General features: G+C 25.6%; 1 long non-coding RNA gene across 1 annotated transcript; it reads right to left on the bottom strand.

Annotated features, from left to right (window-relative positions):
• Positions 1-5766: 5766 nt before the first annotated feature.
• On the bottom strand, positions 5767-115660 carry LOC129615399 (uncharacterized). Its single transcript, XR_008697451.1, has 3 exons — positions 115384-115660; positions 70136-70196; positions 5767-6269 (listed from the first exon to the last, which is right to left on the bottom strand). It is a non-coding gene; the product is annotated as an uncharacterized LOC129615399 (long non-coding RNA).
• Between the last annotated feature and the right edge of the window lie 28519 nt (positions 115661-144179).

Here is a 144179-nt window from a genome sequence, read left to right on the forward strand (position 1 = left end):
ATTCTTATGCAAGCGCGACTGTATCAACATTTTCATTCTTCTTATAGTAAACTCATATAAGTTATTTTCATTCTGCAAAAGGTAATTAGCAAATTTAATGTTTTTATACCTAAAATTTTGAAACAATAAGACCGATAATCTCAGTTTCAGTCTCACTGTCTTTTTTAAACAGAAGACAGAAACTGTGGAGCATTTGTATATATTATGACTCCCCTTTTATTACAGTTAAAGCTCTTTAAAATTATGAAAATGCGAATTTTTGATACTTTATTGGGCCTTAACCAAATAATAACTCTTAATTGTGGAATCGAAAAAAGGTCAAGGCTTATTTTTTCAATACATAACAAACTACAAAAGCCATAAACCAATTTTTCATCAATTTTCGGATAAATTTATTATTCTCTTGCATAACAAAACGGATGAGCTTCAAATTTTAAAGGCTTATATAATATTAAATCGCTAAAATATTGTTCTTTATTCGAAAAAGATTTAGTTTGTATCACTGGCACGAACTTTAACGAACTTCTGCAAAAGTAAAGTTGAAAAATTAAAGGACATTGTAATCATACCTTCTAATGAAGTGTGTTTCCGAATACTTTAACTACATTAATTCCCAATATGTGTAATTAAACTAAAAACGAATCTGGTTAACATAGTAAATTTATAGTTTTATTCATGTTTTTTCAAAATTGTAACTTTAAGTTATGAACAATATATTTTAAGCAATAAACTAAATAAATTATAACTTAGTTATATGAATGCAAAATTATACTATAAGTTTCCTATGCTGTAGAAATGCTTTGCCAGTTTAAACCTAAAGCTATGTAAATACATAAATATATAATATTTTTAATTTATATATAAATAGTTATATACAAAAATTACTAATAGGAAATATGTTACTTTACAAAGTTAATTATTATAACATAGCCAAAGTGCAGTTGTCAAACACTTTAAATAACAAAAGTACATGCTACTATTTTTGCGTATCTGTAAATTTAATTTTATTGTACACAATTATAATAAGTATAGGTATACTTTGTTTAAAATCCTCTAATTTTATTTAAAGTAAAATAGATTTTCCAAGTATTCTTAATTATTTTCGTCAACAATCTTTTGGAGGTTAGAATTTCAATATTTTATTTGCTAAACTGATTTAATTATTGTAAGAATTTTGTGCCCATAAACTGAACCTTAAAAATATAATTTGAAATATTTATTAATTGTTTGTATTCATAATTATTATGAACAAAAATGAAGCTATATAAAAAAAAAACTTACAAGTCATAATTATTAATACAAAAGAAAAAGGGTCGCCATAATTTGCTCACATTCTTGACTTTTTGAGTTTAGATTTCCATATGTATTTTTCGTAATTATTATTATTATTTTTCATGTTCTTAAACATGTCAGTCACTTCACTCCATTGCCTATATTAAATATTATATCTAATTCCAAATGCTATGTATGTATATAATATGAACAGTAAAAAAAAACAGTAATAAAAAGGAAACCACATAGTGAGTTCAAGTACCTTTTTTTTTCATGCATTTTTTTTCCACCTTTTTTCCTTTATTTTGTTTTACATAAGTATATTTGTATCCTTTATGAATTTCCTCATTATCGTAATGTTTAACATTATGAATGTAAAATTTCATTCATTTGATGATGATGATGCAAAGAATATTTCCTTCTCATTTACACTTTAGGTATGTGAATTTATAAGTCTATATTTTTTTGTGCCGCTTTTATTTGTTTCATTTTACACAGTTTTTAATTTCTGTTTCATCGTTTTTGTTTTACAAATATGCAAATAACTTTTGCAATTTTTTTACAATATTTGAGTTTCGTTTGTAATTTCAACTTTACGCGACAAAATTACATTGGATTTTTACCTTCTTCTTACCTAGGAATAAAGAAAAGGTTATGAAAAAAAATTAAGAGTTTAACATTATGAATGAAAATCTTCGTAACGTTTTGCGACTGAAAGTACATTATAAGTTTTTAGTAGTTCACCAAATAGTTTGTTAATTTAGAGTTTAATTTTAGGGTGGTCTAAAATTGCTGTGAGTTAAAAGTTTTGTGTTGCTCTAATTAAAGTTTTACGCATTATATGGAAGAATATTTCTTTTAATATAGTATTCATTTAATAAAATGGTAAAGGACAACTGATTTTGGCAAGATGTTTTATTCAGAAGCTTTGTTGTAATTTCTAAGCTAAAATAAACGTACCTCCAACTTTAATTTTCATATAAAGAAATATTCAGTACTTATACATTATGAATGGAATTATCACATCAACATTTTTTTATGAATTATATAAGTTAAGGGAATCCTATAGCAGCTATAAGTTTTTTTCCGTTTTTATCATTTCTGTTTCAGTTGAATTACTCTTTGTAATGATTAAAATGATGATGATTATGAAAATGATATTTTATTATGATTGTATAACAATAAAGTATTTTTATTATTTTTCTTTTTCTTCTCTGGGTAAATTATGATGACTTCTTTTGGGATGTGAGTTACTTTATGTTACTGCCTTACGTATATATAATATTTGCTTAAGACAAGGAAGTTCTTATGTCCATAACAGTCATCATTTATGTACCTCAAGTTTGTCTATATTAAATGTTTATATTTACAAATACATACATTTTTGTGTTATTACAATAATTATTGTGACATTTTTACAAAAGCATAAAAATTTACTGATATACAGTATATTACATTTGTATACAGTTGCATACAAAATATTCGCATTTAAAAGATTATTTCTGGGTATATGAACATACATACATATACACTTACTGGGTACAGTATAGAAGATAGATACAACATACTTATGTTTCAGATATAGGTAATGTACTAATATATTGTTTACATTATACGAAACATAATATTTTTTTTGTTGGAGAATTAAAAAATTGAAAACAAATTCATATATACATATGTATATACATATAGGCATATAATAAAAAAGGCAAACATGTAAGTTAAAGTATTCTCGAACCAGACGTAAATACACTTTAACAAATTTATTTTCATGTTGCAACAGTGATTTAATACAAAATAAAAAATCTGATGAAGTCAGCACATAACTGACCGTACATTGTCTAGATTAGTAAAAATAGTCCAGAAGATAATGTGAATTCGTTTTAAACACTTTGTTACAATTTTAAGGACACTAATAAGCTTTTAGTTAAAATACCTAGAAAAATGTGAATTTGGCTCTTAGTAGAGTTTCATTTTACGCCGGCTAAATTATACGAAAAGTTCGTAAGTAACTTCTGGTAGCATTCACAGCTCAAATATCAAATTTCAAGAATTTCCATCAATTCGTTCCGAAGGCATGATTGAAAATGTAAAATCGGTCAGATCAGTTTCCGAACCCCGATCTCTCCCAAAAAATTATACATATTTTCATTGTTTTAATACGAAGAATTTAAATATTAAATTTCAATGAAATTGGTTGATTATTTCTCTTTATACACGCAAAAATGTATATTTGACCCGTAGTAAACGTCCAGTTGCTGACATCTGATTTTTTCCGAAAGTTAAGAGGTTTCGCGTACGGTCGAATGAAGCTTATATGAAATTTCAAGTAAATCTGATGAATATTTTCTTCAAAATTATCAAAAATGTAAAACCTGCCCGTTAAAAGGTCCAGTTCCCGAGTCCTGATATATCCCCAAAAGTTGATCAATCCGTGCCATAGTCGAAATAAACTTACATATAAATTAAATTTCATTAAAATCGGTTCAGCCGAACTTCAGACAGACGTGTACACACACAAACCGACAGACCGATAAGTTGCTAAAAATTGTTTATTTACACTTTTCTACCATGGGGTCCGTAAAAAGGATATGAGTAAAATGCTTTCATATAAATTAAATGTATTTCATAATATGTATGTATGTATGTACATTAATAACATGTACACCAGTATATTATATTATAATACAAATATATGTATGTAATATTCTCATTTATACACTTTTGATTCAGGTTTGATTTGATGAAATTGACATGCATATATAAGTAGATATACATTATGATTTTAAGCTTTACAGTATTAATTGAATTTCTCAACAGGATATATGACATTAATTTCGAATAAAATATTAAAACTCCTGCCCTCTTAACTAATATAGCACAGCTTTGATTTTCTTTTATCATAATTATACGAGTTGCTACTTAATGAGAGCCTTGCATTGTGAGGCGAACTGTTTGGAATGTGCTTATAATAATTATTTAATGTGAAAACGTCATATGATGTAACGTCCATGATACTGCATGCATAGAAAAAAAGTAACTTAGTTATTTTCACGAATTGATTTTAACTTTAAATAATTAATTTTATAAGTAGTAAAAAGTATAAACACAATTTCGCTATAAATAACGAAAAATATTTAGAGAAGAAAGTTCACGATGCAGAATTTGATTTACTAAAGCATTTTCCTTAAGGTTCTGTTATAACAAGTGAGTGAAATATTGAAATTTTATAGAATTATTAGGATTTAGTTTTAAATGTCAAGAAAAATATTCAAGTAATTTCATTTATGTTCAGAAATTCTCCATAAAATTGAAATAATAGTGCTAAAGACATGACTGGCAATTATTTTCGGTGTGTTTTAAATTTTAACTGCAGTAGGAACATCATTTGTTTAAAGTTTAAATTTATATTAAATTTTCTAATTCGAAATATTGGACTTAAAAATTTTAAACTTATAAATATAAAATAATACACCAATCATATTTTTCAAGTATAAAGCATATTTAAGATTGTTGGGGTTATGTTAAAAATGTATGTACATACAGTTATTAATGTCATGTAATTATTGCTATATCTAATTATACTTATAGCATCCATAGTCAATAGCTTGACCCAATTTTGAGAAACAAATTCCAGTAAAATTCGTGCAATGAAACGATTCTAATTCTTCTGAGTTTTGTGAATATTATGACAATATACTGAACAAATATGTATAGTTTTTTTAATATATTGGTATAGGTATAGTACAATGTTATATGACAAAAAATTTTACTAAATTTAGTTCATATAATATAAAAACAATATAAAATAAAGTAGAGGTTCACTAAGTTACTGAATATTTCTAAGTAATTACAAATATTTCCACACAATACCTAAAAATTAATATGTATTTGTATATAAATGTGTTGAAAATAAATTTTCAAATAAATTATAAAATTTTTAGGACGCAATATTAGGATTCTGTTTTAATTTTCCTAGTTGTACTAAAAATGCATTTACAAATTCATACACAAAAAAAATATAAAGTGAAATTAATACGGCAAGTGTAAAAATTTAATTTCGAAACCTTTTTATTTCTGTATTTTATCAGAATATTTCGAAGTTGTTCAATAAAGAAATAACTGCTTTTAAATAAACCCTCTTTCTAACATTATCTTTTGTACACCTTTTCTTTAAAATTCTAATAACTCTAAATTTCCTTGTAACCTGAATTACATATATTTTTAATTAAGTTGTACAATAAGTGTTCTTTTTTAGCACATCGACGATCAAATTGATTTTGTTTTTCATTAATATTTCTTAAATTTTTGAAATTTCTTTTGTAATATGGTTTTTCGCCCTTATTTTTATAAAAATTTACATAATTATTAAAAATTTAAAAAAAATATAAGATTGCGTTTATAATAGGCGTCCTATTTATAAATCAATATTTCCCTTCTATATAAAGGTATAGGTAACTCAATCTTGTAAACATGTACTACATGCATGTTCTTGATAAAAATATTTGAAAAACAAACAACCCAAATATAATATTAATTTTAAGTGCTAAGCCCATTAACTTTTTATGAGAAATTTCAAATACTCATGCAAATAAATGTGCCAGTTCACATAACATATAAATAAAAATGTCCTAGAATTAAGTGATTTGATTTTAATTCTTTTTTTTTAATCAATGTTAATGTATTAATTCATATTAAAAATTTTAATTTTAAATTTAAACTAATCATGTCAAGTAATAAATTGTTATGATCCAAATACATAAAGTGTAAGCAAAAAAAAATTTTTTTTGTTCCCCCAAAAATTTTTTATGTAAAAACCATGTTTTCTCACCTCATTTTTTGTGTTCACTCTAGAAATTTTAGATTTGTGTTACGCCTTAATACTAATAAAAAAATTATTATATTTCTGCAAAAACTCTTAAAAAAGTTTAATTACAATTTTCCTGCACTGAAGGATCTACATAGATTTTTTTCTTGTTCTCCTTTTGTTACTATACCTGAAAAAAAAAAACGAAAAAAAATCAAGTGTTATAATAATATTAGTATAAGTTTTTTTATGTAGGATAAAAAAATACAAAATTAGTAAAAAAATGTATAGCAAAATGTTAATGGTAGGGTGGACTGTAGAAGAAAAAAGATTTTTTTTATTGTTTTCAAATTGCACTTAGAATAAATGAATGAATTTACATAAATTTTACGATTTAGGTCGACGCATAAGAAACACAAAAAAAATGGAGTTGTGATGATAAAATGTTTTTTGTTTTCGTAGAACAAAAAAAAATGTAAGAACAATAATAAAAATCGGACATCATACATTATATAATTTTATTCGCGCTGAAAAGGATAATTGGAAACTTCCTCCATTTTTTGTTGTTGTTTGAACGTGACAACATTACATTTTAAAAATTCTAACATTATTTTAACACAATATTTTAAAATTTCTGTTAAAAATACATTTCGTATATAAAGTCAACTCTGGTATGTTCATTAACAACCACATATTAACATTCGTAATAGTAAGTGTTCATCAACCTTCAATTGAATTTTCCCAATTGGGACAAAATGTATCGTAACTCTAGTGATACAACTGATTATGGCAACGTGCTCCATTCGTTGTGTGCGTAAATCCATGTATCTTAGTATAGTGATGTGTTAGCTTGTTAATATTAGCAACTTTCTTAACTACAAATACGTGCATTCTTTTACGATTTTTAAAGAAACTATTAATATTTTATCAATACAAATTGAGAAAATACTACGATTTCAAATTAATAAAATATTACGATGTTACCACTAATTTTATCATTAGTTTAAAGACAAGAAAAGTTCTAATATATACTCTGGTACAGGAAATAATAACTAAATTAACTAAATTTATTAACTATTTACTAAATTAATTCTACTAAATTTGTTTATAATGGACATTATTATCATATTAACGGTGATACTTAGAAACTACTCAAAAATAAATAAGTAATGATTGCACTAAACATGAGTCAAATCCATATTTTAAACAGTTACTACCTAAATGATGACGTTACTTTTTTGGTACCCCATTCATTTAGTTTGTAGTTAAATATTTCAAAAGTAAAGTAAATGAAAATGTGTGTTATTTTCTGCTCATGAAATTCATGGTAAAGGAATACATCAAATTGAATGATTATAACTTTTTGCGTTAAAAATTACATTGCAAAAAATGTATAAAAAAAGGGAAAACCAAAATATGTAAATTGGATGTTAAAATAAGGAACTCCATTTCTGCTTTTTTTCTTCTCTAATTTTGCAGTAGATTTCAGAATAGGACACAAGAAAAGAAATTTACATGAAAAATAAACGAGTCCAAATACGTTTCACACTATATGTACATAACAGTATGTCCATATTTCTATATTATATTATGAATATAACACGCAAAATAAATATGTAGATATATTTGTAGATATACGTACATAGTATCTACAAAAAAAATTGTAATGCTTCAACAATTTTTACAGTTATTCATTACTTTCAACAATAACTTCCTTAAATTTTTTCATTTCACATTATGCTGTTATTATAACGATCCTTATTGCTAGAAAATAAATTTTTTTGTTAGTGATTTTAGGTTAAAAATTTATTTTCCCTATCATCGAAATTCACTTCGTAAATGGGTGGAGAAGAATGACATTTAAGATTTCTGAAATAATATACTTTTTTGCCAAGGCAGAAAGAAAAAAAGGAGCAAAACAAAGCAAAACAAAATAATTTTTCTTTTTTACTCCATAACACTGGAATGTAATAATAAAATCGAAAATTATAATAAACCTAAAATAACAAAAAAGTAATTTAACTTTTCTAGAAGTATAAAAACGACAAAGAAACACACATTAAAAATAATCAATACTCAGCCATAAAATTTATATAGAACACATTATACACTAAATCAAACAATACTGAAAATGGTTAACCTACTCAACTAAAAGGTAACTAATATGAATAAGGCAATTATTTAATCAAATAATAAATATTACTAAACTCTGTTACAAACAAAAAATTTGCACCAAAGTTTTTCTACAAAATTTTAAGTAGAAATTGAAAGAATGTTTCGCTATATGTTTTTAAAGTGTCCCAAATTCAATAAAAGTGATTAAAACCAATAGTTTTTTAAAGAAGCACTTTTCCATTCAGTAAGTAAACACTATTCTTATTAAAAAATTACATCATTAAAATTACTTTCATTCATATACCAAAGTCTTTTAAAGATTTTCGGAAATATGAGGTGCCTAAAATTTAAATTTTAGAAATTTCGAAAGGCGATAATTTGAAGGGGGGATCTAAAATTTTAAATTTTTTTTTTCTAACGAAATAAATTATTTGTTAATATTAAAAGCTGCTAAAATTTCAGACTGCTAAACATGTTTAAGTCTAAAGGAAAAACGATATCAAAAATTTGGAAAAAGTATATTTTAACTAACCTTTAATTATAACGGATATTTTGTCTTTTTGATGTTCAGTTATTGCTGTGACGCTGTAGAAAAGGACTAAATTTCTGCATTTGTAAGATTTCAAAAATATTTATGGTTTCTATAATAAATAAAAGAAAATGTCAGTAGTGTATACTTTTCGAGAGGGGGAGGAGATAGGTAAAAATTTTCTCCTACGGAAATAAATTTTTATTAAAAATCTATTTACATATAAAATCTCTGCTTGCTATGTTCAAGGATTTAAAAGTTTGGTACACATGTTCGCGGACAGGCGAACGGACAGAGTGAAACTAATAAGCATTTTTTTCAAGAATTATAGATTAATGTACAAAAATTCAAGAGAGCAAGAATACAATTGCCCCAGTATAACGTTTTAACAACCAGTACAGTCAAACGTACCATTTTCATGGTATTTGTGCCATTTTTCAGATTCTTGTACCGTAACAAATTTTGCTTGCCATTTTATGGCAATCATATTTTCGTTATACCACTTTATTTTGCCTTTTTTTTAAATGTACCGTTTTCCAATTGAGCTTGAAAATTTTTGAAACAAAAGAAACTTTTTTGACGAAATGTGTTAATTTATTTTGTAAGAATCCTATTTAATTAACCTTTTAGTATTCAACACTAGAAACACTAATTTTAGTGTTGAATACTAAAAGGTGAATATCGAGAATTGCCAAGCTAAGCGTATTAAAATTTCACACAAATAAATGTGAAACGAGCTAACTCTATTATCCAACATATTTTTGTTAATTTCCTCATGTAAAGCAAAATATGCAGGTAAGAATCAAGTTGAGAGGTATATTAATCCTATTTCCACTATCTTATATATAAGTAGTTTTATAAGCTTATTATGTCGAATTTGCCAAACAACCGTTGACAGTTTGACATGATGTATGACAAAAGGACATACTTATTTCTTTGTGAACTGGACAAAAAAAAAATTTGCGGTGTAAAATATGAAGTGAGGAGTCACCGAATTCATCAAAAATACAATGAATTTTATTGTGATTTAGATTAATTTAAAATGCTCCCAATGCTGCAAAATAAAGGTATTGATATTTGAAAAAAATTAGGAAGAAATCAGTAGAAGAGAGCTATAATAAGACTAAATAGCTGTCAAGTTTTCTATTAGAGAATCCCCTTTTGTAAAGAATGTGCGTTAATCTATTTATAAAAACATTTCATAAATACACATTAATAGTATATGTGTACATTAATGCTAAGAACGATTCTTAAAATAAAGCATAATAAACGCAAAAATTTTTTAAATTACCTAACACTTTTAATCTTTATTACCTTAAGTTTTGGATCCTACACGATACGTTAGTTTAATGGCAATGGCCTTAAAGTCTTTTTATTTTAAATTCATTTCCTAAAAATTAAGTGCTAAAATTGTATTTATTAATGCTGAATACATTGTTATCATTAATATTCATTTTCAAAATAAGAAAGAAAAACAAGCTACAGAGCTGTTTGTGGAAATTTTCTTCAAAAAGAAATTTTGATCTTACATAATACAAACCTTTAACCTTTCCAAAAGAGAAATATTATGCAACTTTATTAAACTAGTATCGTATAAGTATAAATTCTACCAAATACGCATACGCGTTTTGCAAGAACACCATTTTGTTTTTTATTCAACTTATTATTAATTTTTTTGATTTTTGGTTTAACTACATCTGGAATAATAAAAAATAATTCTAATGCTTTGGCAAAAAAATTGAGGCACAAAAGAAAAAGGAAAATTTGAGGCATAAAATTTTATATCCTTCTTTTGTTTGCTAAATAATTCTAATTTTGCACAGTCAGTATAGCTAAACTTTATATTTTAAGCGTGAAAATGTTTTATTTTATATAAAGATACATTTGTACATAATTATAGGCACCTATGTTACATACATATAAACATTATATATTATTGAACGTAAATTACTTGATAATAATAGTTGTAATAAAAAGCGAAACAAACATTTAACGATAATAATTCAGGGATTAAAATCGATTTTTATAATTACGGTTGTGAAACGAAAATAAAGCGCTAAGGAAGAAAGCGTATTTGTCATTGAAATAGTGAACAAAGAACAAAAGTTTTATTGTTTTGTGTTTTGATATTTTTAATAAAAAAATTAATATCGTATTTTTAATATTTATGATAAATACAAATTTATCAAATTCAATTGAAAATAAATATAAAAAAATTTATTAAATTTCATTAAGGTGATACTAAAATAAAATGTGGTGCAGAAATGAATATCGGGGTGAATTTTATTTTCATATTATAAATGATTTAAATTGTACAGCAGAGTATTATTCTATATTGCGATTGAAGATTAATATAAGACAATTATTTCCGTGTTCAATGCATGCATTTAATATAAGATAATTTGACAAAAAGTATGCTATTTTGATAGAAATTTGTAAAAATTTTATTTAAGTGTTCCTACAGTTTCTATGAAAATTTTTTGTCTGGGTCACAGATATTTTTTCGTAGATTTTCAAAATATTCATATTTTTATCAATAATATGTAAAAAGATTAAATATCCTCGGGATTATGGATAAAAATATGGATATCAAAAATTATAAAAATCTCTAATTTCAAAAAGCTTACAAGAGTGGTGTACCTGGATATTTCGTCTCCTTAAAAAATGTTACTTACCGGTTAGAATTTCATCACAAGGCAACATTATAAAAAACATTAAGTACTTAAAAATATTGCGGATTCCTGGATTTTTAAGTAAATAACAGTAAACTCTCAAACGAAAGGAAGAGCTCTGTGTATGATACTCCAAGTTTTACTATTTGAAAGTTAAAGGACTCTATCTAATAAAGGTTTAAAACACTTTTACAGAATATTATAACCATACACATTACATCTTCACATAATATACATCTACATACCACAACAGGCCTAGTTGGCCTATGTGTACCCATCGGGGAGCCGCGACAACCTATATCTACATAATTTTGCACAAATTAAATGTCATAAAAAATTTTTCATATTATTCTTTTTGTATTTTGATGTTATTGAAAAAATATCATGATCTCATATTTTTCCAATTTTTCCAATCCTTTTTTTTTATTATTCATTTTACGCATCTAGATGTTTTCATGTTATCCTTTTTATTTTTATTAAAGCGTTGAAGAGCTTTCTCACAAATACACCTATATTATATTATCTGTTTTTAAATGACATATTCCATAATATTTGTTTATTCATATACACATGTACACATACGAATATACGCAAAGTATATTTCAATCGAAAAAATATAAAATAGAATATGAAAAAGAATTTAAAAATTTGGGGAAATAATGAAAATTTAAGAATACGAAAATAAAAACGTGTAACATAAAATGAAGTAAAAGGGTAAAAATTCTTTAAACTTTCGGGACAATTAAAATGAAAAAAAAATATGAAAAAAAAATACGAACCTGGAAAAATTTCTACCATTATTTTTAATATTTTGATTTCTTTTTTTGTTAGTAGTTTATAAGGTTTTGTAAAATTTATCTCTGAGTAAAATATTCTAAATAATCAAATTCATAAGATAAAATTTTTAGCGAAAATTTCTTCCTATGTGTTGAATTACAACCCCAATTTTTCCTTAAGCAAATTTTTATATAGTTCATTTCTTTTTACAATTAATACAAAAGTTTAGTTAAGTACTCGTATCGGAGGTGGAATGGAGTGCATAAATTTTTACGTGTTTGTCTTTTCAATGCTCTTGTACTTTTTTGGAGTTCATTATTAGTGTGTTGATTATAATAATAGCATTCATTCATATATTAGAAATTCAAGGAATTTAAATAATTATTGAATATTTTATTTGAGCTGCACATTAAAATCGGCTTACACGTAACAAACGTACGAAATCCCAAATAAAATGAAATTATTTTGCCATTTAGTTATTTTGAATCTACTGAGTTTCTATGATGTTTTATCTGTAACAGATAATATAATTTTCAGTGCTGACTATTAGACCTTTTACATTAGAACATTGTTTACTAAATCTATATTATACTATTCTTCATAAAATTTCTTGAAATACATATCTACTATTTTAGAAAACTTAGGTTTTTTAACAAAATGCATAATTACGGCGTAAATGTCATTATATTGCCTGTACTTAACGAACAAAATTTTTCAAAATTATTTATAAAAACTAATACAACAAACATTTATTTATATTGTAATCATTTTAATTTTTAACTCTTTCTAAGTTCAGCGTTTCTCATTAAATTTTTAATTTAATCTGTAATATTTGGCAACTGATTCAACTGTTATATTACTTATCTCATTCCACTGTCGTTTTTTCTTGTCTGTTCGAAATCTTATAATTCATTTTTTTTATATCCAGATTTTATATTATGTTATGTTGAATATTTTTGCTCCCATTTTAATATTGGAAAATGCCTTTTAATGATATTTTTTATTTTTATTTTTATCTTCTTTTGCGCTAGGATACAATAAACTTTTGTAAGGGAAAAATACTTTTTCTGATATTTTTTTTTGTACATATCGTATGTACCTAGTACCTATATCTATACATCTGTAGCCGAAAATATTAACAAAAAGTATGCGAAAAATCACAAAAAATAAAAGGAGGGAAAACTAAATTGAAAACAAATATAAAAAGGATTCTTTCACTGCATTCACAATTTTCGCACATACTCATAAATATATGTACGGTTTTGACTTGTACATATAAACAAATATTCGTACCCATAGGTACATGCTTTGAATTAAGTAAAGGAAAAAACAACTAGTATTTTTACGTTTTTGTTTTTCTTTTTGCTTTCATGCCTGAAGAAAATTTGATTTTTGCTAAAAATTTCTTTGCTTATTTCAGCAAAATTCAGTTATTTATAATAAAGAAAACAGTCTGAATCCTTTTTTTTTTGCTCCTTATTATAACATTTACACACACCCGCAAGAATTCTACATATGAACCATATAATAAATTTATCGCTTAATTTTTAACGTCGAAAAGGTGTCAGGAAAATCACTTTGCAAAATGTCAAATTAGACTTCAACAATATTTTCAGTTCAACAATTTTGAAATAATATCAAAAATTTCAAACGTTAAAAATATGTTGAATAAAATTTTAGTTATAGTTTTTATTCATCGAAAAACTATGTGATTTTTGGATTCATGCAATAGTTTAGACAACTACGAAAACTTCCAAAAATTAAATATAAGGCGGTCTAATTACAAGTGAGTTGACGGAATAATAATGAAAGATGTACGAGCTGAGGCATTATCAAAGTTTCACTTTAAAATTTTTACAAGGAGTAAAAAATTGCTATAATTAAGGAATTATATATAAAGCTTCGTATCTAAAGTTTTGTAACAGAATTAATTTGAGTAATTTTCATTTTAATTTTTCAGATAAGTCGTCGAGCCATCGTTTCTGACACTTTGAGAAACATAAAAGATGTAATTAGTTCAAAATTTTTTTTGAATTCCAATTTTCATCTAAGCAATTACTTTTTACGTGGTTTTGTAAAATATTTTTAAAAAACTTTGGTATTACATACTTTAGATGCGTAATCTTATTAATACCTTTGAAATGGCAGAGCCAACTTAGCAAATGTATATATCTTTTTCGATTTCCTTATAAACTTTCTTTTAGTTCAAAGTTCATTTTACAACATGATATATGTTCGAAGAAAAAAGCAACAATAAAAATGCTGATGAAAAGAAAAAGGATGTAGAAATCGCAAAAAAAGGATAAAATAACAAAAAAATAAAAAAAAGAAGTAATATAAAACACAATCAAGAACCGTCGTCTAATTTGACTTGAAAAAAAAATTGAAGAACAAAATTGCAAACAGAACAACATACAAAAACAGTCAACGTAACAAGAAAAGAAAAAAAAATATGTTTTTGGATCAAATTTACACTTTTTGATGACAATGTGATAATATTATTAGGTATTTACCCTTTTCAAAATGAGAAACACTTACGCTAGCTAATACGTAAAACATACAGTCATAGTTATATAAACATTGTAACGAAAAAATAACAATATAAAAAACGTTGAGTTCAGCATAAAAAAAATGTATAGATTTTATTAAATTATCTGTCTTTAAAAGTAATATGTACATAAATTTTATACAAATTTATTTAAAATAAAAAAGAAAAACACAGAAAACAACAAAACGAAACTAAAAATTTAGAATCCCAAAATTCAAATCTGTACAAAATTGTAATGTGTTTGAATAATGTATGAGAGTTTTTATCCATAAAAATTTTTGTATGTATAGTATTTTTATGGAACAAAAAGTTTTCTACATAAAATTACATAACAAGAATCCTTCGCAATATTGAATATCGACAAATAAAGCGAATAGTAATGAAGCCATATATTACTAACGGAGTTTGCTTTTTTTTAAACTTCTCGTGTTACTCTTCATTTCAAAGTATTTAATATGGGCATGCATGTATACTCGTATGTATATATAAAACAATAACTCATAATCAGAATAGAAAATCTCACACCGACTATATAAACTACACAAAACTAATTATAGAATATTTTAAGATTTTGAAAGCGGTTTAAAGAAATTACCAAAATTAAGTAACACTTCGACATAGCCTCAATTCGAAATATTAAATTTGAAATAAACTTAATACACTAAAAAAAATGCAAATGTGCTTTACGAGTATAAACAAAAAAATAGACTTTCCGATGATGGTCAGTTATTTCTTATTATATAGCGTAACATTGAACCTCAAACAATTTTATACATTAACATATAGTATTACTGCGTCCATCTACAGGTAACGTACTATTTTAATGTGCGGAATAAATAGTCAAATTAGAAAAACGCTTTCCAAAATCACTCAAATCAATATATTGCAAACCTCATATTCGGACTTTCATTCACATTTCAATCTATTAAATACATTATGAATTTTACTAATACAACATCATAGTTGCGGAATTAATAAGAATGTGCTTATTACACTACTAATTTATCTTAATGGAAATTTCTTCATGCAACTGCAGAACAGATGGATTACGAATTCAAAGGAACGAGTTAAAGGCAGAAAAATTCATTAAAAAAATTTTTCTCCTCGAACTGGACTCGAACCAGTGACCTACCGCTTTCTAGGCGGACGCTCTACCAACTGAGCTACAGAGGCATGAAGAAATTGCCGACGAAATGTTCTCTACATTGCTTATACTGTAATTCACATGATTACTAAGTATTTGTTTTGTTTACATTGATTGCTACATACAATCTACTATTGAAACACACAATAACAAGAACATTATATATTTATAGAATTGTGCCTATTGCACTAATTAAATTATTAAATACATTTAAAATATCTTAACACCGGTGTTGGACTTATTTTGAAGGGCATTCTAACGAATTTGTAACAGAATGTCTTTTTCTTCAGAAATTTCGTTCGTTAAGTGAAATGGATATAACCGCCACTATAAAAAGAAATGCCTACATAATATAATTAAAATTAATTTTTTTGTAATTGTTGAGAAAATAGTTGATGCTCTTTGAAACCTTCATTGCAATTGCTTGCTTTACAACTATAATATTTTGTTAAATGATATTACAATATTAATACTTTTTTTGAAATAAAAATATAATTGTCATTTGTTTAAAACTCTCTTGTTATTGCAAATTTTAAGAAGGTAGACAGGACGTAGAGCATTTTGTTTTGCAAGCAAAATATTAAATACAAAAATGATATTTCCTCAGGTCCTTTTTCTATTTTTTAGTTTTTGAAAACTCAAATATTCTACTGTTCTGTTATCAATTTTGTTTTTTAATATACTTAACGTGTAGGCAGTTAATTATACAACATTGTTTAAAAATATCGATTTTTTTCCTTTAGAATAGAACTTGTAATTAAAATAAAATTTTTTCATTAGCCATATAATCTATTTTGGATAATTATTTTTGGATTTTCTATAAAAAAAAGGAAAAAAATTAATGACTTTTTTAGTTATAGCATTTTATTATGATGTTAGTGCGAAAAAAAAAAACAAATAAAAACAAATTAAATATTTTAATTTTATAGAATTTTAATTTAATAAAAACTTTGATGCCATTTAGTAAAATTGAAAACTATATCTCACTATTATAATTATAATTTATAATTAAAAAAATAATTTTCAATGAACAACTACATTATTATTTTATCTTTTATATTATAAATTTTTTAATTCCCAAATTAAATTTCAATTATTATTCCAGTGGAGTTAAAAATATTATTTCCTATTGTGTACTAAAAACCAATATTAAGTAACACAAAATTTAAAATTTGTTGCATAGTACAAGGTATCGGTTAAAAATTTGCCTACTTCAGCTAAAATTGTTGTTCGTTTAGAATTAGTAAATCTTTAACAATAAAACTTCATTTATATAAGTAAAGTAACAATATTCTTCACATATAAAATGGTAATTTATTAAGAAGAGTACCATATTATTTTTATTTTTATGGCATGAATTAGTGCAATACATACGAACACAATAGATGAGCACAATGGTAAAACTATAGAAATAATGATAATTCACCTAATTCATAAACAATAAGATCCTATGGAATTTATCCAACATAATCCCACTCAGTTCAAAAATATTTGAAAATATCGACCCTAAATTAAAACATGAATGTATACAGTTGATTCAACCAGAAGTTAGTAGCCATATACTACAGGGTAGGTGGTCGAAATTAATTAAAATTTTTGCTTAGAACATAGCATATAATCGAAATCGTTTCGGAGCTACAGGATTTTTTAAGAAAATGTTGAATTAATTTCTCTATATAACCAACTTCTTTTTATCACTTTTCCAAAAAAAAATTTTTACAAATACTTTAGTAAAAATTTATATTTTACCTGTCTCGTTACCCTCTCAAAGTTATAACCCGTCAAAACTGAAAAAGTGGCATTTTTTGACTATTTATTTTGATTATTTTTCTAACAAACACCTTTTAATTTTCGCATGTATAGAAAGGTAGCGACATTGTTTATTGTACTGCTGCGACACAATATATTTGAACATTAAAAGGACAAAACGGCCGATAAAATCAACGGTTATCTGAAACATATTTTTTCCAAATTTTTACTATCGTTTCTCTTCTAAACGTCAACATTTACAGCAGGCCGAAATTTGAGCAGTATTTAGGAACTAAATAATAAATTTAGTGAAAGGTAAATTTTTTTCCACCTCCATCACCTCCCAAGTTATCACCTCTTAAACTTCGTAAAATTTGAATTTTCGTAGAGCTTTGGCCATTTTCTACAAAAGCAAAAACCTAACAGTAAAACTCATACCATAATTTTTCAACTTACTAACCTAGCCCAATTCAAGTAATTTAAATTCAAACTATTTGGGTACACTCTTTTGTACTATCAATAAATATATTAAAAGAAAATAAAAGAGAATATTCATGAATTTGTATCGGAAATTATCTTTAAAAGGTATTTATGTAATTTTTAATGGAAAATATTTCCAAACTACATAATAATGTAGACTATCCGCTACATAATTATAATAAATTATAAATAAGTGAACCATGTCAATTGACACTAATCCTTTTAATCACAAACTAATAAAAAAATTTTAAATTTACAATATACGTTAGAAAGTTTTTGTGCTATAACAAAAATTTTAAATTTTCACTTTTTTGAAATAAAAATAAACTTCAACAATATTTTAGAATAATATTAACTAGCTATACATAATATAGTTAAACATACGGTAAATTATTTGAATCCGCAATAAATAGAATCATATTTTTCCAGCGAAGGAAACATTATTGAAGTGGGTTGAATAGTACGCATCTGGGGATCCCTTAAATTTTCAATGTTATCACCTGACTGATTGTAAAACGAATGAGAATATAACTGGAATGTTGAGTAGACATACAGTTAAAATTAATGCTAATACGAGGATAAATAGAGTTGACTCCGTGACACTCGTACGAAAAAATGATTGCAAGATTCGTATTTTTGACATCACTTTTGAAATTGTGTATATCGTGAATATTGTTTTTCTTCCAGACCTCAAATTGTTGGATTTTGGAATTTTAACAGCTTTTAGACAATAACGAATAGTTCATTTCATTAAAAGAAAATTTCCACGTTCACTCCTCTCAAGTTATCGCCATTCGAAATTTGTAAAATTTTAATTTTTTGCCACTTTACATTTCCGAAACTGCGAACTTTTTCAAATTTCTATAAATTCAGAAAGCTAACGGTAAATACCATGCCATTAAAAAATATAATTACATATGTTTTCTTAATTTACGCAATTAACCTTTAAATTCAGGAATTATGTTAACGCCTCTTTCAGTTTTTTTTTCGTTTTAACCCAGAGAGTGCATATTGCTTATCCGTAAGGTATGAAATCTTTGAAATATATATGTATATGAATTAAAGTAATTTCAATGGTGTAGTACACAGTTTGTTTTTAAAAGCTGTGCCAGTTTTGAGTATATACAATTCTTTAGATGTCAAAAAGGTTAAAAGTCTAAAACGCCGATTCTGTCGAACCTAATATACAAGTTCAAGAGTGGTCAGACATCTTGATAAAAGTATTTCTTTTCTATTTAATTGAATTTTAGCTAAAAACTCGATATGTGATATTTTATTTGAGAACACTACATTCATTGTTGGGTGTACTTAATCCTGTATATTTGTCAACTGAATAAAGTCATAAAAAAAAAAACTTTAAACAAAACTCAATCTGTTTAACGTAAAAAATAATTTACAACTCAATAAACTTTAATGCGACCAGAGCTTAATTTTTTAAACCATAATGATATTCGATTATCCAGATTTTTAATTAAAATACGGTGGGTAAGTATAGTGTTTTATTTTTAACGCGTAAGCGTATAAAAACACAAAAATTATTACTATACAAATGCGTTACAAGGTAAACATTCTGATAAAGTATCCATAAACATAATTAATTGATAGGATTATACTAAGAAAATAGTTACAGATGTGTAAGCACTTATCTAAAACTACAATATATTTTTAACGACAACAGCTTTATGTGTAGCTGGAATAAATTAATTTTTATATAAATAAACAAAAAAGTTTATGAAAATATTGTAGATTTTATATGGGTAATAATTTATGTAAGTGCGAATAAGTATGTTTTACTCACCTCCCTATTTTAATTAGAATTTAGCTGTTAGCTTTTTAGAATAAACTAAATTTCGCTTCTTCCCTTGTTCTTTTGATCAGAAAATAATAACTGTTTATAAAAAAATAAATTCAAACACGACGTGTACATAATAATTATTTAAATTTGGAAAGATTTATTGAGGGAAGGGGTGAAGGAATTTTTGGAATCAAATAAGAAGAAAGTTTTTTCAGAAAAATTATTCTACCACGACTGATAATAAAAAAATGTATTAATGACTGATTTTCCTATACGGCTTCCAATTTATTGCATAACCAGATTTAGGTCTAATAGTTCCTATACATACAAATAAGTAAAAAAAACATTTTAAAATAAGTTCTTCATGAACAGAAACGGAATCGAAAGTGATTGACTAAAATGAACTGCTCGATAAATATGTACTACATACATTCAAATGAGTATTAAAAAAATAATGTAATATTTAAAATAACTACATAAGGTAACTAATATTAGTTGAGATGAAATTTTCAGAAAAAATTCTGGAACAAAAAGAATAAGAAATGTTCATGATTTTTTATATTCTAATATTTGATCTAATTTGAATTCCGAGCTCCGATCTTTCCAAAAAATTGATAGATTGATTGTTTTAACATCCCAAATTTAAACATTAAATTTCAGGAAAATTGATTGAATATTTGTCTTATATACGCAAAAATATAAAATAGGTCCGCAAAAGGGTTCAGTTCCGAGATCTGATATATCCCAAAAGCTGATCAATTCGTACCATAGCCAACATAAACTCATATATAAAATTTCATCAAAATCGGTTCAGCTAAACTTGAATAATACGTCAATAATACGAATACCTATGGCACTTTTGTGTAAGCCAAATTGAAAATTGAATTTTGATATAATAAACGAAAAACCTTTTCTGATTGAAAATGGAAATAGAACATAATTTTACTCAATACAAGAAAAAGTGGAGTTTAATGCTGTGTTCACTGAGAGAATAAAACGGGCTTACTTGTTTTTTTGAAACCAACTATTATTTTTAGAGTAGTGTTTAAATTTACCCTATACGCATTTGAAATCATTCTTATTTTTGGTAGTAATTCAAAACATATGCCAAGGAAATTTGTCGACAATAAATTAATAATTTTTCTATAAATTAATAATAAATTTATAATAAATTTGTGGGTGCAAGTATTGATGTAAGAGCATATGAGTTTAACTACGGAATAACTCTCGTACAAACCTAGATAATATCTAGAAAACACTTAATATACCAAAAAATTAAGTTATTATACAATAATTTTTTTAATTAAATCAAATAAATTTCAAAAATAAATGCAAGGACCTGATTTTTTTATTATTTTTGCTTTAGCACATCATATTTTAATTGCTTCTTTATTTTAAATACCTTTATATTTGTTAAAAGTTCAAGCTTAAAGAAATAGAGTAAAACAATTTTAAAACAATTTTTTTAAAAATATCTTCAGAAAATTTATAATGTAATATGCTATGTTTGTAATATAAAATGTTTATATGTAATTTAAAATTGAATACGAAATACAAATATGTAGTATAACAGCATTAGATAAAAACGAATAAAATACTAACTAGAAGCAAATCAAGAATATAAAAAGTCGAACATTTTTGAAAATCCCTAACTTGCGAATATGCAAACAACACCAATAATATGAAAAAATATAACAGTTTAATCAATCATTATTAAAAGGGTTTTATAAATTTTCATATTATTTATCCTATATCTTTATATATGATCCTATGTAATTTATACATGCATGTTGTACAGGTTTAAAAATTATTCTAGTTTTCATAAAATTTTACCATTCTTCTCTTTTTTTGATACTCGGGGAATGGCACCGAAAAGTAATTCTTTTACACATTATTAAAATAGGAAATGAAAGCAAATTTTGAAAAGGTAAAATAATAATAGCAAAAACAAATTGTTTTTAACTGAAAACCGAAACGGAGGACGATGATTTTTATAGTATAAACGTAAATTTTGCATAGAAAATTATTAAGTAGGAAATCCTACTTTAAAATACATCCGTAATTCAAAATTTATAATACATGCACACTTATAGTTTTTGCTTTCTTCTAGTAAAAATTTTCTCCTATGAGTACAGAACAAAAATGAACAAAGAAAAAAATGAAAAACTCAAAACAACGCCCTTTTCATAAAGCCCTTGAGAATTATTTTCTTATAAAATGCTTTACAGTATACTTTTTTCATCTTCAATATTTTTATTTCCAGGAAATTCAAAACAAAAAAATTAAAGAACAAAATAATTTTCATAAACAAAAAAAAAAGAGAAGGAGAAAAAAATATTAAAAACAAAATGAAAAAGGATTCTTTTGAAGAATTAATTCTTATTTAAATTTTTGTTTTCATTTTTTCATCTTTCTACGCAATATATGAATACGTAGGCATTTACGTTAGTGTGGGTTTAAATTTATTATATTATACCTGCAAAGTTTTAACATTTTTACAAAATATTTTCAACAATTTCGCCGACTCACTGATTTCAGTAGATGATTTATTATTTTTAATCAATTACAAAATTAATATAAATATGCGCATGCTGTTGAATGAAGAATGAATTTTGACAAACGGCTTCTGCTTTCAAAAAGTGTGAAATAAATTTAAAGTGCTTTAAAGATGAAGATAAATTTTAAAGATGAAGATAAAGGTAACCTTGTATTATTAATTTAAAATCTGAAAGGTCAGGTTTCAACTATTTAAGAAATCATATAAAATAATTAAAGATTTCTTTGAAAATTAACAAAAAATGTTTATGGTACAATCGTTGTTATTTGTCGTGTTCATATCTCAAGGACGGTCTTAGCCCGATTCTCAAATTAATAATTATTAATCTAAATTACTGTTTTAAAATTCTGTTTTTTAAAAATCTTTATTAATGAATCTTTATGTTATTTACCACATTTTCGTACATTCAGGTGGTATTTAAATCAAACTCAATATTTAAAAATTGCTTGTCAGTATGATTGAGGTTATATTATGCAAGAATATATTATTAAAAAAGCAGATTTTGTTTTTTTTTTTTTTATTTTTGACTCTTCAAGGTTTCATAGTAAAGAAAATTTTCACTTGACATTTTAATAATAATATATTTTTTTCTGATTTTGAAGTATATTTTTTATTTTGAATCTATAAAATTATAATTCATTTTAATATCATAAGATACTTCAAAGTAAATTTCTTCTCTAACCAATCTCACGATATTTTTGTTTGATCTTTCGATCACACTATAGAAAACAGAAAATTTTGTTCTACACAAGTTTCTACTTCAATGGAATCCTGCGGAAATTTTTGCCATGCGCTTCATTTTTCTCTTTATAATTTTGAATTTTATTTAAAATGAAAAAGAAAATCTACTTATATGCAATTTAATATTTTTCTAATCATTTAGTAGGATGACTTTTAAACAATAAAACGACAGTCTTTGTGTTATACTTGTAGTCTTCTTAAAGTGATAAAATTGGCCTTTATAATAAAATTGTCGACAAATTAAAATTTTATTAATTTCATTGTAGACTTAAATTTTAAGGCATTTGATATAACTAATCTTACAGCTAAGTAATGGCATGTATAAGTTAGTAAATGTAACCTAACATTAGAAATTTATTGCAAGTGATAATTTGTATTAATTCTTATTTACCTTTAATAAAGGTAACTAAGGGTTATTAATTTTCTTAAGTGAGCTTGTAAACTATCTGTCTAAAACTATTTTTGCTTAAAATATAAAATAAGAAATAACGAGAAAAAAAGTAGAGTTGACCTTGTCAACTCTGTGATACCCGTACGAATTTGTTATCCTATGTGCGAATAACTAATGTGCCATAACTAACTATGGGGCAGACTATGACTTTAAATTGCCGTATTACCATATTAATTTATGCAAAATTTCAGTACTATGTGTTTTTCAAAATACTGGTTGTGCCAAACTACTATTGAAGTTGTATGGCAGCTACCAGAAAGAGCCAAGAAATTTTAGCGAATTTTATCAAGCACATCGGCCCTACTAATATATCCACTTGTGTGAAATCTCAATATCACAGCTTTTATAGTTTCTGAGATATAGCCAAATAGCTTTTGAAGTTGTATGGCAGGTACCAGAAGGAGCCAAGTAATTTCAACGACTTTTATCAAACAGATTGGCCCTACTAATATATTCGTTTGTGTGAAATTTCAATACCATAGCTTTAATAGTTTCTGAAATATAGTCAAATAACTTTTGAAGTTGTATGGCAGCTACCCGAACCGGTACCCCGATCACGTCCAATTTAAATAGGGTTCTGGCACTTGCTACAATAAATCATTTGTGAAAATTTTGTGAACTTAGCTCAATTAGTTTTTGAGTTATCGTTCGGACGGACGGACGGACGGACAGACAAAGCTAAATCAACTCAGAATTTGACGCTGATCAAAAACATACACTTGAGTCTATATCTAACACCGTTATTTCTTAGCGTTACACACGGTAAGGCAAATTTAGTATACCCTTCGAACATACGTTCGTACGGGTATAAAAATATAATATATAAATTAATGTATACGTAAGAATAATAGATGTATACAAGAAATGTGAATATTTAGAATAAAAAGTATCAAACAAAGTGAACAATTATTACATATAACGATATAATACTTTAATCCTTTTTATACAAAACTGAAATTAAAATCCTTCTAAGGATTTACATTAACCACGCGTATATTATGTACTCTTATAAAACTTTTCTATTCATAGAAAAATATAATATATTTACATATTTTATATTTGAAAACTAATAACAAAGAAAACCTTAATATTTTATAATGTAATTTTTCTTTTTTCTCTCTTTTGCTTGGATTACTTATCAAAGTTTATAAATATTATATTCAAACTAATTCTAATAATATATCAAACGAGAAAGAAATAGAGTTGACCTTGTCAACTCTGTAATACCCGTACGAATTTGTTATCCTATATGCGAATAAATATGCCATAACTGACTATGGGGCAGACTATGACTTTAAGTTGCCGTATTACCATATTAACTTATGCAAAATTCCAGTACTGTGTTCTTCAAAATACTGTGTGTGCCAAACTACTATTGAAGTTGTATGGCAGCTACCAGAAAGAGCCAAGCAATTTTAACGAATTTTATTAAGCACATTGGCCCTTCTTATATATTCACTTGGGTGAAATTTCAATACAACAGCTTTTAGAGTTTCTGAGATATAGCCAAATAAATTTTGAAGTTGTATGGCAGATACCCGAACCAGTACCCCGATCATGTCCAATTTAAATAGGGTTCTGGCACTTACTACAATAAATCATTTGTGAAAATTTGGTGAACTTAGCTCAATTAGTTTTTGAGTTATCGTTCGGACGGACGGACGGACAGACGGACGTACGGACGGACGGACGGACAGACAAAGCTAAATCAACTCAGAATTCGACGCTGATCAAAAACATACACTTGAGTCTATATCTAACACCGTTATTTCTTGGCGTTACAAACGGTAAGGCAAATTTAGTATACCCTTCGAACATACGTTCGTACGGGTATAAAAATATAACTTATATTTTAAGGTAATGAAAATATTCTGCTCCTTAAATTAATAACTAAGTAGATATAGTTTTGATATTAATTTTTGTATTAATTTTTCAATTTTAAAATGAATATAAGAAACATTATCTAAATGTTTAATATAAATATATTCTATCAGAGTTTTTCAACCAACAAATACCGTAGTATAAACGCTATTGTAATTTAGGCAATTCTAATCACTCTTGAATAAAAAGCAAAAAACTAATGCTAAATCCAGTGCTATTAAAAACTATATGGTTATTTTTAATAATAACTTATTTAACCGTCTAATTCACTATTATGTTGACACTCCAGTAGCCTAAAAAAATGAATTTTCACAAATTCGAAAGATTGTAAACATCAAGCTTGCGTGTAATGTTAAAGAAATAATTCCCCATGACGTCACAAGACAACACATTTAGAAGTATGAGGTACGTGGTGAAACAGTTTCGAAAATTTAATTTTTTAATTTGTAGGTTAATTTATTAATTTGTAGGTAGTTTATTTAATTAAATTATATTTTCTAATCAGCAATTCTCAATATTGTACAATAAAATAATAATTTTTAAGTAACATTAGATCTAACCACAAGCTTAGTTTCTGTAACAACAGAATAACTGAACCAAAACGCTTTCATACCTTCGCCAACTCAACTCTTGAAATAAATTAAAACAGCCCAATAAAAATTAACATCGCTATTTGCTAATGTTAAATGTTTTTAATTTTTATTTAAATTAAAACAAAATACCTACATATCTGCACATTGACGGTATAAAATTTTTTTAAATTGGAAAAAAATCAATTATTTTAGTAGTAAACCGAAAATATTAAAATAAATTTTTGTTTTAAAAATGATTTGTGACAAATGTTAAATTACTTTAACGGAATTCAAAAACTAATTGAGTTTAATACCAACACAAAAAATTCGCGATTACCAACATCAATCAACAAAACCTAAATATTTCTAAAAACGAAAAATATCTCCATTTTTTCAGTATTTAAATAAGTACATAAATTATACTATTGTAAATAACTATAATTGTTTTAATGATTTTATTCAAAAATTTTATTTCCTAATTTAATTGCGGACGGTATTTGTATTATTTATAATATTGAACCAGTGGCGTTAGCATAATATTATTTCACATCATTTATTCGAAAATATCCTCAAAGTGAGCATTGGCTCGTCCAAAATGTATAATAAAATTCTATATATGACATGATTAAGTATAAAATAATTAATTAATTTAAAAAATATTTTTAATAGTTTTCTTTTTTTCTTGTATTATTTTTTATTACGATAAGTAGCTTATTGTATTGCGCAATTGCTAAGTCATAAACTGCAATAATTCTTGATACATACATTCTTAAATTTGAGGAATATCTTGTACCATACGGACATGTACGTCACTCCCATGTTGCCAATGTAAATTTGTTTTTATTAAATTATTTTATGAAGTAAGTTTTTATTTTAAATGCATGTTGCACCTGCATCTTATTAATTGACTATATATACTCTTGTGTAACTGAATTGATGAGCTAGAAGATGATATAAGTTGTTTCATTTCCAAGGTTATATAGATTTTTAAAAGTCTTCTTTTGCATTTTTCCAATACCTTTTAAATTTTGAATGCAGGTATTTTTCTATAAACTGAAAGAGCATAAATATTATGACTCTTTGTCAAAAACAATCTCATATAAATCACGAAGTACATAAAAGAAAATAATTTCGTGTAAGAATTTAATTTTAGCATATTTTTAGAACACTGAGAAGGCAAAACAACGTTGTTCTTAATATTTCTTAAAAAGTAAAAATTCTAAATTCCCAATTAAAATCGACCCCCACTGACAGTCGATGTCATAATTTTCAGAAATGTTTTCACAAATTTTTCAAATTGTTATGCTAATTGTATGCTACTCAATAACATTTTCAATTAATTTTTTTAAGCTAATCTAATGCTTCGTTGCAACTACTGAAAAAATACATATGTGCAGGTATATAATATATTCGCATTACCTTTTTTTGTAAATATTTTTCAAGTGACCACAACCAATTTGGTTTTTTCCACAATTTCCAAATTTTTTTTTTAATGTTTTCTATATCTAATTTTATACAAAAGTCTATGGGTATTGAATTTAATAAAAAAGTATTTATTTGAAGTTTTTTGATAGCAACCGTTTAAAATAATTTTAATTAACTCTCTGCACGCATTTTAAATTACATTTTTACTATCATAACAAATTTATTCTATTTACATTTCTTTTATTCTAATAATTAATTTACTTTCCACGAACACACTTCATTTAATTTTATTTCTTTCATTTGAAATGACAAAAACATTATTGTTTATATTGCAATAATGATAATTGCGATTACTTAATTATCTTATAAAATTAATTTACTATTATGAACAATTTCAAATTTTGTAATATAATATGTTTAAAATATTGCGTAAATAACTATATGTATATCATAGTTCACAGAGTCTCCTATAATACTCGTAAGAATTTATAGTTCTCATACAAATTGTTTACTTGTATTGAATTCAAAAAATTATTGTTGATTAAGTTTAATAATTGTATGCACTTATTGTACATAACGTTACAAAGAGTGTTTCTGTATAATGTCTGCTGTAGTTGGTCAACTTTAATAAGACATAAAATTTGTTTATGGAAATTCAAAATATTCAGAAATTTAAATTTACTCTTAAAGAGATGAACTTTTTTGATTAATATTTTTATTATAATTGTCTAATAAAATTATTTTTAATATTTTATTTATATTTATTTAGTTTAGATTAATATTTAAAAATTACTTTCTATATTACTATACTATAAAGCTATACAAACAAAATTTAAATTTCCAAAATATTACTTTAAATGAATTTTTACTAATCGTTAAAATAAATTGCTACAAATTTTCTATTTTAATTAACTTAATTGAATTCAATTTGCTTTTTTATTTGTCTCTATAATAATTATTTGAAATGTTTTTGTATTCAAAATAATTTTCTTCTTTTGGTTTCATTTGTTTTTTCCATTTTGTTTTTCTTTCCTTTGTCACAAAGCTTTTTTCTTTAAATAAATTAATTTTAAATTGGTTAAAACTAAGCGATTTAAATCGAATCGCAATAAAGACAGAAAAGATTCTACTCGAATTAAATCCGAAAATTTTCTTTTCTAAAATATTTAAAATTTTACTAGCAAAATCATATTGTGTGTCATTTCTCTGTCATTTATTGAAGAAAAAGACAGCTAGTTCTGTTCTATATTATATTTTCAATAATATTTTTGTATTTCCACATAGCTAAATTAACCCACCCCTATATATATGCAATACTTGTACCAATATAATTTTATTTTATTTTTATATAAGCACTTTTTGTATACTTCATTGCAAACTAGCCCCTAATCATTACAAAAAAAAGGTAGAAAAAAAAAGGAAAATTGTGAAAACACAATTCGATAAATTTTTATTTAAATTAAAAATGACAATGTCACAATATTTTTCCCTTACGATAAAAAATATACAAGTACAGAAAAATTTCAATCTCTTCTGACAATTTACGCGCTTTAAAATGACACATTTATGTATACATAAATACACATGGATATACATTTCATACTCATAATATATATGGACATATATTTAGTGTGATTTTTTTCCTCGTACCACAAGCATTTCTTTTCTGGTATATTAGCATTCTAGCAAATGGGTAGTAGTAGTGAAACTTTTTAAGAAATATTTTATTTTATAAAAATCAAGGAGGAAAATTTTTTTTTTTAAGTATGTAAGTATGTATGTAAAATTAAGAAACTCGAGGGAAAAACTTTACAAGGATACAAAATAAAAACTGTATTTTCTCTTTTTCGTTAACGTTAAAAATAAAGAAAAAAAAAATAAAAGAGAAAATGGAATGCAAGTAAAAAGAAAAAAAAACATTAAGAGAAACAACCAAGGATCTTGTTGTATTTTTATTCAATTCCCATCAGTACTTCACTATTTTGTACGTATACACTTTTTTTGTTAAATATTAGCATCATTTTTTTTCATCCCAACAACGTCAACTTGAATTAAATAAACTCAAGGACATTTTTCTATATTCTGTTATTTTTCCATTCTATATTCTTCTTGTACATTGGTACAATGTTATGTAATCCAGCTACTTGTATAATATAAATATATAAAATCTTTTTTTACATTATTATTTTTGTATAAAGTCTATGCAATATGTAGGTAATATTTTAATACATTATTACTAAATATTTAACTACATTTATACATATATAAATATGCACACTTATTGCAAGATATACAAACATCACAGAAATATCTTATTGCTAGATGATGCAGTGTTATAAATTTAGTTCTAAAAAGAGATTATAGTGTGTTGTAAAATTCTATGTAGTTCAAAATAAAGTAAACAAATAACATACAGATAGACAGACACAGTAAAATTATGGAAAATAAGTACACAAAAGCTTTGCTTTGTAGTTAAGGATATAAGAAAGCGGGAAAGAAAATTATATAATCAGTGAGTAAAAGGACGAAGATGAAACGAGTCGATCTTTATTATTCAATTAGTTAAAAAATAAATAAAAAATGTGGTTGTTAGTTGAAAGATATCTCGAAGGACTTTTAAAGTGGTTCAAATTAATCATTTTTGAAAGAATTTTTTATTGCTGCTTTTTTTTTAATATTTATATCCGTCTCTCTTTTTCTTTCTAAATATTGATTGGTCGCCTTTTAACAAGAAGAAAAGAAAAAAATTAAAATTAATTTGTTCGAATTTATCGAATCAAAGTTGCTGAGAGTAAAGAAATACAATATTTTGTAAGAATACAAAAATTCAACAAAAAAATAATTATTCTACAAATTTATTGTAAATATGTAGAATAATTGATTACAATTGCTTAATAGTAGAATTTTATTAATTTGTTTTGGCATATTTGTTCATTTAAATATTTGGTTGGGTTGTTATAAAAGTAAACTTTTATTACAAAGTAAAATGAAAATTATTTAAAATTTTTAGGACTAAAATATATGCAAAAGCAATGAGAAATTCTTACTATTTTAAAATTGATTTTGTGAGTCATCAACTTAACAACACCTTTTAAAAGAACGTAAAAATGTAAGAACTTTTCTCATGTTGTTTTTTTCTGCGTAAAACTTTCTTTTTGCAATTTTTTCAGTCATGATATAGAAAGAAATTCAATCCACACAAACGAAGTTACAAATTTACTGTAATGCAATCGAAATTACAGGAATTAGTAGTTTTCTTATCGAATATTTCTTATAATAATATAATAACAAAAAATTGATGATTTTAAATCATACAATTAATATGTATGATTTATATTTATATTTTATATGTACACATATGTATGCTTACAAATTTAAAGAACAAGGTGTAGTTGTTATTATTTTTTTATATTTGACAAAAGAACTATAACTTGTTTTTTATTATGTTTGACTTTAGTAACCAAAGGAAATTTTTGAAAAAAAAAATTTTTTAGCCGATAAATATTTTGCTTTTCTGAATATTGTGGTCTAATTTTGAGTAAATTCCTCGGGGACTAAGCACCTATTTAATTGAATGAACTATATATAATATTATAGTTTAATAACTAATAAATCAGCAAAATTTCAATTAATTATTTTAAAAACTATTCCTTCATCTCAAAAATTTAACGTTTCAGTAAATAAACGACTTATAATTGTCTAAAAATTAGCTTAAGCAAAAAATTCCATTTAACAATTTAATAATACAAAACATAGATTTAGTTTTACCAGAACAGCAAATGGGTTGTTAAATATTTAATTCGATTTAGTCATCAAATTTTTGAAAACAGAAAGTGGAAAATAAAATTATTTTATTTCCTAATAATTTAATTCCACAAAAATTTAAAAACAAAATTTTCTATCTTAATAATTAACTAAAATTTACAAAGAAAATCTGAATGCATGCTTATTGTACTAGATTTCATCCTGGAAAATTTTCAATACTCGGAAAAGGCTCAACATTTTAATTGACCACTTTAAGCATTCCTACATTTGTAAGTTCTTGTATATGTATATTCAAAAACAAAAATTATGTAATAAATAACAGCAGTAGTAAAGAACAGCACGATTCTTCTATGTTATTAGTATACATTGTTGTGTATACTAATAACATAGAAGAATTAGTAATAGCCAAGCTTTAGCTGCTGGTAATTCTTGTTATTGTTAAAACGAATGAAATGTTAAAAGAGCTGTAGAAATTGAATGAATTTCTTTTTGATTTTATTTCAGTTTAATTTCTTTGCTCTTTTTTTGTAATGTTGAAATTGTCGTTAGTATAAATGTCCTGCAGGAGCATAAATTTTTATTTTTCTTTATCTTTTTCATTTTATATTTCATTATTTATTATCGTTTTACTTAATCTTCCTTTTTTTATGTACTTTTTTTCCTCTTAACAATTTCTGTTTTTATTCCCCTTAAATATTAATTTTTAGGATAAGAAAAAAAAATTATATTGTGGTTCATTCGGATTTTTGAATTAAGAAATTATGGAGGAAAAAAACAGGATTTTTTAAACTATTTTTATTCGTCTTAAAAGTGCTTGGCTATATATTTGGCTCAGAGAAAAGTTGTTGTTTAAAATATTGAAATCGAACTTATGTAAAAGAAATTAACTTTAACCTTTTTCTTGTACTGAAATCCGTTGGTCAGCGAAGTTTAAAAGTTTATGTAATTTTTATTTTCTTGTTCATAGAAATATGTTATTATTTCAGAATTTAAAAATTTTAGACATGCAAGTTAGTTTATGTCGTCTACTTTTTAAGCGTCGAAATTAGCTTGTGAGATTCACATTACACTTACTTATTGATTAAAGAGCCTTATAAGAGCAAAACGAAAATTAATATAAAATGGGATTTGAATTAATGTTTCATTAAAAATTTTCCTACCATTTTATACATATTTCTATAATTAACAATTTTTGTTATATTCAAACATTATCAGAAATATATACATACGAGTACATACATATATGTTCTTAAAAGTCTAAAAATATACGTATGTATTAAGAATTATAAAATAAATCATTTGATATAAACAATAAGAAACTCTGCATGGTGACAATAAATTAACGATATACAGTAAAACTCGCTTAAATGCCTCTCTTAACCGAACCCATTTAACTGCGCAAATATAAGAAAGTAATTGGAACAAAAATTTTGAAATGACATAATTGTAAAATTTTATTTGACATTAGACGTATACGCACTGTGTAATTTAAAACAATTTATTTTTCAAAAATTTTAAAAAATATTTTTTTTTTGTTTGTAGGCAGCAAAGCGATTAATTTAAGAACAAACTGAGAAAAATGTACTAAAAAATTAATGTAATTAAACGATTTTCTTGAGGTTGAATGTGTTGGAGAAAGTAAAAGTTCTTAAAAAAATTGTAAAAACGCAGTTAAGCGAAAAGCAGCTAAACTGATATTACTGTAGACTTAATGAATGAATGAAGCTCATTAAAAGAATTTTACTGGACTACCCAATATTCGTTCTTACAAATACTTGTGGTCAACTACAACTACCGAATTATTGCTGCACATTTTACATACGCCTGTAAATCTAACCTCATTTATTTGTTCCAAAGCAAAACAAAATGTTTTTATGCTCAAAGAATATGAGATGAAAACTTCGATGCAAAACCTACTTTGAGTTTAAAAATAATTTTTTTTTAAATTTCTCTTTTTATTGTTTTTTGTTTCGTTGCTCATCATTTAATGTTCACAAAAAATACAGAATGATACAAAAAATAAAAAAAGAAAGAATTCTATTGCAAAATAAAGGAAAAATAAACCTTGTTCAAAAATAAAAAAATCTGATGTGGGTAGTACATAACCGACCGCAATGTGTAATGTCTAGTTAAGTGAAAGTGTAGCAGAAGATTATGAAATTGTATTTCAAACTCTTCATTTCAAGTTTAAGAAATTTAGCAAGCTTTTAGCTAACATACCTAGAAGAGTATAAATTTGGCTCTTAGTACAATTTCGCTTCGTGCCCGCCGAATTCCCTGAAAAGTTAACCGTTTAGTTTCGGTAACAACTATAGAATACAAATATCAAATTTCAAGAAATCCCAGCAATTAGTTCCAAACATGATAAAAAATGTAAATTCGGCCCCGAGTTCAGTTTGCGAGCCCTGATCGTTCGTAAAAATTGATATGTTCATTGTTTCAACTCCAAATTTAAATATTAAATTTCAAGGAAATTGGTATTTTTCTTTATATGGCCAAAAACCTAAAATTGGCGGGCAAAAAAGTCCAGTTCCCAAGACCTGATATATTCCAAACGTTGATCAATCCAGATTCCAAAAAATAATTTATTTACACTTTCCTACTATCGAGAAGTGCGTTCCCACCGAAAACTCGATATGCAAAATTTGTTGCCATCATATAATCTCCCTTATTGTACGCAATGCAGTTGGTATAAAGTGGACCTAAAGCGGGACAAAACAAAAGGATAATAATAAACGAAATCGAAATGTTTATGTTTTTGTTTTTAAATAAATAATTTAAAACAAAAGGAATACAAGATAAGAGTTAACTGCAAAGCTTTATCAGAAATAAAATAAGGGGATAACCACAACTTTTTATTTTTATCAGTTATGAATATTATAAAAATTTTTATTTTCATATTTTATACACGTAAACCTAGATTCTCTTTGTAAAGTTTTTTTTAATTAACTTAAAAGTTTTTTTTCCTTACAATACACTCGTTTGTAAGTAAAATATATTTTTTTCACTACAAAGAAACTGTCACTTTTCAGAATCGAAATAAAAATTTAAATGCAACTTTTTATTAAAAATGTTAATCTTCTTTGAATTTACGTGAAAAGATTAAAGTTTTTACTTACTTTGGTTAAAAGGAATATAACATCATAAAACTAATTATTACTGGTGAGGTGAGCTGAATTAAAACAATTTAGTTTTAATTTAAGAATTTTAAAGACTCGTATAACTTGAATTATATTCCTACAAAACAACTTTACGAGTATATTTTTCTATAACAATTCACTTTAGTGTATTAATGCTACCTGTATAAAACAGTCTCCGCCAGAATGAGAAAAGCTATTTGACAAAATTATGAAGATTATTTAAAATCTAACACAGAAAACGTCTCTGAAAATAAATATTTTATCTTATTAATTTACAACACTATTCCGGAGCCTTTCAATTTTGTCATTTATCAATCTCAATAAAACTAAAGAAAAAAAATTGAAAATTAATGAAAATTTACCCTCATCTAACTATATTTAAAGAATTTTTTTTTCTTTAAAAGTTTTGAAGTATAAACTTTGATACAACTTTTAAAACGGTCTTTTCAAAATTTTATGAGCTATTTCATTCATTAAAAAAAAATTGATTCTTTAATTTCCTAGCAAAATTAAGCTATCCCTTTTTCCTTGAATTCATCTATAAATAATCCCTTAGTTCATCAAGAAAAAAAAATAAATAAATAAAAATTCAATACGACGGACTTAAAAAAATCAAAAACGCTTTAGGATCCCAAAAGAATTAAGTGTGGGATCTTAAAAAAGAAATACATAAAAAAAAAAAACAAAAAACTTAAAACAAATTATTCACCAAATCTCCTTTGTTACCATTTATGTATATAGAAAAGAAGAAGAATGCATTGTACTTAAAGACTTAAAATCCCTTTTTTATATGTGTTCAACATTTTCTTATCTAATGATAATTATTATTATTCGTTTTTCCTTTTTTTGCTTATCCTTATTTCTCGTTGCCTCTTTTTTTACAAAAAATAATAATCCGTCGACCATTTTTTTTGTTGCTTTTCTTATTTACAATTCGCATTTTTTAGCACTTTTCCAAAAAATTTTTTGAAAAAAGTGCTTATTAGTTTCACTCTGTCCGTCCGTCCGTCCGTCCGTCCGTCCGTCTGTCCGTGTGTCTGTTTACAAAACTTCTACACCTTTGAAGATAGAAAGCTGAAATTTAATACGTACATAGATCTTCACTAGAAACTTATTTCCGTAGAACAAGATTTTTACCTATCTCCCCCCCTCTAGAAGTTATACCCCCCCAAAACCCTAAAAATGGCCTTTTTTAAATATTTGTTGCAATGAAACCATAAGCATTTTTGAAATTTTGCAAACGCAGAAAGGCAGTGGCTTGCTTCCCCTAGCGCGCTATACTATAGTTCAACTTAAGAAAAACAAAATGGCCGTTCAAATTTACCGTTATTTAAAGTCCCTTTTTTCCAAATTTTTGATGTCGTTTTTCTTCTAGACCCCAGGCTGTAGAAGCTTGAAATTTTAGGAGCTTTTAGATATTAATAAATAGTTCATTTTGTTAGAAGAAAATTTTTTTCCATCTCCGTCCCCTCTCAAGTTATCACCTCTTGAAATTCGTAAAATTTGAATTTTTGACACCTTATATTTCCGAAACCGCAAGCTTTTCCAAATTTTTATAAACGCAAAAAGCTTACGGTAAATTCCATGAAATTGAAAAATAAAATTATTTTTCTTAACTCACACAATTAACCCTTAAAATCGAGCATTATGTTAACCCCTTTTTATATTAATTTTTGCTTTATTTCAAAGACTGCATATATATGTCATCCTAAATATATGCAATCCTAGAAATAGTTTTGTATATGAATGAAAATAATTTTAATAGTGTGATAGCTATACATAGACTGTATTTAAAAGCAGAATTTTCACTTGTTGAAGGGAAAAGTGCTACAATACAAACCATTGGTTTGACCCAACTTTATTCTTCTAGACCCCAGCCTGTAGAAGCTTGAAATTTTTTTTAGACATTAACAAATAGTTCATTTCGTTAGAAGAAAATTTTTTTCCATCTCCACCCCCTCTCAAGTTATGGCCTCTTGAAATTTGTAAAATTTGCATTTTTGACACCTTATATTCCTGAAACCACAAGTTTTTTCAAATTTCTATAAACGCCAAAAGCTAACGGTAAATTCCATGACATTAAAAAATATAATTATTTTTCTTAACTCACACAATTAACCCTTAAAATCGAGCATTGTGTTAACCCCTTTTTATATTAATTTTTGCTTTATTTCAAAGACTGCATATATGCGTCATCCTAAATATATGCAATCCTAGAAATAGTTTTGTATATGAATGAAAATAATTTTAATAGTGTGATAGGTATACATTGACTGTTTTTAAAAGCAGTATTTTCACTTGTTGAAGGGAAAAGTGCTACAATACAAACCATTGGTTTGACCCAACTTTATTTAACGTCAGTCTTTAGAAAAATTAAAATGGACCTGACATGAAAAAAACAATAAACTTTTTTTACGTTATTAAAAAAATGGTAGACAATTTAAGGTCTTTTAGGAGCACATGTTTGGCATTTAGCCGGTTCAAAGAATTCCAAAGATGAAAATGGTAATAATAAAACAAAATGTTCCTGTAACATATTTGTTTCGAAAAGTTGGATATTAAATTCTATAATTTAAACTAAAAATTCACTTGAACTTGAATAAAATTAGAAAATGCATAAATTCAATTTGAATAAATGATGTAAAAATTAATGTGCTGTTAATAACAACTGTATGCACAGAACAAAACTGTGTTGACCCTTTCAGTTTCAAATGCTCATTTTTATGCTCATCCTATTTGATTAGTTATAGAAAAAATTAATTTAACTATATTAAATAAGATTCTTTTGATTGAGATGCGATTGAAACGACTAAGAATAACATACAATTTAGAAAGCTAATTCAATTAATTAAAAACTGTTATTTTCATTTAAAGTGAAAAAAGAGACAATAGTTTTACAAATGCTACAGAAGTTTCATTACGGAATTCAAATTCACGGTTTAAATATCTAGTCATATAACACGAATGACAAATTTATGTAAAGTATCAGTCCGAGACGTAAATTTTACTTCCTTAACATTTTTATTATTATTCTATAAAGTAATGTAAACACGTTTTTAGGAAATAAAATTTTAAATTTATAATAAAAATATTTACACAGAAAGGAAATGAAGAAGGAAAAAGAAGTAATAGTGAGATGAACGTGCTATAGCCTTGAGAATAATTATTCCTTTTCCAAAAAATAGACTTAAAAATAATTCTACAATAACAAAAAAATAAAAATAAATGTAATAATAATAAAATTAATAATCAAAAGCTTAACGATACTCGTTTGTTATAAAAAAAAAAGTACATAAAAGAAAAACCAGAGCGTTAAATATCCTTTTTCTTTACTGATTAATAAATTTTTCTTAAAATAAATTTAAATAATAAATTAAGGGTTTAATGATTCCTTAAAACGTCATATTTACTACAATCCGCTTTAAACATGCTAATACTAAATTTAATTTTTAGCTTGAGACTTATTTTTACAGTTGTTCTTTTTTTTTTTCTCTCCTTTCAGATTTTTCTTTCGCTTTTATGTGGGTTTTTGTTTTTTAATCATCAACCACCAACGATTATATTTATACGTGTAGATGCGTACGTTCCACAAAATTTTGATATAATTAGAAGCAAATATTGCTTCTAATGAGTATTGTAATGAATATGAGGACATTTTGTCTAGACAGAATTAATATTGGTTCAGGTCAGTTTTTTTATTTTGTTTTTCCCTTATTTTTTATTTTGAAAGATTTATTTACTTTTTCCCCTCACGAAAAAACAAAATTTATAAGAATTGCATAACGATGAACCAAACGCTTATTATATATTGAAAAGAATAAAATGAAAAATAAAAAACATTAATTTTTGTAGATAAAAGAGGCTATCAGTCACGCAAACATTATTAAAATTACACGAAAAGCAAATACTCGTAATAATTATGTGCTCGAAAACGAAGAAATCGCAACAATAAATAAATTGTAAAAAAAAAACTCAACAATAATCTTTTGGGATTATCATTTTACGAACTGATGCCAATTTTCAAGGATTTCTATATAATCAAAGATAATTAAAAATATTTTATAGGCCTACTTGAGTTTTAATTATAATTAAATGATCTTAAAAAATTTAATTATTTTAATTACTGATTTATTTCGGAAAATTAAATTTAATATTATTAAAAGTTGAAATTATTTTAACAAGAAGCTATACGGATCATGTATTTTTATTTAGTAACTTGACTTTATAATAAAAAAGTTTAATTAAATTTTATATTACATGCCTTTGAGGTAATACGATTCTATCACGTACGATGTATTTTGAGACATTTTGTCAGTTATCTTTCAAGATATTATAACAAACTAAATCATAATTTTAAATAAATTTTTTTAATAAATAACTATAATTCAAATAAAATTTAGATGACCAACATTGATAGATAAAACAATAGACTTTGGAACACTTTAGATATGTCATAAAATTCAAGAGGAGCTGTTAAAGCTTTTATTGTTCTGACAGTAATTAAGAGCATTTTCCTTCATATTATGCTATTGCTATTGATTTAGGGTAAACTGAAGACAAGCTTATAATTTTTGTAATGGAAACGCTATTTTTAGTAGATGAAATGAAAAATAGGCGAAAATGTGGCTAATAGCAAAACAACAAAGAAATTGGAAACATTAGAAAATTAATATTAAATTTCAAATGAAATGAAGAAGCATTGGCTTACTAAATTTTTAAACATCATAGTTTTTTATAGTTGTGTAAACTGACCAATTTATAGTAACAGAATTTTTTGTAGTTATAAATATTTTTGATAAAGATCATGATCTACTATCGAATAAATTTATAGAAATTTTGAATTACAATTAAATACGATACAGTTTGTATCGATTCTTTATTTTAAATTCGATATCTATTGAAATTTTTATTAAATTAAATAAATTTAAAGAGAAGTATAAAAAAATGAAAATCAATAAAAAAAATTTTTTTCCTTTTTGTCTGTTATAAAAAATAACATATTTAATTGTTAACCCTAAACGACTTTATTTTGTTGATTTAGCAAACAAATACATAGATACGAGTACCACGTAAATATTTTCGCTTTCATCCATTCATATAGTTCACTACTGAACACATAATTGCTATCAAATTATATTGTACAGCAATTGATCTACATAATATACATTTATGTATAGAATATTTATATAATATAATATACACATACAAATAAATAAATTTTTGCAATAAATTCAATGTACATAATATGCACAGGTATATTTAACATTGATACATACAAATAATTAATAAAAAATAACATAAGTGAAAAGGATTTAAAAACAGAAAATTTAAGACTTTAAATTTTTATTTTGTTTTCTTATGTTTCTTTTTTCTCATTTTAAACATTTTTCCTTAAAACTTTATTATTTGAACTGTGTTGCGTTTAAAATTTTCTTTTTGTAAACATTTAAAACTTTTCTCGCAAATTATATGTATACATACAAGTATAAATTAAATCTTAAGTTTTCACCCATGTAGCAAAAATTTACGCTCAATTTTAAAAAGAAATTCTTACTTATTTTTATGCGATATAACAAAAAATATTCTATATTTTTGATCTACTCCGTAAAATTCCAAATAATATTTCATGTTAATGGGGGTCTTATATAAAGAATCCTGTTTCAAGACTATTATTTATTTATAAAATATTTAAATTAAGGGAATTCTATTTAAAAAAGTACAAAAGCAACAAAAATTATTTTTACTAAACAAATAAATCACCACAATCGAAATGAAGAACCTATGGTTACATATTTTCGATCCCATAATAGCTTATTTTAGACTTTGATATTGTCATACAAACATTCGGAAATTGTAACTGTATTTTGTTGTAGAATAATAGAATTGTATAACGTCTCTTATAACGTTGTTCTTTCATTTGTGTGAAGACATTATGGAGAACTCCATATTTACGTTTGTAAGATGTGGCAGTTTTTTTGATGTCAACATCCAATGAGAACCTTCCTATTTTTCCTACAAAACGAAATGTGACGTCAGATTTTTTACGTGCAGTTCAAATGAAACTTGGGTTTTTAATTACATATTTAATGTTCCTTGGGTTTTTAATTACAACAAAACGAATTAAACCAATAAAAAAAAATACATCTTGGATTTTTCTTAACTTTTCCTGTATATACAATATAGATTTATATTTTTTTCCAAAATGATATCTTGACAACATTATCCTTATTGGAAAAGTTAACTTCTTTCACAACAATACAATGTTCTACCTTTACATGTTTATATACTTTGTATATCTGTAAGCGTAAGTATTGTAATTTTTATTCTTTCAAATGCCTTAAAATACATTAAAATTTTATATGGATAGCTATAGGTTAATATTTTATTCATATGTACATGTATATTTTAAATAATTATTCTCAGTTGTATGTACATGTAAAATGTTCATTTATTTTAAGTCTCTTTACTTCTCTAACGTTTTGTACATATTGACTTAAAAATGAATGAAACTTTATTGTTTGTATTTTTAAAAAAAGATTGGTACCGCACCAAAAGGGAAAGAGTCAAAAAAATTTTTCTTTAGTAAGTTGAGGTAACATTACTGTAAGCTGGTAGTATTCCATTTTACAATCTTAAACTTAAAAAAAGTAGATTTTTGGAAGAATAATGAAAATACTGGTACCAGTCATTACAAAATCTTAAGAACTGAATTTTTTTTTATTTTTCTTAGATTATTTTTGTTATATAATAAAATTGGGGCAAACCAATGGTTTGTATTGTAGCACTTTTCCCTTCAACGAGTGAAAAATATATTGCTTTTAAAAGCAATTTATGTATACCTACTACACTAATAAAATTATTTTCATTCATATACGAAACTATGTACGATTGCATATATTTAGGATGAACGTTTTATGAAGTCTTTCAAATAAAGCAAAAATTAATTTAAAGAGGTGTTAACATAATGCTCAATTTCAATGGTTAAATGCGTGGGTTAAGAAAAATAATTATATTTTTTAATGTCATGGAATTTACCGTTAGCTTCTTGCATTTATAGAAATTTGGAAAAGTTTGCAGTTTCAGAAATACACGGCGCCAAATATTCAAATTTTACAAATTCCGAGCGGTGATAACTCTAGAGGGGGTGGAGATGGAAAAAAATTTTCTTCTTACGAAATAAACTATTCATTAGTGTCTATCGGCCATTTTGTTTTTTTAAAGTTCAAGTATGGTATGCCGTGGTAAAAGAAGCCAGTTAACTGTGGGTTAACTGCGACAAATATTGAAAAAAATGCATTTTTAAGGTTTTGGGGGGGGTAGAAACTTTTAGGGAGATGGGTAAAAATCTTGTTCTACGGAAATAAGTTTCTAGTAAAGGTCTATGCACATATAAATTTTCAGCTTTCTATTTTGAGAGGTGTAGGATTTTTGTAAACATGCCCACGGAAACTAATAAGCACTTTTTTTTCAAGAAATTTTTGAAAAAGTGTTAAAAAGGAAGTTGTTGCAAATTTTATTTTTAAATATTGTTGTTTATTAATATATACCTTTCACTATAATTTTTCTTACAATTTTTCATTTCTAAAATATAAATTTTCAAAACAACTCCAATCAAATTAACCCTTGTTTAGTGTATGCGGTCTTTACGAGTTACCTAAGAATTTGTGTTAAATTTAATATATAATTTTACAAAGAAAACTTACTAGCTTAAGAAATTAGTAAGTATAGGACCAACACTCTTCGTATTTTGTTCTAATTAATTTGCTTTTCACTCAAACTTAATTATCATAGATACAAAATAAAAACTTTTCACTCAAACTTAATTATTAAACATACAATATAAAAACAAGAAAAAATAAATTGTCCATGTCAACTCTGTGACACCCGTACGAATTTGTTATCATATGCGCGAGTAAATATGCCATAGCTTGCTATGGGACAGACTATGTCTTTTAGCTACCGTATTACAATATTAATTTATGCAAAATATCAGTACTGCTTGCTTTTTGTGTACAAAATTTCAGTACTTTTCAATATCTTCTAAGATATGGCTAAACTATTATAGAAGTTGTATGGCAGTTACTTCATGAAGTGAAGAAATTTCAACGATTTTTATCACACATAGCAGCCCGAATAATACACTTGTTTTCACGAGATTTCTATACTATAATTCCAATAATTTCTGAGATAATGCCAAACAACTTTTGGAGTTGTATTGGGGCTACCAGAAGGAGCCAAATAATTTCAACGACTTTTATCAAGCATATTTGCCATACTAATATATTCGTTTGTGTGAAATTTCAATACCACGGCTTTTAGAGTTTCTGAGATATAGCCAAATAAATTTAGAAGTTGTATGTAATTTAGAAGTGTACCCGAGCCAATGCCACGATCATAACCAATTTAAATAGTGTTCTAAGATTTAATATAATAAATCATTTGTGAAAGTTTTGTGAACTTCGCTCAATTAGTTTTTGAATTATCGTTGGGACGGATAGGCATAGCTAAATCGATTCAGAATTCGACGCTGATCAAAAACATATACTTGAGCCTATATCTCAGACCATTATTTATTAGCGTTACAAACAGTAAGGCAAATTTAGTTTACCCTTCGAATTGATTGATTGTCAGTACAGATCTGTTATACCCATGATATTTTGTGAAAAATTTGCCGTTCTGAAGTAGAAAAACAAATTTTTAATTTTAAAAATAAACTTTTTTTTTTAAGTTAAATTTAAATCGCTAAACTTTCATTGTTTTCTAGGAAGGATAATTGAAACACCTGCTTTACCTAAGAATATTAATTTATACTTGCATTCGTAACTGTAGATTTCAGATGAAGAAGCAAATTAGCATTTCAGAATATCGCTCATTCTTTATATTCACCCCTTCATTAGATAGGCTAAAATGTGGAATGAAGGTTAAATTTCAATTATATTTTTTCCTTTGTTTATTTTAACATATAAGACAAGAGAAAAAAAATAACAAAAACCAAAATAAAAATTTTACTTCTCGGTTTAAGAAGTCAAAATAAAACATTATATTTTTCATTGTCTTGTCAGGGGGAATCAAGAAATAAATTGTAGCTGCGGTTTTGCTCTATATTAAAAGTTTTTTTATAAACCGATTTCAGTAAACCTATTGAATGTGAAGCCTTATTATTTAATGAAACCTCGGAAATGTTTGTGAATAAATTTTTTACAAGGAGGCAATTTAAGAAGTTTCAAGTTTTTAAAAATGAAAGTTTTATAAATTTATAAATAGGTGATGGTTTTACCTACATGTGTGCGTACATATACTGAACATATTAATTATTGTAATATAAACTAAACACTTTTCTTAAGGCTAAATGTAGGGTTTAATATGATCTGACTTAGTTCCTTAATACCAGAAAAATCGACTTAAATTTTTTGTCAAAAAAATCTGTCAAAAATTCTCATTGCTTCTCCAATTCAACCAGCAAAGTTTTGTCGCACTTTCTTCTAATATAGACACAACATACACAGTGTTATTTTATAACAACAACAGTAATTCAAATTAGAATATGAAAAGCAGATAAATAAAAAGCACAGTCAAAAAAATCTTATTTCATTTTTGTCGAAAAATCAACGAAGAAAAAAAATTAAAATTTATTTCAAAGTCATACGATACAGAAAAAGAATAAGATATACCAAAATATCTCTGGAATGAGATGGACATTTATTACAAACTTTTTCAAGGTTTCTCGCTGTCGTTACTGTTAGTTATACATAAGCACGTTCACAATAGGTAGAATTACAGCACATAGATACAATATAATTCAAATTGAAAATAAAATTTAAAACATAAGAAAGAAGAAGCGAAAAACAGGATTCTTACAATTTTTCTCGTAGTTTTTTGGAAGGAGAAGAAAATTTATTTATTTTCGCTTTTCTTCTGTTTCAATTTTGCGATGTTTTTTATATATAGAGTACAAAAAATTTTTTTTTTTCTACCAAAGAATTATTTAAATTTTAGGGAACGTTTCATTTTTTTTTTTCATCGTGTCAACAAATCTTCCAGAAATTTAAGAAAAATCAGTTAAAATTATGCAAAAATACGAAAACAAAGAAAAAAGCTTTACAATCTTGACAGTTAAGTGACAATTCGATTTTTTATTAAAAGTCTGAAGAATAAAGTGAAAATTCTTTTAAAGAAAAAGAAGTTTTTATTAAAATTTAACTAAACATCCACAGTATTATGTTTATTACTTGCAACGACCGCTATTTTTACAATATAACCGCACTTTATACAATATGAATGACCTTTTAATCGAATTTCACCCTACAAACTTTCAAAAAAAAATAGGTACTCCTCATGATAGAGAAACGCAAAAAAACTATATTTTTAGCTGCATGATGGTTTATCTGTGTACCCATTTATCTTAACTCCTGCTAAATGGATTTATACATAAAAAAAGTATTTATCAGATTCGTTTCGAGGTTGGGATGAAATAATCAAATTTTAAGACAATTTTGATCGCCAGACAAAACCCAAGTCTTTCCTAAAAACTCGGGATTTCTTTATGTTTTTGTTTACGAGCAAAAAAAATACTATAAAAGAATTATATTTTCAAGTGAACGTATTCTGCACTGTATTAAATTTTCTATAATATAATTTTGATTTATGTGCTTTATTTTTAAATTGCTATAAATCTGTTTCAATTTATTCAACTAAATAATTCTACAGCATTGTTAAATTATAAGTTTTGGGTTTATTTCAAATTTTAAGAAAATTGGTGACTGACTCTTCAATATGCAACCCCGAAAAATATACATTAACTTACTACACACTAAGTTCCCGATGTTCGGTTTTCATAAAATGTTTATTAAATTGTTTCATTGACGAACCAAACTTCGGAATTCCAGAAAATGTCATCAACAATATTTATATACAAGTAGGCAAATGGGAAAATTTTTAATCAAAATTCATAATATTCAGAACAAAACAACAGGAATGTCATATTGTAGCAGTTGCATTTTGTTTTTATGCTAAAAACGCTTCAAAAATTCTCTTTTATTTTCCAAGCAAATTTGTCGGAACATAAGGTACAAAAATACATCTTTAGATGTATGATATTGAAATGAGCAAAGGACACAAGAAATATTCATTTAGAGGGATGATATTGAAATAACCATAAGAGATAAAAACCGAAATTCATATGTTTTTCATAAAATATTAAACCCTAATGAAAAGAAGATTCCTAATTACAAATTGATAACTTTTTGTGTGATTATAGCATAGAAACCAGAAAGGACTTATTATGGCACCACTTTCTCTTATATAAGTTGTCTTCAGATAAATCATCAAAAGCAAATAACTAGCACTTTAATTTACCTATACATATAGTTACCTATATAAGCTTAAAATTTTTTTGGAAATGATGACTTTTAAAATACCCTCTATTAGTGGGGAATTCGGGTTCCTTCACAGTTTCTCTTAGCAATTTATTTAAAAAGAAACTTACAGTGCCGCTGCAAAAGTAAAAATAGTAAAATGAATATTGATTTAAGCGTTTAATCTCGCAACTATATTATTCTTATTACGTAGTGCACAATATTACATAAAAATAAAATAAATTTATTTGACTTTTTCAGCTGCCAGAATTCTGTCTTTGCATATTATTTTCCTTTCATAGACTTTCATGAATTATTTTTAAAGAGAAAATCATTTCAGTGTAAAATGAAAAGATTTAATGGTTATAGAAAACCTTTTATAAACAAAATAATTTTATTCATAAAAAAATATCATAGTAATGAAAAATATGTTTACGCATATAGCTACATAAAAAGTTTGTGAAACTACAATAATATAATATGGAGACAAATAGCAATTCATCTTTGCATACAAAAATTATAAAGAATAAAGAAAATATACTGAGACTGACACTTCATGACAGAGAGGAAAAATATTGCAGGCACTCTTATTTATCTTCAATGAAAGGAGAATGCGTAGCAGAGTTGAAAATATTTTAAAAATAAAAGTATGAAAAAAAAACAAAGAAAAATTATATTTTTTTTTCGATTTCATATTTTCAAAATAATTAAATTAAAATATCATCAATCAAAAGAAGAGTTCAACTTAACTTCAAGGATAATCAATTTAAAATTTTTATATACATACATCTATGTGTATGTGCGAAAAATTTTATTTATTTATTCAAGGGCTTAAGAACGGATGGGTATAATCGTGTTATAGATACAGTAGGACAGGTTAATGAGGTTCCTATATACCTTCAAATATAGATGCATACATAGGCATCTCACGATTACTCAATACTCCTTTGATTTTTCGTATTCAGTTTAATTCTACTTGGTTGCCATATGAAAAGAAACTTCCATGAATATTATTTCAAAGTTGGACTGCCAAACATTACGAATCTATCTGTAAAAGCTCCTAGATTTTACAGATAGGTTCAATACATTCGAATTCAATGATCTAATACAGAAATCAGACCAAACTTTAAAAGCTCTGTTTTAGAATTTTACTTATTTAATATTAGAATTCATTATCAACTCATTGTTTTTGGCATTCAGGCTTTTAAATTACGATGTAGTAATATAAATTTGTGATTGAAACAATATTACGCTTTAACATTGATTGTTTAAAAAAAAGAAATCAAGCCATTTCCATCATATTACGTAATATTGTGACCGAATACTTAAACATTAAGCACGGTATTATTAATACAGAGAAAATTCTTATTATATAAAATAATACATTGATACGAATTAATCTTGTATCAAACAATACACCATCTCCCCATCTCCTTGCCTAAAAATTTATCAACTCCAATCAAAACTTCATGTAGCTAATATTGCATTAAGTTTAATGTGATATTTCCTTCAAATGGTAAGCAACCAAGGACTAGTTTTTTAAAAACGTAAGTTTATGGTATGTAAAAACTCGCAATTTCTATAGACTTTCTCAAAAAATTAGACATAAATTATTTTTCTAGCGTTGTTCTAGCGTTAAGACGAATACCAAATTAAATCAAGAAAAATTATCAAAATAAAATTTATTTTAAAGTTGGCATTAGGCAAAGCAACACAATGGAATTTCATATATTTATTTTCCTTAAAGTAGGCTATATAACATTACAGAGATATGTTAAAGAAATTTTTTAAATTATGATATCGGAAAACCACAAAATAAATTTCAGTAAATTATACTTACACATTTCACAATAAAAAAGATATAGAAACACAAAAATAAAATAACAATAACAAAAGGACTTGATAGAAAATGAGAGAAAAATTTAAGAAAAATTTCATGTCATAAAATTCTACTTAAGCAATCAATCACTAAATTAAGTTCTTATTCAATACTCGTTTGGAGAAAAAAGAGGAAAAAACACGTGCATAAAAAAGAAAATTTTAAAAGGAGCTAGGGCATGATATTATAAAGGGATTCAATATAATATTCTTTTCTTTTTATTTTATTTTGTTCTATTTTTTTTTTAATTTCTATTTATGTCTTTTTGTGTTAAAAATAATATTACATGTGTATTATAAATTATAAACTACGCTCATAAACTATAGACTTATCACAATTACATTTACGAATCGTGTTGTAGAAAAGATAAATAAATAAATCGCCCATTAATATGCAAAATAACACCATATGTACTCGGTACACTTTATTTTGAATCGCTTTTTGCTGCATTAGATTTTAATAAGATGACTTACTTCGAATGGTTTGAAAAAATATTTTCGATAATAAATGAAAGTGAGTTGTTTTTGGTTGACAAAAGAATTGAATCACATTGATTATAAATTCAAAGAAATACGAAAAAAATCGAAAAATAAATGAAGGGATTTAAATGTCTTACTCATTAAAAATCTTTTAGTAAATAAAGACAGTTCTTTTCAATTGGCAAATTTCAATTTTAACATACGTACGATGTTGAAAACGAATAATTAGTAACAACATTATTAGGTTCGAACCTAAAAATTATACAGAGTTAATTATCTTGAAGAAAATTTCTTATCGCCCTAAAGTCAAGCGAACTAAATTTTACTCAAATCGGTTGTTCATTTTTCTTTTTTATCTTTGAATAGAAAAATAATTATAAAAAATTAAGGAATTTTTCCAAGAATTTATTGTTCTTTTTCTTAAACTTAAAATTACTTTGTCTTAATTCACTGTAGAAATTCTTTTTTTTTTAACATTAGAAACCACTTTATTTAAGAAAAAAAAAATTATATTAATAAAAATTTTAAAATTAGAACTTTCTTGTTTCACATGACAAAAATATTTTTCGAATTACAGAAAAAATAAATTTCAATAAAGTGTTATGGGGCAGCAATTTTCTGGAAGTTTTTAAATTTTATTTTTCTACGCATTGCTTTAACGTATTAATTACAAACCTTGTAAAATGATGGTATTATAAATATGGTAGTTAAAATTTGGGAAGACCCTATAATTTCGAATTAAATTTCATATTTTGAGTCTTTTTAACAAGTTGGCATTCTATATGTCATATATTATAAGTTTAAACCCCTCCCAGTGAACCGAGTATTAAGAAAATTTGAATCAAGTAAACATTTCTCGTTAGTACTGTATTTAAACGCAATTTCACAACAATAATCTGTTTAAATTTGGCTTTAGCAATTTGATTTTGTCGGTCACACTCATACCGTTTTTAATCTCGATTTAAATAGAATTGTTCTATGGAAGAATTTTATCTCTTCTGTGTTATTAATTAAACCAAATATTTTGAGCAAGTACATTTATTATAAATTAACTTCTTATTAAGTTTAAGTTTGCATAAGCTTATAGATTACTAAATTTCTTTCAATATAAATTTAACTTTTCTATTAACAATTTACAATTTTTTGAGTCTAATTTTTAAAAATAAACTTCATATATACATATATACTTATTCATGTATGTACATAAACTTTAAAAGGGAAAAGTTATTAAAATTTCAAGCATACCCTTTGTGTTATTATTGTTTTTATTATTGTCGTTTGTTTTTTATTCCAATATACTTATGTATGTATGTACGTGCCATATACAAGTATATTTTGAACATGTATTTTTATAAATAAAATATTTTTTTTCTATATTTTCTAATATTTTCAAAAGTAATACTTAAAATATGAAGCTACATCAACTATATATGTGAAGTCAATAAAATAAACAAGAAACGCATGTATTTACATAAGTATGTATATAAATACATAATATGTACTTAATATGTAAATACATTAAATAACAAATACTTTTAAAGGAAAGTAATAATTTTATGACTATCACATTTTATACCCTTGGAATTAAACTTTAAAAAAAAATTTAAATAAACCAACCATCTAACGAACCATAAGCAGCATAACAATTTTGTTCATGCTAACTATATAATTCATTTTCATCCCATCCTTTTCAAAAAGCAAAACATTATAAAAATAAGAACAATGAAAAACCAAAAAAAAAGCAATGCATGCAAAAATCTTTTGAAAGACTTGTTTATTTATTATTATATTCTTTTTTTAGGGAAATGTAGAAAGGATTTATTAGGATATTCTAACTTAAGAAATGTTATCCAAAAAGTGACGTAACAAAATAATATTTATGATTTTTTCTCTTTCTAAAAAATTATTTTTCTTGTCATCCTCTTTCATTCTTTCTATCTATCTCTATTTTATATTGGTCCTCATTTCAATTTCATTATATATTTATTCGATAATATATCATCTTAAAACAACAACAAAAGTAACAGAACTTAACAGATTAAATTGAGTACATAATTTAGTGCAAGCATAATCAACTATAAGAAATATGTAATTTACACAGTAGCTTAAAATGAAAATTAGGCAATAATTATTTTTTAATAATTTTTGAACCTCATAGATATATTTAAAATCTAATTACATAGACACAACAAAGTTACTTAAGCAATTAAATTCTTTAATGAGTTATCACATAGTAATCTAACAACTTGCCAAAATAGAATAAGTATTTAATTCAGTTTTTCTAAGACATGTTATTTAATCAAACTTCACCTTGAATGGGTATACAACAGTAATATTAAAAAACTAAAAAAAAATTGTTTTTCAAGAGAGAAGTGCCTTAGCAATCGCGAAAATTTAAACTCGACTAGAATGAAGCTGAATGTAACATTATCATATTTTTACAGTTTTTTTTAGTTATAACTTTTGGTCTCTGGTTATAACTATTTGCTCTTTGCTTCCTTCAATCAAATTCAAAAATTTTTCTCAATTAATGGTTCAAAAACCACACAAGATTCTCTTGTTCACACACATTGCTCTTTCATTACCATTTAAAGTCTTTTAAGGCTGCAAATATAACTGAATTAATATAATTAAATAGAAGAGTATAATCTAACCATTAAAGCAGTTACCGAAAACAAATGAATTTTTGAAAGATCTATTAGACTGATAACTCTTGTAGCTACTATAAAAATTTGATCACACAATTCTTCATGATTTTCAATACAAAGCGTATATAGGACTTGTCATGCAATTTTCATTTAGTCTAAAATGTACAAACGGTTGTTCACTATTCCAGTAAGTACCAACAATATTTTCCTTAACAATTGATCCACAATCCAAACGTTTTCTTTTTTTATAATTGCTTTAGAACCACCTTGAACTATTGTAAAATTGGGTAAATTTAATTGGCGGCTAAAATAAGCTTGTTCAGAGAGTTTCGATAATGTCATATTCTTTTGGGAATCCAAAGAAATTGCTATCATGTTATCCAACCCTTTTCTTTCAATTTGTGAGCACGTTTTCACATCTCTAAATTACATTTTTTTCGAGAATTTTTAAATAAATAAAAGTTTCTACTTTTTTTTATTTTTTGTATTTTATAACATGAACAAAATTACTCTTTCATGGATCCCGGCGCATATGGGTATTTATGACAATGAGGAGGCGGGTGCTCATACGAGGTCGGGGACGATGATAACACTTGTCGGTCTTGAGCCTTTCTGTGGGCTGTCAAGTTGTCATCTGAGAACGTCATCTGAGGTGGAAAGCCGCCTTCAACAGGTGTGTTGGGATCGGGCGTCGGGATGAGGCAGACTCGTGATTGGCATATGTTCGTACGGGTATAAAAGAGGTAGGACTCTAACATTTTTCTTTCCTATTAATGTAAGTAGGATACATAGAAAACTTTAAATATTTTTAGAAAAACTGGAAATTCAGAGATCTTTCAGTTTTTCCCAAAATATTGAACATGAATAATTAATTTACTTGATTTCTCGTTTCTCAACATTATCCTCGTAGACAGTGGTATTTATTTATGAATTTTATTTAGCATGACTTCGGGTACAATATATTCAGGAACCAGAAGAAAGTTAAATAACATTGGAATGGTATGTCCACACCACTTTTTTGTAATGAATTGTTGTTTTTACGCTTGAAATTATGTTGTAGTATTAGATAGCGTCACATTTACGTTACGTTCGGATTTGGGAAACATTAAATATCTTTTCCTTCGCTTTATTGTTTTCCTTTTGGTTATTTATCACTTTTCATTAACTTCAAAAATTTTTTGAAAAAAAGTGCTTATTAGTTATAGTCTGTCCTTCGGTTCCGTCATTTTTATAAAACTTCTACACCCTTGAAGATAGAAAGCTGAAATTTTATATGTTCATAGATCTTTACTAAAAACTTATTTTCGTAGAACAAAATATTTACCTATCTTAAATTTATACCCGCCCAAAACCATAAAAATGGACTTTTTTAACTATTTGTTGCAATGAAACTATTTATTTATTTTTTTTTTATTTATTAATATCAATTTACACCTTCAATTTTAAAACTGACATATAGACTTACAATATAGCAACATACTACTAAAAATTTACAAACTTTTATAACATAGTTACTGTATATCATAGTTACGATAATTCTTGCTAATTATTATTTTAAAAAATTAAATTTTATTTTTCAAATTTTGCAAACGCAGAAAGGTAGTGGCTTGCTTCTCCTATCGGACATACTATAGCTGAGCTTTAAAAAAAAACAAAATGGTCGTTCAAATTTACTTCAAAATTTAAATTTCAATAAATGGCCGTTATCTAAAATCCGTTTTTCCCAAATTAGTTTTTTCCCAGATTGTAGGAGCCTAAAATTTTAGCAGCTTTTAGATACTAATAAATAGTTTATTTCGTTAGAAGAAATTTTTTTTCCATCCCCACCTTCTCTCAAAATTTGTAAAATTTGAATTTTTGACGCTTTATATTTCCGAAACCGCAAGCGTTTATTCCGTAACATTAAAAAATATAATTATTTTTCTTAACACACGCTATTAACCCTTAAAATCGAGCATTATGTTAAACCCTCTTTAAATGAATTTTTGCTTCATTTCAAAGACTGCATAAACTGTTCATCCTAAATATATGCAATCCTAGAAATAGTTTCATATATGAATGAAGATATTTTTAATAGTGTGGTAATAAAAATATTTTTAATAGTGTGGTAGATATACTAGACTGAGTTTAAAAGCAGTATTTTCACGAATTGTTGAAGGGAAAAGTGCTACCATTGGTTTGACCCAACTTTATTTTAAAGGTTTTCAAAGACTTAATGGTCAAGTTGAAATTCTTCGAAAAAAAAAAAAACAAAAAAAAATTATATGAAAAAAACGTAAATTAATATGCTTAAAATTTTATATTACTCGTATTTACAATCAATTGCAATAAGATTAAAGTTATAATAACAAAATTAACTTAACATTAAACAGGCCAGTTGTAATGTTAATAAACTGTATATTTATGTATTATAATATTAATTTCAATATTCAAGCACATGCGAACCCGTAAGCTAATATGTACTTAATATAATTTTCCTTTGAATTTCCTTGTGAGGTAAATTATATTACATAAGTATTAAAATAAGTAAATTGAATTTTCAAATTATTAATATTCAATACGTTTAATAGATTTTACTGCTTTAAGCAGTAAAGTCTATTCTATCTCTTCTGTTTATTTTTATTTAATAATTTATTGAAAATTCAGTTATTCAATAGCATAAATCTAACGCAAATCATTTTCGAATAAGTTGTGAAAATACTCTAATTTCATTTAATCAACCTAAATTTCAATTTTGAAATTTTGCTTAAATAAAAATGTTTTTATTTACATGACTAATCTATGAATTTGAATAACTGAAGTTTTATTTACCAAATCTCATATAAATATGACTTCTTCTGCATCACAGGGAGGAAGAAGAACTACAAAATAACTTTCATCCATGTTAAGTTCAATATATAGCATTCTGAAAGATTTTTTATAAAAATCTTTCGAAGAATTTGTTTTTAAAAAATTTAAATTAAATTTGACGCAGAGTGATTTAACGTTATTGTTTAAATGTTAATTATACAAATACACACACTGGCTTTATATCCAAGGTAATAAATTAATTTTTATTAAAAATAAATTTAAATAAAAAAATGTATTTAAAAAATTTTGAAGTAAAAATGAAAAAATATTAAAAAACAAGAAAAAATTGAATTGACCGTGTCAACTCTGTGATACCTGAACGAATTTGTTATCCTATGTGCGAGTAAGTCAAGGAAATTCAACGATTTTTATCACATAACAGCCCTAATAATACACTTTGTTTCACGAACTTTCTATATTAAAATATAACTTCAATAGTTTCTGAGATTACAGACGTACAGACGGACAAACAAAACTAAATCGACTCAGAGTTCGACGCTGATCAAAAATATACACTTGCGTCTATATCTCTGATCATTATTCTTATGTATCTTAGCGTTACAAACGGTAAAGCATATTTAGTATACCCTTCGAACATACGTTCGTACGGGTACAAAAATTAATATAGTCTACACAAAATTAAGCTTATTTGAAGCCGTTCTTCCATATCACAAAAAGTAATACAATATTTGAGTACCTTTACCTATACTATTGGAAAGTATACATATATCTATCTGCGTTTAATATGTACCTTTATTCATTAAAATTTATTTATTTTGAAAAGCATTTGCAAAACATTATATCATTTTGAAATTAACATAATCACCTTTTCGTTTATAACTCGAAAAACAAACAAAAAAACTTCCGTAAAAGTATGCAGGAGGAAACAAAAAGACAAGATGAATTTATGAATAAGTTCATAAAGCATTGTTTATACATACACATAATTATTTTCATATTTATACGTTAGTACCATAATCGTATAAACATTGTACATGTACATATGTATATTAAACATTAAAATAAAATATCCATAAAATCCGATTACGTTTATAAAAACACCCCCAATACATAACTACTAAACTGGAAGGGAAAAAAGGATATTATTAAAGAAATAATATTACAAAAGCACACACATACATAGAGTTGTATTTATAGAATAAAAGCAACACAAAATCAGAAAATAATAATATTCTGACTTGAACTCATAAAGTATAGAACCTAAGTACGAGTACAAAATTGAATAGAAATGAATTTTATTGACTGAAAGTAGGTCAAAAGAATCATAACTCGCTTTTCGCTTTCTGTATTTTACGCTCTTAAAACACATTCATATTACACACATCCACATACATATGGGTACATACATACGTTTTATTACAAAATTAATTTATTACACATTGGTTAGACTTAACTTCCCGCTTTTAAAAATTTCGTACAGTAAAATATTAATATAATTTTGAATATAAGTTATGAATGCAGAATTGTACTTCCTATATTAGAAAATATTTCAATTTGAAAGTTAAAATAGTTGAGTAAAGTTTTTTTTTGTATATATATTAAAACTTTCAAATTAAACGGAGAAATAAATTTCAGGGGACATATTTCTAAGGAAATAATCAAAAGTTTTTGAAAATTCGTTGACGTTTTGTTGTCTGTTTCACTATTACATTCCTAAATAAACTTATTGTTGAAAAACAACTTATGAATTGAGTATTGCATTCTGATGATTAATAATAAAACAATAGTCGATTAAATTCTTGGTTTTTAAAACAACACATTTCCTCTAAACAATTTTATGTAACGTAGGACTTGTATGTCAGACGGAAAAGCAGACTAAAGTTAATAGGCAAAAAACATTCTTTCAAATATTTTTTGAAAATGTACGCATCGGCATTTTTGACATTTCATATTACTATATTAAACAACTGTTTGTTTAACCGACACACTGAATTATTAAAACACGGCTTTTAAAAGACTTCCAATTTTTAGAGTGTATTTTTAAAAACTTTTCTTTTAATAAGATCTCTGCAATACAAAGAATCCCTTTGTGAAACAAAAAGGCACATGGAAAGGGACGAAAATGAAAAATTTGTGTGAATATCTACTGATTTAATATATGGGAAATAGGATAAATATTTGGAGAATTATCTGAAACTGATATTAAAACATCTGCGTATTGTCAATATTATTTTATTTCACTTACAGTTCTCCTCCTCCCATGGTATAGTTCTTCAACTATACTAAGGATATGTACTCACATACTTGTATAGTTTAAATCTGTTAAATTGAAAACGAAAGTTAGTTTTTATTCTTTATTTGATAAAAAGTTTCTATAAGTTTTTTTTATCAAGGAAATGTTTTAAACTTCAGAATTGTTTAATATTTATATTGAACAAAGAAATCTATTTCTTCAAAAATCTATTTGCTAGAATTTTTTTATCCAAAAGTATTTATCGATAGTATAAGATCCGAAATTTCTGTTTTCTTTTTGATGAAAAACTAAATTTGGAAATAAGTCAAATTTAAAGAGAAAATTTAGTTTTTATGAAAGTTTTTTTTATTAAATTCCTGCTTTTCCTAACATCATGTTATCAATGGCATTTGTTTAGGCGCCTTCGTAGTTGTTAAGGTCATATTCTTCATTTATTAATAATTTCACACTCTATAATTGATTTTCCTTCATTTCTAAGTGCTACTACATACATACATATTAATAGAATAAAGTTAAAGGAAAATTGAGTTTCAAAATTTTAAACCTCTTAAAATACTCATGCGCTATTTTCATTTGGATAATTTTTTTATAATGTCAAAGTGTTATTATATTAAAACGAAAAAAGACAGATATAACAGTGTGCTGGTCATACGAAAATTTCGCTACTATTATGTGATAGATGACGAAAGTTCTCATAATATTATTCTTATTAAATTTTATTGGATATGTTCTGCTGATATACAAAACATGTTTCAGTGAAACTTGACCAATGCAACGTAAGGAAAGTCTAATTTTTTAAACAAAAATATAACAACTGGTCCCGACAAGGTAACGTAACATGCCACAAACAAACAGGCGCTTGAAGAATAATATTAAACGTTACATTATCATGACATGTTGAACAAAGACAGTGAAAATTGTGTGAATTAAATTCGCTTCTATTGTCATAAGCAAGAACGGCCATTTGTAATCTGTTTGATATTCTATTCCCGACTTATTTTTATTGAATGTATTTAGAACTGAAATAAAAAACGTCGCTCTTCCTCACGTCTTGTTAGAAAAGTCTTTCAAAAAACTTTTGTTAAACTTGAACTTTTTAAAAAGAGTTCAAGCTTTTGAGGAAACCAAAAGATCTAATGCGGCATCAGTACATAACCGACCGCAATGTACACTATCTAGTTTTGTGTAAGCGTTTCAGAAGATTATAAAATTGCATTTTGAACACTTTCTCTCAATTTTAAGGAAGTTAGCAAGCCTAAAGTTAATATACTTAGAAAAATGTAAATTTGGCTCCTAGTAGAATTAAGCCTAGTGCCACTCACATTCTCTGAAAAGTCTACCAGTTAATTTCGGTAAAAAGTAGATTTCAATATCAAATTTCAAGAATTTCCATCACTTAGTTCCATAAATATGATAAAAAATTGGCCACCAACTCGGCCAAGGCCAGACCATTACTGAAAAAAAATTTATATGTTCTTTGTTTTAAAATTTAAATATTAAAATTGAAGGAAATTGGTTGATTTTTTCTCTTTAAAATAACGGAAAAATCTATCACGCCAAAAGGTTCAGTTCCCTAGGCCTAATATATCCCCAAAGTTGATCAAACCGTGTCATAGCCAAAACAAACTCACATATAAAATTTCCTGAAAATTGGTTTAGCCGAACTTTAGATACACGCGTGCACACGCAAACCGACATTTACACTTTCCTTTTATGGAGAAGTGCGCTCCCACCGAAAACTCAACGTCTAAAATTTAGTGCCATCGCATAACCTATCTTATTGTATACACAATGCGATCTGTAAGAATAATTTAATGTAATTTTTCTTTTAATCCTTTTTGTTAGAATATCATTAGTAGACATTTTGATCTATAATGTAGTATCAAACCATTTGCCTTTAAATATAGTTATTCATTAATATAGAACCCTTTAATATCCTACATAGCTTAAAATTTTTCTTTTCCTTTCAAAACCAAATATGAATAATTTATAACCAAGAAAAAACATTTATTTTAAGCTAAACCTGTTACTGAAAGTCAACATTCTTCTATTATTTAATTTATTGCAACCACTGTTCTTGAAATTAAATGCTATAAATATTTTCGAAAGAAAAACTCAATTTTAATGAATGTGTCAAGAAAATAAGAAAATTTTCATAGAAATAATATAGAATAGGTATAATGTAGGTATATAGTGCTTCATTTAAAAAGTTGCATTAACGCTTTAGTAATCTATAAATAGCCTTACAAAAAATGTAAGTTACTTACTACCAATTTCGTTTTGCACAATATTTTAAGTCTTCTAGGGAGACAAAAAATTTCTAAATCTTTCAGGGAAAAGTTTGCTTAACCAAATTTCTTTTATTTTGGAGAAAAATTTTTTCTTACTATAACGCAATAATTAAAATGAAAGTAACAAGCAAATTTATATTATTATACAGAATGTTCCGCAGAGGTGGCAAATAATTGTATGACTCTTTGATCCATTTCATCTGCCCCCCCCCCTGTCCATGAGATAAATGATTATAACTTCGGAACCATATGCAATATAAAGTAACCATCACAGACGATGTTCCACAGACGATTGATTGATCAAGACGATTTGATTGGAAAATAATTTCATCCCTGAAATGTCACCTTTAGTTATGAGCATCTTAGCAATCGTTTAAACTATATAATTTTGAAAAATGCGATTAAATCATATTTTCTTTAAGTGTAGTGTTTTCGGTTTTATATTAAAATTTCAAACTCAATGGTTCATGTAGAATAGCAATATTCTTCAAGCATAAATATTGCACTCATATCTTATTAAATATCAATTACATGTGCTTATACACCTATAGTATTGTTCTAATCAATGTTGTTGTTAAGTGCTTTATGTTAAATACTTTTCCCGTTGGGAAAATAATTGTACAAAAGTTAAAATATAGAAAATATTTCGTTTTGTAGAATAAATTTCAAGACAAAGTATGAATTACCGTCAAAAATATATCTGCATATCATTTTTGTAATATGATATGAGTACATAGGTATATTATTATATTAAATTACATATATACATGTTGCATCAGTTATAAATGTCAAAAACCTCCGGAAGGAAAATTTAAAATATTGTAGTTATAGAAAGTCAAAAACAATTTCTCTCTTGTTCATTGCAAAAAATCAGAATAAAAAGTTTCCTTAAAAATGAAATTTTAAACGATAAAATCCTCTGTATGTACACACATATACATTTTACTCATACATACTGTACTTACATACTATATAATATATGTAGGTGGTATACTTATGTATATGAAAAGTATACTTATGTAGAGCTATAAATATGCCGATTGATGCATCTATCATAAAACAAAATCTGCTTTTGTTGTATGGATCAATATAGGAACATTTTTGACATTTTAGTTCAGAAAAATTTTATATTATCTATTGTTAATTAATATTTAAGCAAATAAAGTTTAATAACTTTTAAGATACTATGGTGAGTTATTCAATTCCGATAATTTCTAGAACAGAAATTAATGTCGATAATATTATGTTCTTTAAGGTGGCATATTGACGTAGGTTCCCGGTAAAAAGTACATATTATTATTTTATTAATTTGACTTATTACTCTTAAACATTTGGTTTTAAGATCATCTACCTATATTACGTGATGGCAAAAACGTTCAAACGATGGAAACTCGACTAACATTTTACCTCGATTTCCCGATAGTTAAAATTATTAAAACTGAAAATAAAATTTAAAATTTAAATTCACGGTACTTGAAGATAGCACCGAAAAAGTTGTGCAATAAATAATATGACAAATAACAAGTTTTAAATATCAAAATTAATTAATGATAGTTACCAATTTTGGCTAAGTTCAAATGCTATGCAAATTTCTTATAATTTAAGCTATATTCTGCCTATGTATGCATGAAAAATTAAAAATATATTAAATATATTACTAGTTGATACAACGAAATATGCAAATGAACTGTTTTATTGTTACATGGTACACAATGTGTGCTAACATTAAAATATAACAAGTAAAAACGTTTCAGTCGGTATAAACCGATTGAATTATACCCTGCACCTTTCGTTGTTGTGTAGCAATTACTCAAACCTGTGAAACCTCAAAATTCTATAGAAATTTCACGGATATGTCTGATTTATAACTGGACACACAACTGCCAAGTTTCATGAATCTGATTTTATTTTTCCAAATATTTAAACTTTTGGACTTGTATTGGAGCAACTCGTAGCTGTAGAGCAATTCAACCAAAACTTCAGAAATATATCTGACCTATAACTCGACACACAACTGCCAAGTTTCATGAATCTGACTTTATTATTTTTCCAAATATTTAAAATAAGCTTTTGGAGTTGTATGGCAAGTACCTGTCAAGCAATTCTATCAAAACTTCAGAAATATGTCTGACCTATAATTGGACACACGACTGCCAAAGCTCATGAATCTGACTTTATTATTTTTCCAAATATTTAAAATAAGCTTTTAGACTTGTATGGGAGCTACTCCAACCTGTCAAGCAATTCCACCAAAACTTCAGAAATATATCTGGCCTATAACTCGACACACAACTGTCAAGTTTCATGTATCTGACTATATTATTTTTCCAAATATTTAAAATTACCTTCTGGAGTTGTATGGCAGGTACCTGAACTTATCAAGCAATTCCTCTAAAACTTCAGAAATATGTCTGACCTATAATTGGACACATGACTGCCAAGTTTCATGAATTTGACTTTATTATTTTTCCGAATATCAAAAATTTGCTGTTGGAATTGTATGGCAGCCCCCCGAACCGGTGCAGCTATCCCAATATAATTTTTAGAGCATGTGTAGAATATAATTGAACACATGTATACAAAAATTTTATATTTATAGCTTTATTAGTTTTTGAAATATTTAAAATAAATTTTTTGAGTTGTATGGCAGCTACCCGAACCCGTTGTCCGAATTGGTCCAATAACAATAGGGCTCGTCCTTGGCACAAAAGAAAAAACTTGTGAAAGTTTGGTGACGATTGCATTATTCGTTTTTGAGTTATCGTGCGATCGGATGGACGGACGGACGGACGGACGACTCAGAATTTTACGCTGAGCAAAAATATATATATATATGTCCATACCGCAGATGACTCCTTCAAGTAGTTACAAACTCCATACCAAAGTTAATATACCCTTCACGAAATGCAGGGTATAAAAAAAATAATATTCCTTTTCTTCCCTGCATTTAGAAAAAGAAGTCACCAACTTCCATTTAAAAATTTTGGCATACTATCTCGTGAAAATCACAAGATTTGTATTATCCTATATTATGTTTAAATATTAAACATACTTAAGTGATACTTATAGTTATTTTTAAAATAATATAAGTATTTTTATAGAAAATAAAAACTATTTGAAGCAAAAAGTTAATTTTCTATAACAACCAATTAAATTTGATCAAAAGAAAGGCCTCCTATAATTTTAAACATGATATAGACAAATCTCAATAGACAAATTCTATTTTTAATTTCACATTTATTGTACACAATCATATTATAATAAATGCTGTACAAAAATCTTAAAAACTATTTTTTACACTTTCCATTAGAGAAATTTTTGTTTATACATGTATACATACATATGTATATTTTTATGAAAATATTATCAACCCAATTCTTAAAAAAGTAACCATTTTCTTACTTGCTATCATGCAAAAAAAAAATGTAAAAAACAAAACTATGTACTTATATAGAAAAGTCTAAATTTCAAATCTAATAAATATTGAATTAGGGTCTAAGCTATTTGTATGAATATTTTTATACAGATGTATAAGTAAATTTTCAATTCAATATTCTTGCTCGAACTCCATATTCTCAATGTAATTTAATATTATAATTTTTATTCTTAAAGTTAAACAAGATGCTTCATTTTAAACAAGTGAATATTTTAAAGCATTTCCAAGTTATATTAACTGAAAGGTACAGTTACTTTTAACTTACAGTGAAACGTTTTTACATTCAAATTCTACAATAGTACCTATAGTTTAATTTAAAGTAAATAGTAATGATTTTTTAGAAAATTATTTAAACGCTCTTTAAGTTTTAATAATTCTTAATTTAAGTTGGCTTTATATAACATGGATGGACTCCCTGTATCTACTTTCTATATTTGTAAATTTTGTGAAATTTTGTGAAAGTATTTAGTTTACCTAAATATAAAATGAAAAATGAAATTTAAATACAAATTCTTGCAGTATATTGATATATTTTTATACATAATTACGTTATTTGCTTCAACCGGCAAGATGTTACAATTTTAATGATGAGTAAAACAAATACGAGTATGCATAAAGAAAACATTATCTAAATGAAAAATATACTCCTATAGAGTCATTATTATTAGCAGAAATAACTGAAGCAACGAAAAGTATTGGTCGAAAGAATTGAAGAAACGTTTTTCGTTAAGCCTTACTTTGAACAAAATTATGAAGCTTTGAATTGCATTTCATTAAACAGCGCAACAGATCTTTAATTTAAGCAAAACTTTCTATTCCAGAAGCAAAGTGAACATTATTATAATTTTTACAATACAGTTGCGAGTCTCTTTAGCGGAAAGGTTTGACGAGTGTTAGGATACTGATATCTTTATTTTTTATATATAAGGTGTTTTTTTTTTGTGTTTGAAAATTGTTTAAAAAATTTTTTTTTAAACTGAATGAAGTAGAAAAAGGCTTGGTGTAATAAACTGTTAAAGAAAATGTGGAACAAACGAACCGTTTTATGATAATTGCGGTTGCTATTAAAACCTTTGACATTGAGAAATTTATTGACAGAAAGCTGCTTCGGAGAAGCAAAATATTTTTTATAAGAGTATAAATGAATTAGATCCATTTTTTTAATAATTAACAATATTTGGTCTACTCGAAATCATACTCAAGTATTTTTAATTTCACTCAGAATAAAAAAACAAAACTTTTAGTAGAATTAAAAAATTTAATTTCACCCCAATATAGGTAAAGTTTCTGTGAACCGCTTTGTTTTAGGAAGCTTAAATGTCCAGAAAGCTATTTGCTGTAGGAGTTGTTTTCAAAAGTTATTCACCTTTTCAGATTTGCAAAAAAAATTCATTTGTTAATTTTTATTCAAAAGTTTAAATTTGACTTTTAGTTGACTTTGGAAGCTTAAGAAAATTTCTTTCATCCTTGTACATATGCGAAAATGATGTGTAACGAGAATATCAATCAACGAAACTCAGTTCTTGCAATTGAAATATTTTATTTTAAACTTCAGCATTGTAGCTTATGTATTTTCTAACAGTAATTCAGAAAATTCTGTGACGACTATACCATAAGTAATCGTATGTTCCATTAAGAATATAATCACATGTCTGTATTTAAGGCAACTATTTCTTAGCTTTACAAAAGGAAAAGTAGAGTTACAATACCGTTCGATCATCTTTCGTACGGTTATAAATGCAGAATTGACATATAGGAATATTATATGTAATATACATAACTACATTTTACATTAAAAAATTATAATGATAGTATTTTTTGAATTATTTGAAAAAGGAATTCAAAATTAAGCTTTTCACTTTCAAAATTTTTAAATAGAAGGAAAAAAGTATATTTTATGCGACAGCTTGTAGAGTAATTGGACTTTTATAGAAATATATTAGCATTAAAACCGCAACTTGGCATGCTATGCTATCTATTTCTCTTTGAATATTGAACCAGAAAGTTGGTTAAACTAATTTTCCTACTTGCATTTCTTTTCATTTTTAATACTTGCATTAAATTTTTTCTTAAATGATGAATTTTTAAATGATACTTTCGGCAATTTATTTGATAAAATTTTCGTTTAGTATTCAATGTTATCATTATCGTATCTTTTTTAGTTTCAATAAATTGTTCTATAAAGAAATCCATTTAATGCTCCACTAAACGAACTTTCCTGTACACTTACTTTTATTTTATATTACATAATATAATGGAATGTAATATAGATAACTGCATGTAATATATACATGTACACTTGTTAATAGCAAGTATGTGTTAAGATAAAAATGTGATACGTATAGGTATAAGTATATTTTGATTTAAAAGTAAAAGATTTTTAAGGATATGCAATATAAATAATACTAAAACAAATGGAAGAAATAATAAAAAAAAAAAAAACAAAGTGATGCGGAAAAAAAAATTTGGCAAAAAAAAATTGTGCTCACTGGAGAATTTTATAAGGAAAACCTAAGGAATTCCAAAGAAAGTATAGAAGGGATAGAAATTGGAAAATGTGTAGATAAGAAAAAATTTTGGTTTTATTTCTTATTTTCTGAAGAAAAAAAATTTTAACTGATATTTTTTTTGTATTTCTTTTAAGTATACAGTCCTTAAATATATTGATGTATACACAGTTATATATATATACATATACGTATTAGTTGTAATACATTTTTGTTCATACATAGAAATCGATTTTAATTTGATATTTTGGCTTTACTGATACCAATATGCGGTATCCCATAAGAAAATGAAAAAAAAATTCTCCGCTCCAATTCCTTTACCTTTAACATTTTTGTATTTATAATTTTATTTTAGTTTTTTTTCTTATACCATCGATTTCAATTTCCTTGCCCGTTATCTCCTCTAAAGGATCACATAGTAAACGAACTAAAATCCTTATGTAAGAGTCCCTGCAGGAATTTGAACAGAAGTTACAAAAAAAATCGACTCTTTTTTTCCGCATTTTTTTTTTTCTCTCTCTCATTTCCCTTTCTTTCTCCTTGTGTCTTACTTCCTTTTTCTAAATTTGCTCCATAATTTTATGTAATGTAATGAATGATTTAGGTATAAAAATTATATTTCAAGAAATCCTCAACAATTTCTATACTTTTGGTACCATATAGGTACCTTGATTTTGGGCAAGAAAATTTAAAAACATAAAAAAAGAAAACAAAAACTTACTAAAAAGAAAAGTGAAAAAAAATTGAAGATATTAAGGAGCAAGGATCTTATATTTTCAAGAACCAAAAAAGAAAACCAAAAGAAACCAAAATTAGAAAGAGAGGCCAAATAAAGGAAGAAATACATAGAGATAGAAAGAGCTGATTACTCCAACAACAATAACAATTCGTGTAAAAATTTTCGTTATACTATCGAAATATATTGTACATTTTGGACGAGGTCATTGGACATAAATTTTCCAATGTAAACCAACCACAAAACATAAGAAAAAAAATGGAAGATTAATAAGTAGAACAAAAGGAGAAAACAACATCAAAAGAAGAAAAAAAAAAACATTTAAAAAAAACAATGTCAGAATTGGTTAATAAATGACTTTTGGTGCCCATTTATTTTTTTTTTAAAATAATTCTTTCAATACCATGAACCATGAACAAAAGAAAAAAATAAACTAAAAGACTTACACAATAAAAAGACGAAAAAAATTTTTGTAAGTAGTTTCCTTTTGTTTTCTGATCGCTTTCTATATGAGTAAATTCCAATAATGAAATAAAGATACCAAACGGTGTTTAATTTCAGTTCTTTCTAAATTTCTAACCAACGAAGAGTTTGATTACAAATTCATGATAAATAAGATAATTTTACGTTATCTAGAATTTGGATATATTTGAACTTTTCATATTAATGATGAAAATAATATATCTGAAATCACTACATTAGAAAATCCTAGGACTCTGTGTTATTTCTTTTAATGAATATACGCTGATCTTCTATGACAGTGCTCGAACAATTAATTTTTATTTACAAAAAAAATTTTCGAGAAGATTTAAAATTGAATTTATAAAAGTTTTTGTGAAAATGGTATAGTAAGAATATTAAAATGTAATTTAAACATTTAGTATACTTAGCATAATGTTTTCGAATTTAGTATTTAATTACTGCATCAAAAATATTTTCGAAAAACCATGTTGAAATATACTGTTTACTTCCAAATGTATGAACTATTTAAAGGCATTCTTTTTATAATAAGTTGTGGTAAACTGATTAAAGGAAAATTTGATTTCCTTTTAAATCTTTTCAAACACAGTGAGAGCAACTGTTATTTAACACTTTTATATAAATTTATAGAATAAAATAAAAAAGCAAATATGTACGCAATTAAATTGTTTCTATCTACGCAAGCAATTGCTTCTGCCGAAATAATAATAAAACGATAATTTTGATAAAAACTTCATTAATAATATTTCATATAAACTCAAATGCACACTTCAATTCTGGAATCACTGTATGTGAATAAGTGATTTTATAAGTATAATGTACGATTTGATATGTATAGCTAAAGAAATGAATGAAAAAGAGAATCCTTTCATGACCATTTTCTATCAAATGAATTATCGATTTAATGTCTACACATAAATACTTGTGTCAGAATACAATGGACTGAGAATTTTGTTATTACTTACAAAATATATATGAAAATTATATATGGGAAACGTATGTATGTTTTTAGTCTTATGTTTTTAGTTCTTTTTCAACAAAATTAAAGAAAAAATTGCTTATTATTTTTACTCTGTCTGTGCGTCTATTTAAAAAAATTGTATGGCCTTATATAGAAAACTATTTCTAAAGAAGCAAACTACATACTTTTTCTATGTAAATAAATTAATATTCCAAAAAGTATGCAATATATTTTTTTTTATTTTAATATTATTTTAATGTATAAATGAGAATCACAACTAAGAATTTAAGTAGACATATTTTTTTTTTAAAAAGTTTTTTCATTTGTTCAAGGAAAAAGTGCTAGTTCATAAGCAATCGGAAAAAGTGCTATTTCATAGGCAATTTTTGTTTTATATTTAGAAATATTCAAAATGTTTTACTGTCAAATCGTTGGGAGTATCTTAATGAAATCTTAACATAAGGGAAGAAGAAAAATATAGATAAAAATTCCCTAAAGTTAGTCCTTCTTTGTTTCTTAAGCATTCAGGTTATTATTTTCATTTTTTGTGCTTCTGTTTATGTTGGAAGGGTATTATAAATTTGCCTAAACATTTGTAACACTATAAAATCTGATCTAAGAGATCTGAGATATAAGCATGAGTGTATATTAAATCAGCTTTCAATTCTTTCAACTTTGAGTCGATTTAATCATTTCTGTCCTTCTGTCTACACGCCTGTCACATTGATAATTCAAGAGTTAATTGTGCTAAGCTCACCAAATTTTCAGAAATGATTAATAATACTAGATGCCAAAATTATTTGACTTTATTTCAAAAATTATTGAAGCAATTATTGGAATTATATTATCGAAATATTGCCTAAGCAAATATATTATTGGTACGTCCAGTAAAAATCATTTAAAGTTCTTGATTTCTTATGGTAGCTTCCACAAGGACAACTTTAATAGTTACTGAAATTTTACACAAACTTGGTATAGAGAAAATTTCAGCAATCATGTACATATGTTATTGGGGCTGTTATATGTAATAGAAGTTGTTAAATTCTCATGACTCTTGTTGTAGCTACCACACACTTTCAGCCATAGGACAACAACTTTCTTCGGTTATTGAAGAGTTGACATGATTAACTCTCTTCTTAAAATCTTTCAGCTTTTTATTGCTTTTTTCTAAAAAAAATTTAATCAGCTAGATATGCCAGAAATGCAAAAAAAATAAAGGGTTACCCAAAATTCAGGCAAGATTTGAATTTCGCGCCATTTGTGCGGTAAAGTGTTACCAACCAAAAAAACATACAGAGTGGCAGCTCACAATTCAGGGTTATAAAAAATGGAACGCTACACAAAAGAACAACGCATTTTTTTTTGTTGAGCAATATTTTGCAAATAATGAAAATTTTTCGAACAAGATCATCTTCATTTTCATCTTGATGGCTTTACTAATCGACAAAATTGTCGCATTTTTGGTTTAGAAAACCCAACTCTTATTTTAAATTAATTTTACTTTTAGCAAATAGAAAATATTCTTAATATTAAGATTGAAATAACCTCGCGAAAGCAAAATAACTAATGTATATAGTATTGTTAATGCTAATGTCATGTCAATGATTTTAGTTGTCAAATGTTTTTAATTTGATCTAAACCTTTTAAAATTTCTGCACCAGAATTATTTTGTTAAATAAAATTATTAAAATTCCCATAACAACATAATGAATTCAAACTACAAAAGCAATAACCCAATTTTACACAGAATCTGATACTGCAACTCAGTTACTTTTTTTTAATGGTTTCTGGAATAAAAAATTTCCCGTAATGAGTACTTTAGCGGGAAGTACCCCACATTTTAGGCGCTGTTCATGCGAGAATAATATTATATATAACTTTGACGCTTTATTTTAGAAGTTCAATGTTAGATGAAATATGTTTTGCTACATATTTGAGTCCAACGCTAGGTAAAACTTGAATTCTTTGAAAAAAATTTAATGTTTTAGAAAAGGTTAGATCATGCGTTAAAATAAAGGAAAAGCCTTAATGACATTTCTACACTTTTGTTACCATTTTGAAACAAAATCCCACCGATTGCAATCTTCCATAAACCATTTCTTCCAACGATTTTAATTTTCAATAAACTGGAAATAACAAATGAAATAATGCAAATGCAAATACAATAAACTCTAAATTAAGTACATAAACTTTTAAAATAAAAATAGTTTTTCAGTCCAATAATATTAAAATGGCATCTCTATGGCTATAATTTCTTATATAATATACACCTACATCCACAAATATTGAACAAATATTATTTTTATCGAAAACAAAGGTGTAGGCAAGCAGGCATTTTGGAATTTGGAAAACAGACTTTACTTTACAAACCATGTATTGACAGGAAAATAATCTCTAACAAAAAAAAATAAAAAAAATAAAAAAAAAATCTCTGGAATTTTCTCTTGCTTATTGTAAAATTTTCCTTGCTTTTGTCTTTTGAAAATGAAATTTCTGTTAAGGATTTTGTTGCTTGGAATAAACATTTTACTTTGAAATTACATGTAATAACGTCACTACTTGCCCTAAGGGTGTTTTTATGGTCCGTTTTTGGATATTTTTAAGGTACTTTTAAAAATGTTTTTATTTTGTCATATTTTTTTTAATATTTCTCTTTAATTTCTTCATTGTTTATCCTCTTCCTTCAGTTTCTAAGATTATTGAATCCATAAATAATTAATTTGAAGGACATTTTTATAAATTTAATTTAATATAAGTACACACACATAAAAATTATTTTCATGTTTTGTTTTTTCATTTTTGTACGGGAGAATTGGTTTGTTCTTACAGTATTCTTTCAAGTATAAAAGAAAAATTCATTGATGTAAAAACGACTATAACGAATGGTTGAATGGAAGAAAGATCAAACGGAAAAACATAAAATTATAGAAGTGAAACAGCTTTCTTTGAAACAATAGAAGAAAAAGGACCTGAAAATTTCGTTAGAAAATTTTTATGATTAAATTTCAGCTTTTTTTTTCTTTTTTTCTAACTTATCAATTTTGATAATTGCTAATATAATTTGAATGAATTTATTTAATTTTGAACTAATTAAAGGCATAATGAATATCTACGTATGTATGTATGTATGTATATTAAGTTTGAAAAATTATATTTGATATTTTCCAAATTTCACTTACATCTTTTCTTGAATTTTTTATTAAATTTAAGACAAAAAAGCCTACTTCATGAATTTTGTGTGCATTTTTCTTAAACTGTACACTAAATTGGAAAACGTTGTCCTTAGTACACTAAATGAATGGTTCAATAAAACAAAATTAACACAATTTTGGAAAGAAAAGAAAACCTATTCAGATTCGAAGTTATCTGATGCTCAGAAAAACTGAAATGTAGGCATGTATTGAACGAGTAAAATGTTAATATGGGAAAAATTTCAAGTAACCGAAATATAACTTTAAAAAGAATCTACTTAATCATAAATAGAAATTGTAAAAAAAACCTCATAAAATTAAAAGGAAATTAAAGGGTTCAAGTAAAAAGTTTCGCAAATAGAGAGTTTCCCTTATGTAAGTCCAACTGTAATTATTAACAAACTGTAGTCTTAATTAAAAAATTACTCACATCTAAATTTAAAATAAAGTAAGTAAAAAAACTTCAATTATTCTCATATTCATTTCACTATCGTGAAAATAATTTTGAAAATTGGGTTATTAAAGCAAAGTTATTGGGTTAATAAAGCAAAGTTATTAAATTTAATTTCAAAAGTTCTTCTATAGAGGATCTCTGGGTAGTTGAAAATCCCCAATTTTTGTGCAACAAACCGCAAAGTTTAACAATTTCTTTGAACCATCTTAAAAATATATGTGCTGTTATACTTACTTTTTTTAACGGATGATATTCGAAAGCGTTTTGCCGTGTGATATTTCATTATTTAATTTACCTGAAAAAAAAATTAATTAAATAAGATGGAAGGAATAAATTTACTTATTTGACAATGAAATTTTTGCTTTTAAAAAAAAAATAATATTATTACACAACAAAAGAAGTTTTAAATTTATTTAAAATTAAATTTATTCGAAATGTTTTAAAATTATTGAATTTTATTATTATAAAACTCTTTAACATTATATAATAATTTAGCTGAACTTGAATTGTGCATTTAGAAATTTCATAATATTTTTTTTTTAATATTTCAGAATTAAATAAATATTTGGATCTTTCCCTGTATTTGGATCAGTAAAATTTGAATTTCTCAAAATATTTGATTTCATTTCGTTGATCTATTATTTTAAATTTTGCTTTTCTTAATAAATATAAATTTCGACGATTTCAAATACAACTGTTCTATGTACACTTACAATAAAAGTTTTCTAAGTTTCTGCGGAACATTATATTTAAAAGTGATTTACATTAATAAATTATTGTGAATCTTTTAGTATTTGTTAACTTACATTTATAATGCGCGAAGAGTTTTAACTAAACTTGCAATAATAATCAAAAAACATTAAGTTTTTGTAAAGAGAGTTACAATATTTTAATAAAAAATTCATTTGTTCTAACTCTTCTTACATTTGAAAACATTGCTTTTTATAATATGGCATTTATATATACAATATTTACTCTAATATTTTACACTAAATGTTGCAAATCGACATAAACTAATTCGCACATTTAGAACACAGATTGCGGAATGTCTTTTATTGTAAGTATTACAATAGAAGACGTTTGCACTAAGAATGTTATTTACTTTGCGGTAGTCTGTCGACTTACAGTATTAATTACCATTTTTTTGGTAATTGAAAGGAGAAAATTCTAGTTTTTACCAGGATCTATTAATAAAATTATTTAAAGTATTTTGCTTTCATTTCATTACCCTATCTTCTTTTATAATAATATGAGCAGTTTTCCTGAATCTCCTGAAAATTTATATAAATAGCTGTATCTGGACCGACGGTTTGTATTCTCTAAGCAGGTATGTAATGAAAATTTTAAAAAATAAAACTGCAAAAATAAATGTTCTTTTTTTTTTAGTTTTTTTCGATTTCGTATTGCTCGCATATGAATTCATATTCATTTATTTCATGTTGCTTTCAAATTTTCAATGTTTTTTAAAAATTAAAAGCAAAAAAATTTCTTGTTTTAAATTTTTCCAAAATTTCAAAATCAAAATTTGATTTCTTGTATCTTATACAAATTTTTTGTGTCAAGAAAAGAAACCAAATATGAACTGTAAATTTTTGTTTAGCAATCATACACATCTGGATTTTTAATCGTCATTTAATTTATTAATTGTATCTAAATATTTTTATAGCTTTAACAGTAAAATGGAAAATGTTGTTTTTAAAGGAAAAATATAAAGGCCCTTACTGTTCGTATAGTACATGTAAAGAAGCATTTATCGTAATACTCGTACTAAATTCTTAAAATTTAACGTGAAAGAGCATGAACAATAATTTTATTTGCATATAGATAATATGCACATATCTACTTACTTTGTTTTAATTTATTTCAAGAGATAAACATTATATGAAATAAATTTTCTCCAAAAATAACCTTTAAAAGTTTACTTTTCTTTTAAATATATAAATATTGTGTGCTGTATTTTTATTCTATATTATGCATACATTACATATACCCGAACGAAAATCTATACATTATAATATGTTACAAATTGGTACCCACATATAAGATATAATATTATGGTAAAAAAATTTTGGGCTTATTTGAATGTTTTTAAAAAGAAAATGTAAAAGTTTTTGTAGGCAAGCCCTGTAATTTCCATTTTTTGAAATACAACACCAATCTATAATACGTCTATATAAATATATGTATGTATGTAATTGTATAATAAAAAAAAACAACATGTAAAGTTTTTATTTTTCGTAACATACTTAATCCACAAACCACCAAAGGCCTAAAAGTATGCAAACTGGAGTAAGTTTTTTCTGCATTTTTTTTATTTTTAAAAAGTTGAAAAATGTTATGAGAAACAATAAAAGTTGTTTAAAAACATCATTTATAAGCAAAATATTCTACATACTCTCATTTATTATACGTATACGTATAGGCGTATAGGCACATGTATAAGCATACATACATTCATAGTTATCGTAAGAGAAAAGAATTAAATTTTTTGTCTGAAATTTATTTTTCATTACTTTAAAACTTTAAATGATTAAAATGATATAAAAGCCCATATACATTATGCCTTTACTACACATTAGTGGTTGTGCCAGTAAAATATTGTTCGTATAATTTTTTCTTGCAATATAAATTAGTAAACTTAACTATTTTCATGAACATAATATTAATATATGCACACATAGAATATTGTACAATGAAACCTACATAAGATTTTTCTGACTTAGACGAGTTGAATTTGGCAAACTCTTGCATTTTCTATTAATAATCAATTTGAAATTCTGAAAACGAAATCCTGTAATTGCTAGATAATACTTATGAAACGCGAAAGTGAAATTTTTTTAAGAATTTTCGTATCCTCCCTATACTCGATTTGAGTGCTTATTTTTTCACAGTTTCAACTATGTTATGTTCCACATACACAAATTGCTGCAAGTTGTTCATATATCAATATAATTATGTGTTCTACGGCTATCATTTAATTTTGAAATGGCAATATCATCAATTTTAACTGGCATGGTTTTCAGGAAAAGAATAACAGTTTCTTTTACAAACCCAAGGGTATATTGGTACATTTGTTTCGTTTTCTTTTTCAGATTCATATTTATATATAATATATTCTATGGGAAATATTTTATTTTTACATAGGATATGCGTTTAACAAATCATGAGAAGTTTGCGAATAAAAACTTAACTTAAAGCTATTGAAATTAATAAATTATTTCAAATGAAAAAGTAAAAATATTGAATTTTTGTAAAAAAAATTTTTCTTTTTTAAAAGCAAATAAAAGCCAATTTTCAAGTCTCTATTCAAAAAAATAACTTAAATGATGCTTCTCTTCATTTACATATTTCTGAAATTTCAAACGTTAATCTCAAATTAAACTGTGAATACAAAATTAGTTTATATTTATATGAATAAAAATTTAAACCAAGTATCTCATAAGGATATATTTGAAACTATTAAGCGGGAAAAGAAATAAATAGCTTATGAAAATTATGCAGGCATAACAAAATTTAAAATTTTGTATTTCAGCTTCGACGTACATATAAATGTACTAAATAAAAAACTAGAATCACTTTCCTTATATTATTTTAATTTTGTTTTTTTAAAAATGTGTTTCCTCATATCCTTGAGGCTTTAAATTACTTTTATTACAGCAATAGTCTTCTAATTTATGGCCATAAATTACAATATAAATATAATATACAAAAACAATAAAATGTATGTATGTTTGCGTTTATATAGTCAAAAAAATATTGATATACATAAACACATTAATATTATTTGAGTAATTTAAAAGTTAAAAACAAAAAAAAAACGACAGAAATGCGTAACTTTAATCTAGTGGAACGAAAATTTATTTTTTTATTTTTTTTCTCTTTATTTTCTTCTTCAGTATACAATTATTTTGTTTTTATATTTTTTTATGAATATATTCACTTCTTCTCCATACTCTAAATTGATTTTTCAATTTAAAACCAAAGACTAAAGAAATATATTATGGCGTCTGAAAGTTGACAGTTTTTGGCTTTATAATATCACAATCATAAAATAATATATAAATACACACGTACTTACATATTTGCTTAAGAAAAACGCATAGATGTTATTGTGTAAATTTTACTTATAAATATAGCAGACCCAACTGTGAAAATTATTAAATTATTGCTGAACACAGTCAGCATGAAAACTAGGAAAATTTATGGTTTTATTACTTGATATTAGCTAAAATTTTAATATTAATGTAAAAAATTTTAAATATTTATATTAAAGTAGAAAAAACTAAGGATATTTAGTTTGAAATTACAAATGTAAAGTATCATAAATAATGTTTGTAAAATTGAATTAGCAAAGTCTTTTTCAATAAAATAATTTCTTTACGAACTTGTAACAGTCGCGATAAAAACAATCTCAAGTTCATACAATATTATTTATCTTTGAACTTATTTTTAATTTCGCCAATGAAAAATTTATTGGTATCCCTTATTTTACTCAAAAATGTAAAATATAATGACACTTTTTTTAAATTTACCCTTTATTTAACATCTCAACGCTTAACAAAATAAATTATTTCAAATAATATTCTTATTTAAGACTTATTACATCACATAATAAATTAATTAATCCCTATACAAATGAGATTTGCAAAAAATCCGGTTTTTAAGTATGTTACTGAAACAATTGAACGAAGAATTAAAAGAATTAAAGTAAAAGAATTGTAGGCCAAAGTAAAGCAAACTGGCAGAATTATGAGTTTTTAAAATTTTATAGTAGCAATGACGTTATAAGAATTCAGAAATTTTAATTAAAAAATATTCAATACTTACATATATAAAAAAATATTTTGTAGTTATTTGGCCGAATTGATTGGTTTAAATATGCGTAATTAATATAAATCACTAACTATACAGATAAGCTAGCCCCATACATTGAGCCAACTTATGATCCGTAGTGTTTACAATAATTTAATTATAATAATTGCAAATATCAAATTTTGCAAAGATGTGTCCAATTACACTTCACATATGTTCTGAAAATTTTAATGGATGGCTGCACTGGTTTGGGTATCTGCCATACAACTCCGAAAGTTAATTTTAAATATTTGAAAAATCGGCAGTCGTGTGTCCCATTTCAGGCCAGATATATTCCTGAAGTTTTGGTGGAATTGCTTGACAGGTTCGGGTAGCTGCCATACAACTCCGAAATTAATTTTAAATATTTGGAAAAATATTAATGCTAGGTTAATGAAACTCGGCATTCGTGGGTCCAATTTCAAGTCAGATGTATTTTTGAAGTTTTGGTAGAATTGCTTGACAGGTTCGGGTAGTTGAAATACAATTCCGAAAGTTAGTTTTAAGTATTTGGAAAAATATTAAGGGTAGATTCATGAAACTCGGCAGTCGTGTGTCCACTTACAGGTCAGACATAATATCCGTGAAGTTTCTATTAAGTGGTTTGACAGGTTCAAGTAATTGCCATTTAGCAATTAAAGTTATTTCTAAATATTTCAAAAACAAATTGTTAAACTCAGATTGTCAAAGTAAAGGGTATTGTTTATTTTTTTTAGTCGGTTAACTTTTTTACTTTACACTTTTTTTGGTTTCAGTGTTTTGTTTTGTATACATTATACAGCTTGTGTTGTACATGTAGTATACTCTTAAACATTACCATGGATAACTTATATGATTTTTATCTATAATATTGCAAAAGATGTTATAGTTAAAATAAATTTTGCTATAATATACAGGTATTCGATCTAATAATAGGATTTTTCCAATAAATTATTAATTTATTATTTTTAGAACAAATGGAGACGTAGGAATGGAATAATGAATAATATCAAAGTATTTTAAAAGTAATGACAGCAAAAAAGCTATTGCGTTGAGGCATAGGTTTTTTGCTGTCATTTAGGTTCTCTTTTATTTTGTTTAAGCTGAGGCTATATTTTTGCTTCGTTATTCTGTTTCTTAATTTTTATAAGAAAACAAAAGGAAATTTCTCGAAAATACCGTTAAATGTTCAAAACTTAAAAATTTAAAAAAGTTGCAAAAAATTTCAATAGATTTATTTTAATGGTAAATCTTTAATTAAATTGTCAAATTAACTTTTCCTTTACGACGGCTTAAACCCAAATTTCAACCGTAAACATAAAATCTACGAAGTTTTTTTAGCATTCCATTTTTTATCACTTTCCTTTTTCTTAATGTTTTTCTACGCATATTTTTTTCCAAATTCAAAGACCCACAAATCTTATTTCAGCGTTCCATTTTTTTTGTTTTTTTGCTTAATTTTAAATATATTTTCCTTTTTCTCTTACATACACGGAATGCGTTATAAATTGGCCAGTCCATTTGTCGTACTCAAAAACCAAACCTGAAAAATTCTGTTCATAGTACGTATATATGTATATGTCTGTTAGGTATATTATTAGTTTAACATTTCATTTAGGAACGTAAATACCACGCAATTTTAAAATAAGTCTATCATATCTTCAAGTTATAGGGATAATATTTTCAGAAAAACTGTTATTCAACTGTAACAGACATCAATAACTTTTATTATATAAAAGACAACTTAGTATAGAGTAAACATGCTCAACTGTATATGTTCTCGTTTTATTTTTAGACAAAAAAATTAAAATCTGTTTGTTATACTTTCTTCTTCTTTTTAGAAAAAAATAAAATAAAAAGAGAGAAATTTTTTTTTTCTTCATACTTCGTTTAAAAATTGAAATATTTTGTGCTTTGGCCTTTTTAGGTTTACACTGCAGCCCCCATTGACATCTTTTCACCTTCCCAGAAAGATAAGAAGAATTTCACGCACACTTGATCTGATACAAAAAAATCTGATGTGGTCAGCACATAACCGACCGTATTGTGTATTGTCTAGTTAAATGAAAGTGTTACAGAATATTATAAAAATGTCTGTTAAATACTTCTTTCCAATTTTTAGGACATTAGTAAGCTTATTGTTAACATATTTAGAAAAATGTAAATTTGGCTCTTAGTAGAGTTTCGCTTTGTGCTACCCGAATTCCCTGAAATGTTCGCCAGTTAGTTTCGGTAACAACCAGAACTCAAATATCAAATTTCAAGAAATTCCATCAATTTGTTCTGTGGATATGGTGAAAAATGTAAAATCGGCCCGCAAATCAGTTCTCGAGCCCTGATCTTTCCAAAAAAGTTATATGTTCATTGCTTTAATATGAGGAATTCACATATTAAATTTCAATGAAATCGGTTGATTATTTCTCTTTATATACACAAAAGTGTATGTTTGGCCCGTAGTAAAGGTCTAGTTGCCGATGCCTGATCTTTCCAAAAAATTTACATGTTCATTGTTTTAATACGGGGAATTTATATATTAAATTTCAATGAAATCGGTTGATTATTTCTCTTTATATACACAAAAATGTATATTTGGCCCGTAGTAAACGCCCAGTTGCTGATGCCTGATTTCTTCCAAAAGTTAGGAGTTTTTGCGTATGATCGAGCAAAGCTTATATATGAAATTTCAAGTAAATTGGTTGAATACTTTCTTCAAAATGTTCAAAAATGTAAAACACACCCGCTAAAAGGTTCAGTTCCCGAGGCCTGATATATCCCAAAAGTTGATCAATCCGTGCCATGGTGGAAACAAACTTACATATAAAATTTCATCAAAATCGGTTCAGCCGAACTTGAGATACACGCGTGCACACACAGACCGACAGATCGACAGACACATAACCTACCTATTGTTTACACAATACGGTCGGTAAAAATTATCGCTCTTAATAATGTGCCGTATATATACAAAACCGAAAGAAGACTCACCGAAGGCTTGAATTTGAAAATAAAATTTATTTTCTTTACGGCTCTTTAAATAACAGTTTTCAAATAATATTTCGTTGCACTTAAAATTTATTCATTGCACTTAAAGCTATAAAATTGACAAATCGAATTCACACAAAATTTTTTAATTTTAATTGAACTACTCGTATGAGAGTTACCAAATATTATTTTCCAAATTTTATTTAAATTTAATACCTGATAATACGAGTACATTGGTTCTAGTGGTAATCGTAAAGTTATGAGTGGCATAATTTTTAATTGATCATTTTAATATTTTATAAATAATAGATATTTTGTTATAATGTGCATTATAGCAAAAGATGCATTATATGTAGCTGTAGAACCATTTAAAAGGTGGCCAAGATTTGGACGCAAGAATATTATTAGAAATGGAGAACACAAAAATAACGCATTTTTATTGTTGAGGAATGTTTTGTAAATAATGAAAGTTTTCCGAACAAAATCATCTTTACCATTAAGACTTATTTTCATGTTGATGGCTTTGTTAATCGGCAAAATTGTTGCATATGGGGTTTAGAAAATCCATAAGTGATGTTGAGAAATATAAGAAAAATCCATAAGTGATGTTTGGTGTGGATTTTGCACTGGAGGCATCATTGGACCATTCTTCTCCGAAAATGCAGCTAGTCAGACAATAACGGTTAATGGTGTTCGCTACGCAACATAATAGTCCAGTTTTTTGTGCCAAAATTGCAAGATACGGATGTGGACGGCATGTGATTTCAACAAGACGGTGCCACATGCCATACAGCACGAGAAACAATTCAATTACTGCATGACTCATTTCCTAATCTTGAGATTTCCCGTTTTGATCATCAGAACTGGCCGCCCAGAATGCAGGCGATTTAAGGCCGTTGGATTCATTTGGACTTTTTTCGTTGAGTTTTTTGAAGTCTAAAGTTTATGTCAACAAGCCCACGATCATTCAAGCCTTGAAGGATGAAATTGAGCACTGTATCAACGAAACACAAATTTATGCAAAACAATCAGGTAAAATTTCAATAAAAGAGTGCGTATTTCCCAGCAAGGTCGTGGTGGCCATTTACCCGATAAGCTATTTCATACGAAACCCTATACCGTATACTATATGAATCAATAAAAAATTTACAATTTTTAATTATAAACCTGTGTTTTTTCTTACAATTACTTCTTGCATGAATTTTGGGATATGTTTATATTATTTAAAAACACTTTCCCTTAATAAATTTTTTAAATTTTAAAATAATTATTATGAAAAAAGTCGCCAATTCGTTAAAATTGCAGCTACCAACAAAACGAATAAATCTCAGCTGCTAAGTTTAAGTTTAACTGAAAAATTTTTTTAGTTTGAGAAGATTTTCGTATTAATCATTTTTTTCGAATACTACACTTTAACCAATTTATGCCAAACTCTTATACCAAGTTCAAATATAATAAATTATTGCTAAACACGGTATATAAACCAAACTTAATAAGGAAATTACGTAATTCAATGATTTATAACAAACTTTAAATTTTAAACCAAATTTGTTTGTGACTACGAGTATAATGTTAAGAAAAAACAATTCCTATTTTCACAATTTAAAATATTCAGAAAAGTTTCTCTAGACTTTAAAAAGAAAATTTTATGACAAAAAGAAGAAAAGAAATTAAGAGAAATCGCTTCCGTAAAACCATACGCATTCAGAATATTTTTCCAAGAATGCTTTTCCCTAGCAGACTTAAGTTCATTTGAAGGTTATTGAATAGTTCTTACATATTTTCTTCACCTTTAGTACCTTTTCATATACTTAAAGCAGTATTGTATAATATATTCGTCTAACACAATGTATGTTTATGAAATGTGCTCGCATTTTGAAAATTGTAAACATATATAACATAATTTGTACCCACTATAAATATTATGACAAAAGAAAGGAACGGTGCTCTAGACTTATTGTAAATTCAATACACGTAAATAATTTCAAGTGAAAATATAGAAAATTAAAAGGAGGAAAAATTTCATATTTGCTTTCCTTTTTTTGTGTTTTTCTTGTTTTCATCTTCAGCATTTTTCAAATAGAAAGCTACATTCACTTTTTTCTGGTCTCATTTTATATACAATTAGTGTATTGCAATTCAATTTGTTTAAATAAGTTTATTAAAATAAAATACATTTTCGCAAATTTAAGAATTTCCCTTTTTTAATAAAAGAAGAACATGTTTGCGCATTTTAAACGCTATACTAAATAAAAAAAATCTGAGGTGGTCAGCACATAACCGACCGCAATGTGTATTGTCTAGTTAAGTGAAAGTGTTACAGAATATTATAAAAATGTCTGTTAAATACTTCTTTCCAATTTTTAGGGCATTAGTAAGCTTAAAGTTAACATACCTAGAAAAATGTAAATTTGGCTCTTAGTAGAATTTAGCTTTGTGCTACCCGTTGTGCTCGCCAGTTAGTTTCGGTAACAACCAGAACTCAAATATCAAATTTCAAGAAATTCCATCAGTTGGTTCCGTAGATATGGTGAAAATGTAAAATCCGCCCGCAGATCAGTTTTCGAGCCCTGATCTTTCCAAAAAAAAATATATTATGTTCATTGTTTCAATACGAATAATTTAAATGTTAAATTTCAATGAAATCGGTTGATTATTTCTCTTTATATAAACAAAAATGTATATTTAGCCCGTAGTAAACGTCCAGTTGCTGATGCCCGATTTCTTCCAAAAGTTGGGAGTTTTTGCGGAAGGTCGAGCAAAGCTTATATATGAAATTTCAAGTGAATCGGTTGAATATTTTCTTCAAAATGTCCAAAAATGTAAAACGGGACCGCTAAGAAGTGCAGTTCCCGAGGCCTGATATATACCAAAAGTTGATCAATGCGTGCCATGGTGGAAATAAACTTACATATGTATAAAATTTCATTAAAATCGGTTCAGCAAAACTTGAGATACACTCGTGTACACGCAGACCGACAGACCGACAGGTTGCTAAAAATAGTTTACTTACACTTCCCTACTATGGAGAAGTGCATTCCCACCGAAAACTCGATATGCAAAATTTGTTACCATCACATAACCTACCTATTGTTTACACAATACGGTCTGTAAAAAAATTATTAAATTAATCTGAAAACTGACCTAACATTTTGTTATTCAAGGTAAAATCAAATAACAAAAATATTAAGAACATAAAAATATTTGTTTTGTTATAACAACGTACAGAAATTTTTTGCAGTCGCCTAAATATTAAATTTTTAATGAAGAATAAAAGAACATAATATTTTGTAAAAAGAAACTGATTTTGCGTTTATCTTTTTCGAAACCGCGTATATTTTTTTCTATATTCGCTTTCAAATAAGAATTAATTTTTCCAAACAGAATTAATTTTTTCTCAAACTTTCGATTAAATTTGTCACCTTCCAAATCAAAGACAATCAATGTTGACAAAATTTTGTATAAAATGAGTTCTGGTATTTATGGACGACGTTCCCTATGGATAGTAGCAATATCTCAGAAAATTATATAAGTTATAGTATTATAAATGCTTTACTTGCAGTCCAAGGTTTCAAGTACCGGAAAACGCTGTTCTGCTTCCATAAAACAAGCAAATAAAAAGACAAAGTGAAATTAAATTAATCAAATACTAATTTTTCTAAATTTTTGATATTTATGCAAGCTTTTTTTTACATGACGTTTAGAAGAATTTTTTAAATACAAACGTAACTCAAAGATACTGTCGTTTATGACTATGCTAAACTTCATGTTTCTTTTCAAGACTCTCCAAATCTGTATAGACCAAACACCAATTCTGCATACGCCTTACATGGAAAGCCTTACAAGTTTTAGAATGGTCGAAATTTGTTTTACTATAAAAGTTTAATACTTGAAGATGACTGTGGTTCCAATTTTGATAAAAATTTTAGTTTTTGAAATTTCGAGGAACATTTCCTTGGGCAAAATTGTCTTAGGATAATAATTTATTTTCAAGAATTCGTTCATATAATGAAAAATATAAATCGACACAGTAAAAGATAAAAATAGTCTAATATTTATAATCTGAGTTAAAAATATGTATACGTATGGAGTTTATCAATTTAATAATAATTACATTTTTAATTAAAATTTTCCTTGAACTTAACTATATACATAAATTATATGAACACAATTTATATCTTTCCTTATAAGTAACATATTACACTACAGTACGTTGTATATAACAGCACATTAATGAAAATTCCCAAAGTGGAAAAATATAATACCAAAACTCAAAATACGAAAATTGAAGTTCCCGAAAATAAAAGCCTGTAGCCGTTTTTTTTTTTAAATAATCACGACCAGATACAAAATCGCAACCACTTTAATTGAAGAATAATTGTGCACATAGTAATTTCCGCTTCATTGAAAATGTATTTTTTCCTTTTGTTTATATAACCAATTATCTTCCCTTTTTTGTCCAAATTACCAAATACAGAAAAGAAAAAATTTAATACAGTTGATCTCAGATAAGTGGACTTCCTCGAGTGCAATCAATTTTGCAAATTTCACTTTCTATAATTCAAACATAAAAGTATTATTTTTGTCATTGAATTTGTGAAAGAAATTTATTTTTCTTTAGAAAATAATTTATATCTTAGACAAGTAGAAAATAATAATATCTTTATTTTTAGTTTTAGGGTTTATAATTAGGTGATTTTAAAATTTTTATAGAATATAGAAATGCGTGTAAATTTCGTTCTAAAAAAAAAGAGTTTAGACTACAAAACGCGCTGACATTAAAATTATAAAAGAAATAATTGGAACAATAATGCTATCCAGACGCTACTGTAATTTGAAATTTTTCTAATGCAAGGGAATAGAACATTAAAATTATAAAAATATCTGATCCGCACGAAAGAAAGAAAATATCGTTTGAAAAAACGAAAGGAAAGAGAAAATTTTCCTAATAAACCTTTTAAATAAATGAAAAATGTAGAAATTCGTGGCGAATTTAAAAATATTTCTCTTCATTTTTTCTATTTCTAAGAAATTTCAGCCTACATAATAATACCCATTACATAGTAAAATTCCCAAAACTTATTTTTCGGAATTTTTTAGTCTCCTCTGCAAAAGCAAAACAAAAGCAATACAACATAAAAACGAAATTTCCTTATCATGAATCTTTTAACGGAAAAATATTTTTTTTTTTAATTTCATCCTGTTTTCTTCAAGAAAACCTTCTCTGTTTACACAAAGTTTTCAAGTAAGAAAAACACAAAATTTCTTAAATGAAATTTCTTGAAAACTGAATTTTAATAATGTAACCAATAAGAATAAAAATATTTTTCATAGAACCATGTATTTAAATATAGAAGTAGACGATCACAGAGAACGTTAAGAAACTAGTTCACTAGAAATTAAAACTTTATGAAACCATGCGAATTTCAAGCGCTTAATAAACTACTAAAACAATTCATACTGATACAATTGTTTGTAATACACAGTCTATATCAAAAATTTTAAACAAATTTGCAAATGTAAAATCTGAGTTTTAAAACCCAAAACCCAAAGGAAATTTCATTTCCTATTTCCAAAAGCAATAAATGCAAGTCAGCCTCCTTTTTTTAATTTAAGCAAAAAGAAACCATAGGAATGTAAACAGTAAAATGGAGGTGTGGAGCAAAAAAGTTTCTGCAAAATAAAGCGGCAGTAATCCATTTCATTCGAAATTATTTTCGTATTTTCTAGACATGATTTGGACTTAGGCATTAAAACGATGTAAGTAAAGAGAAAAACCATAATATGTTATAGCATGAATTTATAACCGTTAACCATAATATGTTATAGCAAAAGATAACCGTTAAAATAAAAATTCCAGCTTCTATACTAGAAAAGTCCCATAAAAATACATTCAATTAAAAAATTTTGTCCTTCAATTAAGAAAATAATTTTTTCTTATTTTTCAAAGGCTTTAGATTAGTTTTCTATTAATTTAAATCTGAATTTTTATTAGAACATTAAAACTATAATTAGTTTAAAAAATTCTTAAATTTACTGGGGTAATTTATAGGGGTAACTGAGTTACTAGCGAAATAACCAGATAATTATAATCTAAAAAAAACATTTCTCGCTATTTTCTGTATAAAGCATACTTATAGAATATAGATTCAAGTTCCCAATACGACTCATTACTAGCTTTTAATCTCAATTTGATTGTGGTTCAAAGGTCAATGATTGTGTTTTATGACGCAACTTTTGCAACACCGAATTCAAGCACCTAGAGAGAGAAATGCTTTTTAAATGAAAAATATGAACTTGATAATTTCAATTTAGGTAATCGCCGTAATTAAAAACCAGTCATTCTATCTCAAATAACTAAAATGATATCAATTTAGAATAATAATTTAGAATAATGGAATCCAATAAGAAATCGGCCGAATCCCTACAATTTATCCTACAGAAAAACACTTCTGAGCGAATGACTAAAATATAATTTTTCATCTACAACACAAAAATATATATATTATTACTAACTTTCCTTTCATTTCAAAATTTTGAAACAAAATAATTTCAGAAATTATGTTAATGGTTTCTATTAATCATTGCATATTCAAATTAATGTTTCCATTATAGTTTTTACCGCAGTTTTCGTTCTACGTTTTCATTTTGCTATTGAAAAGTATTGGAATTATAATAACTTTTACACTCTTCATCTAGCATTGTTTTAATGTAATAAATAATTTAAAAGGTACATGCAATTGTATAAAATTTTATAAAATTTCAATTTACATTCTTTCAATGTTTTAAAATTCTTCCCATAAATATTTTTTTATTTATTCATTTGTAATAACTTCCTAGAAATTATGGCACGTGTAAAAATTCAATTCAGAATGAAAACAAATAACAATTTCCAGTTTTGTTTTTAAATGGATTCTTCTAAGAAAAACACATTTATTTTATTTTCATTATTAAATTCTTTTAGTTTAATAAAATAATCCTGCTGTATAAATAAATTTACTAACCTTGAGTTTCATACTGCTTTTGCTTTGACACAGTTTTCAAATTAAATTTAGAAATTATTTAAATCTACAATGAATGGGATTCACGGTGCTATTGCAATATAAAATTTTAATATTTTTTTATATTTTACATCGTATTTTAGTTTTAGAAATAGCAATTTTTTTAGAATTTACGTTTTCGTACATAACAAAATTTCGTATCAGCTACGTCAGAGTTGGTTCCTTTAGACGAGTGTTGCAAAGTATGTACTAATATAAAATATGTCCCTGAAAGTGTTAAATCTATAGGCCACTCCAATTTATTTTCTACTTCAGTGTTTTAATAATATTAAAAAAGAAACTGTAGAATTCAATATAGATATATGAATTATCTTTTGTATAAGTAGATTTGAAACATAAGCTAATAAATAATTTGAACCCAACTAAAATAAATAAGGGAAATAACGTTCTTCCATTATATATGACATAAAGTTCAAACTTCCATTATGTATTACATAAAGTTTTTCTATTATTGTGTATTAAATAATATTTCTAAGTCTTCAAATTACCTATGTTATCAGTTTATTCCCTAAATAATCTTCATAAATAATTATTTTCTATTTTTTTTTTCTTTTTTTTACATAATTTGCATTATTTTCATATTAATAATAATTTTGGGCTCGTGTATTAATTTTCCAAAATGGGATTTCAGGTTTGGTCACATCGATAAATTTCACAAGCATAAAATTAAGCTTGTCATTTTATTTTAATAACACTATACATTTCTCGGGCTTAAATCTCAGTCAGGTCACTATAAAATTATATTGAATATTATATAGCTTTATAAACACATTACGTTATACATATTAAGTAATTGCCATATTTCAATAATATCCAATATAAAATAGTAAATATCAATAACCTTAATATAAAACTATGGCAGGCTCGCCACCTTCCTAGTAAGCACAATGGCATAAGAAACTGGTGTTCATGGTTATCTACAATACTACGAAGTAGGAATAAAACAAAATATTTGCAATGCATTGATTTTTTGGGAATTCTTGCAAACGTTTTATTTGTTTTGGTATATGTGTATAAAAAGAGTTTTGTTTGCCAAATTATATATTCAATTTATTTTCATTATTTTTGAATGTGTACGTATTTTATAACTTAAACAAAACATTTCTGTTAATACCAATTTAAAGAAATTCACAAAAACTTTAATGCAATAATATAATTTAAAAAAATTTGGGCACATAATTAAATATGTATAAATATGTATATATAATTAAAAATGAATACATTAAATACGTATGTACATATATGTATGTATATGGAATTTATATAGAGCATTGGCTTACGAGTATAAAATTGTGTAGTGCTACACAAAACTTTAATTAAAATTGCAAAATACTTTATTTAATTGAAATTCGGTTTCAAATTATAAATAATAACCAAGTTAAGAACACAATAAAATAAAATATTGTACTCAGTCGTTTAGAATTTTAAATTTTGAAAACTTTGTTCCGACTCAAGAAAACTTATGACGTTTTCAATTTTTATACTGTTTGTAAATTCAAAATATTTTAAATTAACTTTCATTGTAAAACTATAAAAACTTTTTCTTTAATAAAAACTTATTGCAATATTTAATTTAAAAGTACATACATACTTGCTTGCTTGAAATTGGGTGTCGCATATACATATATTCAGATGTATTAGAAATCTGCAAATAAAGCAATTTTAAAATTAGTCAGTCAATTGTACGCTTAAAGTTTGAGCTGTACATAAGATAATTTTAGGTTTTGGTAGCCAATGTATTGATTTGCTTCCCGATATATATGCAGTGTCCATGATAATTTTAATAATAAACATGATAAATTTATATATACCTTTGTGTGTACCTTGTAGGAGCATCAAAAAGCCGAAATTAAATATTTTCATTAAAATTTGATTTCTGTGGAAAATTGTATTTTGGTATAACATTAATAAAAAAATTTAACATATACAAAGCCGAAAGAACTACAAAGCTTGTACTGGCAGCATCAAAAATAATGCTGCTTTTAAAAATATGCGTTTGAAATTTCAAACATAGTTGATAATAACAAGATCTGTTTTAGTCAAATAAGAATAAGAGAATTTTTCCTGTATTGTTTATTATATAACTGTTAAGTTATTTTTAAACCAAAACAGCTTTGACCTACACATAATATGAGTGCTGAATAATATATTTTAAAACGAAAATACCAAAAATATCTATTTCAAGACTTTATTCTCAGGTTATTATCACGCGCATTTTCAAATTTATAATACACTTACATAGATTCTGAATAAAGTTTATTCAGAAATGGTAAAGTTGTACAACTATACTAGAATTAACAACTCACAATAAAGAAGTGAAAATGCATAATACGTAATTGAGAAATTAAAACAATAATAAATGTGTGTGCAATAGCATATTTTTTATAAATTATAATTTTAAAATTCATTGACATTATTCATAATGTCCTTAAGGTTTTCAAAAACTAAAATTATAAAACGAGATTTTCATTAGGAAATTTTTAAAGAATTTTCAAATTGTAAAACTCATCCATACATGCATACATATGATTTTTTTTTATAAAAACGAAAAAAAAAAGAGAACACACCGTACGGGTATCACAGAGTTAACTCTACAGAGAAGTCAACTCTGTGATACCCGTACGAATTTGTTGTCCTGTTAGATTTGTTTTCCTTATTTTGAATTTAACAAATAGAAAAGGATATAATATTCAACGAGTATGCACATTTTTTAATATAGGCACGAATATTAATACCACATCAAAGACAAATTTGTATGTAAGCACTGTAGCAAACTTATTCTTTATTTATCCATTAAATTAGACATTGTCTTGCAAATTTATTATTCCAAAGCTTTTCATTATGAATAAGGATTTAGAATTTTAGGCTCAATTCAAGTTCTAATTTCTTATCCTTTCTTTTGCATATATCAGGGACTATAAGGAATTTACCATTATAAGTAGTTCAATAAATAAAACATAAGTCCCTTAAAACTTATTTTTATCAATTACCCATATTTTTTTAGAAATTCTCGAAAGCTCCAACGAAAAAAATTTCCGAAGACTGAAATTTCGTATGGTTAAAGACGAATATTTAGGGAAGAAAGGAGAATGAAAATAAAAAGAAGTAAAAGCGTTTCAGTCAGTATAAACCGACTGAATAACACCCTGTACTTTAACAATCTGAATTTCAAATTTATTTTGGAATAGCTAGAATGAGCTATCATTGTTGTATACCAATTACTCAAACCTGTGAAACCACTCTATAGAAACTGCACGAATATGTCTGATCTATGATCATGAATCCAGCTTTAATATTTTTCCAAATATTTAAGATTAACTTTTATAGTTGTATGGCAGCTACCCGAACCAGTGTAACCATTTTATTAAAATTTTTCGAGTGTATGTCGAACGAGTTGGACACAATTGTCAATTGCATTATTCGTTTTTCAAAGCAGAATTTTACGCTGAGCAAGAATATATAAATATGTCCAATCGGAGGCGACTCCTTACGAAAATTAATATAGGCCCTTTCCCAGTATGTCAAAGATTTGACTATCATGTCAATCACGTCAATCGCTTGATTTAGCAAATGACAATCACCTGTAATTTGAGCAATTTTCAAACAAATCACTTATGCATTAGCCTTTCAAAACATGCGAAAAAAAAACTAAAATGACAATCAATTGCGTTAGCAACATATGTTGGGATTTATGACGCTAGCGTCATGTTGCCTTGGGATTCATGACTAACGTCAGTTGCATGCATTTGACGATACTGGGAAAGGCCCATACCCTTCACGAAGATTAAGTTTTTTAAAACTGTGTTAGAAATTTTAAAACTCATGTACACAATTACATTTATATATATTATATAGCACATATGTTAAAAATACAAGCATTTATAATTATTTTCAATGCTAAAATGTTGTGTTAGCAAGTAAAAGCATACTAGATACTCGAGTAAGCTTTCAACATAAATACTTTGCGCACAAAATTGTTTACATTTGAATACTTCCAAACAAGAAATTCTGATTCAAAATCAATTCAAATCGGAAATGATCATACATATTTATACAACGAAACCGCCTAACGATTAACGATAAATTATACTATGTGCCTTAAAAACATAAATTAAACCCATGATTAGAAGAAACTGAGAAATTGAAGAGCTTAATATTATTCGCCCATTAAAATAATATAAAAAATCTGATGTGGTCAGCACGTAACCGACCGCAATATGTATTGTTTAGTTAGTTGTAAGTGTTACAGAATGTTATAAAAATGCATTTTGAACACTTTCTCGCAATTTTAAGGACGTTAGCAAGCTTATAGTTAACATGCCTAGAAAAATATAAATCTGGCTGTTAGTGGAGTTTCGCCTTGTGCTACCCGAATTCCCTGGAATGCTCGCCAGTTAGTTTCGGTAACAACCAGAACTCAAATATCAAATTTCAAGAAATTCCATCAATTCGTTCTGTAGATATGGTAAAAAATGTAAAATTGGCCCGCAGATCAATTTTCCACCCCTGATCTTTCCAAAAACTGTTTATTTGTTCATTGTTTCAATACGAAGAATTTAAATATTAAATTTCAATGAAATCGGTTGATTATTTCTCTTTATATACGCAAAAGTGTACATTTGGTCCGTAGTAAACGTCCAGTTGCTGATGCCTGATTTCTTCCAAAAGGAGGTTTCGCGGACGGTCGAGCGAATCTTATATATGAAATTTCAAGTAAATCGGTTGAATATTTTCTTTAAAATGTTCAAAAATGTAAAACAGGCCCGCTAAAAAGTTCTCCAGGCCTAATATATCCCAAAAGTTAATCAATCCGTGCCATGGTCGATATAAACTTACATATAAAATTTCATCAAAATCGGTTCAGCCTAACCTGAGAAGTCTACTCCCACCGAAAACTTGATATAAAACATATGTTGCCGCCACATAACTTACCTATAAGTTGGGACTTCAAGAGTGCTCTTTGAAAATGTTCAATGTATGTTTTTGTCGTTGCTATAATCTTTAGTTGAATATTAATTTATGAATTAACATGAATATTCTCTTACATCTATCTCATCTATCCAACTATTTATTTTATATAATAAAAAAATAAAATAAAAAATCTAAAAGAATAGATTATTTGATCATTTATTATATTTAATTTTAAATATGCTTGAAAACAGAAAAAGGAGGGAAAATAAAGGATAATTGCATATTTAAAAGTTCATTGCTCTGAATAACTTGTCTCATAAATTCTATTACACAATTCTTGTTTCATCACTTTTTACATAGAACATTATATTATTATATCTATATAAAAATGCATAAGTATATTATAAGTTATGTTATGTATTTTAGTGCCAACCTGATCTATAGTTCATCTAGAATCATACAACCTTACAGACTCTTCTTAGCTTAATGTATAGTTTGTGTACAATAAAATTTTGAATTAATTGTAAGGAGAAGAATGGAAGAAACATTCTAGAAGAATAAAAAAATAATGTTGAATAGTAATGGAAAAACTTTCTCTAATTTCCATTTTTCATACTAAAATTAAAAGGAAAAATATAAAAAATGTAAGAAAAAAACTGCAGAAAAAACATTATTTTCTCTTTTCAGTCATTCTCATTTTGCATTGAATTAATATTATTCTCAGGATTCTTATAAGGATAAAAATCGCTTATGATATTTTTTCTCCACTTTTTATTCTTTGTACCATTCCGTAAACATTTTTTTCTATATTTACTTACCATACTTATTTTACAAAAGATTTTGGAATTGTTTTTCTTTAAGATTTTATTTTTATTGTAGCTATAAAATACATCATTCGAACATGAATTCATTTAAGCACCTTCAACTAGAAATTGAAAATATTAAAGCTTGCAACTTTGAATCTATGAAGAATTGTTCATAGTGGAAGTTGTCAATAATTATAAAACTGTGAAAATTAATTTTCTAATGCTAATATCTTCAAATACAAAAAAGGGTAGTTAACGTACTTAATAAATCATAGTAATATTGAGAATTGCCCACGAACAAAATTTTAGATAATTTATTTTTATGCTATTTCTCAAATTTTATTTGTATACTACCAAAAACACTCTTTCTTTGGAAATTTTATTTTCGATTTCTCACTGAAAGAAATTTGTCACAGAGTTTCCAAAAAAACCTATTTTTGCATGGAACAATATGAAATTGAAAACTTTTAATTAAGATTTAGTTTAATATCTTTATAGCCCCATACACGAAATATATTCATTTTTTGAAGGCTTGTTGGAATGCAGATTTAATAAAACTATTTCACCAATTTTATGTAATATTGAGCATGTTATAATTACGGCATAGTTGACACTGTTTCCGATTTGTTATATTTGACCTGCTTGCCAAATTTTTTAAACAGAAATTTTAGCTGCCATTTTTTGTACGAATAATTTGTCTTATTTTTAACATTAAACTCATTTTTAGTATTTTTCTCTCAGAGAAAATAACATTCAATCTTAGAAATTTTAGACGCATATACATAGCTGTTCTTCATCAGAATATAAAAATTTGTCTAAACAGGTTTCAGGGCAAACTGAGAAAAAGCTTCCTTCTAACGAAATGAACTATTTATTAGTGTCTAAAAGCTGCTAAAATTTCAGGCTCCTACAACAGAAGCAAAATGATATCATAAATTTCGAAAAATCGGATTTTAGATAATGGTAATAATAGGATAACGGCCATTTTGTTTTTTTAAAGTTCTAATAGCATATTTAAATAGCCGCGGTAGAAAAAGCTCAACTATACTTTTCTGCATTTACTGAATTTAAAACATGTTCGTGGCTTCGTTTTATTTTAATAAATAGTCAAAAAATAGTATGTTTAAGCCTTTGTAGGGCTATAACTTTTAAAGAGGGGGAGATAATTAAAAGTTTTCTTCTGCGGAAATAAGTTTCTAGTAATGATCTATGTACATATAAATTTCAGCTTTCCACGTTTAAGGGTGTAGAAGTTTTGTAGACATGACGAACCGACGGACGGAGTGAAACTAATAAGCACTCTTTTTCAAACATTTTTTGGAAAAATGCTAAAAATTACAATGAAATATTACCAAACTTGTAATTAATAAAATTTTGACTAATAAATAACCAAAAATTTAAAAAAATTGAGTTAGACAAATTACGTTCTCATGTGTTTGTTTAATGTTAAGAAAAAGAAAATTTTATTAAAATGTTTTCAAATAATCATATTGAGGGGTTGGACTAAACAACTGAAAATTTACAAAAAATATAACAAAAAAAGAAATGTATACACTTCCCGCCGCCCATAATTTACTTTATATACATTATCACAAACATAAATAAAATGAAATAAAAGGGGTTCTTGACCGCGCCGCATAATGTCGTTATTGACAATTATTATTATTAAAATGCTAGCTACACAGTGGATCTTTAAAATGAAACGAACGTGACAGTAATATAAATTACGGAAAATTTTTATCATTATCTTTAGTCCTCCTCTTATTTTTAGAAAAATTCATGATATTCATCGGTTTGTTGTACACATATACATACAACTCAATATACGAACTGTACAAACATATATAAAATATTTTTATATTTTTTTCTCGTTTATTTTTTAATATTTTACACATAACTCAGTTTGTTTTTGGTTTTTCTCTTTAAGTTCTGCTCTGAACTGTACAAAAAATTTTACTTTCCCAGTCATTAAGTGGTACAAAATTCATTAATGGCAACATTTTAACGGAGAAAGGCCTCTTTTTTTATTTTGCCGAAATAATTTTGCTTTGCTTTTACTCGTATTTTTACAAGTCCTTTTTTTATTTTTTATGCCTTTTTACTTATAATATGCTTTCACTTTTCATTTTGCAATTTAATACTTTTATGAAAAATTTGGGCTTTTGATTTTCTTTTCGCTTTACTATTGTTTTATTGTTTTGAACATTTTAAGATAAAACAAATGTGACGAGCAGTTTCCTTGTACGTTTACAAAATGGTAACAAGTTCAAAATAAAATTTTGAAAGGTGGAACTATTTATAGCGATAGAATTTGAACCTTTTGATGATCGGTCGAATTTCAAAAAGTAGGTAATGCTTTTAAATGTGTAAACAAGCTATTCGCTTATAACTTTTTGTTTTAGTATTCCTTAAATCTGAAAATTTAAAATTTCTAGCTAAAATATAAGAAGAAATTATAGGAAGAAAATATAATAGATAATTAGCTCAGAAGTTTTTCGGGTTTTATTTTTACGTTGAAAATTTCAAAACCAGTTGTGTTTTTGTCATACTGACTGAAATTAGGAAAGAAAACTTTCAAAGCAGTGCATGGGTGCCCTTAATAACGTGAAATATGTAGTTAGAAATAGTTAAATTTAGAATCACAGTTGAATTTTCCTAACTCGAAATATCAATACTCTGTTTAAAAAAGATCAAACATACTCAAGTATAATTAATAGTATTGAAAAATATTGAGTCGTGTAGAAAGACTACATTTTTGAAGAAATTAACATTAGATGAAATTCGAATAAAAAAAGTTTGGCTGTTGTTTAGTGTACACGTAGTTGGATTGATAATATCAGTAAAGTAAACATACTTTTTTTCAGGAGAGAAATTTGGAATTTTTTTTTTGAGTTATTTTATTCTCTTTATTTTCATCTATAAGATCCAACTCGCTCGTATCGAGTGTATAGCTTAATAATATTATAACATTTTCCTGATCCTCAAAAATTATAATTCATTCAAATATTTCGAAGTTGGCAAGGCCACTTCCTTATATAGTTCAAAATATGTAATAATGAAAATTCCATTTTTGTTATTACCCGATTTACTTTTCATTTCAATATTCGTTAGTTTTCATATTATTACTGAATTATGAACCTCAGAAAATATAAATTTTTTATTTGCTTGCTTTTTTACTTAGTTTAAAAATATTATTTGAGTCGAATTTACTTTTGTCAAGTAACTAAAAAAGAACCAGAGATCCAATTAAATTTAGTGGTCAATTAAAAATGGTTCAGTGAAGAGTTTTCCTTTATACATATATCAGCATTAAATCACAGAGTGTAAGAAACTAAAAATAAAACAAAATAAAAATAGCAAAAAAGCAAAATAATTTAGGAAAATAAAAGAATTTTACGAAAAATCGTCAATCTAACAAATCGTTATTGTTATAGTATTACAAGAAAAACTGTTAAAGAAATAATAATAATAAAATATAACAATGCTTTAAAAATTCTTTCGAAAAGCACACCGCTTGCTTCTTCCTCATCGCACCGACCAACTTACATGTATAGCTAAAAATTTTCCTGTAGTATCATAATTGTTAAATTAGTAGATTGAGGGTTAAATTCTTTGATATTTTTCTTTTGTGTTTTGTTTGCATGCTCTCATCTTTCATTGTTTTCTTTATTCTCTCTCTTTTTAATTCTTTTGTACTAGGAAAAGTGGCGTCGTTGTTGTCGTCATTTTCATCACCATCCATTGTCATTGTAATCATCTTCTCTTTTTCTTGCTTTATGCTTATATTTTTGTTAAGTCGACCATTCGTTTTATAATAGAAATACATGCATAAAGAGTACCTACATACATATATAAATAACTATGTTCATTTATGAATTAGTTATTTTCTTTATATGTATAACTGAACAGTGTATACAAAGAATAGGATGACTGTATTATATGTAAAGTATTCGTCTTGGATTCGACTGTTCGGTATGTAACTACATTTCTAACAAAAATTCTGTTTCCGTTTTCTTAGTTCAATTCGTTTCGTCTCATTTGTTCTGAATTCATATAATCACACACAAATCTATATGTATATGTTTGTATATTTTATAACAATTAATTGTATGTATGTATGTATGTATTTGAAATATGTTACTACATCTTCTTTTTCTATCCTGATTGTAATTCTTCCGAACCGAAAATCAACAAACCAAATAAATTACGTGGGTATAGACATTAGACAAGTAGAAGATGAATGAACACATCAGAGTAGAAAATAAGAGAAATGAATTATTATAAGCTGGGTATAACGAAAACAGAAAATTTAAAGCAGTAATGGTAAAAAGCAGCAAGCAACCAAAGAAAACAGAGTAGAAAAAAAAATTAAAATGATAAAACGAACAAAAAAAACGAATTTAATTTCAGTCAAATAATATTATGTGCGCTACATATACAGTGCATGCCAACGTATTACAGAAGAAGTCCTTAAAAGAGATGTGAGTGGAATTTATAATTCTTCGTTTTGTTTTTATATACTTAATATGTTTTCCACTCTTTTCCATTTCTTCAATCTTTTTATTTATTTTCTACGATTTTCCAACAAATAACAGCAAAACGACAAAGGAAAATGAATTGAAAGGAAAAACTCCTCCATTTTTTTAAAGCAGATTTAAATTCTAAAATGTATTACAATAAAATTTACAAAAAGATCGTATCAATTTATTTGTTGAGCTTCTATTCAGCCTATAATTAATTATTCTTTATCGATAATACGTTTATAATAAAAAATAATCCAAAGTTTTGAACATTGCGTCAAAATTCGGCTTCCATATACAGTGTCCAACTCTTCTGGCTAGTATGCTTGAGCCGCTAGTTTACTTCAAATTTTCTGTATCCATTACAAAAAATTTGCGCTCATTAGAAATTCAATAATAATGAACAGAATTTACGTAATTTATTGCTGCATTCCCTACGTAAATATGCTTCAAATTTCAAATACATATGCTTGTATTATAAAACTAGCTAATAATAATAAACAGGATAACTTTTAAAGAAATTCCCAATTTCATAATCCCATTACATTTCTAAGGAATTCTAAGTGTTGTGATACGAACATTGTTTGTCGCGTTCATTTAAAAATTTGAATATTATTTGCAATAATTAATGCTAAATTTTTTAAAAACTCACAGTGCTCGTAACAGTGTTTCATAAACTTTTCTGTTATTGCTTGTACATACGAATAAAAGAAAAATTCGATTTCAAAAATATTTTCACTATCAAAAGCGAATTAAAAAATATGTAATACCGTTCAGACCTGTTATTTGATATAAGTTGATATAAGTTGGGGTATAAGATATAAGTTGGGGTGTTTACTAATTATCATTTTATCTCTAATGGTTGAACTTCAAATATTAAAAGGTTGTATATGTAATTAACTTTAAATAATTTCTTTTTTTCCCTTTTACTAATATAATACAAACAACATTTCACAATCATTACTCAAATGCGCACACATTATTAAATTTTTTTTAGAAAATTTATAAAATCTTTAAGCTTAATTGTATCTTTCATTATAACAATTACTAATATTATTAAGAATAATAAAGTAAATAAAAAATATTAAACTCTTGGTTAAAATATAAATACAAGCATATTATATAAAATTGGAAAATTCGAAAATTTTAATGAATTTTGTATTTTTCAAGAAATAAATTAATAATGATCTTACATTTTACATAAATTTTTATATGTAATGGAATTGGATCTTACTTTTAAAATTACATAAAGCTTTCCATTATGAATTTAGTCCATCTATAACAGAATAACATCTACATATCTTTGAAATAATATAAGAAAAATTTTCCGACTGTATTTTCAAAATTCTAAATCAATAAATGACTAAGTAGTTTGCTGGTATTCTCCCTGGATTTGTAGCCAATCCCGCTTGTATTCTTCAAATTTACAAATGAATATCTGAAAACTTTTTCAAATATGGCGAAATTAAAAAAAAGTAATGACAATTGAGAATTTGCGCATTTTTGTTAATTTCAAATAATAATAACTTCCATTTACTGGTAAATTTATGTAGATGACAAATGAGCTTCAGTGTCTAACAGACAAGGCATACACGCAGGATATTTATAAAACAAGGAATTTTCTATCGCACTTAAAATTTAATAGATAAAATTTTGATACTTTGAATTTAACGCAAGTTTTAACACTCTTACATATTTCACAACTGACTTCATAAATTTGGAGTAACAATTTCTTGAAGCTAGTAATGCAGGAACAACTCATTCTTTTTTTCATATTCTACTGAATGTATACATAAAGACGCACAAAAAATAGTATAAAATTTATAATCGTAAGAATAAAAATAGAAAAAAATTTGGAAACGTAAGAATGTGTAAACGAAATTATTTTTTTTCTACAAAATAATGATGAAAAACGGTTAAAAAATTTTTCTTAATTCTCACTCAAAATCCTTAATTCCGATGAATGGTGAAAGAAAACCTTGAAATCCATCAAAAATAGACAAACAAGTAGAAAAAGGATTTTTTTTTTTCATATCAAATCCAACCAACTGAAAAAATTTTATTTATTTTAACGTGCTTTTTTTATATTTTTTATTCCAAAAAAAAAAATCTTTTGCGTATTTTTTTTTCTCTTAACAAGTAAATAATTTACAATAATATGCAAATTTTGTTCTGAAAAACGAACAAAATTAAAGTAAGAAAAAGAAGGAAGTGGAAATGTAAAAATACAAACACGTACACACAAATATAATATGATTATAATAAACATGTAGACATAAATAATCGAATATGCCATTCTTATTTTAATAATTTCTTTGCTTGTGCTCCCATATATTCGCAGAATTTTCTTTTTTGAAAAACATTCATTTATACAAATTATATACCTAATCACATTACCCATCATACACATACTTATATACATATTATGTAATATATTTGAAAGAATATATCCAATATAAAGCAATAAATTGAAAGGATGTTCGGAAATGAGAAGAAAATATTTTGCTCCTTCATCTTCCATTAACAGTTATAACAAAAAAACGACTATACAACAACATCTCATTAACATAAATTATATTTTACAGCATCTATTTCAAATGCCAATGTAAACCAAGGTTAATATGAATAAAAGAGAGTAAGGAAATGTAAAAAATACTTTTATATTTCGAGAAAAAAAAAATAGGTGCTGTACATTGAAAATTTTAGGCTAATTTTAAACGCGTAATGCTTACATACCATATCAACGCTCTACTGATCCCTACAGTATTTTATAAAAAATATGAGATTTTCTTTCTTTTTGTATTGTATGAATATTATTTTGCACATACTCGTATTTACGTACGAGTTACATATTTACGTATGTATATAGTTTCGCAATTTTTAGATACATTTTTATTTATTAGTAAATCGGAACGGAGAGAAATAATCGCCTTCATCCATTTAGGAAAAACTTGAATATTTTTATATCCTAGTCAAATATAAAGCGAATTTAAAAAACCATGACTTAATTAAAAAGCTTTACTTTTTAATTATATATTTTTTTTTATATTATTGATTTGATCTTTCTAACTAATAATTCAATTAGATGCTCTTTAATGCTTCAAATATTTATGATATGCCCAATGCGATAGATATAGAAGCTCCACACATTTAATTGTAGCTTTTGCTTTAGTAGGTATCTTGGATTCCCGAATTTATGCTGCATTAAAATATCATTTAAAAAAAAAATTAAATTTCAAAATTGATTTCGTTGAAAATTCCGCGTTTAAGGTTTAAAACATTTTAATTTTTCAAAACCAACACAAAATATTCTCAAAAACTTTTATTGTATATCATACAGATTTTAATGATGGAAGTTCAACAAAGAAAAGCGAATAATTTATATTCGTTTCATTTAAGAAAATCCTGCATAATATGAACACACTTACATTGAATTTAATTTTGAAAATTATAAAATAAGACGATAATATAATAATATAAATTACAAAATATATAATTAGACGGAAGTTAAATCTATATTAATGTATGTATGTATATATAAACACACATGTTATGTGTTCACGTACGTATATTATGTACATGTGTAATCCAATATCTTAATTCTGATATGGGTAAATAAGTATTAATTTTTTGTTTTTTTTTTCTTAAATAAGTAAAAATAAATATTTATGCTACATGTTTAAAAGATCGGATGAACTGATATAAATAACTAATAGCAAGACGGATATATTTATGTTAAAATTGATAAGGATAATGAATATTATCATTCACACAGAATGTAACCTATTATAATATGTATACCTATTTTATGGTGATGTAAATGAAATGAGCAAACAAAATGAAGAAAAAGGATTAAATTTATGTGGAAAAATGGTTTTGAATTTGATCATTGAAGATTATAATATATGCATGTATAATATTAGTGAATCTTTATTTTAATTATATTGGTGAACTTTGGAAATTTTGGAATATACTTAACGTAGATCTCACCCTACGAAAAACTTAAACACAATTTACAAAAACTCGCGAAGCCTAATTTAAAGAGATTGAATTTTAGAGTAGTATTCAATCTGACCGTGACAATGGTTTGGAATTCAAAATTCATCAATACTCAAAATTGAATATTATTAAATAAGAGAATTTATAAAACTAATATTATATTAACAACACTTCAATTTCATAAAACTTCAGTTAAGTTACTTCAAAAACAAAATATTATTAAAATATTTCCTAAATAATAGTTTGTCAAATTTTTTCGACTAATATTTTTATACTCGTATAAAATGATTGGAGATTTGAAATACGTATACACAATTTAAAGCTTTCAATATATCTTTGAAAGTAAGTACAAAGATACGTATATATATTTAAAAAAATTTAAGAAAACCAATGAAGCTTACAGTCTTACGCAACCTAACTATGAATTTCGTGTAAACGTTAAGGTTTTATTTCGACATAACTAATTAATTTTCACGAATTCCTTTACTTGCCAATTCAGAGTTATTTTTTAAAGTTTTTAATATAAATATATTGCTTATTGCAAAATTTTTAGAATGTCATACGTTTGCAGTTACCACACAATTGAAAACTAACAATACGTATTTTTATTTTCAAATAAAAATTTTGATGGCTATTAAAAGCATATTATAATCTTCTTCTTCTTTAGTAGCTTTACAGCCCGATGTGGGCCTTAGCTTGATTGACTATCCGCCTCCATTCTGCTCGGTCCGTTACTGCGTTATTTAGGTTGTTAACTTGTAATTTGTTTAAATCGTTTATCACATCGTCTTTCCATCTTAACCTCGGTCTGCCCCTAGATCTGTTGAGTAGGGGCCTTGCGTCATAAATTCTTTTTGGAGCTCTATCAGAGTTCATTCTGAATAAGTGTTCCGCCCAGCGCAGTCTTTGGGATTTTATATATCCAATAATGTCCTCATTGCCAATTAATTCCATCAGTTCCTGGTCCGTTCTAATTTCGTTTTCGTCATTTTCGTTTCTTTTCGGCCCAAATATTTTTCGCAACATTTTTCGTTCAAAAATTCTTAGACCATTTATATCACTTTGTGATAATGTCCAAGTTTCGGAACTATAACTTAGAATTGGTCTCAGGATTGTTTTATATATCTGTAATTTATATTGTCTTGATAGTAATCTTGATCCCAATAGATGAGAAATTGTATAGTATGCTCTATTGGCCGTCAATATTTTATGCCTTATGTCTTTGTGGATATCATTATTTGAATTTATTTGTGCACCCAGATATATAAAATTATTCACACCTTCGAAATTGTAGTCATTAATAGTAATATTTTGCGCCACTCTTCTTGTATTTGATCTCGATACTATCATGTACTTTGTTTTATTTTCATTTATTTTCAATCCAATTCCTCGAGTCTGTGTGAATAAGTAGGGCCAATGTGTTTGATCCAAGTCGTTGAAATCGCTTGACTCACTCTAGTAGTTCCCATTCAACTCTAAAAGTTATTTGGCATTATTTCAAAAATCATTTGAATTATAACATAGAAACTTCGTAAGAGCAAGACTTGAAATTCGACGAAATTTTAATTTAATTTTATTTTTAAATTGTAAATTTTTTAATATTCCTTTTTTATATGCTATGCTGGGCATTCTCCATGAACACATACGCATCGTACGCAATGTACAATACAAAATGCGTAATTTTACTCAATACAGATCGAGTAATCTGAAATATGTCTAAAATTTACATAAATAAGAAGGCTAATATAATTCTGAAGTTTTATGAAATCTATAATATATTACGTAACTTAAACAGAAACAACATTTTTTTGCAGGTTTATGTGGTAGACTCAAAATATTTTTTTTTCAAAAAGAAAATTCTTGTAATGCTTACTTGTACCCAAAAATTTTATACTATAATAGCTATAATCATCAAATACAATACCTATGATATAAAAGAATATATTCAATATTGGAAAATTTTATTTTCCCAAATTCAGAATAAAACTTAGAAACTATATATCAAATTTCTATTTAGCACAAGTTAAAATAATTCTCTTAATACTTTCATCATTTTCAACTACATTTATAGAAAATTTAAATCTTTTATATTTACAATGCATAAATTTTTGAAATAATTCGAATTTCATTTTCCTAAGAGAAAAAAAAAATTAGATTCTTTTTGGAAAAATATTTCTATTTAACTAGGTATATAAAAAATATTTTTAAAATAAAATTCATGCACTTGTGTAATAATATTTTTATGTAAACTATTAAAAGTATTAATTGCAAAATTTATATTTAAGAATTAATAAGAAAAAATTGTTATATTAAATTTTATTGCATTTAATATTCCAAACGTTCCTAGTATGGTTTTACCATGTAATAGATAAACTTACATGGAACAAAAATAATATTTTTTTTATGAAATTCTAAAGTTTTTAATTCCCAAAATATTTCATTTTTTTCTAAATAATATTTTTTATATAGAGATTTCATATTACATAGAAAATAAAAAATTTATTTAACAAAAATATATTCGGAAAATTATATCAAAATACCTACACACATACACAAAATTATTTAAAATTAGTAGTTATAACCAAAGAATAATTATAAAAATTTTTTTTGTAAAGAATTTTAAAATTTATCTTTTTTGTTCATTCACTCATTGAATCTAAAATTATTACTTTTATTTAATACTACAATTCAAATACTTATTAGAAAATTAAAAACAATACTAAATAATAATATAAAATATTGAAATACCAAAATAATACCATATAAATAGTTAATAATTTTCAAAAAGAAAAATTAGAATAATTTTTCCCATTACAAATTATTATACAAATTACTATTTAGTTTTAAAAAACTATTTAAAAAACTATTTACAACGAAAATGAAATTACTATACTTAACAACAACTTAACTGTTTGTAACAATGTTTGTATATTCATTAAAATAGTTACGTTTCGGAAAAGATTTTTCTCCTATTTTAAAGCTTTTCTTCGCAAAAAGACAAAAACTTCAATATTGTTAGAGGAGGAAGCTCACATTTGTTTTTAAAACTTCTGAAAACGTCATTCTTCATTTTTGCAGATTTTGAATAAACTTCAAAACAACTTCAAAAACCATTAAGCTATGTCTCAAAAGTTATAGAAGCTAGTATTGAAATTTTGCACCACTAAATATGTTTTCAGGGCTACCATATTTGAAAGTCATCGAATTGTGTTATGGTAGTTATTATACAACTTCAAGAGTTACTCTGTCATATATTTGAAACTGTTGAATTTGCGGTAGTGAAATTTCGAAAGAGCAAATTTTGTAAAGTGGCCTCTCCTTTTAGTAAATGATGTTAAAGTATCACTGACGATGGCTGCCATACAACTTGAAAAATTATTTGGGTTTATATAAGAATTTATAGAAACTATTGTATTGATCTTTTGCACAAGTAAATATTTTATTAAGGTTATTTTTTCGACAAAACTCGGTGAAATTTCTCATTGTGATACAATTTCGAAGGTCATTTGGTCACATATTATGAAAACTATTGAAACTATAGTGCTGATATTTTGTATAAAAGAACAGCGAAACATGGTCATTATTTTCAGTATATGTTTTAAAGGTGGTATGAGTTTATGTGATAACTGTCAAATAATACGTAACGTATACATATTAAATAATATTATAGATACATATAAATAATATAAGAGGTCGTTTGAAACATTACTTGGTGAACTTTCGTTTTAAGAGAAGAGCGAATGAAAAATGAAATTTTTAAACGCTTTCCTCTTAAATGCAAGATGTTAATGTAACATGCTTCTTGCTGGCCGCAATTCTATTTAAAAATATATTTTGATGGTTAGAGTAAACCGGAACGTATTCAGTCGATTTCCAGTTAACTGGAAAAACCCAAATACTTAAATTTTATTCAATTTGATTTGACGAGGCACTACTTATGTTGGTAAAACAGAATTCAAACTATCAAATTAATTTATCCTCGTTTTGGTTATATTTCTTTTTTAGCAGAAATATGAAATTCTATACAGCTTGAACAACATGATACTTGATAATAAATCATAATGATTGTTTTACCTTTCATTAAATAAAATTACAGTAACAATTTCTACAGACCTTAATACATTTTTGAAATTATTTCCTTTGAAAAGCATTAATATTAATATTTTAATATCAGATTTATATATTGTATATAATAATATATGGGTATATTGTATAAAAAATTATATATGGATTTTATAGGAAAAAAATAATTAACAACAATATTTATTTCATTCAAAAATATTTTATTAATGAATAATTATTATTACACATGTAAGCATATTTTAAATTCATAAATAACCCACATTTTTTTATTGATATTTTATTTTCCAATTTTCTTTGCATATTTAAAAATATTTTGTTTAATTATTTAATAAAAAATTGGGGAGTATTATTTAAAATGTTGTGAGTAATAATAAAAATTTTTCCTTCATTATAATTTTCTTTCTCTTAAATAAAAGCACCATAATTATTATTTTTCTGTTTTTCCTCTTTAATAACAGACAGGTGTTATGTAAAGAACTTAACAACAACTTATTTACATATAATATGTATAAGATAAATCCATATACTTATGTATAAATTATAATGATAATATCGAAAAGTAAATAAACAAATTGAGGAAAGAGTGTAAGGTAAAAGCTAAAAAAAACACAAAACCAAATAGAACTACTTTATGTACAAAAATTTTTATATATTTTCAAATTATTATTTTATTTATGTTTATTCTTGCATTCATTTATTGCAATAATTAAATATCCTTTAGGCTATTATCAACAGTAAAATGGTTTTTATACATTTAAATAAATACACTTATGGAAAAGTAGAAAATAGAAAATAAAAAAAAGCAATTGCAATTTACGCCACCTAAAAGAATAATGGCGTAAATCAAAAAATCACGAAAATTGAGTTATTGTTAAAAACAATTTAAGCTTTTCAGTTGGTAGGTTACTTTATAGTTATAACAAATTTAGTCGTTTATTTTCACCTTCTTATTTTAAATATTTTACATATGATTCTGTTAAAGAACTTAATGATGTGATTCTGTTAAAGATCATTAAAGTAAAATTAAGTTAAAAATAAAATGAATTTATCGTCCATTAATTAGTAAGAGATAAAGATTCGCAATAGATTATGGAGTGTCGAATTCAGATTGGGAATTAATTATTCAGTTTCTCCTCGACAGTTTGTAGTTAAGGTAGTAAATTAACATAAAATTAATTACTTACATATTATTATACTTTTGTTCTTCTAATACCATATGGATAAAAGAAGGTGAAAACAATGTTGGATTGGGAAATCGAACTTAAATAAAAATTCTTTTAACAAAGAATTTAAAAAATGTTATATTGCGAATTTCATAATACGAAAACTTCCCAAATCCACGAATTACAGATTTCGTGATCTCATAAACATTTCATTTTATTGGAAGTGTTTTTTTTTACCATTTATTTAAAAAAATGCTTTATTTTATTTTAATTTTATTTTATTTTTTTATATTTTCTAAAATTTTTGAAAATTAGTAAAATAAAAATGCATAAATAAAAACGATTTATTAAATTAATTAAATTATGATCGTAGATTAAATGAAATATCCACAGTGTAAACAAATTTTAATTGATTTTGTATAATTAAATAGTAGCATGTGTAATTTGAATATCCAATCTTTCAGTAAATGAAAAAAATCATAAAATTTCAATTGCAGAAAATATTATGTAACCATATAGACCTCAGTATACTGATTTTTTTTTGTTTATAATAATCGCATGAATTCTTTCCATTCAAAGTTTACAGCTTGCGATTTATGCGAGCTTACATCTGAGCTGCATATAAGTTATATAACATAAATTTTTATGTTTATATTACAGATGGTTATAATATATGTGTGAATATTTATTTGAATTTATATAAACATAATATACAAAGAATGATGAAAGCATTATATAGGTAAAACAAAATAAAAAATTAAAATAGAATAATCATCGAATAATAATTTTCATTCATAAAAGTAGCAATTAATTTATTGAAAATGTTTACTCTGCATTTAAAACGGATTCACAGTTTTTGTTATTATTTCATTTTTTGTTTTCCTATTTTCAATTTTTTTCAATTTTTTAATTCACTTTATTCAAACTTTTATTTATTCTTTTTTTTAATCATCATAATATGCAAAGGTATAAATATATAAGTATATGCATGAATGTGTGTATACTGTTTATTCAACTTTCAAGTGAAAAAATGCAACATACATTTAATTTATATGCTAATAATAATGGTGATTAATATTGGTTGCAAACGATACTGATTAAAGGATGTTGATAATGGTAAGAATATTTATTTGTAAAGTATAATTAAAAAAAATTTTTTTGCTTTATATATGTAGATTTATGGCAAGTAATGAAATAGGAAAGGTAAATTTTAGGTGTAAACCAATTGTAGAAATCGTGAACGTAAAAAAAATAAATATAAATAGGTACTTCTTTCACAACTTATAGTTAGTTTTGTAATGTAAGTTCTAACAAATCTAATCTTATCGACACAGCATGAAAATTTGGAAATATTGCTAGTATTTTTGTGTTCCAAAGGCAAGACGCCTTTAATAATCAAATTGGATTATAACAAGGGATAATTGATTTTTAAATCCAATTTTTTTGTTTGTTGAACGCAAAAGAAAACTTCGCATTTTAAAGATCCTATCGGCTCCGAAAGAGCCGATAGGATCTTTAAAATGCGAAACTTGAACTTTTATATTTTGTAAAGCTTGGGTTGATGAGACCAATACGCACCAAAATTTTATCAATTCGTTCAATACAGATCGACTTTCTGCAAGAATTTGAAAAAAAATTTAAAACGAAAGTGCATTTTACGTATAAATCCAGAGAATTTCAATTAACGCTCGAAAAATCAATAACCAAATAAAATGCGATCGAAATTCATACAACTGCAGTAGCACTTTCTCATGATGAATATAATTCGACATTATGCTTTTTTATAAAAAAATTTTATTATTACTTAAATATTCAATAGTTTAAAAAGTCAAACAAAAATATTTCTTTTATACTAAGAAGTCAACCCTTGTTTTTGAACATTAATATCCTTTTTTAATCACTTTTAATAATTTTAATGAACTTCTATTATTCATTTGAGAAATCGAATTTTAATTCAGTTCAATTATACCGTATTCAATTCCATAAAAATGAAAATTTGAAGAAGGGTCGGATGTGAAATGGAAAAATCTGAGAAATATTTAATAAAATTTTTGAAATCGTTTTGGATGTTATTTCGAAACATATTCTTCAAATATAGTAGAATTAAATTATTCTTCTTAGTTTACAAAATCACTTTAGAAAACTTTCAGGCTTTTATTTGAAACGCTTCATATTCGCCGGGTTTATGCCTAAAAGAAGTTCTCGAACATTTTTTACTATAATTTATAAAGGGCTTATCAACATTGTATGTGATTTTAAATGATGCCTCTTGGCTTAATTATAAATACATTAGTATCATTAAAACTTCATCTTTGTAGACGCTAATTGCTGACCACCAATTGTTCACCAATAATGCATTTCGGAGCCTGTAGATTATTTTCTTTAAACGCTAGGTATATGAAATCTTTTGTTTGTATATCAATCCTCCATCAATTTTGAAAATAACATTGAACAAACAATATTGGTATTGAAAATTAAATTCTTAATTGGTTTTTTTCCAGCAAGTCTGGATAACAAGGCTAAAAAAAGAATACTTAATGAAAGCATTCAAATTCTGCCTAAAAGCATTAGTTTGCTAAAGAGTCTAACAGTTTCTTTTAAATTATGCTTGTTTTTTCGAGAATGTTAGAATAATTACATGCTACTTAAATTTTGTGAATATTAAACAAAAAAGAATTATAAAAATAATGGTTTGACTGCCTTCCTGTTCATCTTCCGTTCATAATGTACATAATATACATATATTTACTCACATTCAATATTATTATTCCAAAATTTTTTTTGTTCTCTGTATTCAAATAAAATATAACTCAAAGGTGTCAAAACAGCATAAAAAATAATTTCATGTGCTTATTTATTATATTTCAATCTGTTTTTAAAAATAAATTTAAAAGTGAAAATTATATTATAATTGCATTATTGTAGCTTCGTGGTGCATGCTTTATCAGCATTGTGAAACAAAAACATACAAAATAAAAGTTACCGCAACAACAAAAATTAATATTCCTGAAATATTAATCCGACGTCACAAAACATCATTTTTTAAACAATAATAATGCTTTTTAAAAGCTTATAAATGCCATTGTGCTTATATTCGTATTGTCTACTGAGGTGTACATTAGCGCTGATGAAAAAATTATGTATTTCATAAATGCTGTATTTTTAAAAAGCACTACAAAAGTATTGAAAAATAACATTATTAATTTAATTGAATTGAATTGAAAATATTGCTATGCAATAATTATATACCACAATTTTTTCAAAAAGTAATTTTGAATTCAAATTAAATAAATCCTAATGTATGCTATGCATTGAACAAATTCATATGCACTTTACGAAATTCACTAAGAAGAAATATACATATGTACATATACGTAAGCATGCATAAGAATCTTTTTTCAAAAATGTTTAACTGAGCGCAGAGCAAACAAGCTTTATGCAACATTTTGCTTGTAGTGCCACAAGAATATAGTTTTATAGCACAGTCATAGTGCCACAAGAATATAGTCAGCGTTTTACATTGTCAAACAATTTATAATATTAATTCTTCTCACATAATTTCCTTTTTCAATCAGCCTATACTTAAACTAAAATTTTTTAATAAACTTAACGTCAAAACTGAAAATTTTAAATGAATGAGTTAAAAGACAATGAACTTTGAAAATGGTATGTAATAGATACAATAGATTATACTTAGGATTCCTGAAAGTATTATTTGTTCTGTTTAAATTACTCATTAATAAAATTTTGTACACTTAGCTAAATATTTATTTTTTTTGTAAAGAAGTCAAACAAATTTGCTGATAAAATTTAAAGTTTGTATGTATATGTATATGTACACTAATCGCAAAAATTTGCATTTGTAATAATATTATTCTTAATTTACAGATGTGGAACGAGTACAGATACCTATAAACAGATGAAAATTCTCAAGAGTACAAAACATGCAATTCTCTTATTTTTTGCTTTTACCTACGTGAAATTGTTAGAAAAATATTTTATACTCTCTACTTTAATAAAAATAAATTGGAATCAAATCAATGTTTTATAAAGCAGTAAAAACCTTTGAACAAGTTAAATTTTTTTTAATTATTTTGTGCATATAGTTTTTTTTAATAAATAAGTAAATAAATGAACATAATATTATTTTTGTATACTTTCTGGGATTTAGTTCATAATAAATTTAATAACAACATATAAGCAAGGATTAAAATAAATAGCTTTATTTAAGGTTAATTTTTTATTATAAAAATTCAAAAAAATACTGTTTCTACCTCTAGAGATTTTTCCAAAAATATAGATAACCACGATTGTTGAAACCTTAAGCTTTTTCAATTTACCGCATAAGACAAAATTAATGTTAAAAATTTCAACTGCATGCATTTTATTTTACAGAAGCTGAAGTAGGTTCATAATATATTTTTGTATGGCCCAAATATAGCTGCAGTCTAACGCATGTATGGATAGAAAACGTAAACTAATAAGTATATTTTTTTTAAATTTGTTAGTAATATACAAACATCAAGAATCTCAATATATTTTTTCAAGATATAAGTATAAAAAGACTTAGCGAACATTAAAATATTACAACTTTATGTATGCGAACCAACAGTGTCTTTAATTAATTCCGATTTCTGGATATCAAAATTTATTGTTTTTTTGATCGCGTATATTTTCAACATAATTACGAATCAAAATATTTTATGCAAGCAGAGAGATTGTACTCGTATTTATATCTATCTTTCATACCTTAATATAAATTTTCGATTTTTTCTGTCTGTCTCATTAGCATGTTAGTTCCACGATCCCCTCTTGATTGCATTTCACGAATTAATTCACGTTATATTTTTTCAAATTTCTAAGTATTGCTAATTTATGATTATTGTACAAACGAATAAAATTAAGAAGACCTTCAAAATTTTTATACTCGTATAGTGCAGATCATATTTTCGACAACAATTAGAAAACAATAAATCACTATCTAACTTCAAATATAATTACACCATTAATCCTATACGTTTTAGAATGTGAAAGTAAAATGTCAAACTTTTTTATTCTTTCTTAAATGCTTTACTGTAAAAGGTTGACTAAATATTGAGTTTACATGACAATATATCTTAAAACTTACTATTATGCCAACTATTGTAATTTAATTTTTAAAATTTATGATTTGTGTTTAGAGTTAAACATATTTTTGTAAACAATATGCTAGATTCGAGTAAACTATTTATTCATTCGAGTTTCTCGTATCATAACGAAGCTGTTTGATTATTACCATTTTAATAACCAGTTGTGCTTGCTGGTTATGCCTATGAACATTAATTTTAAGAGCTTCATTGTTTATCAGAGTTGATAGCCTAAGTTTTTTTCATACTTTTTACATCATTTATCAACTTTAAAAACTTCTTTAAAAAGGAATATTAAAATTTTATAAACTCTCAGTTTATAAAATGTTCATTCACTTATCATGTTGATAAAGTTCTGTGTATAAATCTCTCGCATTTAAATATTAAAATAATTTCCAGTAGTTAAATAGTTTTCATAATTGAAAACTATAGCATATACTAAAACACAAAGCATTACTTAAAATGAAATAAATCCTTAAATATTTTAGCAAGATATAACTTAGTTTCTGGCACTTTCCCAAAAATGAAAAATTGAATCAAAAGTGTTTATTAGTTTCTCTAAACACATCTGCTTGTCCGTGCTTCTATTCACGAAACTTCTACACCCTTTATGATAAAAAGCTGAAATTTTACACAAAAATAAATGTTTACTATTACATTTTATTGTTGTTAATTTGTTAAGAATTAACAAATAGTTTAATTTATTAAAAGAATTTTTTTTTGTACTGCCATCACCAACCAAATTTTCGGCACGCGACATTGGTAAAATTTGAGTTTTCGGCCCCTTATATTTCCGAAACTGCAATCTTTTCCAAAATTCTATAAAAACAAGAAGCTAACGGTAAATATCGCATCATCAGAAAAAGTAATTATTTATTTGAACTCAAACAATTAAATCTTAATTTCGAAGATTAATTTAACGTCTCTTACAATTTTTTTCTTTTGCTCATCCTAAAAGCATGCAATTTTTTATTTTACCTATTTTATCATGTGAATGAAGGTTTCCATTTGTTTAACCGAAAAGTGCTACTTTACAAACCATGGGTTCCAACTCTACTTTATTTTCAAATTATAATTGTTTTTGGTAAGAAAAGTTAAAATAATCGAAATAACTCTTTATACTTGTAAAATATTATATACTCGTAACATTATTTCAATGACTTAATCATAGCACTCAAATTTCTTAAATTTATCAAGAATGTGGTTATAAACATAGCAAGAAATATCCTTAAGAAAATTCGAAAACTATTTGCGTAAATGTTAAGGTAAATCAATAAAGAATGTACAGATACAATAGCTTTTTGTCTTATAAAGCAGAAATTTGTAAGTCAATAGCTTAAAAGCATAAAAATTTGTAAGATATTGCACGTGATTAAACACTATTTCTTTAATATAATTCTATGAACGTAAGAAGTATGGGAATATCTTTATATTTTAGTAGTATTTTGTTGCTAATGCAGTTGTAGTAAATAAATTTATATATTTATATATATAAATATGTGATGTGCATACCAGATAAATATGGAAAGTTTATACAACTAAATATTAAGGTAAATTCAAATAAATTTCTATTATCGATTTCCACTACTTCAAGATACTTTATTTGTATTTAAAACTTTTATGAAAATATATGAAGCAGTTTGCATAACTAATTATAGATATAAGTTAATGTTAGAATCGTTTGTATTATTTAAGTACTAAATTTTAATTAAATTAATTTTAATAAATGCATAAAAAATGTAGAAATGTAGATATTTTAAAATAGTAAAGTTGTAGTAAAGTACTTGAATTCAAATTAATTTCTTACGTTGGAATATTAAAATATTGGATAAAAATGTTGAAATATTAAGTTTTTGCAATAGTTGAGAAAATTTACTGATTATTTTTCATGTGAGTTATTTATAGACTGAAAATGTGGAAGATATATGTAAGTGTGGAATAAACCTTGTTATCAAGGTTACCATAAAACATTTCAATTTTGTTTATGAAAAATATGAATAATTCATTGACATTAAAAACATGTAAAATTTCCGGTCAACTGAATTTGATATGTGGATGAGCAGATCAGCGATATTTCGATTGGACCTGAAAAGGAAATTCAAGATTTTTTATTTTTAGGTAACTTTTTTACTTTTTGTTACGATGGTTACTTTTACAACATCTCCTCAATATTTCTTCTTTTTTTCTCAAATATTTCAAAATATGGAAAAAATTAACTTAAGCAATTTTCAAAGAAATATAAAACAGCTCTAATATTTTAAAAAGCTTATATTTAAGTATATAAGCAACAATTTTTACCAATAATTAAAAATTTTTTCGTGGTTGTCACTTTTAAGCTCTGCATATTAATTTCTAAATTTTGTTATTTCACACCTTTATCTGATCTCGTCAATTTTAAAACTGGAGAACGACTTGAGCAAAATATTTGAATCCACTTTTACAAATGCGACCACAACATTTTTTTCGGTTCTATTGTTACACAAAGCACAGCCTTTCGCCTTGCTAAATTTTTTTTTTAAAACACAAAAATGTTGCCCAACTTTTCAAAATAAAAATTTCATAAAAACTCCTTCAAAAAGGCACTAATCGACATTATTCATCATTAAAATACAATTTTTTATTCACAATAAGATATTTTATTTTCAATATGACCATCATTACCATTGCTCTCATCCCATGTAGACAAATCGACGTAGAAATCCTTTTAGAATTTCAAATATGAAAACGAATTATTTATTACAATTTAACTACTTTTGCTTATGTTTATTATTGCGTTCATATAACAAAATTTTTAAAAAACATTTTTAGCAAAAAAACATCACCGACCGTTGTATTGTTCTTTTATAGAAATTTTCATGTAAAATATGTTGCTACTATTTGACTCGGGTTGTCCAAAATTGATCCAATTTCATGTAGAGCCAAACTTCTAGCTCTATGCACCCTCACTCTAAAAGTAATTACTACACAAACTCCACAAATTAGTAAGATGTAGAATTTATGGTCAGAATTAAAGCAATAAGCATATTTTGTTTAAAAATTGATGAAAAAGTGCTAAATTTTACCAAAGAAAATATGTTAGAACTAAATTCTATTTGCAAGGAATATATAACGAAAACTTTCAGAAAAACACTAAGCTTTTAATGCATTAAAACGTTTTGGTTCGGAATCTCAAAATTAATTTCTATTTTTTTGTATTATACTATCAACGTCCACGTAATTATCGAACATAGTTGACAGAGTAAAACGTGGGCATTTATATGCAAATTTTTTTTCCAAAAAGTTAATGCAAAATTTTATTTTATAAGAAAAAGTTTGCATTGTCTACCCACATCATGTGACATACTACAAAAAATAAATTTAAAGTTTATATCACAATTTTATGGATTTTCCTACTTTTATCATCGGATATATCGCACTGTGGGAAAATACTAACTATCCTTTTTCAATTCATTTAAATTGGATTTATAAAAACGTAACAGTAATATACAATATATATATACAATTCTATATATAAAACGATTTGTTTTTCATTCCACCTACACAAACATCTTTAAATGCCGATATATACGTTGTTTCTTCTTTTTTAGCACTTTTCCAAAAAATTTTTGAAAAAAAGTGCTTAATAGTTCCACTCTGTCCGTGCGTCCGTCCGTCCGTTGACATGTTTTCAAAACTTCTACACCCTTGAAGATAGAAAGCTGAAATTTAATATATACGTAGATCTTTACTAGAAAATTATTTCAGTAGAACAAAATTTTTATCTATCTCCCCCACTCTAGAATTATACCCCCTTAAAAGCCTAAATATGAAATTTTTTACCCATTTGTTGTAATGAAACCATAAGCATTTTGCAAACGCAGAAGGGCAGTGGCTTGCTTCTCCTATTGGGTCACGCTATAGGTAAACTTTAAAAAAAATGGCCGTTTTTTCAAATTTTTGATGTCGTTTCTCTTCTAGACCCCAGACTGCAGAAGCCTGAAATTTTAGCAGCTTTTAGACACTAATAAATAGTTTATTTCGTTAGAAAAAAATTTAAAATTGAATTTTTGACGCCTTATATAAATTTCTGTAAACGCAAAAAGCTAACGATAAACTCCATGACATTAAAAAATATAATTATTTTTCTTAACTAACTCAATTAACTCTTAAAATCGAGCATTATGTGAACCCTTACTAAAATTTATTTTTATTTTATTTCAAAGACTGCATAAATCGTTCATCCCAAATATATGCAATCCTAGAGATAGTTGTGTATATGAATGAAAATAATTTTAGTTGTGTGACAGGTATACATAGAATGTATTTGAAAGCAGAATTTTCACTTGTTGAAGGGAAAATTGCTATAATACAAACCATTGGTTTGACCCAACTTTATTCAAATAGAATTTTATCCTAATTTAGTCTAAGTATTTCAAATGCAATTTTGAATTTTAAAGCGCAAGTACAAATTTTTAAAAAACTTTTCAGGAATTTTTTAATGCCTAATGTATGCCTTATATCAGTGTATATAAATATTACAATAGTTGCCAAAAATTCTAGATTTTGACAATAGTTGCCAGAAATTTTAGTTTTGATTATAGATTCTAGAAAGTTGTTAGATTTTGGCATAATCGGTCAAATTGAAAATAAAAATATTTTTCTTAAACTTACCGTCGTTTAAAAACAAATTTCTGAGACAATTTCCTTGACGATGTACTTAGATACGTTAATAAAAAAAAAGTTTTTATGAGATAACCAAAAAAAAATTTCTGGTTATTACTCTTCAATTACAATATTTTTATCTGTTAACTTAATAAAATTTTTCGGAGTAAAAATTTACATACATAAAGTTCTAACACACGTTTTGAAATAGAAAATGTTAATATGGCATTTTCTCTTTTTAACGAAAAGCATAATATTTTTTCATTACGGAATAGTGGAAGAGATTTGAACCAAAAAGTTTTAACAAAAGTTTTACACAAAATTATGAAAATGTCCTTTACATGCTTCTTCCAAATTTTAAGGACACTAGTGAGCTTTTAACTAAGAAACCTAGAAAAACCAAAATTTAGCTCTTAGTATCAGTTCACTTTGTGCAATTCGAATTCTCTGAAACTTTCGTCAGTTCGTTCAGGTAGCAAAAAGAACTTTAGACGTTGAATTTATAGAAATGCCGTCAATTATTTCACAGACACCCTGGAAATTTGGGGTCCAAGACGTGATTTTTCAAAAAAAAATTTATAAATTCATTATTATTTTATTTCATTAGAATTTAAAAATTAAATTCCAAGAAAATTAGTTGATGATTCCTCGGTATATGCACAAAAATGTAAAATTGGAATGTAGTAAAGGTCTGACATAGAAGATCGATACTTATTGCAAATCGATCTGTTAATTTTTGGTAACATTTCAAAAATATGTCGAACAAGATTTATCCAACTTTTAGAAATTACAGAATATGAAGTTAGCACAAACATATGCAACTATTTTAGAAGTATTTTTACCGTTTAGAAGTATATTAATACAGGCACTAGAACAGGTACAGTTTTTACGTACGTATTTATTTTCAACATGTTTTTGTGTTAACTTCTTAGTTAAAATAAACATAAAACAAATTATTGAATGCGAAAAATGCAAGCTATATATAAAATTTGTGTTTTGAAGATCATACATTTTGAGATGTTTATTGTTTTTTATGGTTATGTCTGATGATATGCTAAACGGAAATGTAGATTTTCGATTTCCATTTACGCCTAAATTCAGACGATTTCCATTTACCCCTAAAATTTGAAATAAATCTTAATTCTTATTAAAAATTCAATAAGTTTTCTACACGTTTATGGTAGATTTATCCATATGATATTCATACATGATAACCATAACCTACGTACGTGACAGACACATGATAAGGAAACAAAGAAAAATGTTGTATTTCAATTTAAAGAAATAACTGTAAAATTTTAATTTTAAAATTGAATTGAATTTATTTTAAATTTATTTTAAACCTTAATAAAAAACATACCTTTTATTATCATTAACAAATTTTTGTGCTTTTTTTATAATCCTTTGAAATATCCTGTAAAATTATTTTATATTATTATATTTAAATCTTTTATTCATCTATTTTCTTTGAACACACACAGTATAAAGCTATATTTATTTGAATTTTTTTTCTTTTATAATTATTATGTAATAAATACTCCAATAATTAAGTGAAATTTTATGTGATTTTATACAAACACTCCTCTATAAGTTAACAAATTCTTTTTTTTTTTTTTAATTCAATTTAGTAAACACAATTACCGCATTTTCACAAAATTTCCATTAAAATTTATTTTAAATTCAATTTCTTTTTTCTTTTTTTAATTATAAATTTTAAATAAGTTTATGTATTGGATTTTAGTTTAATTCATTAGTATTTTATTTTTGATAAGCTTCTTTGTACAATTTTTTATATGTGAAATTATGGCCTTTAAATTATGAATTATGCAATTAAATCTTCAAAAAATGTGGATTATGTTTATTTAATATTTCGAATTTTTTTACTTGTTTGTTATATTTATTTTTTTTTAATACAATTTCCGTAAATGCAATTAAATTAACTATAAAGATAGTGCGGAGGAATGTACTTATTTTGGATTTCTTTTTTGCAATTGAAAATTCTGTAAAAAAATATTTTAAACTTTTATGCATAATATAATATTATAAAAATACATTAACAAGTATGAATATAATATACGATATTATGTGCGTATATAATAATGTACTTAAATTTAGACCACCTAGAATGAAATTTTCTTCGTTTTTTTTTAAGAATTTTACTTTACATGTCATAAAAATGTTAAAAATGTAATTTTGTTGTACTTCAAAGAACTAAAAGTTAAAAATATATTTATCTGTTACAAATATAAATTGTATGCTCTATAAAATACAGGTGAAGATTTTTGTAATAAGTTGTAAATTTTGGAAAAATAAAGTTATGTATGTATATGTACAATTAAAACAATAAGTGTACACAAATATAAAGTGTTATATCGCGTTTTTCATATATATAAAAAAGATCAATATAATAGTCGTGTACAATAAATGCAGATATGCATATATCTATAAAGTATAGTAAAATTTGTAGGTATAAATGTAAATGTACAAGTGTTGAAATAATATTCACCGTTAAAAGATTTTTTTTTCTTATTAAATCATGCAATTTTTACTTTATTGCAAATAATTGTCATAAATTTATAAGCAGGTTTACATTTACATATACAAAAAAAATTATATTTATGATAAAAACATTAAGCTATCAATAATGTATTTTGAAATTACAATAATATTATTGAATAATATATAATTATAATAAACAATAACAATCAAAAAAGAATAAATAAAAATGAAACGCAAACAATTGAATAAAATATAAATTGAAATATGCATTTTATTAAAAACCGACTTATACTGTTATTGACATTTAACATGGAACACAGATGAAACGAACATATTATAGTTATGTAATAAATATTGTTAATGAATTATTAATAAATGAAATGAACTGAAAATTCAATTTTATGGAAAGTAAGTAAAAATATTAAAAATTCCTAATTAAAAAATCATGATTTTTTTTCAGCATAATTGCAATTTTATAAATGAAATTTATTGATTTAAAACTAATAATAACGGTAGGTAAACCTGTATATAGCTTATTAACCCTTTGCCTTTCTATAAAATTTCGAAGAATAGTACGCGCGCAGACAATTAAATTTAGCGCAATTCTATGAGTGAATTATCATAAAACAAAACTTAAGTACTTTTGTTTTTATTTAATCTACTTATATAAAAGTAAAAACTATATCATTTATAATACAATAGGTCTATTAGTAATGAACACTTTAAGTAATAATGAAATTAAGATGAAACAAAAAAAATTCTTGATATTCCTACACAGTTTCCCATGAATTAGCACTTTCACATTCCAATTGTTCTAATGTGTCTTCCTCATATATTTCACAGTTAGAATTATCGCTTTCGTATAATAAATTTTCAATCATTTCAGACATTTTTAGGTTTATTTTACACGAATTGGATTTAATAAAATGTTAAAACTTCTTTTCCGAACAATTAGCTATAGCGTAATTAACAAGTAGCTATAGCGAACTGAAGTAAACTCGTAAAATATTTCAGTTAGATAAACTAATGGTTTATTAAAAAAAAATCTTAAAACCGTTATCTATATTAAGGTCAATTTAGCTAGAATATAAAAAATACCATGTGCAACAATAATAATATTTTTATTTTTACAAGTTTAAAGAAATTCGTATGATTTTAAACATTAAAATATACTGGGGGCGAAGCCAGTTCGTCATTTCCACTCAAGGGGTATAAATTAAAATCAAAAAATGGAGTGAGCTAAAAGAAGAATTAACAATTCTCTATTCAATAATTTTTACACTTTCTAAATTCATATGTCCTTCAAGTTTGCAATTAAATATAGTCTTCAATTCAATTTTCAATGAAATATAGATATTTTCAATTAAATATAGTCTCCAAATTCTTTGGGCAATCTATCGAAACCAAAAACATATTCTGATCTCACCGTATATGCATAGCCGTACCTTCTACTTCATGTTAAATATTTTATAATAATAATAAACAAACAATTTCTTCTAGAAATTTCAAAAACAGGAAGTAAACCACTCATGATACAAATCTATTAATATTTTGGTTTGAAATCTACAAAAAAATTGAAATTTGGATCTTAAAAACTTTGTATATGGCAGTTTACATAATATGATTGTTTACATTTAATTTTTTTACACATTTTCAAACGGTGTATTACATAATATATTTGAAACAACTAATTTAATTATAGTCAGTGATTTTTTGATGGACTGAATATAATGGTGCTGGGGTATGAGTTGAGATAGCGAAAAACAAAAATAACGTAAAAAAATTAAATATATTATACTTAATTTATTTTGCAAATACAAAAGTTGAACATTATAAACGGACAAAGTGATTTACCTTTATTGACAACAAATCAATATTTTTCTCAGTGTATTTTATAAAATTTTAAATATAATTATGCAAATAGTAGTTTTCTTTTCTTTTTTTCTCTATGTATATGTCGACACATACGTATATACAAGTATTATGTGCAACAATTAATGATTTAACACAATACTTTTAATTTTTAGAGTTTTTTTGCACATTCGACAAAAACGGATGAATTTTTTATTATTATTTTTTTTCACTTTATATTTAATTTATTTCGAATATAAAATTTCGCCAATTAAATAAAGTGCCAATTGATACATACGTACAAAAAAAAACTAGAACACAAAAAAATTTGATTTTTTTTCTATTGTTTCAATATTTCAAACTTCCACCTCCAATTTTAAATGGTAACAATTTTTGAATTATTTGAAGATATCCACAAAAACCAAAATTGTAATACATTTATTGATGATTGACATCAATTAAGAAGAAATTTTCATCAATAACTTTTATTACTTTTTCTTTAATTTTTCTATTTTTTTTAATTCTGTAACTCAATACAAATAAAAATATTTATTAAAATTAATCAAATAGTTTTGTAATTTTCATTAAATTCTTAAGGTTTTGACAACTACTAACGTAATTATACGATTTTTCCATTTTTAAATTTTATAATTTGGTATTTTATTTTTATCATTTGATTCTGAAAAACGCAAAATTAGAAAATTTTTCTTCTTTAATAATAATAATAATAATATGCTATTAAATATAAGCCCGTTTAACACGAAGACATCGTGGCGTCACAATCGATTGACGATGGGAGACTGGCTCCAAAATCTCAGTATTTTCCATACGAATTCAATTCCATAGTATAATTTTCATAAGAAAAAATTCATTTTGTTCTTTGTGTTTTCCACTTTTTTTCTAGACTTTTTCATTTATTCTTTCTATTTTTATTTGTTTCATTTTTTCTCTCGTTTGTATAATTATTTTTACTTTCTATAATATGGTATAACTTTCCAAAAAAAAGTAAAAAATACAAAAAAAAATTGTGAGGGAAAAAATGTTTTTATTATACTTGTACTGAAAAAGGGAAAAAAAGTTTTTGTCAGCAATTTAACGTTCATAGCTGAAAAGTAACTGTTATACGTAGAAAAGATTTAAAAAAATCAAAAGGAGTTTTTGAAAATTTGATTTTACTTAGGTCGGCATTCGGTTTTGATTATTGCTATTTCAGGAAACTCAAAAAAATTTTTTTTTGTTTTATTTTCTTTTGCGCGAAAATTTCGCTCTTAACTTAACATATTTCTGTGTTATCTTTCTCACTCGCTCTCCCTCTCTGATTAATTTTTGTTTTCATGAGTACTATGCTGAAAATGAAATCTAACTTGTGTTGCCGTTTCATTAAAATGAAGTAAAAAATTTATTTGCAATATTGTTTCATAACTATATTGAAAATGGGATAATGCTTTCAAACAAAGTAGATAATACTAATAAACCAATTTTAATATATTTGAAATAACGAAAATCTTCAGATGTTAAAATAATATATATATTTAAAATATAAATTCATAAACCGTAAGCTATTCAAAGTATTTATTATAATTACGAATCCAATTTTGTTTTCCCATAACTAAACTTGAATTAGATTATAGACAGAAGACTTAGTATATTTGCAGTCAGCTTTTTGATAGTTTTTTCAAGTAGTTTTTGACGTTATATTGTTGATTAATAAAAACCAAAAACCATTTTGATTATTGATTATAATTAAATCGAAAAATCTGATAATCGACAAAACGAGTAATCAAATAGATTTATGTCTTTAAAAAAATTAAAGTTGGAAATATTATTTCGCTAAGAAAAATTTGTCATTGTTAAAATAATACCTTTCTAAATTATAACTATTTTATCTCTTAAGGCTAAAGAGAACACTTGAAAACGATGAAATGTAGGTAGCGGAAACTGTTATACTCTTAATAATGTTGGTTCTACTTTATAAAACATGTTCAAAAAACAACGTATGTAGTCAAAATGCAATAAAATAAAACAAAAAAAAACATTATTCCAATCTATTGAAAGTTTTAATTCGCTTATTACAAGAAATTATTATGCAAAAAAATCTAAATATATTCGAATTAATTACTAAAAGAATTACCAAAATTTAATTTATGCTGAAAAAAAAATTTTACAAATTAATAAATAAATCATAAATACGATACATAAATTAAAATAAAATAAGGAGCAAAAATTATGTTTCCGAAAAGAGCAAAATATAAAAGAGAATAAACATATTATAAATTGCAAGTATAATAAAATAATAATAATGTATGTATAACACAATAAAAAGAGTTTTTTTTATCTTGTTATAAATTTTATTTCAAAGTCAAACATATGTTCAGTGAGAGAACTGTCATTTATGCTGAATTTTGCTTAGTTCTTGGTACATTTTTTTTTGTTTTCTAAATCAAATGTACACTATCCACATCAGTCTACCCAGAACAACCCATAGAGAATTTACGAAAGAAAACAAGCAAAAAAAAACTTAACCAGCGCCCTTCAATTTTTTTAACACAATAAAATAAATATTGTTTTTGTTTTTTCATTTCCTTTTTTTTCTTCATCGGTATAACACTAACGAATTAGGATTAAAAATAAGTATAACACAAACCGGTAACGACTTTAAGTAGGTAAATAGAAGTATATGTATGTGTATTAGTTAATAAATAAATGTCTTTTAAATACAAAAAATCTTTTCGGAAAATAAATGAGTATTTGTACTTAATACTCTTATTCAGCAAATTGAAAATGAGAAGCTGAATAAGAAACAGAAACTGTTTGAACACTCTTAATATAAAATTACTCTGAGGTTATTTTTACAATATTTCTCATGGCTTGTCGATACATCAATTAAAGTAAAATATTAAGTATATTTTTATTTTATTTCTTTCCTTTTATACACATAAATTTAATGTAGGGGATATTTCTTAACAAAAGTTAGAAAGCACAACAAAATTGTAAACACAATATTTATAAGACTCTTGATAAAATTAAATGAGTAAAATAATTCTTTTACGTATAACAATTTCTATTTGCAATTTATATAGAATTATGTAACAAATACAAAAATATATTTTCGTATAACAGTTGTGTTGTAACAAAATCAAATACCCATAAATTAGAATATAATAATAAAATGTGCTTTAAGCTATTGTCAAATTTTGATAGCAAATACAAAATAGAACAAATATTACAATAAAATAAAAAAAATTATTTTTGCTTCTGTATCCGCTCTTCTTTTGAGTTTTGTATAATTGTACGAAAGCATATACCAGCAAATATACATATACATTTAAAATGTTTTGAGAAGTATGTTCAATTTTTATAATAAATATATTTTTTATTTCTTCGTTTCTGGGTCCTTTTGCATGAATTCATACATATACACATGTATATTAATGCAAGGCATTTTTGTATTTAAGCGAAAAATAAAACTATTAAATTTGGAAATTCTGTTATTTTCTTTTACAAGTTTACATTCACATACCCATTCAAAACATAAAATTATATTTATCTTCATCTCTATATTAAATTTATTCAAAGATGAACTAAAAATATTTTTATATATTTGTAAATATACGTACATATTCGTACATAAATATATATTATAATATAAAATATGTATATTCATATATTATGGAACATATAGTGTGCAATAATATAGAAGCAATGGTATCTCTATGTAAATTTACGTATGTATGTAATATTATGTAGGTATATGAAACGAATGAAAACACAAAAATTCCAACATACTCAGCAGTCTATAAACATTCACTGGTTCTGATTGCCAAGCAATTAAGAGTAATCAATTTTGTTCTTTTTTATCCTTTATTTTTTTTGCTTATACTTGTTTTAATTTATATAAACTATTTTTAGTTTCTTTTTGTTTTTATTATTTTTTGAGGTCAAAGAATCCTTTTAATGCATAAAATATTAGACATGGTGCAATGTAGTAAGCATCGTATATGGTACAAAAGATAAAAATTTTATATAATGACACTATTGAAATTTCTTTATTTTAGGACAAGAATTATTTCTTTTCTTGATAAAATTTTAGAGTATCTTAAGAATTATTGCTCTATAAAATAATATAAGTATAGCAAAAAAAGAACAGAGTGAATTAGAAAAATTTATGACTATTAGAAAGGTCAGTCAATTTAGTTCAAATATATGCACGCATAATTTAAAAATTTCTACAATTTATTGAATATTTCAGCAATTTATTTGAAAAAAATAAAAAGGCAAAGGTATTTGTATAATTGTTCCTTGCATGGACGTTTCCAAAAAAAATTCTCACTGTTTTCACTATATCCGTCTATTACAGTAAATATATTCTTTATTATTATTTTAAGACTGTTATTTGGCTGATATATTATTATCATAAATCTTTGTGACCGTATTATTTCCCTCTTTTTTTCAAAATCCTAAAAGCGTGTAAATTTCAGAGATTATAGGCAATTAAATTCAAATTCAACAAAATGAATCATTTGATTTAGAATCTATAATGAATGATTTGAGCAACTAATAATTTTGATAACAGATGTTTGTCTGAAAATTTAAAACATAGATACATACAGCGCTAGATCTATGCATGGTGAATGTACGTCTGAACATAAATGGAACCGAATTAAAAATAGTAAGTTTCATAAATTAAATTGAATTTTAAGCATTAATATTGAATGAGAATTTTATTAACCCCACCCGAAAATATAAAATTACATCATCAGAATATTTTATATAAAGAATTTTTTTGAATGTACAAGGATTTCCAATATCATAAATGGTTTTAATATACCATTATTATTTACATACAAGTGTATACTCACATATAAATATGCATATATATGTCTATAAGTATATATATACATATGAGTGTGTATCTACAGTACCAGATACTAACCAGTTTGCTGATGGTGTCATAATATAAATTTTATGTTTACTTTTTTTTCATTTTAATTTTTTTTGTTGGAAAATCTCTTTTAAAATTTATAATCCTTAATTTTTTTTCTTCTGTGCTAAACATGAAAATGAAACAATTTAAATACTCGCATAAACATTGCAATTATCCTTTTGTTTACATTTCTGTTTTTTAACAATTTTTTTTTGTTAAATTTGTTTTACTTTTTCGTTGTTGTTTTTATGTTTTGTTTTTTATTATTATTTTGATGTTATTTTTACTTATGATTATCGTTCTTCTGATTGTTATTGTTATTGTGTTCATTTTATTTTGTTTTTCTTTTTTTTCTTTAATCTCGGTATATTTATGTACGTAGTAATTCTTAAAATTAAAATCCCGCTATTAAGGACATCCTGTACTACATCCTTTTATTACGCGCCAAGGATATACTCGTATAATAAACATCTAAAGAAAATTTGTTTTCCAGATAAGAACAGAAAACAGAAAGACGAAAAAATAAAGTACAAGTTAAAAATAGGATAAATTTGTATATATATACATATATTATATATACATATAATTCAATATTTTCATATTTATATACAATATATATACAATGTATATACATATTTCTTCTATATATAGGTACATAGAATTGTGATACATATGAAAAAAAAGAAAAAAAAGTATATTTTATTTTTTTCTTCTATATAATTTCTGCGTTATCCTTTTTTTTCGCATTTCTTCTTGTAAATTTTTTTTCATTTTTTTATTTTGCAATTATGGTTTTACCGTTTGCAAAATCAAGCTAACGTCGTAAATATTGTCCTAAGAAGTGTGAAAAAATAATAGGTTTGGATTTTGATTTCACATATTACTTTTTAAAAATGACCCAAAAAATATGCAATAGTGCGCAAGTACTTGTTTCTCAACAAGCTGAATTCATTTGTAATGAACTTTCTTGAAATCAGCTGTATCTCTTACCTTACGAATTGAATGAATTTCGTATAACAATTTTATTTTATAGGAGAATATAAAGAGAAATATATTTTAAAAATATTATGACATTTTATTTTCAGTATTACAAATTTGTGTAAAGACATAAAACAAATCAATAAGAATTATTAAAATATTACGAATTCGCTGTAATATGGAGTTCTCGCAGCTGAGTATTATAAACAGTTTAAGAGAAAATATTGCTTTTCCTTTGTATTCTCAATGTATATAGGTTCACATGATAAGATTTTGTTAAACTGAATGGTCTTAATGAAAATCAAGTTACCCGGGTAAGTTATATAAATGCAAAATTTTATATGTATCTGTTATACTAATTAAGTGTCAAGTAAAATTATAGTTTGAAAAGAGAAATATTTAAAAGAATGATGTAGAAAATATTATAATTCAAACAAGGAAATGTCTCAGTTTATACGCATAGAAAATATGTCATTTATTTTTTTCTTAAAAGCTGCAGTAGAGTTTAGTTTTTTAAACAAAAAAACTAGCAAAGATTATTACAGATTAAATGAAGCATTCAAATATTAACTCATTTGAATTTCGATGGTACAAAAGAATATAAAACAATATCTTTATTTTAACTTTGAAGAGCTCCAAAACTCTAGATTGAGAAATATGAATTCTTTTTTCGATAAAAAACATTTTTATAATAAGCACATAAGAATTTAATTTTCAGAAGATATACAAGCATGAGAAATAATTTAAATGTCTTATCTTTGCATATTACTTTTGCATATTACTTTTGATAACCGCATATTTTAAAGAAATAGAATTGCCAATTGCAACTCCTAATCCAAAGGTATTAACTGAAAATCAAACAGCAGAAATAATAATCGAAACCTTCAATTATACGCTTGTTCTGCAATTCTATAAATGTCACGGTAGTCCTTTTAAAATTTAATATTCTTAATTTGTAATAATTTGAATGATTATTTCATGTTTTTCTTTAATTTGAAATTTATATTCCTCTAAAAAATACATTCAATATCTTCTAGGAAAACTTTTTTAACACAATTGAATGTGCAATATTAACAAATTCACATACGAATTCACTATCAAACACACCGTATGACAATATGTGACAAAAGAATTTATATTGTTGTTTTCATAATTGATTAGCGGTTTAACGATTTAAAACCTCTTATTTCTTTAAAAATACAAGGATGAATTTAAACTCAATTGCTTCTAATAGCAATGCTACAAGCAATTATAGTTTTATGTTCTCAAAGCCTATGTCATTTAAGTTATATTTAACGATTTTTTTTTTAATTTTCTGCTTTACGAGTATTTTTAATACTTTTAATTTTTTTTGTTGTCTCTAGATAAAAATGACACTTGAAGAAAACAGTACACAGAAAAGCTGAGAAAAAAGGACTTAAAAACATAAAACTAAAAGGGAAAATAATAGTAAACATTAAAAGAGGAAGTAGTTGACGTTAAAAAGATTTTCAAGAGCAGATCCTTTTCTATCATAAAACAATAACAAAACCATGCTGAACATTAATGTACATTTGTGTTTGTAGTAGTGTGCACTTATTCTGCAGTATTATAAAGTAAATTTAGTTTAATGTTTAAAATCAATGCCTTTTGAAGCTACGTTTAATTTTTTTCATATTTTTATTGTTTTTTTTTTTGCAAAACGTTTTAGAAAAGACTCACTTCTATGCAATTTAACTATTTATTACTACTCGGTTACTTGAAGATATGACAAGAAAAATTGCAATTTAAAAAAAACCTTTGCATTGTTTAGAACAAATTCTAAATAAGAAATTCAAAAATAAGACGAAAAAATGGTAATCATTTGAAAAGTATGACACTGAAATAGTCTAGGTTTTGTTATAATAATAAAGGTAGCAGTGGCACTTATTTATCAGGTTAAACGGTTTTTCTCTTTTTTTATTAGAATGTTAGTTAATCAAAAGTGTCTATTTTTTGCTTTCATTTTCTAATATTAAATTTACGATGACTTCCACTTTTCTGCAATTTATTTTTTCATTTTTAGTCTCCTTGCACTAGTTATATTAGTAAAATAGATAATAGTAGTAATAAAAGTCCTAAATTTCCTTTTTCTCTTGATTTTTTAATATAAATTGCACATACACATAGTACTAACAATAGTTTATTTCAGCTGTGATATAAATGCTTGTAATAATAGAAATATATAAAATAAAATGAAAATTATATCGGTTGTGATTTGTCTTTATGCAAAAAAAGAAAAAAACAAAACTAAGAAAAATATGAAAGGAAAATGAATTGAAGAAAATTATTTTATTTTTTACATTTTTTCGTATATACAAACATTTATGTGAAAAATGTGTACAGTAGAGCTCAGTTATAAAAGCAACTTTCAAGCAAAAAAATATACAAAGAACTTTGGCATTAAAACTTTTTAGGTTCGGAATAGCTCTTGCAAGTGTAATTGTGAAAAGTCGTCAAATACATTTATATTGGATATTGGCATCAGGTTATTTAAAGCTTTGCAAAATTTAGTTGGGGTTTTTTCGAAAGTCTGCTCGGAAGGCTAAAAATTCCAAATCAATTTCAAGGAATGCTGGAAAAAAAATTACAAAAATATAACCATGCAAAATGGCATCAAAAAAATCTCGAATATTTCGACAATTTTGCTGTGCCGAAATTTTCTACAATTTCGGGACAATAATGTATAAAAATTTACTATAAAACTTTATCATCGGTATCTTGTGTTGTTTTAAGTCCCAACAAACTGCGGGAAGATGTTAAAAGTAACCCCTCTTCGAAAAATACAACTCTATATTTGAACAATAGAAAACTCTCACTATCTTTTACGAAGATCACGAGGAACAAAAATCTAAGGTATGCAAAAATTTTTTTTCATTTTTTTAAATTCCATCTAATTCCAAACAATTGGGCTTTGCTGTTAAGTATTTATGTTTTCCTTTTATTTTTTATTCAAGTATCATCGAAATATTTAACATGCAAAATATTGTAAATTTCAAATTAGATTTTGAATTTGAATTAAATTTGAAGAACAAAATTTCTCCTTACTTAAATATTTTTAAATTTCAAATTATCTTTTATATTTAACTTTGAATTTATATTTGTGTTAAACATTTATTTTAAAAATTCCTCTAATTCTCAATATTTCAGATGGAATAGAACACTAAAGCGAGAGCATAACTGGATTTTTTTAAATGTACTGAACCATATCATTTTCGAAATGTTATTACTATCAAAATATTTGCATGCTTGTGTGAATAACTTCTGAGATATATTAGAGAACTTGAACGTTCTGAAAATTATAGCCAAACTTTAACAAGAACAAAAAAATTCGGCTCGCAGTTTTATTTTGATTGTCATTCCTTAATTTATTTAAAATACAAAAAAGTAAAAAGCAAGTTGCAAATGAATAATAGTATTTAGAATTTTTAGAAATCAAAATCATAAAAGTACCTTATGAAAGACAGACATAAATGTAGAATATTATAAATTTGTTATTTTTTTGTCATTTTATCACGTTAAAAATAAAATTTAAACGATAAAAACATCACTGCTAAAATAAGTGATTGCGAGAATAAAAAGCAAGAAAAAACAAAGGAGGAAATATTCAAATAAATAATAATGTTTCACAATGTGAAAGAGAGAGAAAAAACACATTATCATTAAATGGGAAAACGTTAGAGATGACTTAAGGCAGTATTGTGAGTGATTCTCTTTACATTGCAATATTCAGATTCGGAATCGTTCTTCCTATTTCTTTCTTTTTCTATTCTCATATACAAAAAGAACCTCTACAAATTATTTTCTGTGTAAATATATTTATATTAAAATATTAATGTTTTCAAATCTATCTTCAATAACATGCAAAGGAATTCGTTTAAATGTAAAATATACCAGAAAACGTCATCATAATTGGACAAAAAAAACTCAGTTTTAATTGAAATTATTTCCATTAAATGTTTTTTGTATAAGAGTTAAAATAGTTAAATCAATTATCAGCTAAACCCTACTACGAGTCAGCTCTTTATTTAAAATATTATTTTTAAGTTTTCCTCTACAAGCTGTTCCAGAATAAGACCGTCATTATTGGCAATATGTTTGGACCATATTTAAGAAAAAATCTTAAAAATAATTTGTAAAAAATTCAAAATAATTTTATTTTTAATTTCCTGTCTTATTTTTCCATACATATTCCAAAACATAAAAATATAGCAAAAAAAGCAATATATCAGAGAAACACTGTATGTGGTTTCATTACAATTTTATTACCAATATATTTCGCGAATCGGCTGAACCGATTTTGATGATATTTTGTATGTGAGTTTATTTTGGCTATGACACGGATTGATCAATTTTTGAGATATATCAGACTTTAAAAACTGGACCTTCTTTCATGCCGAATTTACATTTTTGGGAATATAAAGAGAAATAATTAAAAAATTTCCTAAAAATTTATTATTTAAATTTGAGAAAACAATGAATTTATAAACTTTTTGAAAATCAAAGCTCGGAAACCGATATCTACGGAATGCATTGATGGAATTTCTTAAATTTCATATTTAAATTCTAGCTCTTACCGAAACTAGCTGGTGAATTTTTCAGGGAATTCGATGGCACAGAGCGAAATTCCCCTAAGAGCCAATTTACATTTTTCTAGATATGTTAACTAAAAGCTAACTAGCATCTTTAGAATTGCAAAGAAGAATTTAAAACGCATTTTTATAATCTTTCACTTTCACAAAACTAGACAATATACATTGCAGTCGATTATGTGCTGATCACATCAAATTATTGTTCTCTTTTTCAAAAGATTCAACAAAGAATTTCTTTTTTAAAGAAAGTACAAAATCAAGATTATTTCCTTTTTCAGTTTAGCGGCCAAGAGATTCATACATGCCTTTTTAATAATTGAAGGAATTTCTAATTCTCTTTACTTTTTCTAGTCTTTTTAATAATTGATATACCAGAGAAGTGTTCGTCGCCGTAATTTATTTATTAAAATATAGTTTTGGGGATTGTTTTTCAATTTTTATAACTTTAATATCTGCCCAAGAAACTTTTTCACCATTTTTATTTTCATTAAAATTATTACAGCAACAAGCAGCCAAATTTTTATTAATCTAGAATGTCATCAAAATGTTCATTCATTCTTTTTAGCATTTACTAAATGCCAAAATGGCCATTGGATTGAATTTCTTTTCACATAATCTTTTCTTTTCTTTTTGTATTAAAAAATATATCATTTTTCATTTGACCGCAGCAATTATCCGTATTAAAAAATACATTTTTTCTTAAACAGTGAGAAATTAAAAAATTATAAATTGTGGAACCAATTTTATTTGCACTTCTCTGGGCTGATCTTCATTTTATAAAAAGCAGTATCCTTAACACAGTTAAGTTATAGGATGCAAATTTCCTGGAGTAATAAAAATTAGAAACGTTTTTCAATAGTTGATAATACTGCTTGTAGATCATAACACGCTAAAGTATTATCTTCCATATTTTTGAAGGCAAATTCTTTATCGAAATTCTTTGATTTTCTAGAATCCTCTACAGTTTTACTATGTTCTATCATGTGCGTTTCCAATTTTTGTTTCTCATAATTATTACTATTTTCACAACATATGCAAAGAGAACATTGGTCCTCTTTTGGAATAAAAAACCCTAAATTAAAATTTTCATTTAAAAATTTTTTTGTAACACGAGTATTTTTGATGAGAAATATTTTTAATTTTGCAGTTTTCGATGTACATCCTGCACATTACAGAAATATTTAAATCCTTTTAAAGAATAAATATCTAAAATTGATTGAATGACAAAAAAAAACAGAATACTTCTTACCTGATAAATCAGTGGCCTCAAACACAAACCGCCTAACTCGAGTTAAGACAAAAATGAGATATGTTTACCAGCGAATTCTCCGTTTTGAGTTTCATATGCTCACAAATTTTGGTGGTTCTACGACTATTACAGCCGGAGTTATTGTCGGATTCACACATGACCTAACTCGAAATGGCAACCATATGCACTTGCACTAATCGCCTAAATCGAGTTAAGAGCAGAAAACATCTTTTTTATGTTTTGGACAAACCACTTATTTCGAGATAGGCTATTGTTGCAAATTGAAATTAGTGACATTTTTTTTTATTTGTATGAATTTTTACAACCGCTTATCTCGAGTTAGGCTTTTGTTGCAAAATTAATTTTGAGTTTTTTTAAATACTAACTCGACATAAGCGATTTGTGTAAAATAAAAATTGGTAGTTTTTTAAACTCATCTCGAGTTAGGCGATTATTGCAAATTCAATTATATTCCAAAAGGCTTCTTATGTTGAGTTAGGTTTTTATAACGCGTGCAAATAAGAACAATACATCAAAATTAAGCGTTTAGTGTTCGAGATAATACATGATCAGTATGGAATATTTTTTAGTTTTTTATAATAAAAAATATTTTATAACGCTTAACATATTATTTTATATGATATATAGTGTAGGTACTTTATGTCCATGGTTTAAAACTTGTTCACTATAGTTAAAATTAAATCTTACATTCAGCGACAAGTAAGATAGTTGTATTTTTTAACCCAAAATATAAAACATCTGCACAAGTTACCTGCATTTTTAATGCTCTAATTACCCAAATATCCCATGTTTAAGATTTGAATTTTTTTATTTAACAAATAATATTGTAGTTCATTTCGTGATTTACCTGCGACAAATGTTTTTTTCAATTGACGAAGTTCCCATGTTAAAATGACACGTGGCTAGCTACCTGATGGTAGATTGTTTTGCCTTTGTTCTCTAATTGTATTATTAAAGAAAGTGTTGTTTTATTACGCCCTTGTAAAACACATGTTATTAGGAAGATCAAATTTTTGTGTTTAACAAGAGTTTTTATTTTAATGATTGTATTACAACGCAATACTTTTATTATACACTAGTAAAACACATTTTGTTAGGAAATTCAAATTATTATAATTTGCAAGGGTTTTCAATAAATAAAATTGGTACGTCTGGGAATAAGAATATTTTGTTATACTTTTTATTACTCATTTCCGTGAGATCAAATTTCTTCGATTTTCAAATATTTATTATATTTTTGTTATTTCGAAGGAAGTATTTTTTACAAAGACAGTTATTTATTATTGTTTTTAAATGTGCTGATGTTGGAAAATGTTAAATAATGCAAAAATTATCCAACATAAATTTTATCCACGCTTAATAATTGTACGTTAAAAATTTTGGAACTTGCTAGGAGAGCTGAGATGATTGTGGCGGATGTTAGAGGTATTGCAATATATTTGAAACTAACGTAACGGATTCAGTATGTTTTAAAGCATAGAAATTAGCGAAACTGGTCCTATAGTTAATAAACAAGTATTTACACTACAGATCTTACTTTAAAAACCGAAGTTAATACAGTTTTGAAAACCGCAATTGACTTTGGTCGTGGTGACTGTATTAATGATCCTGATTTTAAAATTGACAACCTTCAAAAGCAAGTTTTTGAGTCCTATTGGGCATGTGAACATATCTGTAGAGATAAAAAAATATGAAAGGCTTTCTACTTTTATTCTTTTAAGAAAAATCCTTTTACAATTTGCCGAACGGTTAGAAAATTCGCTTAATCTTTCGCGACCGGGCTTCCTGAATGCACTCAAGTACATGAACGCTCGAAACTGACTCGTCGTTAATTTGTATGGAGTCTTAATTGAAAAGTAAATGCTGACAGCTAAAATAAAAATGTCGAGCAAACTTACAATATTCTTTGTTTATTTGATAATCAAATACTTATATACTCTATTATAGGAGAGCAAATTCCGAACCAATTTACTTTACCACAACTTTTTAGGGAGATCTATATACTGTGTACGGCAGAACTTTGAGAAAAACTGACGAACGAACCATTTTCTATATGTAACTAATAATACATCTCCAAGATTTAATTTTCACAAGTATCGAATTATTATTTTCTATACGAGTTCGAGTTCACTATCAAATTTGACTTTTCATTACAGTAGTTGTAATGACTCACACTCGATTTCATTTTGTTTTTGATTTAAAAATTTTAATTAATTCGCATTTAGTATCATTATGAACAAGTAAGAAAGTCATATGGACTATACGAGTGGTACATAAATAAAATAACAAACACCAAACTCATAAACTCATTTTAGAAATTACTTTATGTGCTCATTTTTACAATAATGTAACAACTTTGTCAGATCCGTTGCACAATGAAGCCTTTTTGTAATTGAATTACTTTTTGAAATTCTCTTAAGTGGAAAGAGTCGCACCACAGATTTCAAAAAATTCACTTCCAAAAATATTTTACAAGAACAGTTTATACAAAGATTTTTTATATTTTAAGACGAGGTGTTAACTAGTTAGATTTTCAACACATGCTCCAAATTGAAGAAGAAGAGAAAATTAGTACCAAAAAAGAAAAACTTAGAGTACTTGATGCAATTTTTTTATCTGTTGATTTACAAATTTCACAAAATGATAAAGACTGGAGATTTAGCAGATACCCATCCATATTTAGTTGGAGAATCCGAGAGAGAATAAAAGATACTGTCACCTTTTTTAAATTTAATGAAAAAATTATTTTTAACTTTTAGAAATAATTTTTACTTGAAGTTTATTCATTTTTTACCTCAATTTATGTTTTTAATGACAATGATTTGAAAAAAGAGTGAAAAATCAAATAACTTAAAAATAATATATATATTTCTTCCCTTTTTAGTATAACTTAAGTCACCTAAAACCATATCTTCAGTTTTGCAACAACAGCTTAAGTCGACTTAAGTTTGACGAAAATACAAAAGTAATTTTTCACAAATCGCCTAAGTCGAGTTATGCTTTGCAAAGTGCTTTTTATAAATTTTGTATAACCGCCTATCTCACTTTTTTCATAATTATGAGAATACTATTAGTTGTTTTACTTCAGATTATAAGTTAATCGCTTCCTTTTTTAATTATCTTTCGATCAAAAAAAAAATTGGCTCAAAAAACTTCATAACTTTTTTCAAAATTAAATTTAAAGTTTAAAATGCATTTATCTCGAAATCACTAAAACAGACTTAAGTCGTTTGTGCTTGAAGCCACTGAAATATTCTCGCGATGTTTGTTTTCTAAGATAATTTGGTTCGATTCGTGGCAAAGAATTCATGTGGTCTATTATGTGATTTATAGTATCATCACAAATCATCTTGTGGTAGTTGTGACAATTCTCGATTTAATATTTAATGTCGCCATGAAAAATCGTTTACAGACTCTTACTTCACCTGATTTATTTCAAGATAATGAGACTGAGTTAATCCAATTCGTTTAGATCCTTCACGAGTAAATCGGTATTTCGTTACAATTTCTCTTATTCGTTTTGATAAATAAATTCTTTTTAAAGAAATATTACCAAGGCTCTAGTAATATGTGAAAACTTTTTGATGTTGTTCTAATGATATATGTATATTAAATGCACTTAAATGTACGAATCCCCTTGCAAGGGCTTTTCAATTTACGTTTCTGAAAAATATTTCCTAAAGCAGTATTTAATTCTTGGCCACTATCATGTTTAGTTTTTTTGGTATTGGTTTTCCACTTGTGGCTACATACTCTTTTTTTTGACTTTTATTTCTTTATCGTTATCGCATACATCACCAGTAGAATGACCTTCCTTTTCAGAATTTTCTTCAAATTCCTTGTTAATGTTGTATTCATATACAGATGCTTCAGAACTATCTAGGACAAAATTTTTGTCAAGAAGTGGATTACCGTTGTCAAAATCCGAAAGAGAGTCTTCCGCACAGAATTCAATAGCAGATATTTTTTTCTAATATTTTAAGCACGTAAATTTGAGATTTTTTACTTTATGTATGTAGATTTAAGTTTATAAGAAGTTATGAATATCATGTGTGCCTTCGTCTTTCAGTTAATAATTTTTTAGTAAAATTAATTTCTTTATCTTCAAGTAAAGCAAAGTTTTCAGTTCGCAAAACAATGAAGTTGTTTTTAGTACGTGCATCATCAATATATTGCTCTACAATTAGGTGTAATAGAGTATTAATTTCATATAGTACAAAACTTTGATAATACATTGTTTTGCAAAAGTGTTTGGTACCTTTAGTCAAGCATAAAAGCAAATTTTATATTCAAGCAAAAATACAGTTTTGTTGCAAATATGAATCTTTTATAATGCGTTTTTTGTACTGAATAAATAAATTACTTGTACCTGCTGTTTGTGTAAGTAAACTTGAATAATGGCCATCTTTAGGAAGCATCTTAGTCGACTCGTTTTGGTTTACATCATCAATAATTTCTTTAACATCTTTTATTTGACTCACCAAACTCAATAACAATCTTCCTCTAAAATTTTCCATTTTCCAAATATTAAAAACACAATAATATTATATCCACTTCTTTTTGAATTAAAAATTTTTAAAAGTTTATTAACACATTTACCATTAAAATAATGAACTATGAAATTTATCATACGAAATTTATCAAACTTTTTAAATGACAATGCAATAACCCAAAGTGAAATAAAACTAACAGTAAGCTTTCTAAGAGAAACACGTCATAACTCCATTTCTTTCAATTTAATACTTTAACAACACAAAATGTTATTATGAATTTCAATTGACCCCGCTAACAAGAAAGAGATTTATAAATATATTGCGGTGTTTCAAAATATATTTTTAGATAATTGTCATTCTACATACATACATACATATGTATGTTTAAAACCGAAATATTTTGAAAGACAAACACGCCTCAGTAAATCTTGACCTAGAAAATTATTAATAAAAGTTGTAATGCTTATAATACAAATATGTGGCTTGGAGTAAAATACAGAGGAATGTTTTGCGCTTCCAACTACATATCCAGATAAAAATTTTTTAAATTATTTTGAGTTGTTGTGGTATTATTCTCAAGGTGGGATATGTTTTAAAATGGTTCGGTGATAAAAAAAATGGAAATGATAATTTCAAATATTCGAAAAAATAATGAAGTCAGATTCATGAAACTTGGCAGTTGTGTGTCCAATGATAACGTCAGCAATATCCGTCAATTTTCTATAGAGTGGTTTGACAGGTTCGAGTAATTGGCATACAACAATGAAAACTAGTTCTAGATATTTCCAAAACAAATTTTTAAACTCAGATCGTCTAGGTGTAGAGTATAATTCGTTCGGTTTATACCAACTGAAGCGTTTTTACTTCTTGATACATATATCGGGATATTTAATGTAGAAAGACTTATAGAAAATTGTAAGATTTTAAAACTAGATTCCTTTCAAAGAAACTTTATTTTTCTGGTTTTTAAACCTTTTTATCAAAGGTAAACAAATATCCTCATAAAATCTTTTTAAATTTGCTAGGTAAATGTACTCTTAATACAATGTGATCTTTAATTTTAATTAAACCATTTTTATCACACTTTATTCGTGGATTTTGTAAAATTGTTATACTTTCACAAACATTTCCTTTTAGTTTATTCTTCCCAAAAATCTGGATGTTTATCCAACTTAAAACTCAAAGAAATAGTCTAAAATAAGTTAACCGAATTAAAAACAGAAACGGAATAAAAAAACTATTCAGATGACATATACTTTCATTTAAGTTTATCTGCCTAAATGTATGCAATACTATGTAGAACTTTGTATAAAATTGCAAAAAATGCGAAAAAAGAAAAACCTTATTATAAACCATTCCGAAATTTCTTTTCAACTTAAAATTTTTGTGATTTCTTTTATCTTTATCCCAAAAATTCATGAAAAAAAAATCTTTAAGAATTTTGAAAAAAAAAGAAAGTTTATACGCCTTTTGTCACCAATTTTTAGTGTCAACTAATATTCTCTAACACTTTCAACATATAAAGTATATAATATGTGTGAATAAAGTAAGGCCTTAAAAAATAATCACATATATCCGAAGGCAAAAAATTTAAAAGAAAGCATATAACTACATAATAAAGCCCAAAATAAAATACAAAGAAATAAATAATCACATTTCGTAACTTTCCCGATTGGTTGTAGTCAGTTAACCATACAGATACGCAAAAGGCAAATTGGATTATGGTAAATACAGTTATTCAACACTGACCTAAATTATTTCAAATACATTACAAATCAAATTTGTAAATTAAACTAGTAAAAATTATACTGGATAAATATTGGTCAAGTGATTTTGCGTCTTCGTTTAAATTTTGATCGTTTTAATTAAAGTTAATAGTGTTATAGATAAGCATTATATAAGGTACAAGGAATCAACAAAATACTGACTATGCTTATAAACAATATCAAATAAAAATAAAGGCAATTAGTTTGATATAAAATTCCCAACCCCATTACTTTGTCTACTAAATAAGTATTGAGAAAATAAGTACATCTAGAAAAACTAGTAAAATGTTTATTTTATATATAATCATACACTGCATAAGTCCTTTCTCTTTCGTTACCTTACACAATGATAATGGAATTGAGTTTGCAAAAGTTGATTTCTTTTATTTACTATTTTTCCATTTTATGCTTACCCTACTTTATTTAAGTAAAAATTTTAAGCTTTTACTTTATATACGATGATGAAGGAAAATCTACGTAAAAAAAATTCATATATCCAGAATAGTGACGTTTCTAAGTACATAAATTAAGGATAAGAAGAAGAGAAACAGAATATATTGTAGTGTAAAATTAAAAGGATTTTCCCAGATTTGTTTAATATTGTGCTTCTCTTCTTAAAAGTTGGATATTTTACTTTACGTCATTTTTCTTATTATTTCTCCTTTCCTTTTTCATTTTTTGAGGACGCTTATTATTTACCCTTTTTCTCATATTTTATCTTATATCTGGTAAACGAATTATTTTCTTGAGATAAATTAAAATTTAAGAAGCCTCAAGTTTATGTATTTATATTTTTTTTTACATAATATAATATTCATTTTTAGTGCCTTGTTTTAAAAGCTATTAGGTTCTTGGTAACTCTCAAGATAAATTTCCTTTTCTGTAATTTTTTTTACGAAATTTATTTGTGTTTTTGTGTTAGCCACTGGACTCTGAGATAAAACTTGGTACATTGGAACCGAAAATTAAGTTATTATTAATTAAAACATGTTTTCTGATACGCACAGTTTCGTGCTTTTTAAAGTATAGTTTTTTATTGCTTCTTTTTGCTACCATTATTAATTTTATGCTAATTTTATAATTTTTTACTAAATGTGAACGAGTCCTATGCTTGCCCTATAATATACTCTTAGAAGATAGCTGTTTATGCTCTCAATTTTTCTTCTCAATAACATCGTTCGATACTTTGGTTTCTTAAATTTCAGAAATGAAGAAGTGAGTTTTTATAATTTGCCATTATAATCTTAATATTAGTCAAAAAAATTAGCTTTTTGCATATAATTAATCTTAAAACATTTGTAAAGATTACAATACCAATTTGACACGGTCGCATAATTACTGACTATGCTTATAAGAGGAGAATAATAATGTGCCTATCTATCACTTTTTACAATAAATATATGAACTAACTATAACAAAATTTAGTAACAATTATTATAGTTAATAATAAGCGCTAATTACACTTTTCAAAACAACTTTATGTACATTATATATACACAATTTTATAATCATTCGCTAAACAAGTACAATAACAAACTAAATAATAAACTTTAAAAAGTAGTACTAATTTCATACTTAAAAATAATTCCATCACCTAAAAATATTACCTTTTTTAACTCACTTAAATCCTATAAATTACCATAAAGCAAAAAAATATTCAACATCAAACTTAATTTTTAATTCAAAATAAAATAAACGTAGGTACATAAGTAAAAATAGCACTTAAGAAAATTACTTAAAATTAAAGCGAAAACAAAAAAAAATATGAAAGAGGATATTAACACACAATACATAAAATTTATAGTTGTGTTTGTGTTTGTATACACTTATATTCTGGCACAGTTTAAAATTCGTAAAAGGATATTCATCACCTAATTTTATTCTAGGTTTTTTGTTGTTTTTTTTTATTATCATTTCATTTATATGTTACCAAGCATACAAACTTACAAACTATTACACAGTTATATTTATTCGCAAAATCGTAATTGTTATATTCACAAGTTGTACACTATAAAATATTTTGATATAAAAATAAAGTTCTATATCAGCTAATCCCATTGTTGAATAACACATAACTCAAAAAATACAAAAACAATAGTAAGAATTGAACAAACCCAAATCTTCGTACACAACAAAATAAGAAATTATTATTATTGTTAACTCTAATTATTATAATTATAACAATTAATTTATAAGAAAAAAATTATAATAAAGTAAGGATAAGAAAAATTATTTTTATTAAACGGAGTAGGTACTAAGAAGAAAAAATATAAAAAAAATTTTAATAAAAAAAAATAATTGCATAGTTTAAGGCACGAGGAAGAAATTTTTAAGCAATTAAAGCAATATGATAAATTCGCTTTGATGAGTTGTGAAGTTAATTGAAAAAAGTTATAATTCAAAAAATTGGGTTATAAAATTATGATCGATTCGACTGACATTTACAAATTATAATAATTTCTAAACTTTAATCTCCAAAATAAGATGAAGCTCGATAAGAATTAAATGAACAGTTTCCAAAACTTTACAAAACGAAATAGTTGTTTAAGTTTATAATGTACGCAATTTGAGTATTTATGATTCCAGTTAATTCAACTAGTTGGAGAGCTACATAATGCATATTTTGGATAAAATTCAAACAAAGGCAAAACACTAAAGAAAACGAATGAAAAAATATTCCTTTATGAAATGAAACTTCAGGCAGTGAATTTTATAATGTAATTTTAATAATTTATTAATTTAAATTGGATGAATAAAAAATCAAACACGTTATGAGAGAACATGAGTACAATAAAAATATTCATTAACCTAATTATAAGCAGAAATTTAGGCAAAATGGCTGTCCAAATATTTGTCAGCTTAATTTCAATTTAGAACTAGACCATTTTCTTTTAATAACCGTCGATAAAAATTTTGTAAGCTAAAATTTTTTATGTTTTTATGACATGATTTATACATTTAATATAACTGCGAATTGAAAAAGTTTGAGTTAACCCTTTAAAGCATTAAAATACGAAGTAAGAAACTATTATTTACACAACGGCTGCATTACAACTCTATTTGGATTTTTAATATTAATTCTTACCACAAATTCAATATTCTCTTTTAATTCAAATGTAGAGCGAAATAATTAAGTTTATTTTGAAAAAAAAAGGAAAATAAAGAACAATTGTAATCTCTCTATACACAAACATGTGTACAAACAAAACAGTAGGTGCTATATGAATGAAGTGACAGTAAAACTGGGTAGGTAATCTTTTGTGCGAATATCTGTTCATAAAAAGAAAATTCAGATTACAAATTATTACTGTAATAATAATTACGAATGTAAAATAAGAGTTGAACAATGAAAAATTCATAATTAAAAACGAATTATGGTATTTGATAAGATTGTTTTAAGTTATGAATTCTTGTTGTTGTCATACTTATATTTTGAATATGTGTACCTACAAGTACATAAATTTCATTAAATTATCTTTTGTAGTTGAATGGTTGAAATATAAAAGATTTTCTGGCGTGATAATTAATAACAAAAAAAAGCACAATTATAAAAAGCAGACAAAATTTTATCGAGCTCGAGAAATTATTTTTAAAATTACACTTTATTTTTGTAACAAAGAATATTTTACCGTATATCTAGGCCACAATTTCCGTTAATACTTTTCAAACATTCTTTTACAAGTTATGGGGAGACTGATAATGAAGAGGAATTTCTCGTTTTGTATGTCAAAGAATATGCCATGGAAAAATTTATGATTAATAATTATCGCGTATAAGATTATTGAAAATGGTGTTACGATGAAATAAGATATTGTATATTTTAAGGAAATTGTGTTAAGTACGATACTAATATTGCGATAATTGTAATTAAATACAAGTAGTCTATTTTTTCCGTGAGTTATTGCAGTTTCGATTTCGAATATTGAATGCCGGCACATCTGAGACAACGCCCTAAATATCGCATAAAGAACTGAAAAATTGAGCGCGTCTAATTCATTCCAGTAGACGCAGTCTAGGAACTCATTTGAATGATACTTTACTCTAAACATATACTAATACTGGATATGCTAAAAACAGAAATAATACGTTTTTCTCTCACACAATTTGTTTTTTTATTGAAAATCCTCATGGAAATTCCCCATAAACGAATATTTTCTCAAAATTTTTGTTCAATATATAATAATAATTATGTATTTACATGTACAGTTACAAAAATTTTTATTTCAATTAATAAGAGTAAAGTTGAACATAATTTTACACATTTTATTTTTGGAAAACACAATTATAATAACATTTGGTACAATTAATTTTATGAAAACTTCATATTATAAATTATTTATGTAAAATTCGTGCTTCTTCAAAGAAATCAAATTTTCAATTAAAATATAAAGTTTTACTAAATGTTTGTCATGTCACGGTATTTAATTATGGAACAATGACAGGTGATGTCAATAAATTCAAATATTCTTAGTAGTATATACACACATGTTTATCATTTGAGTTAAATAATGTCCTTAGAAAATAAAATAAATATGTATCTAATAAATCCTTAAAACAGAACATTAATATCATTGCATGTATTGAATAAAGGTTAGTTTTGTTTTTGCTTTTAAAGAATGCCTCTTACTTTTGTTTTAACCCGTTGTATGTCATTTGTTTGTGTGACCTAATTTAATTTAAAAATATAATATGTATACATTAAGTTGGATCACTTTTGCAAATGCAAGAAAAATACTTTTACTTTTGAATTGTAGTAGCAGTAATAATTTCAGATAAATCGAACGCCATCTTTCTCTTCAGGAGTAACCCTGATATTTCGAAACAAATTATTATAATTTATATTACTATATATGTATTCATACAATATTACAGAAATCTTCGATGGTTTCGAATGTAACAGTTGTTTTCGAACTATAAGAAGAGAAGCTCTAACAAGAGACTTGCGGAAACTCTATAAGCGCTAGTCGAGGCTTTAATGCTAAGCTAACTGTTCTCTTTCAGCTGGAAAACATTTTACGTTTAAATTAAGGCCTATTTGACATTTACTGGTGTTACCGTGTCTGTTATATTTTAATTTTTCTTTTAGTTTTGTCAGCAAGAATACCAAGAAAGCATTGCTCATTTGTCGACAAAGGATTGATTTCATTTAAAAAAGTCCAAACATTTACAAAGAAAAATGCCAAACAATATTTTGCTAGCAACCAAAAAAATTGTAACTGTTTCTTTTTTCGATTAGATTTTATTTAACTTTTTAGGTTGTAAGTGACAAGCTTTATTTTGTAAATAGTTGACAAGGTTGACACTTCTTGAAAAATTAATTTTTTCAACTTTTTTAAGATTTTTTTGGCTTTTTTAATATACTTTTTCCAAACTGGTAAGCATTGATGATACCATCATAAGTCAGTAACATGTTTTAATTCGAATCTCTCCAAATATGGGAACCTCACAAGCATTTGTGATGCAATACTGCGATGCGCCCCGTAATTCAAGTTAGTATTTCAATTGATTGATTCTATTAAGAAAGACGCTAGTTCTGTTATATGGGAATAAAAAATACCTTCTATTATAAAGACTGAATTAAAAAACAGTTTTGCTCAAGCAATTAGGGTTCCTATAATAAGCCTAAAAGGAAAATAAATAGTTCATAATATTAGTTTTAAGAAAATATAGTAGCAAAAGCGTGGAAACTTATATACTGATAACGTTTTCGAAAAACTTTAATAAAAATAAATATATGCAATTAGTCTTCAGAATTGTTTTTCTGTTACTACTTATTTGGCAATAAATTAAAAATAGATTTATGGTAATAAACTAATGTAGGACTTAAAGTGTGCTTAACTTTTTGAATTTAATAGCTCTTTTTAAAGAACGGAAATAAATTAATCCTTTTAAAACTTTAAAGCTAAGCAGGGCCAACAAATACCAAACCGATTGAAAGAAAATTTCCCGTACATCATCTCAATCTAAAAGGTAGCTACCTATCTTGCTATACTGAATTTTATTTCAATATAATAATGAGTTTGTATTTCAAAAAAAGCATTTTGACCCACCCGCGTATATGGTCATATATACTGTTATACGAACATAATATAATACATAAGTATACAATTAATGTCAAGTGTCAACATATTTAATATATGTTTATAATATTTGTAATACGTAATTACATTATTTAATGAATTAAATATTATTTTTTTCTTTCATTCCGTCTACTTAAAAAACAAATTGTCGAAATTTAAGGAAAATTTCCAGAAATGAGAGAAAACCAGATTCTTATTAGGATAAAACGTTTATATATAGGTTTTTTATTCACTATGGTTATTATTTATTTTGATTTTTTTTTACTGTGTATTTTTATATTTCTTCAGGAATATGAAAACGAACAATTTTTCCTTTTATAAAACGTCACATACGGACAAAATCCGTATCCTTCGAGAATTTTCAATTTTACCGTGTACATAAAATTATGAAGGAAGCAGACATTAAAAAATAGAATGCACTATTCGTCATGTAGTTATGAAAAATTTCTATTACTGAAATACATATATGTATACTTTTGGCAGTTTTCAGCTACTCTTTTAATTGTAAAGTAATTTGAACTCAGGCTAAATTATGAAAATTTATATAATAATGTGCTTCGATGTATGGAATTAAATGACTTCAAATTTTTAAAATTGGAATTAGTTTCCTCTCAACTTTATATGACTTTGCCAATCGTGCTCTTTTCCTAACTGAACCGTAAGTGTTTGAAATGACATATTTTGTGAATAAATACTTAATTATATAAGTTTTTTGTGTCAAAAAGTTCTCCCACGTAAATCAATTCATTCTTTGTGACGTCTCTATGATAAATAGGGCCAAATAATTTTTGAGCCGCCCTAAAAAGAACCAAATGGGCGAATAAAAAGAGCGAAGAAAATTTTAAAAATGCAATCTTATGCATTTTAATAAACTTTTACCTTTATGACAAAATATAAAATTATAAGAAAGTTCAAGCGGGCTCAACTAAATTTTACTTCAGATGTACTTCAATTTTGGTTTAAAGATTTTCTTATTGTTTTGAAAATAAAAGTAATGTAAAAATAATAATAAAAACATCGTTATTTCTTTCATTCCTTCATTATACCCGTACGAACGTATGTTCGAAGGGTATACTAAATTTGCCTTACCGTTTGTAACGCTAAGAAATAACGGTGTTAGATATAGACTCAAGTGTATGTTTTTGATCAGCGTCAAATTCTGAGTGGATTTAGCTTTGTCTGTCCGTCCGTCCGTCCGTCCATCCGTCCCAACGATAACTCAAAAACTAATTGAGCTAAGTTCACCAAATTTTCACAAATGATTTATTGTAGTAAGTGCCAGAACCCTATTTAAATTGGACATGATCGGGGTACCGGTTCGGGTAGCTGCCATACAACTTCAAAATTTATTTGGCTATATCTCAGAAACTATAAAAGTTGTGGTATTGAAATTTCAAACAAACGAATATATTAATAGGGCCAACGTGTCTGATAAAAGTCGTTGAAATTACTTAGCTCCTTCTGGTACCTGCCATACAACTTCAAAAATTATTTGGCTATATTTCAGAAACTATTAAAGCTATGGTATTGAAATTTCACACAAACGAATATATTAGAAGGGCCAATGTGTCACATAAAAGTCGTTGAAATTACTTGGCTCCTTCTGGTACCTGCCATACAACTTCAAAAGTTATTTGACTATATTTCAGAAACTATTAAAGCTATGGTATTGAAATTTCACACAA

The sequence above is a fragment of the Condylostylus longicornis genome, unplaced genomic scaffold (assembly GCF_029603195.1).
Source record: "Condylostylus longicornis isolate FDR11 unplaced genomic scaffold, ASM2960319v2 ptg000135l, whole genome shotgun sequence".
NCBI lineage: Eukaryota > Metazoa > Arthropoda > Insecta > Diptera > Dolichopodidae > Condylostylus > Condylostylus longicornis.